The sequence below is a fragment of the Aotus nancymaae genome, unplaced genomic scaffold, assembly GCF_030222135.1.
Source record: "Aotus nancymaae isolate 86718 unplaced genomic scaffold, 86718_ANA_hifiasm-v0.15.2.pri h1tg000019l, whole genome shotgun sequence".
NCBI lineage: Eukaryota > Metazoa > Chordata > Mammalia > Primates > Aotidae > Aotus > Aotus nancymaae.
In genome coordinates, this window is record NW_026988431.1 from 36370110 (window position 1) to 36514288 (window position 144179).

A 144179-nucleotide genomic window follows, 5' to 3' on the forward strand; every position below is an offset into this window, starting at 1 on the left:
CCACCTCAGTCTCCCAAAATGCTGGGAATGCAGACGTGAGCCACCACACCTGGCCTACTTCCACTTTCTTTTGAATGGAGATGTCTGTTTTTTTGGAAACACGTGTGATGGTGGGCTAGCAGTAGAAGCACTACTGTAATAGCGAGGTGATCTTTGTCACTTCACTTCTTGGGACCTCATTAGTCTTATATATAAAACGAAGAAGTTAACCTAGCTCAAAGTGTGGTCCCCAGGACTCCTGGGATCCTGACCTCTTTTAGGGGTCAAAAGGCGGCAAACTAGTTGCCTAACAATATTTAGAGCTACTTCCCTCTTTTCACTCTCATTCTATGAATGTACACTGGAGTTTCTAGAAACTATGTGATATGTGAAGTCATCCCTCTAATGATAACCTGAAATGAGGTTATTATTGTGATTTTTAATGAATACATTTTAAAAGACTTGTTTAAAAGCAAATATTAATTTCTCTCTATATATATGCATGTGTGTATACATACATAGGAAATGTATGCTGATAAAAACATGTTCTTATCACCAATTACCCTCGGTATCTACAAAATGCCTGGCCACAGGAGGCACAATTATTTGTTGAGTGAATTAATGATCTTAAAGATCTAGAAATCTTGTTCAGTGGTTCTCAAACTTTTTGGTCTCAGGACTCCTTTTCACTTAAAAATTATTAGGACCTTAAAGAGCCTTTATTTATGTAGGAAATGTATGAATATATATGTTATATTCATACTATATATAATATATATTCATACTATACATATTATATATGTGTGTATATATATAGGAAATGTATGGTGTTATAATACATATATATTCATACTATGTGTATAATATATATTCATACTATATATATTATAGTCATACATTTCCTACATAAATAAAAGCTCTTTAAGGTCCTAATAATTTTTCTTTTTTGAGATGGAGTCTCACTCTGTCACCAGGCTGGAATGCAGTAGCGCAATCTCAGCTCACTGCAAGCTCCACCTCCCGGGTTTCAGCAATTCTCCTGCCTCAGCCTCCCAAGTAGCTGGGACTACAGGCGCGTGCCACCATGCCCTGCTAATTTTTGTATTTTTTAATAGAGATGGGGTTTCACCAAACTGGTCTCGAACTCCCAACCTCAGGTGATCCACCCGCCTCAGTCTCCAAAAGTGCTGGGATTACAGGTGTGAGCCGCCACACCTGGCCTAGGTCCTAATAATTTTTAAGTGAAAAGGAGTCCTGAGATCAAAAAGTTTGAGAACCACTGAAACATTTTTCTAGATCTTTAAGATCATTAATTTCCTCAACAAATAATTGTGCCTCCCGTGGCCAGGCATTTTGTAGATACCGAGGATAATGTGGTGATAAGAACATGTTCCCTGCTCTGAGAGTTTTACATTTGGGAGGGAAGAGACAAACGAATAAATTAAGATAATTTCTGAAAGCAGTAGGTTTAATAAAGCCAAAAGGCAAGACACATATTCCTGCACAATCTGTGCGCCTGCTCAGATATCAGTAACACCCTGTAGCTCAGCAGCCAGATTCAGCTGGCTCTCCCCAAGAGGCCCCGTGCCCTTTTCGTTGCCCTAGGACTGCACGGGGGGCCGGGGGGCGGGGGGCCTGCCCGCCCCTCGGCGCTGGCGTCAGGTGACGTCACATGGCCGCGCCAGCCAATCGCGAGCGGCCGGGGTCTAGGCACCACGGTGGCCGGCGGCCTGCCGGGGGCGCTGTGGCCCGCCGGGCGGCCCTTCAGAGCCGCCATAGCTTCCCGCGTTCCCCAACCCAACGTCTCCGCCGTCCGCTCTGCGGCGCCGCCATGGCAGATGTGGAAGACGGCGAGGAACCCTGTGCCCTGGCCTCTCACTCCGGGAGCGCAGGCTCCAAGTCGGGAGGCGACAAGATGTTCTCCCTCAAGAAGTGGAACGCGGTGGCCATGTGGAGCTGGGACGTGGAGTGCGATACGTGCGCCATCTGCAGGGTCCAGGTGATGGGTAAGCGCTGCACGCGAGGCCGGGGTCGCGCTGCGGCCTCTGGGAGCAGACTCCGGGGTTGGGAAGGGACGCGCGCCCGCCGGAAGCCTCGGAAAGTCCCCTGCCTCGGGGAGTGGGTGGAGGTCGCCCTGCCCGGGCGTTAGGGGAACGTGGAGCCACGCTCGGGCTGCGGCTCCTGAGGGCTGCGGCCGCCGCCTGGGGCTGCAGGGTCGTGCAACAGGCGCCCGGCGCCAGACGGCTGGTGTTCTAGGGAGAGAGACGGGCAATAAACGGAGGTGAACAGTGAACAAGGTAATTTCAGGTAGTTATGGGTGTGACCAAGAGAATAAAACTGGGTAATTGTTGGAAACTAGCAGGAAACGCCTCGGTTTATGTGGCCAGCCCCAGCCCCTGCTCTAAAAGCTCATCGCGAGGTGGTCAGGGTAAATTAGGCCGTGATTCAGCAGTGAACTTTAATGGTCTTGGTCACCACCAAAGTGATGCTCCAGAGTCATCTTCCACAAAACGACACCCTTAGTTCTCCTCGAGAGGCACAGGGAAGGGTTTCTCAGCCTTTGCATTTCCGGATTAATTTACCGCCGCTCTTCGAATGGCTTTTAAATCTGGATTGATCTAAGACGGGTCACATAGCACTAGCGTGGCTTGAAGGGGAAAGTATGGTTCAAGAAGATCTTAAGTTTCATGGGAGCTGAGGAATGTAAGCCCTTTATTCAGAAACATAAAACTTCACCTCCATCACAACCCCCTCTCCATCATCAGATGCCATTTCCTGGAGAAGATACTGCCCTGCTTTAATCATGCCTTTGTGGAGATCCTTCTTACAAATATATTGTCTTTCTGTGATTTTTTTGAGTTAAAATACTGGACCAAGCGAAACGTTTCAGAACAGCTTAATCTCGTGTATTATATGGTTCTAAGATCTCAGTCCACTTTGAAAAGCAAGTGCTATTTAAATGCAAGTTGTGTTTTTAGATAGGGCATTTAAGATCACTTTGAGAGCATCTTCAGTGGAGTTCTTTATTGAGGATAAAGAAAACTGGCATTTCTATAGTTTGAAAACTGACTTGTCCTGAAGATTGAGAGATTTGGAGAACATAAAGAGAATTGCTCTCGTTAAGGGGGATGAGACTTTAAACCTACCAGAATCAAGAGATTTCTCAATATGTGCTCTTTTGTCTTTTTTTCGTAAGGGCTTGTTTCAAAGAGGATTTACAACAATTGTATTCAGACATTTTTATCTTTTACTTTTGAAAGACCTTGATATTAGACATGACCCACTTATTTTACATGGATCACTTGAACCCAGGAGTTTGGGACCAGCCTAGGCAACATCGCAAGATCCTGTCTCTACAATTAAAAATTAAAATTAAAAAATTGACCAGGCATGGTGGCCTCCAGCTACTCTGGAGGCTGAGGTGGGAGGATCCCTTGAGCCCAGGATGTTGAGGCTACAGTAAGCCTTGTTCCTGACACTGCTACTGTACTCCAGCCTGGGTGACAGAATGAGATCCTGTCGCAAAAGCAAACAAAACACATTAGGTTTTAAAAGTATCTAGTTTATTTGCCAGCAGTATAGGCGCTCCCAGCCCCCTTTAGGAATCATAATTTCCAGTTTGGGAAACATTTTTAGGTGATCCAGGAGACTCTTGCTAAAAATTTTATCTCCTAAATGCATTTCCTTTAGTTTAAAGGAAACTGAACTTTCACTTAGTTCCTTTTCAATTTAAAAATAATGTTCTCAAAGGATATTTTTAAAAGATTTCTCTCTCAAAAAGATATTTCCTCCCCCACGGAAAAACATGTGAAGAGTGAGTGTAAATGTATAACCTGAAATAATGATTGAAACTTTGCAACAAAAAACTTTACTGAGATATTTAAAGTAGGACAAAGTATAGGCTATAAATGACACATTTCATCATAAACGTTCTAATTATAGGAAGTATTCTGCTACCACAGGATCAGTGTTGCATATTTACAACAGCTGTACTTTGGGTTCAGGAAAATATTCTAGACTACACCTTTGTATTTTGTTTATGAGGTGTTAAAACCCACTTAGAGGTCAGGTGACAGCAGAAGGAAATTTTTCTTCCAGACTTCCTAGTACTTACCCTAGCATCATTCTAAAAGGTGTTACTGTTATTGTACTCCTTAGAAATGTGCTGTTTTGGCTGGATGCGGTGGATCACAAGGTCAGGAGTTTGAGACCAACCTGACCAACATGGAGAAACCCCGTCTCTACTAAAAATATAAAATTAGCCAGGCATGGTGGTGCATGCCTGTAATCCCAGCTACTCGGAAGGCTAAGTCAGGAGAATCGCTTGAACCCGGGAGGCGGAGGTTGCTGTGAGCCAAGATCACGCCAGTGCACTTCAACCTGGGCAACAAGAGCAAAACTTCATCTCCAAAAACAAAAAAAGAAATGTGCTGTTTTAGATACTAGGAAGATCATTAAGGCATTTTTTTTTCTTTTATCTGAAACTTTAGGAATTTGTGTAGATTTTGGTCAATTTTGATAGTCTACATCAAAGCTATAAGCATAAATTAGAGATTTCTAGATTCAGCAACAAGAACCCGCTTAGTTCCCTTTCCTTAATATTTGAATTTATCCACTTGTGATTTATTACACTTTCTGCTCCAGAGATTTGCCTGTCAGCCCATTCTGATGTGGATGACATCTCATCTTGGTTTCCACTCTCCTCCCTTCATTCATAAAGGAGTGATGATTGCACAGTGAGCAAGTTCTGATGAAGAGGGGAATAGGTTTGCTAGGACGGCCAGTTGTAATAGCCAGAGTAATCCTTCTTGACTCTACCACCTTGGATATTTCATGACACTTTTTGGAGGCTTATTTTCCTAATTTATAAAGAGGTAGTTGGGATCACCAACCTTAATATTAAAACTGTGATTGCACAGAACTAGAGCCAGATACAGGTAGCATGTCTTTACCGTTATGTCACAACCCTCATGATATTTAGTTGTTTGTCTATGTCCCCATTTGCTGGTGAGCCCCTTGAAACCCAGCCTTGGTCATTTTGGTGTCCCCAGTGCATAACTCCTTGCACAGAGTAGATAGTAATTGTGGGATTGAAGAAAACCTCAGGAGGCAGTGGTTGTTTTTAATCCACACTGAAGAGACCAGGGCGGTGGTGTTTTTTTAAGGGTAAGAGCATGTGGAGAGGAGCAAACAAATGCCTGAGCAGAATCCAGTGTAAGAAGAGAAGCAGGCTTCAACTCCACCGTGTTTCTATTTTTACAGAATTACTTTTCTCCTATTTATGTTAAAAACGTTTCTGTTGGTTCGAACTTCCTTTTACTCAGCACTGACTCCTCTTCTAGCTAGTGAATGAGTCCATTTTTGGTCCCTAAAATATTCTGTATTACTTTTTTCATTAAGCTGATAATAGTATTCCAGATTGAATTTTGAAAACTTCTAGTACAGCCAAAGGATCTCATTTTTAGTATTTACACCTACTCCACTATATTAGAAGTTAGTGTAAGCTCACTGGGCATGCTCATGGGCAGTTCATTTTCAAGACATCTTTTTAAATAAGCCATGCATATATGTTAATATTTGTTCATGTATACGTCAAGAAACTCTAGAAGGACACCCAAGAAACCGATAATAAAGTAATTTATTAAAATACTTTACCATTGTTGGCTAAATGCTTTGGACTCAGACTTACCTGTAAAGGAAGAATTCTTTCTTTCTTTCTTTCTTTCTTTCTTTCTCTTTCTTTCTTCTTCCTTTCTTCCTTCATTCCTTCCTTCCTTCCTTCCTTTTTTTAAAAAAAGACTTTTAGGTTCAGGGGTACAAGTGCAGGTTTGTTACATAGGTAAACTTGTGTCACGGGTTTGTTGTACGGCTTATTTCATCACCCAGGTATTAAGCCTAGTACCCATTAGTTATTTCTCCTGATCCTCTCCACACTCAGAAAGGCCCCAGTGTGTGGTGTTCCCTGCTGTGTGTCCATGTGTTCTCATCATTTAGCTCCCAAGCATTTTCTTACAAAGAAAAAACACTTAGTATTTAGGGGTATCTAGTATTTACTTATTTTATCTATAAAATTCTCACCAGTGTGTATCTTCCCCACTTTATATATAAATACCTCACGGTATTGTCCCCTTTTTTGCAGATGAGGGAATTGGAGTTTGTAATTGGTCCAAGGCCATGAACCTAATAAATGCCAGTGAAGTGGGATTTAACTGTAGCTCTCCTGGCTCTGCAGCCCTTGCTTTCCCCCCTGTGTCTCACTGCCTTCTCGCCAGCCTTGTCTGTATGACCATCAGTAGCAACCTGTTGGAAGCATACGAAACAGTTCGTTTTAAGGGAACTCTCAAATGTCTTAGGGCAGAGAGTAAAAAGTTACTTTTTATGAGTTGCTGAAGGAAAACTTCTGTGTCAGTAAGTATGGGTGACTTAAAAAAATTTGTTTATGGCCGGGCGCGGTGGCTCATGCTTGTAATCCCAGCATTTTGGGAGGCCGAGGCAGGTGGATCACCTGAGGTCAGGAGTTCGAGACTTCAAGACCAGCCTGATGAATATGGTGAAACCTGTCTCTTTAAAAAAAAAAAAAAAAGCTTGTTTATGAAAGAATTAATTTTTTTCCATTTAATTTTTATATGAGATAATTCACATAGGTCAGAAATTGAGGAAGGTATATGTTTACCTGAAAGAGTGAAAACTCTCCTTCCCATTCCAAACCCTCCCAGTAAACTTTATTGTTGGTTCCTTGGTTATCCTAGTGTTTCTTGATCTATGTATAAACAAATGCTAACATATATACATGGCTTATTTAAAGGGTGTCTTGAAAATAAACTGCGCATGAGCATGCCCAGTAAGCGTATAGTAACTTGGAATATAGTAGAGTGTGGCATATTTTTCTCTAGTAGTTTTCTCTATTGGCAGTGTCAGGACATCTTTTCATCAGAGCTTATAAAAATAGAGAGTTTGTTAACCCTTGTGAATTTGCTCCCGGTTGTAGTAAATTAGTAGAATGCCTTGTACTTTATTCCTCTTTAAATAGTTACATTCAGATGAGAAATTAATAGTATGAGTCTTTAATGCCATCTCTAACCCTTAGGGCTTTTATTTGACTTTGAAGTGTCTGGTCTTTAAAAATTGCATTCTGAGTATCAGAATGAGAATTGCTATTTGTTTACTTTTAGATGCCTGTCTTAGATGTCAAGCTGAAAACAAACAAGAGGACTGTGTTGGTATGTTGTAATTTCATTCTCTTGCTTTTTCAACTGAAGGTTTTCTCAGTAGGGATGTTTGAATTTGCAATTAAGATTGACTTTATCAATACACCAAAACAAACTGTAAAGCCGTGATCCATTATTAATATAAAATATGTTGGTTCTCAAAAGACTTTATTGGAATGACCCTGCAAATCCTTTTATTGCTATAATTAAGAATTGATTATATATTCCAGACATCATCATAAACATTTTGTAATCAAAAATGAAATAATTATTTTCTGTTAAGAAAATTATAAAACCAGAAATTGGTTAAAACATTATTTGAATTTTGGCTCTGTTATAGGTCACTTTTGGTTCTAATAAGGCATTTTACTTTTATATACTTTTATATACAGTATTTTCACTTTAAAACCAAAGTAGAAAAAATTCTAAGTCTCAAGTATTTTTTTGGAATGCGGGTTGCATATCAAATTTTCTTTAGAGTCTTACACTGCAAAGGTTGTCTTAGGCTAAATATTTTAGGCAGTTGAAAGATTTTTGTTCCCTAGTTCTTGAGGTGATTATGTCTAGATTGCCATCTAAACATGTTTACAGATTTTCTTAGAATAAAAGATTAGCTTTGTATTTTGTGTTTGCCTGGTGTGCATAGAGCACATAGAACTTCTTAATATTGATTCATGCAGTTTTGATCCAGTTCTTCCTCCTGAAACGCTTAGAATGTTTCACCCTTGTTTCCTACCCTCTGTAGCCAATTTTCATAGGATTTTTTTTTCTTTTTTTTCCTCCCATTTCATTTAATCTTTTTCTCTTGTCATAAGCTCAGTTGGTCAAGCAAGGGACAGATGAATCCCAAATTTAAGATTGCATTTCAGATTGTGGATGATTTCCCTTGTTTTAAAGTTTTTCTTTCATGCTGCTTGTTTAAAAGTATTAACTTGGGAATTGTGAGGGGCACTTTCTTTGATCACAGAGAGACCTCTCTCTCAAGCCAGCCACTTTGAAAATTTCATCGTCACGTGAATTGCACTGGTTGTGGATGACTTAACACAATTCATCACTTCTAGAAAACAGCTCAGCTCAGTAGATGCACAACTGAATGCTTAGAAGCATGTCATTGATGATAGCCTACTGCATACTAAAAACATTTACAACTCATTCTATCTTGGTAAATAAAAATTGGAAGAAGATTTTTCCGTGAAATAAAGCCCAGAAGATCTCTAACATCAGTGCATGACTGAGAAGGTCAGATCTAAGGAAGGTTCAAGTCCTTTCATCTCCTAACTTCATGAAGACAGCATGTGGAGCTGTCACCCATAGATGGTAGAACAGGAATGGAAAGGCTTTCAAACAGTGACTTATCTTATGTCTCTGTGTAACTTACACATTAAAGTTTCTGTTTCTTTATAGATAGAAAAACATTATTTTGGCCAATTAACTATCTTTTTTCAAGATTATTATTTGTAATACAAAATAAGCTGTAATTCTGAGTTTGGTTTTTAAATTGAAATATGTAATGTTAGCTCTTCTTTTTCTTTCTTTCAGTGGTCTGGGGAGAATGTAATCATTCCTTCCACAACTGCTGCATGTCCCTCTGGGTGAAACAGAACAATCGCTGCCCTCTGTGCCAGCAGGACTGGGTGGTTCAAAGAATTGGCAAATGAAGTGGTTAGAAGGCTTCTTAGTGCAGTTGTTCAGAGCCCTGGTGGATCTTGTTATCACATGCCCTACAAAGGCTAGAACACTCCAGGGGATTAAATCTTCAAATAAGAGTCGATGGATGTGTGGTCCTTTGGGACTCATCAAAGGCTTGGTTTAGCATTTTGTCAGTCTTATTTTCAGAAATTCTCTGCAATTAAGAAGATAATTTATTAAAGATGGTCCTTCCTACCTCTGTGGCGTGTGTCGCACACACAGCTTAGAAGTGCTGTAAAAAAGGAGAGAACTTCAGATTGAATCACCTTTGTAATTCACCCATTTCTATACAACCGGCTGTGGAAGCAGTTTCATTCAGAAAACTTTGCATGCTTATGGTTGATCAGTTAAAAAAGAATGTTACAGTAACAAATAAAGTGTAGTTTAAAACCCAACTTCTATTAATTTGTTCCTAATATGTATTTTTGGCAGTGATAGAGAGCGGTCCATGAAATCTTGATGTGATATGAGGATTTTAAGTTAGGGCCAGTGAACAGGATAAATAAAATTTAACTTTTGTGCATATGGAATTTTGATCGTCTTTTAAGTTATTATTCTCTATCATTGATTCAACAAGAAAATGTAGATCTGCACTCACCTTGCTGTTCAATCATGAGTGGTAAAGGACAGAAGTATTTTCTAGTTCTGGTCAGTTGATGTAATTTTTTTTGTTGTTTTTTAGGTGAGGTGTCTTTCTGTCACCCAGGCTGGAGTGCAGTGACATAGTGCCGGCTCACTGCAACCTCTGCCTCCTGGGTTCAAGTGATTCTCCTGCCTCAGCCTCCTGAGTAGCTAGGATTACAGGCAAGTGCCACCACACCCGGCTAATTTTTGTATTTTTAGTAGAGATGGGGTTTCCCCATGTTGGCCAGGCTAGTCTCGAACTCTTGACCTCAGGCGATCCCTCGACCTTGGCCTCCCAAAGTGCTGGGATTACACAGCCACCATGCCTGGCCCAGATGATGTAATTTAACTGTATTTTAGGTAACATGGTAATGAGGGAAAATGTTTACCAGTGTTGCATTGGATCAAAAAGTTTATATCACACAATGTTTTAATAAATGGTTTATTCTGTTTACCTTATTTGAATTGTCATTATAATGTTATGTGCAACCTTAAACGTAATAAACTAATTTGTCAAGGAAATACTTTCATTTAATTTGAAAATATTCATATTCATTTATACTTTCATTTGACAATAATAAAATTTAAGGTTTATTACCTAGAGACAGTACAAGAAAATACTAAATTTTATCGAACTCATTCACACTGAGGGGAGATTATTTAGTAACAAACAATGGACCACAAGTTCATTTTGAATTCTGTAGTACAGGCTACTGATAGGAATTTAAGCAAAAAACCTTAGAATCTTAACTATTCACAGCTGCAGATTCAGTTTGCCATTCTGAATTTTTCAATCTAAGGGATGTGGATACATAAAAGAATGTTTAAAAAGGTAACAGTTATAATTATGTATGCTTTTGTATGAGCCACTTTTTATTAATCACATTTCTCTGGAAATTTTTGCTTTATATTTTTTCACAGTTGTCTTTCTAGCTACTGAAAAAATAGAAATATCTTTGACCATTTGAATGCTTATCATTGTGCAGTGAACTGTTTTAGAAACTTTCTGTTTGACCTTTTTGGAAGGTTGCATCCTTAAAATGTGAACCAAATCCGTGTCTTTGCAGTAAAGAGGAAAGCAGTAGAATGTCAGGTTACTTTAGGCAGTGTGACAGTGTGTAAATGAAATGTGGAAGATGATGGCAACAATTTGGTTTTCCACACAGCAAAACCACAGTCCTACCACCTAACAGAGCTCCGTTTATGCTACACATGAGCATCTGAGGGAAGGGGAGGCACTGTGACAAAGTAGCGCTAATGATTACAGCTCGTCTGCCCAGCCATCTGAAAGTTTAATACATACTCATCAGAAGGAACATGCTAGGACAATTTTGGGTTCCAACACAAAAGTTAAGTATCAAACATGTTTTTCTTTCCATTTGATTAAACGATGCTGAATTTTATTTTACTCGTGCATTAGAAACAAATGTTATCTTTCACTATTTAATTTTCCATCTGTGCAAATTATGTTATTATACTACAGCTGACCACTATCAGTAAATCTTACTCTGTCAGTCCTGTTGCTTCCTTTTTTTTTTTTTTTTTTTTTGAGACGGAGTCTTGCTCTGTCACCAGACTGGAGTGCTGTGGTGCGATCTTGGCTCACTGCAACCTCTGCCTTCTGGGTTCAAGTGATTCTCCTGCCTCAGCCTCCTGAGTAGCTGCGATTGCAGGCACACACCACCACACCCAGCTAATTTTTGTATTTTTAGTAGAGATGGGGTTTCACCATGTTGATCAGGCTGGTCTCGAACTCTTGACCTCAAGTGATCCACCCGCCTCGGCCTCCCAAAGTGCTGGGATTACAGGCGTGAGCCACCACGCTTGGCCCTCAGATTTTATTTTTGAATTTTTTTTCATATTTTTTGTGACAGGGTCTCTCTCTGTCACCAAGGTTGGGGTGCAGTGGCATGATTACAGCTCACTGCAGCCTCAACCTCCCAGGCTCAAGCAATCCTCCTACCTCAGCCTCTCAAGTAGCTGGAACTACAGTTGCACACCACTACACCCAGTTGATTTTTTATTTTTTGTAGAGATGGGATTTCCCCTATGTTGCCCAGGCTGGAGTTGAACTCCCAAGTTCCCAAGCGATCCTCCCACCTCGGCCTCCTAAAGTGCTGGGATTACAGGCATGAGCCACCATACTCAGCCAAGATATTATATTAAGGTTTTGGTGAGTTCTTATTTTAATTTTAGGTTTTCCATCTTGGTAGAAATATTTCATTGGAATCTTAGAAATATGAATATAAAAATAAATTTTTTGCCTAGTTGATTTTGGGACTCTTCATATGGCTTAGAAAATTAACCTTTTTCTATTAAGTTGGTGCAAAAGTAATGGCATAAAACATTACTTATTTGAATACAACCCTCAATTTTCATTTTCATAGCCTTTCAGAGCAGGAGTAAGCTTTGCAATCAACCTGTTGCTTTCTGTTATCTATACACTTGATAAATCTGAGACAGTGGTTGGAACAGAATCTGCTTTTCCTGTATTGGTTACAAGCAAGCACTTTCCCCGGGTTCGTGTAGCTGCAGGATAGCATAGAATGAAGACTACAGTTTCAGAGTCAGCCCAGCTTGAAATCTTGGCTCTATCATTTACTAGCTGTGTGATCTTGCACAAAATCCTTAACTTCTCTGTGCCTATTTCCTCAACTAAAATGGGATAACATTGTTATCTACCTCATAGAGTTGTTATGAAGATATTAAATAAATTCATTTTAACTTCAAGAACAGTGCTTGAAACAGCACTCAACAAATGTCAGCCATTATTATAGATCACTACTGATGCTGCTAATCTCTTTGCCTTAATTATAGAATAGCCTTTAAGAAAGGAATATTTTTCTCCCCACTTGTTCCCAGAGCTTTTTTTAAAAAAAAAAAAAAAGAAAGGAATATTGTTTGCAGAGATACTTCTTGTAAGAATTACAATGTTTGTGTGCAGCTACAATCTGTAAAAAATTGCCAGCATGAGTTTTCAGGAGAGTGGTTTATAACCTTTTTTTTTTTTAACCACCCCAACACATTCCCATCAGCAACAATGGGTTCTTCCACAGTGGTTCCCAAAGAAGTGTGTGTGTACCAAGCAGGGCAGAGAATAGGGTTAGAGAAAACTGCTCAAGCCGAGTGCAGTGGCACACACCTGCAGTCTCAGCTATTTGGGAGGCTGAGGCAGGAGGATTGCTTGAGGCCAGAAGTATAAGGCCGTAGTGTGTGATGGTCATGCCTGTGAATAGCTACTGAACTCCAGGCTGGGCAACACAGCGAGACTCCATCTTTAAACAAAACAAAACGAAAAGAAAAACAAAAAAACGGCCCAGATGAAAATCTTGCTCAAAAATTCTTTAAACTGTTTTGGCACAAGTGAAATGTTCTATGCCGTTTGCATTTTATCCTAGCCTCTATGGAGATGTCTACCAACTATGTAAACTTACTGGGATTTGAACTCTATAGTAGTCATTCTTATACCTTCATTGCCATACTAACTCTAGCTCTGCTTTTTCTACTTTTACAGAAATTATACATTTTTAATATTATATATTTATAATAAAAGTTTATTGCATGCCTGTTATATATGGGGCTTCACCATAAAGACAAAGAATTTTAATAAAAATAAGTCTACTTTCTTCAAAGACTGCAGGGTCTGTTAGGGAATATTAGCTTTACACAGAATTGTAAAGTGTTGACCTTCTAAGAGAAGTAGAAGAGAGAAACCATGTTCTACTCCTACATTACACTGTATGTGACTACAAGACTCATTTCTTGTGTGGATTATAAAAACTCATTTCTATTGTTTTTAACAACATGTGGTAAGTGGTATGTATGTGCCCTCTCTATAGGACAAGTGGGGCATGGAGGTCTGCCCACTGACAAAAAGACCCTATTAAGGAAGAAAATTTAAAAAAATTTTTAAAAAAAGGCCGGGCATGGTGGCCCATGCCTGTAATCCAAGCACTTTGGAGGCCAAGGCGGGCGGATCACCTCAGGTCAGCAAGACCAGCCTGACCAACATGGTGAAACCCCATCAAAAAAAAGGGAAGAAAATAACATAATTATTTCTTTATGTGTATAGATCTGTGTTGTATAATAGTATAGACACTAGTAACTTGTAGCTATTTAAAATTTAATTAATTATAATGAAATTAAAAGTTCAGCCCTATGATTATACTAGCCGCATTTCAAGGGCTTAGTAGTCACATATGGATGGTGGCTTTCATATCGGATATTACAGAACAGAACATTCCCTTCAGTGAAGAAAATCTGTTGGAAAGCACTATGTAGATGGTCCATTCTGTTCTATCAGAATTTCAGAATCATGGACACCTCAGTGATATATTAAAATCTGTCTTAAGTGACCTTCCACACACCTTCAAAAGATTATCTCTTGAAACTATAATATTGAACATGAGCCTTACTTTACTAATCACATCTTATCCTTAACAAAAGGAAAGAAGTATATGTTTTTAAATCTTTAGCTGCCAAATTCATTGCACAGTTTAAATTTGTCAGGACAAATAATATAGGATGACTCACCCTATATTATCTGCCACAATTGGTATCAACAACAATGCTGCTACGTATATTTTCTTTTCAGAGCCTCTTAGAATAGGAATCTTAGAGATTATTTTATCTCTAATATGACATCTTCGTGTTTATATTTTCGAATGTGCCAACTTGTAAAGCAAAGTTCGTTTTTTTTTTTAATAGGCCTTTATGGACACATGTCCATTATGACACAATTATTATTAAAGAATGTGCCTACATGACACAAATTTGGATAGTCCTTAAATTATACATCTCAAAATATAACTACATATGAAAATAGTATGATGTTACATAAGCTGTAACACCACTTTCAGGTATTTTCCAAACTCAAATTTTATGCTGAGGTTCTAGAGAGTAACTGTTCTTTGCATTTTGAAACTCCGAATTGAAATAGCATATGGAAGATTTTACGTATAAAACAGTTGCTTCTATAATTGTCCTGACAAATTTAAACTGTTTGGAAAGCTCTAAATCCAATGTTCTTAGCCAGGTGTGGAGGCTCACACCTATAATCCCAGCTACTCAGGAGGCTCTGGTGGGAGGATCACTTGAGGCCAGGAGTTTGAGACAAGCCTGGGCAACATGGGGAGACCCTGTCCCCATCTCTAAAAAATCAATGAATGAATAAACAAATAAATCTGATGCTCTTACCAAGGAATTTTATTTCTATCACTGCTTCCTTGATGTCTCTACAACATTTAGCTTCTCTATTAAAGAATGTGGTCAGTCAACACAATACTGCCTGAGAGGGCCATATCCTCAACAAGATTAAAGAGCTGGATATTGGGCAAAAGAATTGAAAAGATATTTCACAGAAGAAGATGCCTAAATAGGCAGTTGCCAGCATACCTCATTAGAAAATCAAATTAAAATCACAATGAAACAGCACTATATACTACCCTAGAATAGCTCAAATTAAGAAGACTGGTAACACTAAGTCTTGGTGAAGATGTAGACGAATTGGAACTCTTTTATTCATTGCTGGTGGGAATGAAATATGGAATAGCCACTTTGGAAAATAGGCAGTTATTTTTTAAAGTTAAATGTATATGTATTCTTAATCCTATAGTTTCTTCTACCCTATGATCTAATCTTAGGTATTTACTCAAGAAAAATGAAAATAAGGCAGGGTGTGGTGGCTCACGCCTGTAATCCCAGCACTTTGGGAGGCCAGGGTGGGTGGATCATGAGGTCAGGAGATCGAGACCATCCTGGCCAACATGGTAAAACCCCATCTCTACTAAAAATACAAAAATTAGCCAGGTGTGGTAGCATGTGCCTGTAATCCCAGCTACTCAGGAGGCTGTGGTAGGAGAATCTCTTGAACCAGGGAATCAGAGGTTGCAGTGAGCTAAGATCATCCAGCCTGGATGACAAAGTGAGACTCCGTCTCAAAAAAAAAAAAAATTTTTTTTTAATAAAAAAGAAAATATACATCCACAAAAAGACTTACCAAACAAACTTCAAAGTTGCTTTTTAAAATGTTCATATTTATAATAATTGCCAACCTGGAAACAACCCAAATGTTCATCAACAGAATAATGATATATTCACAGAATGGAACACTACTCAGCATTTAAAAAAAAAGTGGCAAACACGGTGGCTCACACCTATAATCCCAAGCACTGTGGAAGGCCGAGGTGGGCAGTTCACTTAAGGTCAGGAGTTCAAGACCAGCCTGGCTAACATAGTAAAACCTTGTCCCTACTAAAAATACAAAAATTAGCCAGGTGTGGTGGTGTGTGCCTGTGATCTCAGCTACTCAGGAGGCTGAGGCAGGAGAATCTCTTGAACCCAGGAGCCGGAGGTTGCAGTGAGCTGAGATTGCACCACTACACTCCAGCCTGGGTGATGGAGTAAGACTTCATCTCAAAAAGAGAAAAAGGAGGAAAAACTGATGCAGGCGACAGCATGGCTGAATCTCAAAAGATGATGTTGAGCAAAAGAGTCCAGGCACAAAAGATTACTTAAGTGTATGATTCTGCTCACATGAAGTTTGAGAACAGGTAAAATCAATCTACAGGGATAGAAATCAAAATGATTGCCTCTCACCCCGGGGTTATTTACTGGAAAAGGGCATGGAGAAGAATTCAGCACGTTCCCTCTCTTGATTTGAGTGATTACATGAATGTATACATTTTACAAAGCTCATTAAACTGCACATGTAGGATTTGTACAATTTACTCTATGTAAAACTAACCTGAATTTTTTTAAAGAGAGAGATGGCTATTATTATTTAAGACCATAACCAACACTCTTTTACATTTGCTACTAAATGGAAAATATAAGAAAATGCATTAATGGTGTTCTATTTGTCTTATTGTTCAACTCTTCAAGAAATCACTCAAATCAAAATAATTGTGTTTCTCATCCTGTTCTGGTCTCCTGTGGTGGTAACCTGAGAAAGCTCCTTGGAATTCATTAGAAGCGCCACACTTTCAAGAAGTTTCTCAAAACGCAGAAGAAATAATTAATGGAAGAAGTGATCTTTTTAAAGGGAAAATGTTTTATTAATTCCATCTCTCTTCTAGAATATTTTTCAGGGCTTTAAATGTACAAAATCTTGGCGCTTTCCCCAATTATAAGATGAAAATTTTAATGTAGCCTGAAATTCCTCACTCAACTGTGAACTCCCACTTTTCCGACAGCACACTTAGATCCTCTTAAGGATAAAATATATGGGCTTGGATTCTTTCCATACCTCATGCTTCAAATAGCCCTTGATGACCCTGAGGCCGTAGTGCAGTGTTTCAGTCAAACCACAGCCCAGAACTAAAGTTTTGTGAGTGCATAAGTCACCCTAATAAAGCATAGGAGCTCTGGAGTCCTCCCAACTTCACCACTCCCTGCTGTTAGGTCCTTAAGGTGAATGCAAAGTGAAAGGAGCTACTTTCAAAGTCCTTGCTGCGGTCTCCACCCTTAGCTCTCAAACCCACAAATTAACCTAGCAAAGTTCGGGGGGCCTCAGATTAGCCCAACCCTCTGCCAGCTCTGCATTCACAAACCAGGGACAGGGCCCAGTGCAGTACCTAAGACCTTCAACTCAGCAGTAGCCCGGTGGAAGCTGCAGGATCCCAGATCAGGCTCTGCCATGCGTGGCAAGGCCAGTACCCCTCCCTGGCCCCAGCACTGTCCATCTGCTTTGAGTCCAGCAATCTCATCCTGCCCTTTATCCTAGATAGCTCAACACAAGAAACCCAGATTTCCAGCTCACTTCACATTCTCCGAACTCCTCCAAGTAGTTCTTTACGTTCTCTTTTATTCCTCCAACTCCTCCCTCTCCCTGACTTCTGAAACTAGTCCTCTGTGCCCTCCAGTATATACACCAACAAAATTTCCTCCATCCTCTTCCCTTCCCTACAAATTTCCTCCATTTTGTTTTCCCCCAAAACCTGGTTCTCCCCCGAGGACACGGTTTCTTCTGCAACCTTCCTACTCCCCTCATCCAACTGGACCTGGCAACATGCAAGACGCCTTCATTTCTCTTCACTGCTGATCTCCCTCCTTCCCTAAAAACACCCAGCTTTGAATCTCCTGTCACTGGACTTCAGCACTCACCATATCTTCTTGTGGTCCCACAAGTCACTCCCTGAGTTGCTAGCTCCCAGCTCTCCATCGCTACTCTTGCAATTCTTGGCGATTTCAATACCCCCATGGCTGATGCTTCTGCTACCCTGGCCTCTCCATCCCCTGATCTCATCTCCTCCAGTGATGTGCTCTCCACCCCTGCCTTGACTGCCACTCACTCCAGTGGTCATACCCTTGAGCAAGACTCCTCAAGAGTAGCTTACACTACCTGCCTCCAATCCACTGATTCTCTGTTGAACTGACTCTCATAAGGTTTCCATCCCACCACTTCCCAGAAACCGCTCCTGTCAAGCATCCTAGTGACCTCCAAGTTGTTAAATTCACTGGCCAATTCTCAGTCCTTATCCCGCTTGACCTCTCAGCAGCATTTGCCACTCTTTCCTCCTTGACACTCTCTTCCCTTGGCATCCAGGACCCACCTTCTGCTGGCTCCCCTAATCCCCACTGCCCTCACCTCCTCAAACTCTAGGGCTCAGTCTTTAGATTTCTCTGCCCTTGCCCCAGAGTGATCACACCCAGTCCTGCAGCTCTCATGGCCATTTATATCTGGGGTGACTCTCAGAGTATCTCCAGCCCAGGCGTCTCCCATGGGTTCCAGACCCATAGATCCTGTAGACCACTCAAGACCTCCATTTGGCTGTCTCCCAGGCAGGTCAAATTTAACAGGTACAAGACTGAGCTCTTGATCTTCCCCACACCTTGCTCCTCCAGAGGATTTCCCACCCATTTACGAGCAATTTCATCCTTCCATTTAACTCAGGCCCAAAACCTTGGAATCACCCTTGCTCCTTTTCTTTCTGTCACACCCACAGTCCATCCATAAGCAAAGTATCTTCCCCTCCCCTGATTTCTCACCAGGATTACTGCAGCACCCTCCAGACTGGTTTTTCTGTTTTAATCCTTGCCCCCTTCTGTCTATGATCCTGTTAAAATGTCCATCTGATTGTAGCAGTGCCCTGGTGAAAATTCCAGTGGCTTTCCATCTCACTCAGAAGGAAAACCTAAGTCCTTGCAGTGATCAGTACTGCCTCACTGGACTGCCCTGTGTCCTCTCTGAGGACATTTCCTGCTGCGGGTCCCTCACTCTGGGCCACCCACACTGGCCTTCTTGCTGTTTCTCAAGCTCACCAGGCACGCATTGTCCTGAGGGCTTTGAGCCAGCTGTTCCTTCTCCCCTAAGTGTTCTATCCTCAGAAAGTCACGTGGCTCACTCCCTTACCTTCAGGGGGTCTTGACTCTCATTATTTCCAGTCTTGCGTGATCACCCTATTTAAAAGTAAAGCTTTCTCCCTGATGGATCTCAGCACCTCCCTTCTCCTTCCCTGTTTGACCTTTCTTCACAGCACTTACCATCATCTGTGGTGGGCTGAAACACATGGCCACAGTATTTTGCAGCTACTCCTGTCAATCTGAGCTAGGTTTGTGACCAGTAGAATGTGGTGTATCAGCTCCAGAGCCTAGAACGGAAGAGATCTTGCAGCTTCTGCCTTCACCCTTTTGGAAAACTGCCCTGAGGCCATCATGCATTGAGGAAACCCAGGAGGAAAGACTGCAGAGAGGCTCAACCATCCCAGCTCTCCCAGCTGAGCTCAGCTGCCCACCGATCCCCCAGCTGAATGCAACCGTAAGAGTGAGCCCAGGCCAGGTGCAGTGGCTCACGGCTATAATGCCAGCACTTCGGGAGGCTGAGGTGGATGGATCACCTGAGATCGGGAGCTTGAGGCCAGCCTGACCAACATGGAGAAACCCCGTCTCTACTAAAAATACAAAATTAGCTGGGCATGGTGGCGCATGCCTGTAATCCCAGCTACTTGAGAGGCTGAGGCAGAAGAATCCCTTGAATCTGGGAGGCAGAGGTTGCGGTGAGCCAAGATTGTGCCATTGCACTCTAGCCTGGGTAACAAGAGTGAAAAACTCCATCTCAAAAAAAAGTGAGCCCAGGTAAGACCTGCAAAGATTTGCCCAATCAAAGCAAATCTGTGTATTTGTGGAATAAATGCATAGAATGACTAGACAAATGAAAGACAGGCCAGATAGGCCAGGGCTTTGTGTGGATGTTAGTTAATATGACTTAGTACTCAGTCCTACTTTACGAATTCTCTTTTATACATTAAAGTCCTTACTTGCAATGTGCTATCAGGCACGAGGGGTTTAAGTGTCAGCAACTGAATCTGGTGTTGCATTTACTCTACCATGTCAGGGGTCAGGCCCACACTGTATATAGAAATAAGACTTTCATCTCATTTGCTATTACCAAATGACTCTAATGTTACTATTGTTTATCACAGTTGGGGTGTTTAAATATTTTGAAATATTTTTTAACATATCTCCGTCTACCCCACCAGTGGACGTTTAGCTGGGGTCTACATGCTTGTTAATTTTTTCTTATAATTTCCTTATTCTCTCCACTCTCAATTACTTTTATTCTCCACTGGATGTGAAAAAAAAAGCCTCTTTAGAAGCAGACTCACCAAAATTTATAGTAAATACTTAATACTTCTTCATTCCAGAATACGAAGTATTTTATGTTCTACTAAAAATAACTGACTTTTATCCCCTTGTTTCATTCATCATTATAACCATAAGACTTTTTTTTTCCCCAAATAATCTGCACCCCAGCCCTCTCCAGTCAGACGGAGTCCTAATCCACACCTCAGCCCTCTCGAGTCAGGCTGAGTCCTAACCCGCACCCCAGCCCTCTCCAGCCAGGCTGAGTCCTAACCCGCACCCCAGCCCTCTCCAGCCAGGCTGAGTCCTAACCCGCACCCCAGCCCTCTCCAGCCAGGCTGAGTCCTAACCCGCACCCCAGCCCTCTCCAGCCAGGCTGAGTCCTAACCCGCACCCCAGCCCTCTCCAGCCAGGCTGAGTCCTAACCCGCACCCCAGCCCTCTCCAGCCAGGCTGAGTCCTAACCCGCACCCCAGCCCTCTCCAGCCAGGCTGAGTCCTAACCCGCACCCCAGCCCTCTCCAGCCAGGCTGAGTCCTAACCCGCACCCCAGCCCTCTCCAGCCAGGCTGAGTCCTAACCCGCACCCCAGCCCTCTCCAGCCAGGCTGAGTCCTAACCCGCACCCCAGCCCTCTCCAGCCAGGCTGAGTCCTAACCCGCACCCCAGCCCTCTCCAGCCAGGCTGAGTCCTAACCCGCACCCCAGCCCTCTCCAGCCAGGCTGAGTCCTAACCCGCACCCCAGCCCTCTCCAGCCAGGCTGAGTCCTAACCCGCACCCCAGCCCTCTCCAGCCAGGCTGAGTCCTAACCCGCACCCCAGCCCTCTCCAGCCAGGCTGAGTCCTAACCCGCACCCCAGCCCTCTCCAGCCAGGCTGAGTCCTAACCCGCACCCCAGCCCTCTCCAGCCAGGCTGAGTCCTAACCCGCACCCCAGCCCTCTCCAGCCAGGCTGAGTCCTAACCCGCACCCCAGCCCTCTCCAGCCAGGCTGAGTCCTAACCCGCACCCCAGCCCTCTCCAGCCAGGCTGAGTCCTAACCCGCACCCCAGCCCTCTCCAGCCAGGCTGAGTCCTAACCCGCACCCCAGCCCTCTCCAGCCAGGCTGAGTCCTAACCCGCACCCCAGCCCTCTCCAGCCAGGCTGAGTCCTAACCCGCACCCCAGCCCTCTCCAGCCAGGCTGAGTCCTAACCCGCACCCCAGCCCTCTCCAGCCAGGCTGAGTCCTAACCCGCACCCCAGCCCTCTCCAGCCAGGCTGAGTCCTAACCCGCACCCCAGCCCTCTCCAGCCAGGCTGAGTCCTAACCCGCACCCCAGCCCTCTCCAGTCAGGCTGAGTCCTAACCTGCACCCCAGCCCTCTCCAGCCAGGCTGAGTCCTACCCCAGGAGCCAGTGCTTTCCATTCCTCCTCCTGGCTTTTTTTTTTCTTTTCCCTACATTACAAAATTGATCCTAAAAATACTAAAATATTTGAATTGCTTTCTATTATCATAAAAGTTATTACTTTTTCATTCAAAATGAATATCTCTTTATCTTAAATAAAAGTTGAAGCCAGGTACAGTGGCTCATGCCTGTAATCCTAGCACTTTGGGAGGCTGATGTGGGCAGATCATTTGAGGTCAGGAACTTAAGACCTGCCTGGCTGAAAGGTGAAACCCTGTCTCTACTAAAAAATACAAAAATTAGCGGGTGGTATTGGTATATGCCTGTAACCCCAGCTACTTGGGAGGCTGGCACACGAGAATTGCTTGAACCTGGGAGGCGGAGGTTGCAGGGAGCTGAGATTGTGCCATGGCACTCCAGTCTGGCCGACAGAGTAAGACTCTGCCTCAAAAAAAAAAAAAAAAAAAGTTATAAAAATAAAGAAATAATCTCTTTTTTTTTCTCTCTTTGAGGATTACAGGTGTGCACCACCATGCCTGGCTAATTTTTGCATTTTAGTAGAGACCATTTTATGTTGGTTTTTATGTTGGTCAGGCTGGTCTCGAACTCCTGACCTCACAATCTGCCTGCCTCAGCCTCCCAAAGTGCTGGGATTACAGGTGTGAGCCACCACGCTTGGCATATCTCCTCTTTTCATATGACAGAGGTTACTCTTTTTTTCTGGTGGAATATAGTAAATTGTTGAATTACTATAGCATGTTGTTAGAAATCTTGCATGATAGCTAATGAATCTGGCCTCCCTGTCTTCTGGCTGGGGCACCACAGCTTTCCAAGGTCATGTGCGAATGCTGAGTTGGCTGCTCTGTACTAGGTATGCATGGGACACAGGAACCCATCTTCTGCATTGCTTAGGTCTTTCTCCCTCCAATCTGCATATTAGAAAAGCATAATTTGGGACTAAATTTTGATGATTGATGGTCATGATTTAAAAGCTAATACTTTTTGATCACTTCTTTGTGCCAGGCATTTGGCATTTAATTCTCTCATAAAGCTTACCCAAGAATCAGTATTTATTATCTGTTTTATAACTGGTGAGACTAAGGCTCAGAGAAGTTAAGTGACTTGCTGAAAGTCACACAGCTAGGACTTGCTTAAGCCGGGCTTCAGATTTCCCAAGCAGTGCTGGACTTAGTGCTCCTAACTGTTGGACCACATCTCCAACCACTGATTTCTGGTACTTTTGCCCACGGTGCAAGGGATGGTGACTGTGCCCAGCACTTTTAACAAAGTGCGTGCTCTGCTTCTAATGTAAGGATTCAATGCTGTTCTTTAATTGAACCTATAATTACCGTTTTGTTAAGTTGGGAAAAGCTCTGGATCCTAGAAAGTGTTCCAGCCGGGTGTGGAAGCTCACGCCTGTAGTCTCAGCACTTTCAGAGGCCGAGGAGGGCAGATTGCTTGGGGCCAGGAGATCGAGACCAGCCTGGGCAACATGGTGAAACCCTGTCTCCACTAAAAATACAAAAATTAGCTGGGTATGTTGGTGCACACCTGTAGTCCCAGCAAATCAGGAGGTTGAGGTGGGAGGATCCCTTGAGCCCAGGAGGTCAAGGCTGCAGTGAGCTGAGATTGAGCCACTGCACACTAGCCTGGGCAACAGAGTGAGACCCTGTCTCAAAAAAGAAAAAGAAAAAGAAAATGTTTCATTTTAAATAGACCTTCTATATTATCAGATGAGGAAAAGTTTTAAAATAATGGTAACTACCATATTATCATTTTATAACTTCTATATTTTGTGTCAAATATTTAAACTTGTTATCACTCAGATTATTATTATTATTATTATTATTATTTGAGACAGAGTCTCATTCCGTCACCCATGCTGGAGTGCAGTGGTGTGATCTCGGCTCACTGCAGCCTCCACCTCCCGAGTTCAGACAATTCTCCTGCCTCAGCCTCCCAAGCAGCGGGGACTACAGGAGCCTGCCACCGTGTCCAGCTAATTTTTGTATTTTTAGCAGAGACAGGGTTTCACCATGTTGGCCAGGCTGATCTCAAACACCTGCCTTCAAACGAGCCACCCACTTTGGCCTCCCAATGTACTTGGATTACAGACACGAGCCACCACACCCAGCCAGATTATTTTTAATTAATAAGAAAATGAACGGGGCATAGTGGCTCACACCTGTAATCCTAGCACTTTGGGAGGTCAAGGAGGGCAAATCACTTGAGGTCGGGAGTTCAAAGTCAGCTTGGGCAACATGGTGAAACCCCGTCTCTACTAAAAATATGAAGATTAGCTGGGCCTAGTGGCGGACGCCTGTAGCCCCAGCTACTTGGGAGACTCGCTTAAGCCCAGGAGGCAGAGGTTGCAGTGAGCCAAGATCACAACACTGCACTCTAGCCTGGCAACAGTGAGACCCTGTCTCAAAAAAAAAAAAAAAGAAAGTGAGTTATTTTTTCAGATCTATAGTACCGTTGATTAGAAAAGAGATGATAAGAAAAATTTCCTCTTTTTAAGAATGACAAAGTTACATAAAGGTTAAGTCTGTGCTCTCCGATAAGTAGCCATATGTGGCTACTTAGCATTTGAAATTTGGCTGTTTTGAATTGAAATAATGTTGTAAGTGTAATGTACAAACCAGATTCTGAGAACTCAGGACACACATACAAAAAAGAATGTAAAATATCCCCTTGGCAACTTTTACATCAATTGCATGTTGAAATGACAATATTTTGGATATACTGAGCTAACTAAAATATAACTATAAAGTTAATTTCGCCTGTTTCTTCTATCATTTTAATGTAGTTAGAAAAATTTTAATTACATATGTGACTTCATATTTTCTATTGGACAGTACTGAGTTAAGTGATTACTTATGGATAAAAGAAAGTATTGGCGTAGTGGAATCAAGCAGTTCATAGCATACACGTTCACCAGCGAAAGCATTTTTTTCCCAAGTGATAAGCTTAAATATCTCTGTAATATCAATGCTACCATTTTCTCAGGGTTCCACCCTGCTAGGGCTGCCACTACATTCCTAAGAGCCATGGGAAAAGGCGTTTGCTCCTCTGAAGAAATTCTCAGACTGATTTTTCACCACAGGTACTTTCCTGTTCTTTATATGTTACCGATGTGGACCAGGGTAACATATAAAGAACAGGAAAGTACCAACATTTCCCATGTGGGTTTCAAAGCGGATGGCATGGTTCAGAGCAGCGGGCACCAATGCAGATTGGCCATCTCTGCGGCAGAGGCGATCGTTTCCAGCGCAGCAGTGCAAAGCCAAAGGGCACCCACGAGTTCATTACATAATTCCTGGTAGCATGAGGCCAAGTGTGTATCTGCCCTGGGGGAACAGTCAGAGGCTCTGACAGGCAGACCGAGGCGGTCATGACTATGTTTTCACAAAGTGTATGCTAGCGGTTGTTTGTTTGGAAAAAGACTGACCAGCTTTTCTTCCCCCCTCCTTTTCCCTCTGTCTTTTTTTCCCTTGTAAACTCTCTGGCATAATACTGAATGACTTTGTTTTTAAGCTGCCTTAGGCTTGCTTTGTGAAGAAAAAGACTGAATCCTTTCCCTGTGGGACACAAGTTGTTATTTTTGGAGCAGAGGTTCTTAGCCTGATCTCTGTCTAGATCAATTTCTGTCTTGATGAGGCCGTGGTCTGTGACAGCTCTGAGCGTCCTCGGAGGAGGGAGGCTTCCTCACTTGGTGGGAAGCATGGGCAAAGATGTCTAGGGGCCACATCCGACATTTCACTGCTCTAGGTCTCCACACGAAGGGTCCTGGGCATTCAGAGTCCGCTCGTTAGATTGTGCCCTTGGAACAGTCGTGACCGCATGCCGTGAGTGGTGTGCTTTCTGTCTTTGGGATCATGGAAAATTCTTGTCTCGTTCAGAGCCCAGACACTCCAGGCCAACTGCCTTCATCTATCTATTTCAGGAATATGGCTTTTTCTGCTTATTCACTTCATGCTACGTTTTGGGTGGAGATGGCCCCCTCTTTTAACCCAGATCACAGACTCCAGGTCATAGACGCCTCAGAGCTAAGAAAGCTGGAGGATTTCTGCAGGCTATTTGGGGTGCATCTGCCTTGGCCAACGCTGGAGACCCTCGGGCCTCTAGGAACACGTTTCCGGACTCAAAACTCAGAGCATCCCCCCTGTAACCTGCTCTTCGTGTCAGGCTGCTAGACCCTGGGAGGAAACTGCTCTGACTTCTCACAGTTCCTCTGCCTGACCTGCTATTCCTAGGAGTTTCCATAGCTTGAGCCTAGTAGGAAACAAGTAAAATTAGAAACAGATTAAAATACTGCATCGGCAACAAATTAGATGACAACGGTGTGATCACTCCCTTGGAAGACAGTTCTAGCTGGATATTCAGCGTCCAGGGCTATGTGGAGAAAGACCCTAAGACCAAGGGTCCAGCCAACCCCAAGGGGGTGTTGGCCCTGGCAGGTGTCCCAGCGGCTTTTCATCTTGGCAGGTGGGAGCATGACCTGTCGTGTGCGGTTCCTGGCGGGCTATACATAGCCAAAGCTTCTTACAAGTGAAACCTCTTTTGCGCCCTCCACGCATCCCTCCCGCAGACCAGAGGACTCGCTGTAAATCCCTGGACGTTGTCTCACCCGAGAAGGGGACACAGCTAGCAGCCCTCCAGCCCTCCGGTGCTTTCCGTGGGAGCGCACCCCGTGCTCAGCCATGGTGGACATGGGGGCCCTGGACAACCTGATCGCCAACACGGCCTACCTGCAGGCCCGGAAGCCGTCAGACTGCGACAGTAAGGAGCTGCAGCGGCGGTGGCGCAGCCTGGCCCTGCCCGGGCTGGAGGGCTGCGCGGAGCTCCGCCAGACGCTGTCCCCAAACTTCCACAGCCTGTGCGAGCAGCAGCCCATCGGCCGCCGCTTCTTCCGTGACTTCCTAGCCACGGTGCCCACATTCCACGAGGTGGCGACCTTCCTGGAGGACGTGCAGAACTGGGAGCTGGCCGAGGAGGGGCCCACCAAGGACAGCGCGCTGCAGAGGCTGGTGGCTGCTTGTGCGAGTGCCTCTGCCCCGGGGAACCCACACCCCTTCCTCAGCCAGGCTGTGGCCACCAAGTGCCAAGCAGCCACCACCGAGGAAGAGCGAGTGGCTGCAGTGACGCTGGCCAAGGCTGAGGCCATGGCCTTCTTGCAAGAGCAGCCCTTTAAGGATTTCCTGGTCAGCCCCCTCTATGACAAGTTTCTGCAGTGGAAACTTTTTGAGATGCAACCGGTGTCAGACAAGTACTTCACTGAGTTCAGAGTGCTGGGGAAAGGTGGTTTTGGGGAGGTAAGTGTCTCCCAGTAGCCAGGCTAGAAGGTGAAGCATAGAGCGTGAAAGGGGGTGATGTTGCTTTTCTTTTTGTTTTTAATCTGGGGAACTTATTTAGAACCAATTTCAGGATCACAGGTGGAGGATTCCTAGCCCCGTCTCCCCAGCCCCCTTCCTTGTAGCCACGGGTTTGAAATAAAATACAAATAGCATGAGAGAGACAAGCAAAATGTAGACTTGGCCAAGACTCTCTGTAATGGGTCTCCATCAGGAACGCGCTGAGATGTCCAGACACTTTGGAGAATGATAGCCACGTGTGATGAAAGATCTCCTTTCCCCCTAAATTGTGGTAATGAAGGTAATTTGAGAAAAATGGATATTTAAGAAAACACTCTAGCCAGGTGTGGTGGCGCACACCTGTAATCTCAGTTACTCAGGAGGCTGAGGCAGGAGAATCACTTGAGCCCAGGAGGTGGAGGTTGGAGTGAGCAGAGATCGTGCCACTGCACTGCAGCCTGGGTGACAAAAAAAAAAAGAAAAAAGGAAACACTGATCTTGAAGTAAGGAAACATTGATCTTGAGAACCTGTTTTGCACCACTGCTATGCCCAGCTCTTCCTGTTTTTAAGTAATAAAATATATTTCAAATAAAATTTGCTTTATACAAAACAAACCATTAACCGTTTTAAAATGTACAATGCAGCGGCACTTGGCGCATGTACAATGTTGGGTAACAAACACCTCCGTCTAGATCCAAGACACTTTCATCACCCCTGTGCCCACTAGCAGTGCCTCCCCATCCCCCTCCCCTGCAGCCCTGCCAACCACTAGTCCACTTTCTGTCTCTAGGGATTTGCCTATTCTGGATGTTTCACACAATATGTGACCTTTTGTGTCTGGCTTCTTTCATTCATTATAATGTTTTGGGGGTTCATTCACACTGTAGCATGTATCAGTACTCCATTCCTTTTTATGGCTGCATATTCCGTTGTATGGATATACTACGTTTCATTTAGTCATTCACCTGCTGATGGACACGGGTTGTTTTCACCTTTTGGCTGTTGTGTGTGGTGCTGCTATTCATGCACAAGTATTTGTTTGAATACTTGTTTTCATTTCTCTCGGATGTATGCCCAGGAGTGGAATTGCTAGGTCATATGGTGATACTATGTTTAACTTTTTAAGGAGCCACCAAACTTTCCATGTTTTATTCCCACCAATGATGCTCAAAAGTTTCAATGTCTCCAAATCCTTGCCAACACTTGATATTTTCCTGTATTTTTTTATGAAGGCCACCCAATGAGGTGGAGTATCTCACTGTAATCCCCACTTTTTCTTGAGAACAATTCTTATTTACAGCTTCTCGTTTCTCCACAGCCAGCCGTCTTTCCACCCACCTCCTCCATCAGCTCTCCGCCTCTCTCCAGTACCATTTACCTCTACCTCTTCCTCTTCCTTTCTTTCTCCTTTAAGGTATGTGCCGTCCAGGTGAAAAACACTGGGAAGATGTATGCCTGCAAGAAACTGGACAAGAAGCGGCTGAAGAAGAAAGGTGGCGAGAAGATGGCTCTCTTGGAAAAGCAAATCTTGGAGAAGGTCAGCAGCCCTTTCATTGTCTCTCTGGCCTATGCCTTTGAGAGCAAGACGCATCTCTGCCTTGTCATGAGCCTGATGAATGGGGGAGACCTCAAGTTCCACATCTACAACGTGGGCACGTGCGGCCTGGATATGAGCCGGGTGATCTTCTACTCAGCCCAGATAGCCTGTGGGATGCTGCACCTCCATGAACTGGGCATCGTCTACCGGGACATGAAGCCCGAGAACGTGCTTCTGGACGACCTCGGCAACTGCAGGTTATCCGACCTGGGGCTGGCCGTGGAGATGAAGGGAGACAAGCCCATCACCCAGAGGGTGAGTGACTCTCCACCTGCCCCAAGTATGGGGCACAGAGTTGGAAAGGAGGGGAGAGGGCTGTTCTATTCCCAAGGCAAGCAGAGCCTTGGACTTAATTCCTTTGATTTTTTTTCCTAAAGCGCTTACATTGTCATCTTGCCTTAAAAGGAGGGTTGTAAGAGGATTAGCTTCATTGGTTATTTGGGGGCTACTTTGTTCTCCTCTCACCGGGAATGGGGGAGCCTTTTTTGTGACTGGGGATGGCCAGTGCCTTCATGGTGAGATGGAAAGAGCTGAATCCATAGTCAGGGTCCGGGTGTGTCCCATCAATAACCACCTCTGTGGTGCTGTGTTCCTGAGCCCATGGAGCCTTGGTTTCCTTTTCTGGAAAATGAGGGGGCTGGACCCTAAAATTCCATGATCCTAGGAGGTAAACTTTAATCGGATAAGAAAAAGAATGATCTGGCTGGGTGTGGTGGCTCATGCCTGTAATCCCAACACTTTGGGAGGCTGAGGCGGGTGGATCTCCTGAGGTCAGGAGTTCAAGACCAGCCTGGCCAACATGGTGAAACCCCATCTGTAGTAAAAATACAAAAATTAGCCGGGTATGTTGACAGGCACCTCCCAAGCTACTTGGGAGGCTGAGGCAGGAGAATCGTTTGAACCCGGGAAGCAGAGGTTGCAGTGAGCCGAGATTGCACCACTGCGCTCAAGCTTGGACGACAGAGCAAGACTCTGTCTCAAAAAGAAAGAAAGAAAGAAAAAGAATGATCCTCTCATACCTAGAACATTAAAAGTAAAATATCTCCTTTTCTATTTAGCATGGAATGATGGAATGCTTTGCATTGGATAAAGATGAAATTTTTTTTTATTGCATTTTAGGTTTTGGGGTACATGTGAAGAACATGCAGGATTGTTGCATAGGCACACACATGGCAGTGTGATTTGCTGCCTTCCTCCCTTCACCTATATCTGGCATTTCTCCCCATGCTATCTCTCCCCAACTCCCCACCCCCCGCTATCCCTCCCCTGTTTCCCTCCAACAGACCCCAGTGTGTAGTGTTCCCCTCCCTGTGTCCATGTGTTCTCACTGTTCAACACCTGCCTGTGAGTGAGAACATGCAATGTTTGATTTTCTGCTCTTGTGTCAGTTTGCTGAGAATGCTGGTTTCCAGGTTCATCCATGTCCCTACAAAGGACATGAACTCATCGTTTTTGATGGCTGCATAATATTCCACGGTGTATATGTGCCACATTTTCCCTGTCCAGTCTATCATCGATGGGCATTTGGGTTGGTTCCAGGTCTTTGCTATTGTAAATAGTGCTGCAATGACATTCATGTGCATGTGTCCTTATAGTAGAACGATTTATAATCCTTTGGATATATACCCAGTAATGGGATTGCTGGGTCAAATGGAATTTCTATTTCTAGGTCCTTGAGGAATCGCCACACTGTCTTCCACAATGGTTGAACTAATTTACACCCCACCAACAGTGTAAAAGCATTCCTATTTCTCCACATCCTCTCCAGCATCTGTTGTCTCCAGATTTTTTAATGATCGCCATTCTAACTGGCGTGAGATGGTATCTCAATGTAGTTTTGATTTGCATTTCTCTAATGACCAGTGATGATGAGCATTTTTTTATATGTTTGTTGGCCTCATATATGTCTTCTTTTGTAAAGTGTCTGTTCATATCCTTAATCCACTTTTGAATGGGCTTGTTTTTTTTTTCTTGTAAATCTGTTTTAGTTCTTTGTAAATTCTGAATATCAGCCCTTTGTCAGATGGGTAAATTGCAAAAATTTTTTCCCATTCTGTTGGTTGCTGATTCACTCCAATGACTGTTTCTTTTGCCGTGCAGAAGCTGTGGAGTTTGATTAGGTCCCATTTGTCTATTTTGGCTTTTGTTGCCAATGATTTTGGTGTTTTGGTCGTGAAGTCCTTGCCTACGCCTATGTCCTGAATGGTTTTGCCTAGATTTTCTTCTAGGGTTTTTATGGTGTTAGGTCTTATGTTTAAGTCTTTAATCCATCTGGAGTTAATTTTAGTGTAATGTGTCAGGAAGGGGTCCAGTTTCTGCTTTCTGCACATGGCTAGCCAGTTTTCCCAACACCATTTATTAAACAGGGAATCCTTTCCCCATTGCTTGTTTTTGTCAGGTTTGTCAAAGATCAGATGGTTGTAGATATGTTGTGTTGCCTCCAAGGCCTCTGTTCTGTTCCATTGGTCTATATCTCTGTTTTGGTACCAGTACCATGCTGTTTTGATTACTGTAGCCTTGTAGTATAGTTTGAAGTCCGGTAGTGTGATGCCTCCCGCTTTGTTCTTTTTGCTTAGAATTGACTTGGCTATGCGGGCTGTCTTTTGGTCCCATATGAAGTTTAAGATGTTTTTTTCCAGTTCTGTGAAGAAGGTCATTGGTAACTTGATAGGGATAGCATTGAATCTGTAAATTACTTTGGCCAGTATGGCCATTTTCACGATATTGATTCTTCCTAACCATGAACATGGAATGTTTCTCCATCTGTTTGTGTCCTCTTTTATTTCGTTGAGCAGTGGTTTGTAGTTCTCCTTGAAGAGGTCCTTTACGTTCCTTGTTAGTTGTATTCCTAGGTATTTTATTCTCTTTGTAGCAATTGTGAATGGCAGTTCATTCTTGATTTGGCTCTTCAAGTCTGTTATTGGTGTATAGGAATGCTTGTGATTTCTGCACATTGATTTTGTATCCTAAGACTTTGCTGAAGTTGCTTATTAGTTTCAGGAGATTTTGGGCTGAGACGATGGGGTCTTCTAGATATACAATCATGTCGTCTGCAAATAGAGACAATTTGACTTCCTCCTTTCCTATTTGAATACCCTTTATTTCTTTTCCTTGCCTGATTGCTCTGGCTAGAATTTCCAGTACTATATTGAATAGGAGTGGTGAGAGAGGGCATCCTTGTCTAGTGCCAGATTTCAAAGGGAATGCTTCCAGTTTTTGCCCATTCAGTATGATATTGGCTGTTGGTTTGTTATAAACAGCTTTTATTATTTTGAGATACGTTCCATCAATACCTAGTTTATTGAGGGTTTTTAGCATAAAGGGCTGTGGAATTTTGTCAAAGGCCTTCTCTGCGTCAATTGAAATAATCATGTGGTTTTTGTCTTTGCTTCTGTTTATGTGGTGAATTACATTTATAGACTTGCGTATGTTGAACCAGCCTTGCATCCCTGGGATGAATCCTACTTGATCTTGGTGGATAAGCTTTTTGATGTGCTGTTGCAATTGGCTTGCCAGTATTTTATTGAAGATTTTTGCATCTATGTTCATCATGGATATTGGCCTGAAGTTTTCTTTTCTTGTTGAGTCTCTGCCGGGTTTTGGTATCAGGATGATGTTGGTCTCATAAAATGATTTGGGAAGGATTCCCTCTTTTTGGATTATTTGGAATAGTTTCAGAAGGAATGGTACCAGTTCCTCTTTGTATGTCTGGTAGGATACAGCTGTGAACCCATCTGGACCTGGGCTTTTTTTGGGTGGTAGGCTGTTAATTGCTGCCTCAACTTCAGACCTTGTTATTGGTCTATTCAGGGTTTTGACTTCTTCCTGGTTTAGGCTTGGGAGGAGGCAAGTGTCCAGGAATTTATCCATTTCTTCCAGGTTTCCTAGTTTATGTGCATAGAGTTGTTTGTAATAATCTCTGATGATGGTTTGAATTTCTGTGGACTCTGTGGTGATATCCCCTTTATCATTTTTTATTGCATCTATTTGGTTATTCTCTTTTCTTTTTTATTAATCTGGCTAGTGGTCTGTCTATTTTGTTGATCTTTTCGAAAAACCAGCTCCTGGATTTATTGATTTTTTGAAGGGCTTTTTGTGTCTCTATCTCCTTCAGTTCTGCTCTGATCTTAGTTATTTCTTGTCTTCTGCTAGCTTTTGAGTTTTTTTGATCTTGCTCCTCTAGCTCTTTCAATTTTGATGATAGGGTGTCAATCTTAGATCTCTCCTTGCTTCTCATCTGGGCACTTATTGCTATATATTTTCCTCTACAGACTGCTTTAAATGTGTCCCAGAGATTCTGGTATGTTGTATCTTCATTCTCATTGGTTTCGAAGAACATCTTTATTTCTGCCTTCATTTCATTGTTGATCCAGTCAACATTCAAAAGTCAGTTGTTCAGTTTCCATGAAGCTGTGCGGTTCTGAGTTAGTTTCTGAATTCTCAGTTCTAACTTGATTGCACTGTGGTCTGAGAGACTATTTGTTATGATTTTCGTTCTTTTGCATTTGCTGAGGAGTGATTTACTTCCAATTATGTGGTCAGTTTTAGAGTAGGTGTGATGTGGTGCTGAGAAGAATGTCTATTCTGTGGATTTGGGGTGGAGAGTTCTGTAAATGTCTATTAGGTTTGCTTGTTCCAGGTCTGAGTTCAAGTCCTGGATATCCTCGTTAATTTTCTGTCTGGTTGATCTGTCTAATATTGACAATGGGGTGTTAAAGTCTCCCACTATTATTGTGTGGGAGTCTAAGTCTCTTTGCAAGTCATTAAGAACTTGCCTTATGTATCTGGGTGCTCCTGTATTGGGTGCGTATATATTTAGGATCATTAGCTCTTCTTGTTGCATTGATCCTTTTACCATTACGTAATGTCCTTCTTTGTCTCTTTTGATCTTTGTTGCTTTAAAGTCTATTTTACCAGAGATGAGAATTGCAACTCCTGACTTTTTTTGCTCTCCATTTGCTTGGTAAATCTTCCTCCATCCCTTTATTTTGAGCCTTTGTGTATCATTGCAAGTGAGATAGGTTTCCTGTATACAGCACACCGATGGGTTTTGGCTTTTTATCCAGTTTGCCAGTCTGTGTCTTTTGATTGGGGCATTTAGTCCATTTACATTTAGGGTTAATATTGTTATGTGTGAATTTAATATTGCCATTTTGATGCTAGCAGGCTGTTTTGCCCATAAGTTGATGCAGATTCTTCATTGCGTTGATGCTCTTTACCATTTGGTATGTTTTTGGAGTGGCTGGTACTGGTTGTTCCTTTCTATGTGTTGTGCCTCTTTCAGGAGCTCTTGTAAAGCAGGCCTGGTGGTGATGAAATCTCTGAGTACTTGATTGTTTGCAAAGGATTTTATTTTTCCTTCACTTATGAAGCTTAGTTTGGCTGGATATGAAATTCTGGGTTGAAAGTTCTTTTCTTTAAGGATGTTGAATATCGGCCCCCACTCTCTTCTGGCTTGTAGGGTTTCTGCTGAGAGGTCTGCTGTGAGTCTGATGGGCTTCCCTTTATGGGTAACCCGACCTTTCTCTCTGGCTGCCCTTAGCATTTTCTCCTTCATTTCAACCCTGGTGAATCTGATGATTGTGTGCCTTGGGGTTGGTCTTCTTGAGGAATATCTCTGTGGTGTCCTCTGTATTTCCTGGACTTGAATATTGGCCTGCCTTGCTATGTTGGGGAAGTTTTCCTGGATAATATCCTGAAGAGTATTTTCCAACTTGGATTCATTCTCTTCATCACATTCAGGTACACCTATCAAACGGAGATTAGGTCTTTTCACATAGTCCCATATTTCTTGGAGACTTTGTTCATTCCTTTTTACCCTTTTTTCTCTAATCTTGCCTTCTCGTTTTATTTCATTGAGTTGATCTTCGACCTCTGATATCCTTTCTTCTGCTTGGTCAATTCGGCTGTTGAAACTTGTGCATGCTTCGCGAAGTTCTCATGTTGTGTTTTTCAGCTCCATCAATTCACTCATATTCCTCTCTAAGTTGTCCATTCTCATTAGCATTTTGTCAAAGCTTTTACCAACATTCTTAGTTTCTTTGCATTGAGTTAGAACATGTTCTTTTAGCTCAGAGAAGTTTTTTATTACCCACCTTCTGAAGCCTGATTCTGTCATTTCATCACACTCATTCTCCATCCAGCCTTGTTCCCTTGCTGGTGAGGAGTTGTGATCCCTTGTAGGAGGAGAGGTGCTCTGGTTTCGGGTGTTTTCATCCTTTTTGCGCTGGTTTCTTCCCATCTTTGTGGATTTATCCACCTGTCGTCTTTGTAGTTGCTGACTTTCAGATTGGGTCTCTGAGTGGACGTCCAGTTTGTTGATGATGAAGTTATTTCTGTTTCTTAGTTTTCCTTTTAACAGTCTGGTCCCTCTGCTGTAGGACTGCTGAGGTCCACTCCAGGCCCTGCTTGCCTGGGGATCACCTGCAGCAGCTGCAGATCAGTAAGGGTTGCTACCAGTTTCTTCTTCTGCTGTCTTTGTCCCAGAAGGATACCCGCCAAATGTCAGTCTGATCTCTCCTTTATGAGGTGACTCTTTGGATATACGGGGATCAGGGAACTGCTTGAGGAGACAGTCTGTCCTTTATAGGAGCTCAAGTGCTGAGCTGTGAGCTCTGTTGTTCATTCAGAGCTACTGGGCATGTGCGTTTAAGTGTGCTGCAGCAGAACTCATAAACCCCTTTTTTTTCCCAGATGCTCTGTCCCCGGGAATTAGGGCTTTATTTATGAGTTTCCATTGTGCTGCTGCCTTTTTTTTCAGGGCTGCCCTGCCCAGCAAGGAGGCAGCCTAGTCACTGTCTGCCTGCAGAGGCTTTGCTGAGCTGCCATGGGCTCTGCCCAGCTGCCGTGTGAACTTCCCTGCAGTCCTGTTTATATGGGTGTAGTTAAAACTGCCTCGGCAATGGTGGCCCCCCTCTGTAATAGCGGACTCTCTCTGTAATGGTGGGTTGCCTCGGCAATGGCGGGCTGCCTCAGCAATGGCGGACTACCTCCGTAGTGGTGGAGTGCCTCAGTAATGGCGGACGCCTCTCCACCACAGAGCTGGACCGTCCCGGGTTCAGCTGTGCTTGCTGTGAAACTCTCAACCCAGAGTGTTTCCAATTGCTGTTTTTTTTTTTGTTTTTTTTTTTTGTGGGAGTGGGACCAGCCAAGCCTGATTACCTGGCTCCCTGCCTCAGAGCCTTTTTTTTTTTTCAGTTGAATGGTCGATTCTCTCTCAGGCATTCCAGTTGCCTGTTGAAAAGGCTCCAGGATCCCGTGTGGTGACCCACTGCACCAGCTGAAACAGCAGCACTGAAATTCGTGGTGCTTTTTTGCCCAGGAATCTCCTGGCCTGGCTCCTTGTTTCAGTCCCTTTTTAATCAGATAAATGGGCGACTCTGCCTTCCCAGAGCTCCAATCAGCAGCTAAAAGGGCACCCAAACCAGTGTATTTTGTACGGAGAACCCCCACGCCGGGGTGCTGGCAAAACAGCTGCGCCGGCCAAAACAGCCACGCTGGTGACCTGTGGGGCTCCTCCTCCTGAGATCTCCTGGTCTGTGGGCAATAAAAATCTGTCCAGAAATGTGGCGTCCACTCACCCTCTGCGCTTTCACTGGGAGCTGCAATCCTGAGCTGCTCCTAATCAGCCATCTTGGATCTTCCAAAGATAAAATTTTAAATGAAAATATGTAGAAGAAAATTTTGATCAGTTTGGTTCAAAGTGACTTGCTGAAAATTCTTTGGTTTAAAAGGGAATTATAATTAAGCATTAAGCAATTATGTTAAGTGAACAATGGAAAATCTCTGGAATTCTAACATCTTTACCTCTGAATTTCTGTGCACAAAGGTGGGTGATCTCACAGGAAGACAAGGGCTCAAACCTGGCTCTCAAATACTTACTTAAAACCTTATTTTTGTACAGTTTTCAGCCTACATGGCACAAAGGAAATGAGAAAAATCATGGCAAGTTTGGGAAACTGCTGTGGTGATTTTATGTGGCTGTAATGGAAGGGATATTGAGAAGACATGAAGGGCTGAGCTTACACAGGCACTGGAACGCCTTCTTGTAGGGGAAGAGGGGCTCTTGAGGGGTGTAAGAAGGGAGATGACATGATTAGATTTCTGTCTTAAAAAAATCAATGCAGCAACAATTTGGAAGGTAGATGGGAGGTGGGGAAGTTTGGATGCTAAAGTAGTGAGTGGCCCAGGCAAGAGATAATGGGGGCCTGTAGAGGACAGTGGGATTGAAGAAGTGGGAGCAAACTGGAGCTCTTGCAAAGAGATCTGATGGGACTTCAGGACCAGCTGGGTATCGGGGTCAGGGAAGGTGAGGGTCTCTAGCTCCAGTGGCCAGAAGGAAGAGCAGATTGGTAGGCAAGCTGGCAAGATTAATTGTGATTATGTTGTCTATGAGGTTCCCATAGAAGGGGCAGGTAGAGATTGTTCACTGGGCATTTAGACCTTTAGACCTGGTGCTGGGGAGAAAGACCTGGGATAGACATGAGGATTTGGAGTCATCTGGGAAGCACAGGGCACTGCTGAGTCACTGGGAAAGAGCAAGGGAAGAAGACCAGGAACAGATGCTGAAAAACACCAACATGTAGGGGATACAGAAGAAAAGGGCCCTGAAGAAGTTTAAGAAGTAGGAGGAGGCAGGAGTGGCATAGTCATGGCAGCTTTGTCAGTTAGAGATGGGTTTCAGCTGCATATCCTAGAAAACCCAAATAACAACAGATTAAACAAGACAGAGGTTTGTTTTTCTTGTGTAACATGGTATGGAAACAAGCAGTTGCCAGCATTAATTCAGCAGCTGCAGGATAACAGGATCTGCTCTTTATAATTTTAGCCTTTTCCACATGTTGCAAGATGGCTGCTGTAGCCCCAGCCATCAGGGCCATGTTCCAGGCAGGAGAAAGGAGGAAGGGTGAGGAGTAAATGGGCATGCATGCAGCAGTTGAGTGTGCCCCCCCTTTAGGGAGCTTTCCTTGAAGCTCCATCCAACAGCTTTTGTTCACATATCACTGGCTGGGACTATGATCTGGCCACCCCCTAGCTGCAGGGGAAGCTGACAAATGACATTCTTGAACATTCTTTGGTTAAAAAGGGAGTGATAATTAAGTGATTATAATTACTGAATTATATCTGGGCTGGATAGAAGATCACCCAGCTCATGTCCAGGCCGTGTGTGCCCATGTTGTAGATGTGGAACTTGGAGTGGGTGAGGGAGGGGGTTCTAGTTAGTAAGGATGAAGAAAGCCTGGATATTGAGCAGGTAACTAGCAGCTTCTGCCACAGGAGCCAAAGAAGAGGATTTCAGGGAGGAGGGTGTGGTCAAAGTGTCAAGTACTGCAAAGTGGGATTTGGTGATTAGGAAATCAGTGTCAGGGCATGAGGTCTCAACTCAGACTGTGGAGATTGGATTGATCTAGAAGTAGGGAATGAGACTCTGGAAAGGAAGACTGGTCCCTAGAAGGAGACTGTTATGCATAAAATTTTTCTTTTTGGTGTTGCAAAGAAAAATTAGTACTGAGACAAAGGATCTCTCAGCAAAGCAATTCTTTTTACTTCCTGCAGAAAGGGTACTCCCACTAGCAATTTTGCCAGGAGAGTACAATGAACAAAGAAAAGCAGACAGATTTATTTCTTACGTGTTGGGGTTGTCCTTACTGCTGTGTCTGGTCTTCATTGGCTGGAGCCAGATCTCATAATCTAAACTAAAACCTGATTGGCTAATAACTTGAAACTTATCTAAACAGGTAAAAGCAATGGAGAGCAAAAAAAAAAAGGAAGTCCAAATAAGGAAAGGGACATAGACTGCGAGCTGGGACATGCCTGTGAGCACGTCCAGCACAGATATCTTGGTTAAAGTACAAGGACATAGAATGTACTGTGTGCCTGTAAGCATGTCTAACAGCTACACAGGATAGGGCTTTTAGCAAAAAGGCAAGAAGGCTTTTGAAGAAAGTGTTTAAAACAAACTATTATTTCTAACGCTCATGAATTTTTCTTAAACAAGAAAGGAAACTTTGAAGAGGAACTTTTTTTCACTTCCCACAGGGACACAGTGGGGAAATGGAGTTTTGAGATGGGGAGGGCACAGCAGGTTTAGATACTGAGGCAAAAGCCAGCAGAGAAGATGTTGATCCTGTGGGAAGGAAAGACAGTGGATGATGGCAGAGTGCGGGGAGGAACTGAAGTAACACTGTCTCCCTCGTGGGCAGGAAGGAGGAGCCGGCCTTGGGACATTCCTGTGAACACAGGAACACTGTGAATCATGGATCCACGTCCGCCTAGGCTGGAGAAAACTGAAGTGCAGCGCTGCACGGGTTGGCATTTGTATTGTCCGTTGTGCATAGCAGGGGGGTTCCTTGTGAGTCGCCCGTGGACAGGTATCACGCTCATTGTTGCTGTATCTCCACTCACTGGAGGCTTAGGGGACACACAGAGCTTTGGCTCTCTCTGATCTCACTTCTCTGTCTCCTTGGGCTCTGTTCATGGGCCATGGCCATTTGGAAGGACAGTTCCTTCCACGGCTCCTGTGTGCAGCTCTCTGGCTCATTTGGAACCTGCAGGGAGCTTTCTGTGCCTCCCCAGTGTGGTCCGCTACCAGGCACGTGCTTAGCAGAGCGGTTCACTGCCTGCAGACCTTCAGCCCTTTTACCTCTGCGTTCCTTTCTGTCCCGTGAGACCACACTTTGGGGTTTAGACCACTTGCCTCAGCCAAGAAGTTTTATGTCCCAGTTTCCGGGCCTGCCACGGAAGCCCAGGGGACCATCAGCAAGGGTGAGGGGAGGGAGATGGAGAGCAAGATTGGAAGCCATAAAAAACAGAGAGGAGAAAGGAAGGTCTACGTTCTTCACTGTTTACCCTCCCGCACAGCTAAGCAAACCCCCTTACTTTCCTCTTCATTGCAGCTCCCACACATACAACTGGGCTCCCAAGCAGACTGTAAGGTCAGTATATTCACATTTCACAGAAAAAATCACAGATAACATACAGGGCTTCTGTAACCACTAATATTCAGTTGTGATGTCAATATACTGTGTTAAAGAATGACTGTGAACGTTCATTCTGTGGTTTGAATGAGTCCTCAAAATTTGATGTGTTGGAAACTGAATCTCCAATGTGGCAGTATTGGAGAGGTGGGGCCTTTAAGCAGGGAGTGGATCACGAGGGCTCTGGCGTTGTGAATAGATTAATAGATTTATGAGTTATCACGGGAGTGGAATTGGTGGCTCCATAAGAAGAGGAAGAAAGACCTGAGCTAGCGCCTCAGCACACTCAGCCCACATGATGCCCTGAGCCATCTCAGTACTCAGAGTTCCCACCAGCTAGAAGGCTCTCACCAGACATGGCCCCTCGACCTTCCTTTCCTTATAAAATACTCAGTCTCAGGTACTGTGTTATAAGCAACGGAAAACAGGTTAAGACAGAAGAAGTGACAAGGAAAAATCACCCTGAAGATGGAGGTTGAACTCTGCGTTGAGTCTGAGTGGTTCTTCCAGAAAAGTTCAGGCATCGTGGCTTTGGAAATTTGACTAGTTTCTTCTGATTCAGAGACTCATTCAGTCTTGTATAAGTTGGAATTTCTTTCTGCTAAATATAACAGAATATCAGATTTTGGTATAGATTGGGCAGTTCAGCAATTTCACAGACAAGATCTCTGTTAAAAATCTCTTAGCTTGGGCTGGGTGTGGTGGCCCATGCCTGTAATCCCAGCACTTTGGGCCCAGGAATTCAAGACCAGTCCATAGTGAGACCCCACCTCTTAAAAATTTTTTTTTGTTTTAGTCTGGGCGTAGTGGCTCATGCCTGTAATCCCAGCACTTTGGGAGGCCAAAGCAGATGGATCTCCTGAGGTCAAGAGTTCGAGAACAGCCTGGCCAACATGTTGAAACCTCATCTCTACTAACAATACAAAAATTATCTGGGTGTGGTGGTGGGCGCCTGTAATCCCAGCTACTTGGGAGACTGAGGCGAGAGAATGGTTTGAACCTGGGAGGCAGAGGTTGCAGTAAGCGGAGACTGGACCACTGCACTCCAGCCTGGACAAAAGAGCAGGACTCTGTCTCAAAAAAAAAACAAAAAAACCAGCTACTCAGGAGGCTGAGGTGGGAGGATTGCTTGAGCCCAGGAGTTCAAGGCTTCAGAGAGCTATGATCATGCCACTGCACTCCAGCTTGGGTGACAGAGTGATACCCTGTCAAAAAAAAAAAAAAAATTATATATATATATATAATCTTGGCCTTTTCCTCCTTGTCACAAGTGGCTGTTGCAACTCCAAACATTGAGCCTGCATTCCAGGAGAAGAGAAAAGAGGAGAAAAGAACAATATCCACAGACATCTGCTTATAGCCCATTAGCCAGGACCATGTCACATGTTCACCTCCAGAAGCAAAGGAGGCTGAAAAATAGAGTATTTCATTCCTAGCCTCCGTTTCAGGGGATGTTAAAGGAGAGGAGGAGTGAGATTAGGTGTTGGATGAGCTGACAGCATCTGCCACACCAGCCCCCAGGAAAAAATATTCATGACGATTAGGAAATCAAATTCTGTTTCATTGCTCGCACAGACGTTGGAGCTCAAGAACGCTTGTGACAAGGGTGTGGTAGAATTCCAAGATGGTCCCCCATCAATGACCCTTGCTTGTCCTTGTATAATCCCCTCCCCTTGAGGGGAGACAAGACCTGTGAGTGTGACGCTGTGTCACTCCCATGGCTGTGTTACGTTACAGGGCAAAGGAGACTCCAGAGTTTTAATTAAGGTTACTCATTAGTTGACTTTAGATTTATCAAAGAGAAATTATCCAGGTGGACCTGACCTCGTCACACCAGTCCTTTCAATATAGGTATAGAGGCTAGAGACAGCAGAAGTCAGAAATGTAAAGCGCAGAGGGCGTCCGTGCACCCTGCTGGCTTTGAAGATAGAGGAGCAAGGCACGTAGGTGGACTTGAGGCGTTCAGAGCTGCCTCTCCCTGACAGCCAGCCAGGAAACAGGGGCCTCCTTTCCACAGCCACAGTGAACTGAATTCTGCCATCACCACGTACGCTCGGAAGAGGACCTTGGGCTATAGATCCGAATGTAGCTTGACCAACATCTCAATTTTACTAGCCTTGTGAGACCCTGACCAGAGCCCTACCATGCTGTGCCAGAACTTCTGACCCACAGAACTGCGAGCTAATAAATGGGTTGTTTGTGTAAGCTACTAAGTTTGTGGTAATTTGTTACACATCAGTAGAAAACTCATAAATAGTTAATAAAGGAAGGGAGCCAGGGAAAGATTGTAGGGTAGCATCAAAATTAATGGAGAAGGGCCAGGCGCTGTGGCTGAAGCCTGTAATCCCAGCATTTTGGGAGACTGAGGCAGGTGGATCACCTGAGGTCAGGAACTCAAGACCAGCCTGGCCAACATGGCGAAACCTCATCCCTACTAAAAATACAAAAATTAGCCAGATATGGTGGCACATGCCTGTAATCCCATCTACTCAGGTGGCTGAGGCAGGAGAATTGCTTGAACCTGGGAGGCAGAGGTTGCAGTGAGCCAAGATTGCACCATTGCACTCCAGCCTGGGCAACAGAGTGAGACTCTGTCTCAAAAAAAAAAAAATTAATGGAGAAGATATCAAGGTGCTGGACATTGTTAGCGGGATAATGTTTTCCTTTCCCACAGGGATCAGAACACCTGCCACCAGTCAGGTGCTGGGACTCACACCTGCAATCCCAACACTTTGGGAGGCCAAGTTGGGAGGATCACTTGAGGCCAGGAGTTTGAGACTAGTCTAGGCAACATAGCAAGACCTTGTCTCTTAAAAAAAAAAAAAAATTAACTGGGCATGATGGTATGCACCTGTAATCCCAGCTACTCAGGAGGCTGAGGCAGGAGGATTGCTTGAGCGTGGGAGTGTGAGGCTGCAGTGAGCCGTGATCACACCATTGCACTCCAGCCTGGGTGACAGAGCCAAACCTTGTTTCTAAAAACAACAACAAAAAATAAAAATAAAAATAAAGAAGAAGAATACCTATTGCCTATTTTAATAGAACTGGAAGCAGTAATTGAATTTAGAACTCTGGACACGATTCCTCCACATGGGTAACTGTTCCCTGGGTATGAGCTGGGCCTCCCTGGGGGGACATAGGCCTTCATGCCACTGAAGGACACTGAGTGAAGTACTTTGGATGTTGTTTCACAGGCAGTAGGCAACCATTGAAGGTTTTTGAACAGGCAAGTGCCATGACCAGGCCAAGTTGAATCCTTAGAAAGCCAGAGTGAATCCTTAGAAAGACGATTCTGACACTATTTAAAATGAAAGAGAAAGAGACTAGGGTTGGGGAGAAATGAGAGCCTGCCAAGAGCTACTGGAATAATCCGCACATGAGGTAATACGGGCCTGAGGCTGGGTCCTGGGCTCTAAACAGCTCAGCCCCCTGGCCTCTCGCCTGGGCTCCGTCAAAATCCAGACCTTTACTTGCTTCTCTTAAAATGAAGCTGTCCTCAGTGGAGGGCTAGGGGACACAGAACTGCTCCTAGAACGCTTCTGCCCCGTGGGGTCTCCTGGCAGCTGGTAGCTGGGCAGTGACTCCAGGAGGCGCTTCAAGGGTAGAAAGGAGCAGGTCTGCCCGGGTTAGAGAGACTGAGGCAGACACTCAAGGAGAGGCCGGGCCCGAAGAGCATTGGCCTGGGAGGCTGAAAGCTGAGTTCTTGTCCCAGCTTCATCAGTGATTCACCGTATCTGCCATCTCAGGTGGGCCTCAAGATGTCTGCAATTGCTACCATTTCTGAGTCTATGAGCTAGTCATTGAATTATCTGGAGGAAATAAGTTTGTTGGTTTTGTTGTTGTTGTTGTTGTTGTTGAGACAGAGTCTCAGTCTGTCACCCAGGCTGGAGTGCAGTGGCGTGATCTCAGCTCATTGAAACCTCTACCTCAGGTTTAAGTGCCACCACGCCCAGCTGAGGTTCAAGCGCCACCACACCCAGCTGAGGCTCCAGCGCCACCACACCTGGCTAATTTTTTGTATTTTTAGTGGAAATGGGGTTTCACCATGTTGGCCGGGCTGGTCTTGAACTCCTGGCCTCATGTGATCCACTTGCCTCAGCCTCCCAAAGTACTGGGATTACAGGTGTGAGCCACTGCACCTGGCCTAGGAGGAAAGAAGTTTTTTTTTTTTGTTTTTTGTTTTTTGGTTTTTTTTTGAGATGGAGTTTCGCTCTTGTTACCCAGGCTGGAGTGCAATGGCGCAATCTCAGCTCACCGCAACCTCCGCCTCCTGGGTTCAGGCAATTCTCCTGCCTCAGCCTCCTGAGTAGCTGGGATTACAGGCACGAGCCACCGTGCCCAGCTAATTTTTTGTATTTTTAGTAGAGACGGGGTTTCACCATGTTGACCAGGATGGTCTCGATCTCTTGACCTCGTGATCCACCCACCTCGGCCTCCCAAAGGAAAGAAGTTTTAAACTCAAAAGATTAACAGATAGAGTAGGTTGCTGTAATTTACTGGACTATCATCAATCAGAGTTCTTATTGGACAGAACTATGTTACTTAAGAAAATGAAATTAACGGTTTACATTACTGAGAAGCCTTGACCTGATCCAGGTGTCTGAGCAGTGTCCCTGGGAGTCCCCATCTCTATTTCCCAGTTTCACTCTTCTGTATGTTGCCCTCACTCTCAGGCAGGTACTCCCTGCGTGGGAGCCACCAGCCACTTTATACACTTCCCACCAACTGAGCGATACCCACAGAAGGAAAACATTTCTTTATGAATAGTTCCTGCACAGTTCCCAGATAGGGCTCTCACTGGACAACTCGGGTCACATGTCCAACCACAACCAATCCCACTGGCCGAGACTAGATCACTGCCTGTCCCAGGAGCCACAGGAAGATCGTCCCATGTAAATCTCACGGATCGAGAGCGGAAGAATGTGTTCTCCACAGGAAAATCACAATACGAAAGATGGAGACTGGATGCCAAATGGGCAAAAAAACAAAAACAAAACAGTGAGGCCCCTAATAACTGCTGTCACCTCAATGGTTTGAAAAGTTTAGAACCTTTCTGATCCCTTAATCACGGGATGATGGGACCTAAGAGTTCCAAGTGGGTAACGCTTTTCTACGAATAAGCTGAGCCTCTTGGGACCCTTTACAAAAACATTCTGAGTTAGGTACTGTTCTTAGCTCCATTGTACAGGTAGGGAAATTGAGACCCAAAGTAACAGTACTAGTATGTGATAGGAATCCAGGCACATCAGATTCAAAAGCACTCACAGTTCTGACTCCACCTTATTGAGTTCATGCACATGGCAACACATAGCATCATGGTGTTTTTTATTTGTTTGCTTTGTTTTTTTGAGTCTTGCTCTGTCGTCCAGGCTGGAGTGCAGTGGTGCAATCTTGGCACACTGCAACCTCCACCTCCCGAGTTGAAGCGATTCTCCTGCCTCAGCCTCTCGAGTAGCTGGAAATACAAGCGTGCACCACCAGGCCCGGCTAATTTTTGTATTTTTAGTACAGACCAGGTTTCACCATGTTGGCTAGGATAGTTTCGATCTCCTGACCTCGTGATCCACCTGCCTCACCCTCCCAAAGTGCTGGGATTACAGGCATGAGCCACCATGCCTGGCCAGCATTATGATTTGTAATGCTATAAAAGGCTCTTCACTTAGTAAGACTCAGACAGAATAAGTACGTGTGATATTAGCATATCTTCCCACTCTGGTCTGATATGGACACCAACCACAAGCCTAGTTAAACCTCTGAGAAAGGAAGACTTCAGAAAAGAATCACCCCACCACACAGGGAATGATGGCCACTAATATTTCAGAGTCAGCTTCTTACCCACGAGCACAGTACAATTAAACATGTTCCAGTCACTGTCACATGTACTTTTTGTTTTTTATTTTTTGAGACAGAGTCTCGCTCTGTCTCCCAGGCTGGAGTGTAGCGGTGCAGTCTTGGCTCACTGCAACCTCTGCCTCCGGGGTTCAAGTGATTCTCATGCCTCAGCTTCCCGAGTAGTTGGGATTACAGGCACCCACCACCACGCTCCGCTGATTTTTGTATTTTTAGTAGAGACGGGGTTTCACCATGTTGGCCAGGCTGTTCTGGAACTCCTGACCTCAGGTGATCCACCCACCTTGGCCTCCCATAAAGTGTTGGGATTACAGGCGTGAGCCACCACGCCCGGCCAACATGCACTTTTAATAAATGTGATAAGCACTTCTGCGTGTGCTGAGTGGACATCTACATGCACACAGTGAAACTAGTTTGTATCAGTTTTAAAGACTCCAGGTAAATATAATAGGAATATTGGACAGTGAGGATCATGTTTGCACTTTTAAAATTCAGAATTCTATTTGGTAAGCAGTGACCTTCAGATTTTATGCAACATGAGCTTTTAAAACTTGCTATTTTGTTAGGAATGGGAATGAGGTTAGAATAGTGACCAAAAAGCTTGTTACATGTTTACTTACCTTGTCCTGCCTTGAAGTCTCTGACCGACTCCTCACATTCAGAGGGATAATGGGAGACAGAGGTTAAGTATTATATTTATTTTGAAGTATCTATTGTACCAAATACAATGTTAGAGACATAGTGGAAAGGTGTTTTGTTTTTTTTTTAGACCAAGTTTTGCTCTTGTCACCCAGGCTGGAGTGCAATGGTGTGATCTCTGCTCACCGCAACCTCCACCTCCCGGGTTCAAGCAATTCTCCTGCCTGAGCCTCCCAAGTAGCTGGGATTACAGGCATATGCCACCATGCCTGGCTAATTTTGTATTTTTTAGTAGAGACGGGGTTTCTCCATGTTGGTCAGGCTGGTCTCGAGCTCCCAGCCTCAGGTGATCCATCCGCCTCGGTCTCCCAAGGTGCTGGGATTACAGGCATGAGCCACCATGCCTGGCCTGGAAAGGTGATTTTTAAAATACCTCTGAACATGTTTTCTTGGGAGCTAACACCTACATATATCACAACCATCATGACCCTGCCCCCCAATTTTTTCTCTGTAAGAGTCCACTTCTGAGATCTAGCTTAAAAAAGCCACACGAGAGTGGCATTCTGGTCACATGAGGCATGAAGTCATGGTCACACTTTGGTCTGACCAAAATGATTACCACCAGCATTGACTAAATTTATTTCCTACTAACTTTCGAACCTACAGAACTTTAAAATCTATTCTTAAATTATTTACCACCACCAAGCGCATTCAAAAATATTCATTACAGTCTTGAAATTACTTTTAACATTCCTTCATCCAAAAGGCATGCCTTTATTCATTCATTCACTCATTTATTCAACTTATATGTATCAAGTGTTTCCCACATGCCAGGACTGTTCTAAATATGAGGGATAGGTGTGGTGGCTCATGCCTGTAATCCCAGCAGTTTGGGAGGCCGAGATGAACAGATCACTTGAGGTCAGGAGTTTGAGACCAGCCTGGCCAACATGGTGAAATCTTATCTCTACTAAAAATACAAAAAATTAGCCAGGCATTATAGCACACACTGGTAGTCTCAGCTACTCAGGGAACTGAGGCAGGAAAATCGCTTGAACCCAAGAGGTGGAGGTTGCCGTGAGCAGAGATTGTGTGTGCCACTGTACTCCAGTCTGGATGACAGAGCAAGATTTTGTCTCAAAAAAAAAGAATCATTCAAATAAATATTAAATTTCACTTATGGTAAACGCTGGGAAGACACTACCTGGGGCTCTCCAACAAGGATTTGACTTAATATGTGAAAATCAGAAAGTAAACCATATAGGAAATGCAACTTACATGATACTACAAGGACAGGAATTCACTTGGCAAAGAGGTTGGGGTGGTGTCTCAGATTGGGCTCCCTGGAAACAGACTCTGAGACAGATTTATATATGGAAGATATTGGGGGGCTGTGATATTGCGAAATATGTAATTTGGCCTTCATCCCATTTCCTGGCATAACAACTCCTAAAGTCCTTAGAATCGGCAAAGAGAAAAGCATCTTTTTGTATATTAATGAGTTGACTGATGGCTGGCAGCCCCTAGGAAGCTTCAGGATGGAGACTGGTCACCAGAAAAGCCAAGGTAAGATGAGAGGGTTAGGACTTTCAGCCCATCCCCCAATGGCCAATGATTTTATCAATCATGCCTGTGTAATGAAGCCTCCATAAAAACCCAAAAGGGCAGGGTTCAGAGAGCTTCCTGATAGCCAAACACTTCCTGATAGCCAAACAAGAACACATGCACGTGCTGGGAGCGTGGCTCACCCCGACTCCGTGGGGACAGAAGCTTCTGCACTTGGGGCCCTTCCAGACTTGTCCTGTATGTCTCTTCATTTGGCTACTTATTTGTGTGCTTTAAAATATCCCTTATACTAAACCAGAAAACGTGTTTCCCTGCGTTCTGTGAGCTGCTCTAGCAAATTAATGGAACCCAAAGAGAGGTTTGGGGGAACCTCAGTCTGTATCTGGTGGGTCAGAAGTTCCGGAGGCCTAGACTTGCCACTGGCATTCAAAGTCTGGGGAAAGCTTTGGGGACTGAGCCCTCACCCTGTAGGGCCTGGCACTGTCTCCAGGAGATAGCGTGATAATGGATTTGAATTAGAGGGCATCCAGCTGGTGTGTGCTGCAGAATGGATTGCTGGCTGGTCTGTGTTTTGAGAGTATGGTGGGAAAAACTGAGTTTGTTTTTTCTACTTAGGAGCACTCTCCTGAGATGCAGCCATGAGGAAGGCAGGACTAGGCAGAGAGAATCTGACCCTCGATGCGGGGTTGGGGTAGGGTGGGGACTAAGACCTCAGCATCCTTCAGGGAGGGAGCTCTGGAGTTGGGATGACCCTTCTGAGTTGTCCCAAATTGAGGTAGGGTCCAGGCTTGTGTATCCCTAAGGATGCAATCAGTGACCAGGAGCAGCTGCCAGAAGGAGGCAGAAGCCTGGGATACCGTCCCTGCTGCAGAGGGCAGTTCCCAGGGAGGGGTGCAGCTGTGAACCTCCAGCACACAACGGCCCCAGCCAAGCCTGGCTACATAATTTTGGGGGCTCACTGTGAAATAAAAATATAGAACCTCTTCTTCAAATATCAGGAAAAAGCCTCCTTCCATGCTGTATTTTTCAACAGTTACGGGGTTTGGATTTGCTATTTAATGTCATACTCCCCCAGGCTCTGGGACACTCAAGGAGTGAGTAGAGACCCTCACAGGCACCCAGGGCTCCATCCCGCGAGTGGACCTGAGGAAGCAGGTGCCTGACCCCAGCCCTCTCTGCACCTGAGTCCAGGCCTCTACCAGGCAGGAAGTGGCAATAGTCGCTGGTAGGGTTGGGGGTAGAGGTGAGAGGTGGGGAAGCAGACAGCCATGAACCCATCCCTGGGAGGCAAGGAGGTAGTGGGAGGGGGATTCTGTGAGCTGAGGCTCCAAGTCCTCGGTTCCATCAGCTCATTGAACTTCACTTAAAAGACACAAATGCAAAGATAAGTGATTACAAACAGCATTAAACCCTAGCACAGGTATGACTCTGAGCACAGGGCCCTGTCCAAGGGCACCGGAAACTGACCTAGCCCCAGCAACTGGAGGGCGGGGGCCAAGAACCTGAAGAAGGGATTGAGGCCAAGTACCACCATAGCCCCCACTTGTGGGGAAGAACATTTCAGGCCATGGGAACAGTCTGGTCAAGTACCTGTTGCTTTCAGGGAAATGAAAGGAAGCCAGGAAATGAAAAGCACATCGTAAGAGGAAATGTGGTTCGAGAGGAGATGGAGAGGTGGCAGGGGCCACATGGAACCTGGCATTACGGGCCATGTTAAGGACTTTGAGTGATTGCCTCTGAGAACTGGAAATGCTTTGGCAGGATTTCATGAAGGGGACAACATGTGTGGAATTTTGTTTTGAAAAGATGACCCCAGGTGAAGTGAAAACAGATTAGAGGAGATTCAGGTAGTTTGTGGTCTTTTGTAATCCAGGTAAGAGGTGATGGGGCTCAGACCACAGAGGGAGTAGTGGAGACAGAACGCAGTGAATGAATTGGGGCGATGTAACATTTCAGAACGAATAGGCCTCAGTGATGGTTTGGATTTGGGGTTAAGGGAGACGGGTCGTCAAGAATGGTTTGTTAGGTAAGGCTGTATCACAAGTGCAGACTTAGGTTCTGAGTACTAAACAGGGAACCAGGCAAACAAATGCCTTCATGAAGTTCCAGGAAAGGAAAGAGACGGACAAGGACCTGGGCAGTGATAATACGGGTGATCAGGGTTGTCTGAGCTGAGTACGTAGGAAGGGCACCCAGCCCAACATGAGGACCTGGAGTCACAGGTCAGGAAGGGAGGAAGGGACAACCAAGCTAAGATTTAAAAGGCTTGAAGCTAGACAGGTGAAGAGGAAGGAGCCTGGGCCAAGTAAAGGGATCAGCATAGCTCCACAGTCCTCAACGGGGGTGTTTTGCCAAACTTCCTGGGGATATTTGGCAACGTCTGGAGATAGTTTGGGTTGTCATGGCTGGGAATGTGCTGCCAGCATCTAGTGGGTAGAGGCCAGGGATACTGCCAAACATCTTACAATGGACAGCACAGCCCCTACACAAAGCAGACTCAGCCCACAATGTCCACAGTGCCACAGCTGAAAACCCTGGCATCAAGTCCTAGCGGCACGAGGCCTGGGGCTCAGTCACAGAACAGAGTGGCTTTGCAGCTGGCTGGAGGGTGGAGTCATGGGGGGGAGGGATGACAAAGGCTACAACTAGAGACTTTAGCAGACACCAGGCCCTAGGGGCTGGAGGACTTGGACAAGGGGAGTTTGAACCTATTGCCAAGGGTACTGGGGAACCAGTGGAAGATTTTCAGCAGGGAAGTGACAAAATCAACCTTGGGGCCATGCGTGGTGGCTCATGTCTGTAATCCCAGCATTTTGGGAGGCCAAGGTTTAAGGATCACTTGAGCCCAGCAGACGGAGACCAGTCTGGGCAACAAATTGAGACTCTGCCTCTATATTTAAAAAAAAAAAAAAGCCTTGGAATTACAATCAGAGAGAAGAAGTTAGGATGAGCATAGACAGGCTGGGAGGGAAGCAGACTCAGGGAACTGTGGGCTTGCACATTGTCTAATGGAGTCACAGGAGTAAGGAGAGGCTGGGCCAGGGGGTCTGCAGGATGCGGCAGGAGGGAGCTGGCATGTAAGATGATACAGTTCAGGGACCTAAAGGTTGCTGCATCATCTAAGCTAATATAGACACATGTTAGAAGCTCAGAACATTCATTTAGATCATGCACAGCTAATGAAATATGGTCCTGCAAGTCAAGGAGATAAGAGCTTGAGTGTTTGAATCCTGGTTCTGCCACTTACTCTGGCTGCTGTGTACAGACATACAGGCTGACCCCTCACGTGGGAGCAGGAGGGCTGACGTCACGTGGCAAGGCTGGTTTGCTCCATGCACCAAGATATTTGGAGTGCCTTCTAATGGGCACAAACATGCCGCATGGGCAGGCCACAGCCCCGCACATGACCTTAGGCAAGTCAGACTGCTTCTCTGAGCCTACTTAATATGCCTGCCTCTAGCATTGATGAGAAGATTAAGAAACAAGGTAGATAAATGCCTAGCAGCGGGTCAGCCACTTGGTAAGCACTCGAGAAATGATTGTACAAGAAGCGCCAGACCTTCAGTCACAATCCCCGCTGTTGCAATTGTTTCTGCCTCACCTGATAGGCACTGCTGTTGCTCAGGTGACCTCTGCAGCTGTGCTTTGTTCTCTGTGAGGCACAGGGAGACAGCGGGACCCCAAGGCTGCAGCAGTGGGCAGTGGGTGAGTAGCTTGCATCTGGGTTGAGCCAAGCAGATACCCACAGTTGTCTTGCTTTCTCGCAGCTGCGTGGGGTTTCATTTGTGGTTTTCTTCTGAGCATCTTAGAGGCACGATGGAAAGTATGCCTCAGCCTGCTGCCAGAGTTTCACAGCACATAAAACCGTGGAAGAACGTCCTCAGGAATCGAAACTACAGATCTCTGACCATGTGCCAAGCCCTGCCTTTCAGTCTGATGGAGTCTTGTGTGGCTGTCCTGCCTGAGACAACCAGAATCCAGGCATGGGAACAACGGTCGCTAATAACCTACTGTGCTAGCAGGCCTGCTGTGCGCCAGGCTTTGGGACGGCACCCAATCTGTTTTATCGTTTTAATCTTCATCGCAGTCCCATGAGGCAAGAGCTGTTGAGACTCAGAGAGCTTGAGTAAGTGGCTGTGGGTGACCAGCCTGTAACTGGTAGAGCTGGGACCTGAACTACAGCAAACCAACGCCAGTATGGGAGCCTTTCACCCCAGACTCTATCCCTGCAAAGAGCATTATTGTGGGGACCCCTCTTTTGGGCTCCCTGTGTGGGCTCTCTGAAACGAGTGTCCTTCCAGGGGTGTCAGGGAGAGCAGGAAGCCGCCTCTGATGGGATGCGCCCTCCCTGCCCAGGAAGCGGCGGCAGAAAGTGAGCCCCGCGAAGCCAGGGGCAGGAGCGGTCCCCGCGCGGCGCTCCTGATTCTGCGGCCTGGGGCCGAGCACGCGGGGCGGGCGGAGCCTCGAGCTAAGTCCCCTGGGGTCCTAGGGCCGCATTCCTCCGAGGTCTGCAAAGGCCACTGCTTAAAGGCGCAGAGGAGCAGCTGGGAACGAGAACAAAGCGGCCAGGCCCCCCTCGGAGGAAGGAAGGAGCGAGCCCCAGGAAACAGCTGATAGCGCTAAGCTCAGCTTGTTTTTTTCCTCTGCTCAACAGTTCTCCTGCCACGGCAAACAAAAGATGTACATTCTGATTCCCTCTTCTGTTTGGATTGTGCTGTCGACTGGATCTGGTTTGTGATGAGCTCGGGGAAGAGGCATCTGCGGGCGGTTTCTGGCTCGGCGTGCCAGTGTGCTGGGCCGCGCCGGGATCGCGGAGCTTCCTTTCCTGCTCCTTTCTCCCCGCCTGCGTCGCTGATCCAGCCTGGCCAGGCCACCCCAGGGGCCGACAAGGCCATTTCTTTCGAGAGTGGAATTGGAGGTTGCCAAATTTTCAGACTTAATGGGAGCTGGAGGGTTGCTCGTGTCCTTGACCTTGAGGGACCTGCGTGCACACATACTTTTTCATGGACCTATAAAACTGTTAAGATGTGAACTGTGCCTCTCAGCTCCACCAGAAGCCCCTCCCTGTTCTCTGCACTGCGGAGGTCACAGTCTGGTTCCTGGTTGTCCAGAGCCACGCTGGACTCTGGCCAGGGCCAGCCTGGGCCCTGCCAGCTCGGTTGAGAGTGACAGCTACAGGGTCAATGGAAGAAGCCAGCACCCAACAGCAAGAACAATGTAGGGGATATCTGGACAGATCCCTATGGGCTCCCCAGTGTCTGGACACCTGTACGTGACAGGTGGCCCTGATGGGACAATCCGCTTGAGATTACTGCACTAGAAGGACTTCCTGCCGCCCCTGGGGGGTGGGGGAGGGGCACTGGCACTGCCAGGCCTCCTAAACCCGGTGAGGTCTGATGCTCCATGTCGTGCAATGCTGGGGATACTTGGTTTTGTCTGATCAGGTGTTGACTGTGTGGGTCTGCAAAGGGCACCACAAAACCCAAAGTAAAATAAGGCAAAACCAACAACAACAACAACAAAAAGAACAAAACACACACACACAGACACCCCTCCACTAAGAGGTCTGTTACTGCTGACACTTGAGTGATCCCTACAGCCCTGGGCATGGCAGTTCTGGTCACATGCACTGAACGAGACTGCTCTGATGCCGCTGAGACTGAGGCACAGACCCTGTGTCACTGCAGGAGTTAAACTGAGCTGTAAGAGGTCAGCGTGGTTGGACCTGCTCCACGCAGCTTGGCGCGTTCTCTCCTCCCACCCTACTCTGAGGAGGCAGTTCACATGCAGAAGACAAATGGCATAAAGGGCCGGCAATTAATTTTTTCAGCTGGAGGCTGCGATGGAATGTGGGTGCTTAAAGTCTGGCGTGAGCCTCTAATTCCATTCTCCTCAGTGAAATACCTCTGCTCTTCAAGGAGGTGGTGCCCTTCCAAGTTCCATGGCTGACATTTTCTGTCTTTAGGACCAAGAGGTGAATATAGTACTGAAAATTATTTGAAATTAATCTCAGGCCTTCCTGCGTACTGTCTCATGCTCTTTCCACTACACCAGGGGGTCTACAGTGCTGTAAAGATGACAGGCCAATTCTTTACTTATTTCCTTGGGGAGGTGGTTGCAGAGCGTGGCCCTGGTTTCATCTCCCAGAACCCTCTGCTGTGTGGAGCAGCCCAGCCAGCCTGAAACAGGCAAAGAATGGAGAATTCACTGGGATAAGGGGAAGGGAAGCATCACGGACTAAGCACTGGGCAGATAGGGAGAGGGAAGAAGGGGACTCTACAAGGGAGAAAAGAAATCCTGAAGGGAGCTTGGAGGGTAAGAAAAAGTCACTTCACCTACTTCCATAGAGGGAGAATAATGTAGTCGTTAAAAATGCAGGCCCGGCCAGGTGTGGTGGTTATGCCTGTAATCCCAGCACTTTGGGAGGCCATGGCAGGCGGATCACCTGAGGTTGGGAGTTCCAGACCAGCCTAGCTAACATGGTGAAACCCCATCTCTACTAAAAGTACAAAAAAAATTAGCCAAATGTGGTGGCAGATGCTGGTAGTCCCACCTACTCGGGAGACTGAGGCAGGAGAATCACTTGAACCTGGTAGGCAGAGGTTGCAGTTAGCCGAGATTGCACCACTGCATTCCAGCCTGGGTGACAGAGTAAGACTCAGTCTCAAAAAAAAAAAAAAAAAAAAAAAAAAAAAAAAAATGCACCCTGCACGTGATTCTTAGGTTGGTGATCTTAGGCAAGATTTAAGCTCTCTATGGTTCAGTTTCCTAATCTGCAAAACGGTCGCTATCTCATAGGGTTATTATGGAGATTAAATGAGGAATTCACATAAAGCACTACAGAAAATATTTAGCATGGAATAAGCACTCAATAATGTTTTCCACTATTATTTCCAATTTTTCTCTCAGCATGTGTTTCACGGTCCTTTGTTCATGGCAAGGTGTGTTGTCCGCTTTCACCCTACACCTTCTACTGAGCAACTTACGTTTATCCAGTATCCTCATTAGTAACTTTAATCCCCTAATGTCACTCACCTTTGAAATGTGCTCACTGGACGGGTGCCACACAGCACAAGCTCACAATAAATGTTGCTGAGTAGAACTTACTGACTGCCATGGCCTCAGCTTCGTTTGGATGTTGTTTGTAGTCTTTCTTTATGCCTCTGCCACCCCAGCAGAGCCATAAAGAACCAGATAAAAGAACATGAGGCCCAGAGGAGGGGTATGGGGAGTGAAATACTATATTCAGGGAGACCCCCAGCTCCTTCCCCATCTCGGTTCCCCGAATGAGGGCAGGCAGGCTGATACTTCTTAGGTGGGGTATGGAGATAACCCACCTGATCCCTCTCATCAGCTGATAAGCTGGACCCCACGTAGCTTATAATCAGCTTTTTGGTGCTCACTCTTTTTTTTTTTGAGATGGAGTTTCGCTCTTGTTACCCAGGCTGGAGTGCAATGGCGCTATCTCGGCTCACCACAACCTCCGCCTCCTGGGTTCAGGCAATTCTCCTGCCTCAGCCTCCCGAGTAGCTGGGATTACAGGCACGTGGCACCATTACCAGCTAATTTTTTTATATTTTTAGTAGAGACGGGGTTTCACCTTGTTGACCAGGATGGTCTCGATCTCTTGACCTCGTGATCCACCCGCCTCAGCATCCCAAAGTGCTGGGATTATAGGCGTGAGCCACCGTGCCCGACTGGTACTTCACTCTTAAATATAAATGAATAGACAAAGATCAATTGTCATTTATATATATAAAAAAAAAAACGCTCTTCAAAATGAAAGACAGAACCAAAACAATCCAAGAAAAAGAACTTGTAGAAAACAGGAATGGTGCAGGGAATAGAAGCGATCATTTCTTAAAACTTTTTTTTTAAGACAGAGTCTCGCTCTGTAGCTGAGGCTGGAGTGCAGTGGGGCTATCTCAGCTCACTGCAACCTCTGCCTCCCTCGTCCCAGTTCAAGCTATGCTCCTGCCTCAGCCTCCTGAATAGCTGGGATTACAGGAACATGCCACCATGCCCAGCTAAGTTTTGCATTTTTAGTAGAGAGGGGGTTTCACCATGTTGGCCAGGCTGGTGTTGAACTCTTGACCTCATGATCTGCCTGCCCGGGCCTCCCAAAGTGCTGGGATTACAGGCATGAGCCACTATGCCCGGCCAAAATTTATAGTTAATATCTTTTGAGATTAAAGAGAAAATAAGGACTCCATGAAACAAGAACAAATGCTATAAAACAAGGAACATTCAGAGAACAACAAGGACATTTGGAAATTAAAAACGTGTAAATGCATTTGCAGAATAACATGGACAAACCTTAAAGATATGTTAAACACAGTAAGTCAGACATGAAAGAATACCTACTATACAATTCCATTTATACAAAATTCAAGGACAGACAAAAGTAATCTATAGTAACAGAAAGTGGTTGCCTGAGAAGTGGGGAGGAGAACTGACTGGCAAGGGGCGCAAGGGAACTTTCTGGGAAGACAGAAATGTTTTGTTTTGTTTTGAGACAGAGTCTCACTCTGTCACCAGGCTGGAGTGCAGTGGTGCTATCTCAGCTCACTGCAACCTCTGCCTCCCAGGTTCAAGCAATTCTCCTGCCTCAGCCTCCCAAGTAGCTGGGATTACAGGTGCCTGCCACCACACCTGGCTAAGTTTTGTATTTTTAGTAGAGACAGGGTTTCACTATGTTGGCCAGGATGGTCTAGATCTCGTGATCTGCCCACCTCGGCCTCCCAAAGTGCTGGGATTATAGGTGTGAACCACCACCCCCAGCCAGACAGAAATGTTTTATATCTTGTTGGGTGGTATTTACAAGGGTGTATTTAATTATTAAAATTCATTGAGCTGAATATCTAAGAACTATACACATTATTGTATGTTAATTATATATCAATAAAATCATATTGGCAAAAATGAAAAGTTCAGTAGAAGAATTAAGCCTGTATGTCTAGCCGTCAATTGACAAGAAATGCATAGAACAGAAGGACATGTTAAATGACACCACAAGAATGCAGTCAGCAAAATCTGACTGTGGGAAACTCTACAGTTTGGCCCCTTTTTTCCAACAAAAACTTGCTAGATGGGGAAAAAAGAGGAAGAACCTATAAAAGGAATTTAAGAGACAATCATTGCGTGAACCACATTTGATCCAAATTTAAACAGAAGTTTAATGATTGTTTAAATGATTGTATGATTTAAGTTTAAATTTTAGTTTTAAAAGTTAACAGGACAGTTGGAGTACAAACGTTTCCAGATATTTGCTAGTATTAAATAATTTTTCTTATTTTTTCAATGAGATAATGTTATTGTAATGCTTTGTTTTAGTGTGTTTTCCAAGTGACCTTGTCTCTTTGAGATTCATAGTGAAATACAAATGATGAATGACTAGAATAGTCAGGGGAAGCGGGAAGGGACATAGATAGAACAATATTGGCCATGTATGGGTAATTGTTGAAGCCAGGTGAAGAGTACACTGGGTTTACTGTTTTAATCTCCGTTTTGTATATATTTGAAATTTTCCATAATAAAATGGAAAATTTTATTATGGAAAATTCTTTTAAAATTCTTTTAAAAAGTAGAAGAATTGGAGAAAAAATAGAGGCTATCTACCCCCATGGCCCTCAAAAGGAAATAAGAGACAGAGGTGGACATTAGGAGCAAAAGGTAAGACATAAAGGATAAGTTCAGGATTTCTGAAAAAAAGAGAAGAGACAAAATGGAAAGGAGAAAATGATCAAAGAACTACTAGGAGAGGCCGGATGTGGTGGCTCATGCCTGTGATCCCAGCACTTTGAGAGGCCAAGGCAGGAGGATTTCAGGCCCAGCCTGGGAAACAGAGAGAGACCCCATCTGTACCAAAAAAAAAAAAAATTAGCCAGGCATGTTGGCATGCCCCTGTGGTTCCAGCTACTCAGGAGGCTGAAGTGCAGGATTGCTTGAGCCTAGGAGGTGCAAAGGCTTGGAAAAAAGAGAAGTGAGTTTACTTGGAAATACATAAAAGATGTAAGATTAACTAAATGGATGGATAGATTGACAGACATTTGATAAAGCAAATCTAGTAAAATGTTAATGATATATAGGAAATATTATTTGGCCATAGAAAGGAATGAAGTAGTGGCTGGGCGCAGTGGCTCACGCCTGTAATCCTAGTACTTTGGGAGGCCGAGACGGGTGGATCATGAAGTCAGGAGTTCAAGACCAGCCTGGCCAACATGGTGAAACCCCGTCTCTACTAAAAATACAAAAAATAGCCGGGCGTGGTGGCATGAGCCTGTAATCTTAGCTATTTGCGAGACTGAGAAAGAAGAATCGCTTGAACCTTGGAGGTAGGTAAAGGTTGCAGTGAGCCAAGATTATACCATTGCACTCTAGCCTGGGCGACAGAGCAAGAGTCATCTTGGGGTGGGGTGGGGGGAAGAAAGGAATTAAGTGGTGATACATGCTACAACATGGGTGAACCTTGAAAACATGCTAAATGGAAGAAGCTAGTCACAAATGACCATGTATTGGATGATTCCATTTATATGAGGTGTCTAACATAGGCAATTCCGTAGAGACGGAAAATAGATGAATGGTTGCTTAGGGGTGGAAGAGCAGAGGAATGAAAGTGACTGCTAAAGGATATGGGATTTCTTTTGGGGGTGAAGAAAATGTTTTGAAATTAATTGTGGTAATGTTTTCACAACTCTGTAAATATACTAATATCCAGTATGCTTTTTTTTCTTTTTGAGATGTAGTCTTGTCTGTTACCCAGGCTGGAATGCAGTGGCACAATCTTGGCTCACTGCAGCCTCCACTTTCTGGGTTCAAGTGATTCTCCAGGCTCACCTCCTGAATAGCGGGACTACAGGCGCACACCACCACTCCCGGCTATTTTTTGCGTGTGTTTTTAGTAAAGACAGGGTTTTGCCATGTTGGTCAGCCTGGTCTCAAACTCCTGACCTCAGGTGATCCACCTGCCTTGGCCTCCCAAAGTGCTGGGATCACAGACGTGAGCCACCGTGCCCAGCTAGGACACTTTAAATGAATGGATTTTATGGTATTTAAATTATATCTCAAAAAATCTGGTAAAAATGTCAATGATAAACTCTAGGTAATGGGTATTTCAAAGGTGCTCGTGGGAAATTCTTTCAACTTTGCTGTATGCTTGAAAGTTTTTATAATAGAATGCAGAAGGGAAAAGGAGAGTGAGGGAAGGAGGATGTGATGCAGCCGAGTGCTGGTTTATCAGGCACAAGGGACTTTTCTGGGAGAGGCACAAGGAGGAAGCACAGGAGAGAGAGAACGAGGGGGATGCAGCTGCCCAGTCCCTCCCATCTCTCGTTTCCATTGGTCAAGGATTATCCGAAGAGCTATATTGCTGACATGTCATCCAGCCAATTAGCAGCTGCCCAGGAAATAAAGCTCCATATCCCACAGGATGGTGTTTCATCCAATTCTGAAAGTGGAGGGCAGCCCAGCCTAGATGTGCTGCCAACAGAGAGCTGTCCAAGAGGGAGAGAAAAGGAGGCGGTAGAGGGAATGTAGGAAGGTGCGTGAGGTTTGTGGTCCAGTACACCAACATGATGAAATTTCTCAATGACATACTTTGGTGTGGGGCTGTTTTCATCCATGGTGCTGGCTACCATGGCTATCAGCTGGCCCCTCAATCCAGCAATCGATGGCTGTTTGTACTGGGAAATTTTCTCATACTAGTTGTGTGTGTGTGTGTGTGTGTGTGTGTGTGTGTGTGTCAGAGGGAGAGAGAGTTTCAGTGTGTCACCCAGGCTGGACATGCAGTGGCTCAATCATGGCTCACACACACATATGCATACTCACCACACTCATACACACTCATACACCCACACACATACACACTCACATACACACATACCCTCTCACATACACATACACACTGATACACTCACACTCACACAGACACACACTCACACATACACTCACATACACAATCACATACACTCACATGCACACACTGACCCCTTGGGCCTCCCTGCATGTGCTCCACACTCTATTGAATCAACCTTCTGACCTGTCTGTCTCTGCCAGTCTCCAAATCCTCAAGGGCAAAGGCCAGGCCTTATAGGTCTGGGTTTCCTGGAAATTCATTGCAGGGCATGACTCAACAAACGCTTTCTGTGTAATGAATGGAAAAGATACAGTCACCATCTATGCTGTTATTTATTTAACAACATGGCATGCACCAGGTGAGGCCCTGTGCTGAGTGCCTGGATTTGGAGACAAAGATGAGTAAGACTGTATCCTGGGCCTCAGAGGCGCCTACAGGGCCTTTTTGTCTGGACAAATGCAAAACTGGACAAGACGTCAGGGCAACAGATGTAAACCGGGACTGTCCCAAGCAAACCGGAACATATGGTCACCCAAATTATACACCAGCTTCTCTGAAAACAGCAGTCCCGTGCTGACTCATGCATAGCCCGTTAGACCCTAGTCACTTCCAGAACTTTCTTGTACAAGCCAATCATTCTTCATTAGTACTTGGATCGTTTATGTTTTTTCGTTGTTGTGATCCGTGTAGAAATTATCCATGAAATTTCATATTTCTAAAGCATTACATTAAAAAATACTTAAGCAACTAGAAATAAAACACCGAATGCACAGCTCAGCACTTTGTAATGTTTTCTTCCTAGAGACAGGGTCTCACTAAGCTACCCAGGCTGGAGTGCAGCGGCTAGTCTATCGCACTACAGCCTCAAACTCCTTGACTGAAGGGATCCTCCCACTTCAGCCTTCTGAGTAGCTGGGACTACAGGTACATCCCACCGCACCCAACTTCTCCAACCTTTCCTGAAGTACTGAAATGCCTAGTTGTAATCAGTGGGTGACAGTCATTCCTTGGTATTAACAATAGACTCTGGTTTATCGTCTTATTGATGGGCCTTTGGGTATTTCCAGCTTGTGACCGTTCTGAATTAATGAAATTATGAATATCTCAATATAGATTCCTTTTTCTTTCTTCTGAGTCTTCTTTGAGGTACCTAATCCAAAGTTAAATAATCTGGTTGAAAAACAGGAACAGTCTGTGACCTTTTGTTTTCCGTTGCTCTCTGTCATATTGCTCTCCAAAAAGTCGGAGTCGGGCAGGCACGGTGGCTCACACCTATAATCACAGGCCGAGGCAGGAGGATCACTTGAGGTCAGGAGTTTGAAACCAGCCTGGCCAACATAGTGAAACCCCATCTCCACCAAAAATACAAAAATTAGCCAGGCATGGTGACTGGTGCCTGTAATCCCAGCTACTTGGGAGGCTGAGGCAGGAGAACAGCTTGAATCTGGGAGGTAGAGGTTGTAGTGAGCAGAGATCGGGACACTGCATTCCAGCCTGCGTGACAGAGTGAGACTGTCTCAAAAAAAAAATAATTCTAAAGTAAATGTATACCTTACAATTGCAAGGTGTGTTGTAGATTTCATTAAATAATGTGTTGAGTAAATAAATGTATTAAAATCACATGCAGCCATAGAAAGACAGATATTGCATGATTCCACTTATATGAGGTACCTAGAGTAGTCAAATTCATAGAGACACAAAGTAAAATGTCGGTTACCTGGGTTTGAGGGGAGGAGAAATGGGAAGTTGTTTAATGAGTATAAATCATCAGTTTTACAAGATGAGTAGTTCTGGAGACTGGTTGCACAACAGTGAGAATGTATTTAATACTACTGAACTTACACTGCAAAATGATTTAGATAGTGAATTTTATGTGTATTTTAACACACATGCAAGTATATATAAATATATGTATTATATATAAATATACATGTGTATATATAAAGTGAATATGTATATATTTAATCTAATGAGCATTTGGCATATATTGTCAGTAGAAGTGTGCCTATCATACATAGTCATGCATGTAAAATGAAATTTCATGTGTGTGTAGAATTTCCTCAATTAAAATGGCAGTGTTAACTATTCAGTGCAGAGACAGGCAGAGCTGTGTGAGGTTAATGTTATTCCACAGCACATGGAGTAAGGAACATTATAGACTATGCATCTCATTTTCTATTTTCTGTGAATTTTTTTAAAAAGGCAGAGCTTAGGGGATCTTACAGACATCCACTTGAACTTTTCATCTTAAAGATGAGGTGATGAGCCTAAGAGAGGTAACTGATTTTCCCACATCAAGAGCAGCTAGGTCTTCCCTTTTCATGACGCCCTTAGCCACCTACTCTATCTCATTGACCAAAGTGGGTAACATGGCCTCCCCTGGCTGCACCCAAAGCTGCTGGGAAAGCAGTGAAAAGAACAGATTAGACACTTTGCCACCCCAAACAAATTAGGGTTCCCTGAACAAGGGAAGAAAAGCAGAATGTATTAGGTGGGCAATCAGCAATGTCTGCTACACTCACCTTAGTGTCTTTTTTCTGTGTTGTCTTGTGTTTTGTTTGGGATGTTACAGGCTGGAACCAATGGTTACATGGCTCCTGAGATCCTAATGGAAAAGGTAAGTTATTCCTATCCTGTGGACTGGTTTGCCATGGGATGCAGCATTTATGAAATGGTTGCTGGACGAACACCGTTCAAAGATTACAAGGAAAAGATCAGTAAAGAGGATCTAAAGCAAAGAACTCTGCAAGACGAGGTCAAATTCCAGCACGATAACTTCACAGAGGAGGCAAAAGATATTTGCAGACTCTTCTTGGCTAAGAAACCAGAGCAACGTTTAGGATGCAGGTAAATTAGCTTGCAACAAAGAGGATTGTGACACCAGTATCGTTCAAAGGGATTGGGAGAATACTTTCGATGTGTGGCAGAGTCTTGGAATTAAGTATTATGATTTTCCTATTTTTATTTGCATATTATTTGGTTAAATATTTCTAATACTTTCAAACACTATGAGTACTTTTTATGGAACAATCTCCAAGATGTATTTTAAAGTGGAAAAGTGAGGTGCAAAACAGCTTTCACTAAAAAAAGAAAAGAGAACTATACATAATTCAAATGGTTGCATAGAATATTTCAAGGAATTTACATGATTGGTTATGTCAGATGAAGGGAAATTAGGGGCCAGGGGCGGGGATACAAATAAGGATTTTCACTCCATCATCCTATTTTCTTTCGCATCTTGAACCATGTTAAGAAAATAAATGTATTAAAATCACATGCAGCCATAAAACGAAACAAATATTGCATGATTCCACTTATATGATGTACCTAGAGTAGTCAAATTCATAGAGACAGAAAGTAGAAGGTCTGGTGCAGTGGCTCACGCCTGTAATCCCAGCACTTTGGGAGGCCAAGGCAGGTGGATCACGAGGTCAGGAGTTCAAGACCAGCCTGGCCAAGATGGTGAAACCCCATCTCTACTAAAACTACAAAAATTAGCCAGCCATGGTGGCAGGCTCCTATAATCTCAGCTACTCTGGAGGCTGAGGCAGGAGAATAGCTTGAACCCAAGGGACAGAGGTTGCCACTGCATTCCAGCTGGGGCAACAGAGTAAGACTCTGTCTCAAAAAAAAAAAAGAAAAGAAAAGAAAAGAAAGTAGAATGGCGGTTGCCTGGGGTTGAGGGGAGGAGAAATGGGAGGTTGTTTAACGAGTATGAATTATCAGTTTTACAAGATGAAGTGTTCTGGAAATTGGTTGCACAACAGTGTGAATGTACTTAACACTGTTAAGTACGTTATCTACTCAAAAATAATTAAAATAGTCTGGGCACAGAGACTCACGCCTCTGAGCCAGGTGGGGTGGCTCACACCAGCACTTTGGGAGGCCAAGGTGGGCAGATCACCTGAGGTTAGGAGTTCAAGACCAGCCTGGCCAACATATGGTGAAACCCCATATCTACTAAAAAAACAAAAACTAGCCAGGCATGGTGGTGGGCGCCTGTAATCTCAGATAATTGGGAAGCTGAGGCAGGAGAATCATTCGAACCCAGGAGGCGGAGGTTGCAGTGAGCCAAGATCACACTACTGCACTCCAGCCTGGACAACAGAGCAAGCCTCCGTCTCAAAATAATAATAGTAATAGTAATAATAATTGAAATAAAAACATAAAACTATCAGTACTAATGGTCATAGCTCTGGAAAATTCCTTTCAAGTGTCTCCCATAGGATATCCTCAGTCCTTCAAAAAATATTTAAGTGAGCACATATGATGTTGCCAACTGCTAAGTACAGTTAAAATTGAAGCTAAGTTTTATTGTTTATGATAGGATAAGATCAAGCTATTTTAGAAGGCCAGGCACAGTGGCTGATGCCTGTAATCCTCCCTCCTTTGGGAGGCCAAGGTGTGAGCCCAGAAGTTCAAGACCAGCCTGAGCAACATAGAGAGACCCTGTCTCTGTGGAAAATAAAAACATTAACCAGGTGTAGTAGCACATGCCTGTAGTCCCAGCTACTCGGGAGGCTGAGGTTGATCACTTGAGCCCAGGAGCTCAAGGCTGCAGTGAGCTACGATGATGCCACTGTACTCCAGCGTGGATGACAGAGCAAGACCCTGTCTCTAGAAAAAAGATATTGTAGAAGAAAAAAGAAGTAAAAGCTGGCCTGTGAAAAGACCCTTGGCAGTGAGTGAGTGTGCTGTGTAGTGAGAAAATCAAGAGCTTTAGATTCACAGCCATAGATTCATGTCCCAGCTCTGCTATATACTGGTCATTTTACCTCAAGCAATTGAATTACTTTCCTTGAGTCTCAATATCCTCATATATAAAATGAGGGGTTTATGGGTGTGATGGTTAATTTTATGTGGCGACTTGGTTAGGCCACAGTACCCAGATATTTGGTCAAATATTATTGAGATATTTCTGGGAAGATTTTTAGATGAGATTAACATTTAAATCAGTAGACTTGGAGTAAAGTAGATTACTGTCTATAATGTGGATAGGCCTGATCCAATCAGTTGAAAGCCTTAATAAGAAAAGACTGACCTCCCCAGAGGAAATGGGAATTCTGCTGGCAGACCACCTTCGGGTTCAAATTGCAATCCTTCCCTTGGTTTGCAGCCTGCTAAATGACCCTGAAGACTTTGGATTTACAAGCCCTAAATTAAATCTCTCTCTCTCCTTTACTCTTTTTTTTTCTTCTCTCCCCCTTCCTTCTTCCCTCCCTCTCTCTCTCTCTCTCTCTTGCTCTTTCTCCCTCTCAGAGAGAGATATATATGTGTACACTCACACATTGTCAGGGAGGAAACGTATTCTCTACCTTTCTACATTCAGTTATTGGAGACCTACAAATTATTATTATTATTTTTTTGAAACAGAGTCTTGCTCTGCTGCCCAGGCTGGAGTGCAATGGCGCAATCTTGGCTCACTGCAACCTCCACCTCCTGGGTTCAAGGGATTCTTCTGCCTCGGCCTTCCAAGTAGCGGGGATTACAGGTGCCTACCACCATGCCCAACTGACTTTTGTATTTTTAGTAGAGACGGGGTTTCACCATGTTGCCCAGGCTGGTCTTAAACTCCTGACCTCAGGTGATCCACCCACCTCGGCCTCCCAGAGTGATGGGATTACAGGGGTGAGCCACTGTGCCCAGCTGGAGATCTACAAATTAAACGGACAAAAGATAGATTAGCAGAGAAAAAGACAGGTTTTTTATTCACTTATGTAGGTGGGGGTTCAAAAAAATGTGACTATGAGACAGAATTTGGGGAAAATATACCATCTTAACAGAGGAAGGGGAGGAGGAAAAAGGGTCTTAGGGAAAACAAATGATTTCTTGGGGAGAGTGGGGAGAGAAAGGATGCTTCGAGAAAACAAATGACTTTTAGGGAAGATAAATGGATTCTTAGAGAGTAGATGGGAGGGATAATGGTTGTGTGACGATGTCTGTTTAGGTATGGTGCTGACTTCCTCTGTCTCCAGTGATGAGTCCATCTTCCCTGTTTTTGAACCTCTCAGGGAGGAGATTTATAACAGTTGAGTTCTTTTGGAGCTCTGCTTTGAGGTAGACGGGGGAAATTCAGAACATACGTCTGTTGATTTTCAAATCACTTTGGCTCAAAATAGTTTTTATGTCACAGTGGCTCATTTCAGACCCTTCAACATCCTGTGGGTTCTGTTTCTCCACACAATACTAACTAATATAGTGGGGGTATTTTGAGGTTTAGATATAATGTATATAAAAGGAGATATAACGTGTGTTAGGAGTCAGTCAATAAATGATAGCAATATTGTTAATTTTTCTCACGGATTTATCCGTAGTCATATGTTGACTACACTATGAACTTGACTGCCTTAAATTGCATGGATTAGCTTGAATATCTTAAATTACTTGTTTAAATTGTCAACATCTAAAATATATATATGAATACAAATCTATAGCTGTACAGTGGTATGACTGATTTTGAATATACCACCAGAACCTAGGCAGCCAAATTACTCTCACTTTTTCAAGTAGTTGCCATTGGAGGCTTTATTTATTTATGTATGTATTTAAAGAGATGGGGTCTTGCTATGTTGCCAAGGCTCAAGGGATCCTCCCACCTAAGTCTCCTGAGTAACTGGGACTACAGGCATGGGCCACCACACCCAGCACATTGAAGGCATTAGAAGAAGGCTGCCTTAGCTCACAATGTTCCAGTATGGAGGCACGCTTTTACTGTTTGACACAATTTTTTAAAAAGAGCCAAATGTCATTTGTAATAACTTTCAGTGCATGACAGATAACCAAATTAATTATTTGAAATTAGAGCTCTACATTACCCAGAAGTAAAATATTGAACTGATTTTCCTGTGTACATTCTAACATTGGATTAGTCAAGTCAAAACAAACTATGTTATGATAACAAGCAAATCCCAAAGTCTCAGCAGCTTAGCATTTAAAAAACTATTTCTCATTCATGCAAAGCCCATTATGAGGCTAGCGGCTCTCCAGGGCCTCTCTCTTCCAAGCAGTAACTCAGGGATCCAGGCTGCTTCATTAATGGCTACATTGGAGCTTGGGGCTATCAGTTGCTATGGCAGGAAAAAGAGCCTGGAGAACTTATGGAGCATTTTACTGCCTCAGCCCGGAAGAAGTGACACACTTTACATATCCCTTCACACACTTCTTTTTTTTTTTTTTTTTTGAGATGGAGTTTTGCTTTTGTCATCCAGGCTAGAGTGCAGTGGCTCGATCTTGGCTCATTGCAACCCCTGCCTCCCGGGTTCAAGCGATTCTCCTGCCTCAGCCTCCCTAGTAGCTGGAATTACGGGCATATACCATCATACCTGGCTGATTTTTGTGGGGTTTTTTTGTATGTTTTTGTTTTGTTTTCTTTTTTAAGAGAGTCTCACTCTGTCACCAGGCTGGAGTGCAGTGACATGATCTCAGCTCACTGCAGTCTCTACCTCCCGGGTTGAAGCAATTCTCCTGCCTCAGCCTCCCGAGTGGCTGAGACTACAAGTGCGTGCCACCACACCCAGCTAATTGTTGTATATTTAGTAGAGACAGGGTTTCACCGTGTTGGCCAGGCTAGTCTCGAACTCATGACCTCAGGTGATCCTCCCGCCTCGGCTTCCCCGAGTGCTGGGATTACAGGCGTGAGCCCACCGCACCCAGCCCCTTCACACACACTTCTGTTGACCAGAACTAGTCCTCAGGTCCTGCCTACGGGTAAGGGGGCTTACTAGTGTTGTCTTCTGCATGCCCAGGAGGAGAGAGAATCAAATTGGTTATGATGACCACTGACAATCACTAGCAATCTCTACACTCGGTCTTCAAGTTCAGTGAGTATCCATCCAAGGGTACAGGAGCAGTGGCTGAGTTAGGAGGAAAGTCTCTTTAGATGATATCCCTGAAGGGAACACCACCCACTTGGATGCCTTAATTCCCACATTTGACTTAAAATCTAACTTGGCCGGGCGCAGTGGCTCATGCCTATAATCCCAGCATTTTGGGAGGCTGAGGTGGGTGGATCACCTGAGGTCAGGAGTTTGAGACCAGTTTGGCCAACATGATGAAACCCTGTCTCTACTGAAAATATAAAAAATTAACCAGGTGTGGTGGCGGGCACCTGTAATTCCAGCTACTTGGGAGGCCAAGGCAGGAGAATCCCTTGAACCCAGGAGGCAGAGGTTGCAGTGAGCTGAGATCACACCACTGCACTCCAGCCTGGACAAGAGCAAAATTCCATCTCAAAAAAGATTACAAAATAAAATAAAATAAAATTCACCTTAATATCCTATAAGCAGACTTTGGGTTTATGAAATGAAGTATTAAAAAACTTCATGAAAATGCTACCTTAAAGCACTTTAAACACCACTTTAAATCACACTAAACACTGGTCATTGCCTGAAGCTGCTTCCTCAAGCAAAACCTTTTTAATAAAGCATCTGTCGTTGTGACTGTTTTGAATAAGACTATTTACAACATTAGAGGAAAGGCATATAAAAAACAGCTGTTTAGTGAAACAGAAAATCTTCCAACATTTTTTTTCCTTAAGGCCTCTATAATTGTAGAATCTTCCAACATTTTTATTCCAACTCTTTATATTTTCAAAAAATTTAATCAAATGAGATTATGTTAGATTAATGTAGTGGGCGTCCTCCAAGTCGAGGCAAATGCCTAGACAGCATGTCACCCGGCAGAGTTCAAATGCTCCCTCCCTGCTGCCTTCCTAAGCATTTGAAATGATTAAAACCCCTTCTCCTTTAGACATCACTGAAGAGGATTACCTTTTTTGCCTTTATGGATCTGGGAGTTAATTTTGCACAGAAGCCAAAAGCTTTGAGCATCTCCAGGGGCTCCAGATGGGATCAGCTACAGGGTCTTCCAATAAACTAAATGGGGAAGACCACTTAAGTTTTTGCAGGTTTTATTCTGGTCAGCCAGTGCCGCAGAACAAGAGCAAATAATCATGAAAGGCTGTGACTTAAGTGCTTCTCCAACACACAATTTCATGCCAATACCTACTGTTCTTGGCAGACCAAATCCCCTTGTGAGCCTCATGTATGGGCAGGTGGTATCTTTGCTTCATTGACTATTATAAGAAAATCCATTGTAATCTCTGTGTGGGGTTCCATAATACGAGGGTCTCTGTTAATGCTCTGAAATATATTCCACTCCAATGAGCACAAGTCCTCCCTGCAGCTGCCACTTTGGCTGTTACAAAAGATACTGCCTCCAGCAACAGCCTCTCCTATTTGTTCAAGTGCACCGCACAATGATGGGCCAAAACAGCCCTGCACAGAACTGCCAGGGAAAGATGCAAGAGTAAAATAGGCCTGGCGCGGTGGCTCACGCCTGTCATCCCAGCACTTTGGGAGACCGAGGCAGGCAGATCACGAGGTCAGGAGTTTGAGACCAGCCTAACTAACATGGCGAAACCCCATCTCTACTAAAAATACAAAAATTAGCTGGGCTTGGTGGCACGCATCTGTAATTCCAGCTACTCAGGAGGCTGAAGCAGGAGAATCGCTTGAATCCAGGAGGCGGAAGTTGCAGGAGCCAAGATCTGGCCACTGCACTCCAGCCTGGGCAACAGAGTGAGACTATGTCTCAAAAAAAAAAAAAAAAAAAAGAGTAAAATAATCTGCCTGCTATTTTAATGACAGACCTGTGGTGTGAGTTGCTAGTGAAGATCAAAGTGATTATCTTTGTGGTGGCCCAGCCTCAAGAACAAGGAACAGAGATTGGAAAGCCCAGTCTTCACTCGCAGCAGCAGCAACCATAGACATTTCTTGGGAAAAGGTATATGAGGCAAGGGTACTCCCCTCCAGGGGCATCTAACTGGGTTGTTGAAGAGCATAAAGGAAAGCTCAGGGTGAACCATGGTTCCCTTGTCTCTTATAATAAGTTGCAAAAGGGCTGCAGTCAGCCACTCCTCATGGACAGACCGAGGCTCCCTGGGCCTGGTGTGCTTGAGATGCCACGTGAGAACTGTTCATCCTGATGTAAAGACTGGTCTGGCAAGTCTCCCGAGGTTACCAAGCTCCTGGGCAGTCTCCATTTACTCATGTGAAAGCTGCTTAGACTGAGTTTTAAGAGTCCTTTTGACCCCTGGCTCAGTGTGTTCAATTCATGCCCTCCAGTGGTTGTGGAAGTGAGGCAGGTTCTTCCCTGTGGCACCTGGTCCCATTCCAACGCCTTCATTCTCTTTGAGACATGCAGGTCCAGGGTTCATTCCTGATCTATTTGCATGGCATTCTAGCTCTATCCTTCTTCTGCCACATTTAAAAATCCATCTGATACCTTTAAAAAGTGAATGTTTCTGTGTAAATTATACCTCAATAAACCCAGCTTTTTTTTGTTTTTGTTTTTGTTTTTGAGGCAGAGTTTCGCTTTTGTTACCCAGACTGGAGTGCAATGGCGCGATCTTGGCTCACCGCAACCTCCGCCTCCCGGGTTCAAGCAATTCTCCTGCCTCAGCCTCCCGAGTAGCTGGGATTACAGGTGCATGCCACCACGCCCAGCTAATTTTTGTATTTTTAGTAGAGACGGGGTTTCACCTTGTTGACCAGGATGGTCTCGATCTCTTGACCTCGTGATCCACCCGCCTCAGCCTCCCAAAGTGCTGGGATTATAGGCGTGAGCCACCGCGCCCGGCCAATAAACCCAGCTTTTTAAAAATCTTTCTTTTTTTTTTTTGAGACAGAGTCTTGCTCTGTCATCCAGGCTGGAGTGCAATGGCCCGATCTCGACTCACTGCCACCTTTGCCTCCCAGGTTCAAGCAATTCTCCTCCCTCAGCCCCCCAAGTAGCTGGGATTATAGGCATGTGCCACCATACCTGACTAATTTTTGTGTTTTTCAGTAGAGACAGGGTTTCACCTTGTTGGCCAGGCTAGTCTCAAACTCCTGGCCTTGGGCCTCCTTGACTCCGCAAAGTGCAAGCATGAACCACTGTGCCCGACCTAAAAATCTATTTTTGAAGCTTCTATTTATCTCAGTAACTCTTCCTCAAGGCTCTTAACCTACAAGGTGTAAACCACACAGACACTGGGGCAGTCGGTTCTGGTAGATGGCAAGCCTGCATCTCCTTTCTTTCAGTTGGTGGAGATTTGGTGGCTTTTGAGAGAAAAGAGACCTCTTGTAGCACCTTTTGATGCAGCTCTCCATACATAGTGGGAAAAGTCCAAGCAGTTCCAGATGGGCCTTTCTAGAAGGGGGTAGGCCTGGGTCACAGAACAAGAACCCAAGGAATCACTGGACATCAGATGCCTCCAATTAAGTTTCTCTTTTCGTAATAAAATTTGATTATAAGTTTTCCTTTGAAAAAGTCACCTATGTACTCTGGCTTTCTCGATGCACAGCTACTCATGAATGCAGAAGCACATAAAGGAGTTAAAGATACAGGCCTTAGAGACAGGGCTGTGGTCCTGGGTGAATGTAATAAGTAAGCGAAGAGCTTAATGCTGTGTTAACTGAGAGTAGGCGCTGAATACATGTCAGTTATCCTCATTCTTGTCATTCGTTGTGCCATTTTTGGGTATTGCCTTTAGTCGTCTTGCTGGGAGAATCTGTTGTAGTTATCATCTGACATGGTGGGGAATCTCTGAAAGGAATATATGGGCAAGCTCTCAATCCTTTTCCAAAAAGTTTTTTGATATCTTGAATGGAAAATGTAAAAGAGAGACAATGAATATGATTAATTTCTATTGTGGTTGACTTATGGCAAAAATTGACTTCTTCTAAAAGGAAGACATTCCTTTAAAAAAAAAACAAACTTTTAGATTCAGGGAGTATAAGTGCAGGTTTGTTACAAAGACATATTGTGTAATGCTGAGGTTTTGGGTGCAATTGAATCCGTCACTGGAGTAGTGAGCATAGTACTTAATAAGTAGTTTCTCAACCCTTTCCCCACCCCTACAACATCTAGTAGTCCCCGTGTCTGTTGTTCCCATCTTTATGTCCATGTGTACAATATTTAGCTCCCACTTATAAGTGAGAACACGCAGTATTTGGTTTTCTGTTTCTATGTTAGTTCACTTCGGGTAATGGCCTCCAGCTGCTTCTATGTTGCTGCAAAGAACATGATTTCATTCTTTTTTGTGGCTGCATAATATTCCATATTGTGTATGTACCACATTTTCTTTATTCAATCCACCATTTATGGACTCCTTAGTTGATTCCATGTCTTTGCTGTCGTGAATGGTGCTGTGATGAACATATGAGTGTATGTCTTTTTGCTAAAACAATTTATTTTCCTGTGGGTATATACCAGTAATAGGATTGCTGGGTCACATGGTAGTTCTAGTTTTCATTTTTTGAGAAATCTCCAAACTGCTTTCCAGAATGGCTGAACTAATTTACCTTCCCATCAACAGTGTGTAAGCATTCCCTTTTCTCTGCAGCCCCTCCAATATCTGTTGTTGTTGTTTTTTTACTTCTTAATTATAGCCATTCTGACTGGTGTGAGACGGTATCTCATTGTGGTTTTAATATACTTTTATCTGATGATTAGTGATAATGAGCATTTTTTCATGTGCTTGTTGGCCTCTTGTATGTGAAAGAAGTTTCTTAATCAGACCAGGAAATCTATTCATATTTTTTTTTAAAGAAAAAAATCATTTTGAATGTGATGCCACAAAACAGCCCCCTTTTTATTTTGTTAAAACCTAGATTTAAGAGGAACCAAGAGGAGTAAGGTAGGCAGCCCCTAAGATGGCTCGCAATTATCCCCCGTCCTGGCATTCATACCAATGTATAATCCCTTTGCCTTAAGTGTGGGCTTCCTTCAATGAGAAATAGAATATGGCAGAAGTGATGAGATGTCACTTCCAAGATTAGGTTATAAAAAATTTATGGCTTCTATTTTGTGCTCTCTCTCTCTCTTTCTCTCTCTCTGTGTGTGTGTGTGTGTGTGTGTGTGTGTGTGTGTGTGAGAGAGAGAGAGAGAGAGAGAGAGAGAGAGAGAGAGAGATCGATCACTGGCCTTGGGAAAGCCAGCTGCAATGTTTTAAGGCAGCCCTGTGGAGGCTCATGTGATAAGGGATGGAGGCTTGACCATAACCACATAGTAAGCTTGAAAGCAAATCCCCCAGCCTCAGCTGAACCTTCAGATAAAACTACAGTCTCAACCAGCAGCTTTACTGAAACCTCACAAGAGACTCTGAGACAGAGACACCCAGTTAAACCATGCCCAGATTCTTTACCCTCAGAAGCTGTGAGACAATGAATGTTTGTTGTTTTAAGGCACTAAATTTTGGGGCAATTTGTTACACAGCAATAGATAACTAATATTAATAGTAGAGGTTATGCAGTTGGGAACATACTTTTTTCTCTTATTCTAAGGCATATACTGGAATAATTTCTAGCATAGAGATGGAGGATTTGATAATAATCATCATAGTCTTGAGTACTAAATGTGTGCTAATTCATACTACTACAAATTACTAATGGATTTTTTTAAAGAAATTTCTTTAAAGAAATAACACCAAGATTACTGTGGCAGTTGGGGAGGTAAGTGGGGTTTCTAGAAATCTGTCATATTACTAATAAGGGGACATGAGTGCTGTCTTTCAAAATGGGAGTGGTTGATAGTGTGGGACAGAGATGTGCTTAACTTGTTCTATGTGACCCTGAAGAGCCAATGACTGGAAGCTGCAGGCAAGCAGGTGTGGTTCTCCAGAACTTTCCTTGTATTTCCATGAAACACCAAGAATAATTGTCATGTCCAAAACTTCACTATTTAAAAGTTGCATCTACAGGTGAAAACTGTCAGCAAATAATGAAAGTGCTACCGTCTATTTGGAGCAGAATTTGGGATGATTTTAAAAGTTATTATTTTTCAGTTATTCTTTATGTCATTACATTTTCTTTGCAAGTAAATGTAAGAAAAGAATGCTACACGCTCTGTATTGTTAGAACATGTCCCATTTTGGTTTGTTAACTTTGTCTCAGGCTGATCATCTCCTTTCTTCACAGAGAAAAGTCTGATGATCCCAGGAAACATAATTTCTTTAAAACGATCAACTTTCCTCGCCTGGAAGCCGGCCTAGTCAAACCCCCATTTGTGCCAGATCCTTCGGTGGTTTATGCCAAAGACATCGGTGAAATTGATGATTTCTCTGAGGTTCGGGGGGTGGAATTTGATGACAAAGATAAGCAGTTTTTCAAAAGCTTTGCAACAGGTGCTGTTCCTATAGCGTGGCAGGAAGAAATTATAGAAACGGGACTGTTTGAGGAACTGAATGACCCCAACAGACCTACGGCTTGTGGGGAGGGTAATTCATCCAAATCTGGTGTGTGTTTGTTATTGTAAATTGCTCTCTTTACCAGACAGGCAGCAGGAGTCTCGGCTGATATAATCCTCGAATGTTCCCAACACATGGTAATCTGTGGAATGAGGGCTAATCAGTTAGGAGGGACATTGCAACCACAGAACAATCCAAAGGACAGGCAAGCTCACTACTAGACACATTTCTTTTTCTTTCTTTCTTTTTTTCATAAAGATGAGTAAAGTCTCAGTTTTGACTGAGGGCTGGGAAAAGAAACACTCAGGTTTATTTTGATAACTAAAAGCATCAGCCTTTTACCAACGTGTCCCTGTGTATTACGCAAAGTCCTGGGAACAGAGAATGGAACTTTGTGGTGTGCCCAGAAAATGAGCATTTGCAATTCTTAGTAAATAATCATTTTAGTCTTTCTTTGTTTATATTTTTTTTCCCTTCATCTTTCTTCTGCTTCTATCCTTATAAAAAGGATTTTGAAGCTGGAAATAAATGTTACTGACATTCTCCCCCTAAAAAGAAGTGGATTACAATATTTTGGCAATGTTTTAGATCACAGAATAATTTTCAATTTCACTGACAGATTCTTTTACAATTTTTTGGAAATAACTTACTATCATAATGTTGAAGCATTTTAAGTGTAAACATCCATGAGGTCCATGAATTAAAGTATTCTGTAAATTTAGTTGAGTCCTTTAAGTAATATGCTACAAATTGCTTAAACTTGCACTACCAAATGCCATCAGTTCCCAAACCTGCTGAACTTTGGAATCATCTAGGGATCTTTTAAAAAATGAATACCTGACTCCCACCCCTAGACATCCTGATCTCCACTCCCAGGTATGGGAATAGCATGACCATTTAGATTTTCAGAAGCTCCCCAGGCGATTCTAATATGCAGCAAAGTTTGGCAGACGCTGCCATGCACATTTGAATGTTATTACATTCAATCTTATTTTGGTTGCTCAAAACTTCAATCATACATTTTGATGGCAACTTTTCAAATGTCCCCAAAGCATGTCATTTTACCAATGGCAGTATAAATGAACAAGGCAATCTGTATTCATCTTATAGCTTCTCTCATCCTTGCACACTTTAGTTTCTCCCACATATCTTGGGAGCTTGGTCTCTTGGCTATTTCAAGGCCTGAAGGAGACCTGTGGGTTTAGAAATTGAATCGAACAAATGGTAGCCCTCATTTCAAAACAGTAGCCAGCACTGTATGGTAGAATTAGCACTTCTCAAAAGCACAGCCAAGGTGAGAATTGTACAGCTGCAAAAAATATTTGGATACAAATATAAAGCTGGGTGATATTGTTTTAAAAGGACGTATGTGCGCATAATAAAATCTAATTTATCCCAGTGGTAAAAAACCTGGCTGAAGTCAATTTAAAAGTTTTGTCCCTTGAGTAAGGAATTTAGGAGCTGCAAAAGTATTGGTTAAAAAAAAAAAAAATGTTGGTTGGCCAGGCATGATGGCTCACACTTGTAATCCCAGCACTTCGGGAGGTTGAGGTGAGTGGATCACGAGGTCAGGAGTTCGAGACCAGCCTGGCCAATATGGTGAAACCCCATCTCTACTCAAAATATAAAAATTAGCCAGGCATGGTGGTGGGTGCCTGTAATCCCAGCTACTTGGGAGGCTGAGGCAAGAGAATCACTTAAACCCAGGAGGCAGAGGTTGCAGTGAGCCAAGACCACGCCATTGCACTCCAGCCTGGGTGGCAGAGCAAGACTGTGTCTCAAAAAAAAAAAAAGAAGAATGTTGGTTAACTGGAATCTGGCTAACAGTAATACTCATTTCCAAGACAGCGTTAACCATACCTGGAACAAGTTAAGAAGAAGCCCTCTGAGAGTTGAGGCCTGGGCTGGTGCACCTGCGGCTCACTTTCCTGCTCCTTCTCCACCCTCAGCGTGCTCCCTGATGCTCCAGATCCTAACCTAGGATGCTTAGAGTTCTGTGTCACCAAAGCAGGATACAGGTGTGCCCAGGAGATTTTTTTTTTTCCTGAGGTAAGAAAGTAAATTCGAGTTTGGTTAAGTTTTGAACAAGTCCCTTTTAACAAAAAACTGATTGGTGATTAACAGAAATCCAATTAATCAAAGCACCCCAATGGTAGAGTTCTCAGGATTGGGCTTTATAGACATTAGACATTTAAAAACAACATCGTGTTTATTTGCTGATTATGCCTTAAAGCTGGCAGAGGGACAAATACAAGCTAATAATTAAAGGCAAATATCCCAATTTTAAAAAGGACAAAAAACTTGGAGAGACAAAAAAAGTAAAAATGTCTTGTTGCATTGGTTCTGTAGTGAGAATTGCCTCTGCTTTCAATAAACGTTAAATGCAAATCTGTTTTATGTCTTAGAAATAATTCAGGAAAATTATTGAATAAGTAGTTGTATTAATCCATTCTCCCACTGCTATAAAGAAATACCTGAGGCCAGGTGTGGTGGCTCAGGCCTGTAATCCTAGCACTTTGGGAGGCCGAGGCAGGTGGATCACCTGAGGTCAGAAGTTCGAGACCAGTCTGGGCAACACGGTGAAACCCTGTCTCCACTAAAAATACAAAAATTAGCCAGATGTGGTGTTGTGTGCCCAGCTACTAGGGAGGCTGAGGCAGGAGAATCACTTGAACCCGGGAGGCAGAGGTTGTAGTGAGCCAAGATTGCACCACTGCACTCCAGCCTGGGTAACAGAGCAAGACTCTGTCTCAAAAAAAAAAAAAAAAAAAAAATACTGAAACTGGGTAATTTTTAAAGAAAATAGTTTTAATTGACTCACAGTTCCACAGGCTGTACAGGAAGCATGGCTGGGGAGGCCTCAGGAAACTTACAATCATGGTGGAAGGCAAAGGGGAAACAGTCATGTCTTACATGGCCGGAGCAGGAGTAAGAAAGCAGGGACAAATGCCACACACTTTTAAACAACTGGATTTCGTGAGAACTCACTCACTATCAAGAGAACAGCAAGGGGGAAATCTGCTCCGGTGATCCAGCCACCTCCCACCAGGCTCCTCCTCCAACACTGGAGATTACAATTCGACATGAGATTTGGGTGGGGACACAGACCCAGCCATAGCAATACTCAATCATTATAAAAGTAATAAATGAAAATCACCGAATAAGTGTGTGTTGAGATCTAATTGCAGAGGTTGCGGCGAGCCGAGATCACTCCATTGCACTCCAGCCTGGGCAACAAGAGCGAAACTCCATCTCAAAAAAAGAAAAATATCTAAGTAGAATGCGTGGGGACGTTAGGGTCCAAGGCTGCTCCCCAGCCTCTCTGTCACGTGTGAGCTCCCATCTGGACCAAGTCAGAGTGCAGGAGGCTCACCATGACATGGGCAGGTGAGGAGCAGGCCTGATCCAGTAGGTTAAATGTTGGAGGAGTAGAGAAATGCAAGGGATTGGTGCAGGGTGTTTCGGGGGGCGGCGAGGGGAGGTGGTTGAAGAAAGATTTAAATCAGATGCAGTCAGATGCCTCATCAAAGGAAGAATGTAATTTTTGAAAAGACATGATGCTTGCTTATTTTTTAAAAGTTCAAATGACCTTATGCTTTCTTGGAAAAGCTCAATAAGCATAATGAAATGTCAGGGGAAACAAGACATATCTGATTTAACTATTTAGACAAAGAAGAACCAGACGGAAGTCATTTTTATTATTCCAGCTTTTCAGGGATTATTTTGAATGTTTGTTTCTCAAAGGAGGAGATGGAGTTAATAAACTGCTGGAAGGAGCTGAGAACAGCCTTGCAAGGCAGAAGATATAAATGATGGTTTTATAGGAAATAGTACGAAGTTATTAATTTTATCTTTGTAAACCACAAAGGGTTAAAAATTGTTCTCGACTTTTAATTTTTTTATTTTTGTTTTTAATTTTTGTAGATATAGGGTCTCATTATGTTACCCAGGCAGGTCTTTTGAACTCCTGGCCTCAAGTGATCCTCCAGCCTCCCAAAGTGCGGGGGGATTACAGGTGTGAGACACTGCACCCAGCCTCAATTTTTTGTTTTGAATGTAGTTTTTTTTTTTTTGAGACAGAGTTTTGCTCTTGTTGCCCAGGCTGGAGTGCAATGGCGCGATCTCGGCTCACTGCAACCTCTGCCTCCTGGGTTCAAGCAATTCTCCTGCTTCAGCCTCCCAAGCAGCTGAAATTACAGGTGCCCACCACCACACCAGCTAATTTTTTTGTATTTTTAGTAGAGATGGGGTTTCACCATGTTGGCCAGGCTGGTCTCGAACTTCTGACCTCAAGTGATCAGACCTCCCAAATGCTGGGATTACAGGCATGAGCCACCATGCCCAGCCTGAATATAAATTTTAATATGTTTCGCAGTTAGGTAACCAAGCATAAATGTGAAATAATTCAACAACTTAAACCTTGCTTCTTAGAAATTGCTAGAGGTATATCTTTTGAAATCATTACAGTCTATCAGATGGGCCAGGTTTGGTGGTGCACACCTGTAATCCCAGCGCTTTGGGAGGCCAAGGCAGGGGGATCACTTGAGCCCAGGAGTTCGAGATCAACCTGGGCAACATAGCAAAACCCTGTCTCTGCCAAAAATACAAAATTTAGCCAAGCATGCTGGCATACACCTGTAGTCCCAGCTTGGGAGGCTGAGGCAGGAGGATTGATTGAGCCCAGGAGGCTGCAGTGAGCCATGATTGCACCACCAGCACTCTAGCATGGGTAACAGAACAAGACCTTGCCTCAAAAGTTAATTAATTAATTAAAGTCTACTAGATCAATTTTTAAATGTCACTTTATGTATCATTGGGGCAGTTTAATAATAAGACAATTTATGTAAATTGTTTAGACAGCAAAATGTGATGAAAACTAATGAACACAAATAATCCTTGCTTCTTAAATTGTTTTTCTTGGCAATTATAAATCTTTTTTTTTTTTCTGAGATGGAGTCTGGCTCTGTCGCCCAGGCTGGAGTGCAGTGGTGCCATCTTGGCTCATTGCAACCTCCACCTCCCGGGTTCAAGCAATTCTCCTGCCTCAGCCTCCTGAGTAGCTGGGATTATAGGTGCACGCCACCATGCCAAGCTAATTATCCTCAAAATTTTATTTTGAAATTTTACCGATGCATAAGATCTTAAAATCTAGGAACCCCTGGGCTGGATGACCTTGAATGACCTTCCCAATTGTAGGGAAACATTTGTGTTTCAATGGAAAACCATGCATTGTCTAGAGAAGGCTCTACACACTTTTTCTGTAAAAGACCAGATAGTAAAAATTGTAGACTTTGCAGATGGCAGCTTTTTAACTGCCTTTGTCTGGTGAAAGCAGCCACAGATAAGTGTTCCAATAAAACTTTATCGGCTGGGCGCAGTGGCCCACCCCAGTAATCCTAACACTTTGGGAGGCTGAGGGGGTTGTATCCTTTGAGCCTAGGAGTTTGAGAGACCAGCCTGGGCAACATGGTGAAACCTTGTCTCTACCAAAAACACAAACATTATCTGGGCATGGGTGTGGTGGCACATGCCTATAGTCACAGCTATTCCAGCCTGGATGACAGAGTGAAACCCTGCCTCAAAACAAGAAAGCAAACTTCATTTACAAAAACAGGCAGTAGGACTAGATTTGACCACAAGCAGTTTGCTGATTCTAGTCATAAATTAACTCTTATTATTAAACTGACTGGGTTATCTGATTCCTTTTTGTGTGTGTGTGTGGTCACTTCTTTATTTTTGATACAAATGCACATGACACATGTCTTTTTTTTTTTTTTTTTTGAGACAGAATCATGCTCTGCTGCCAGGCTGGAGGGCAGTGGTGGGATCTCGGCTCAGGGCAACCTCCACCTACCTGGTTCAAGCGATTCTCCTGCCTCAGCCTCCCCAATAGCTGGGACTACAGGTGTGCACCACCACACCCAGCTAATTTTTGTATTTTTAGTAGAGATTGAGGTTTCACCATGTTGGCCAGGATGGTCTTGATCTCTTGACCTTGTGATCTGCCCGCCTCGGCCTCCTAGAGTTCTGGGATTACAGGTGTGACAGTCAGCCCACCCACAACTATACAGGTAGGGCCTGACTCCCGGGGAAGCGAGCTGGTGGGTGCTGCCGTCTGCCTCTCCAGCCTTCCCAGGCTGGAGCCAGGGCGGGGAGCGAGCTGGTGGGTGCTGCCGTCTGCCTCTCCAGCCTTCCCAGGCTGCAGCCAGGTTCCCAGGCCTCCAGAGGGTGGGACCACAGCAGGTGCAGGTAGTGATGGTGAGTGCTGGCCTCGCAGAGGTTATGGGGGAGGAGACTCAGCTCCACAGCCAGCAGCTGAATCAGGGACCCGGGAGGAGTCAGCCCTGGCCAGCACACATTCCCCTTCCATCCGGGAGTGGGAGAAGAGACGGAGGCAAGTGGTTTTTGAGATTTAAATTCATAAAGAAGGGGCGCGAGTGGGGAGGGGGGCAGGGAGGCAGCGGGCAGGACCGCAGCTGGTTACCTCGGCACTCCCTGGCTCCAGGTAGGGAAGGGAAGCTGACCCCGTGCTGGTCCCACTGCTCTGGTCCCCTCACCCCTTAAAACTCCAGATGGATCAGGCCTCTGGAAGGCACTGCCACCAGCACACTCACACCGTGGCACACAGGGACACTCAGTTACCACAAAGTTAAAATTAAGGGGTGGGGAAGAAGAAAGGAAAGAAAAAAAAAGACTTTCCAGTGTTTGCTGCTGGAGACCCCTGCACACAGGTTGGGCCTTGCCCTAGGCAGGGGCCATTTGACATTAAAGGAGAGCAGCCAGGAGCTGGTGGCTACAGGGCGGGGACATCCGCGGAGACTATGTACAAAGGAGGGGATGCCCCCGCTCAGTCCCTGATAGGGCTGAACTGGCTCATGGAGGTGGGGCGCGTGTAGGGAGAGCCACGCCACTTGGAGTGTCCCCGCCTGCCCCTTTGCTGCGGGTGCCCAAGAGGGCAAGGGTCTGGGAGGGATGCCCTGCAGGCCGCTGCTCACTAGGAGGGTGGAGATGCTACACCTAGGGAGGAGGTGCATGGAATATGGGGACAGAGCTCCTGCCACACCACCTCCCCATCCTTGGGGGCTCGACGGGGGTGGGTGCCAGGGCACTTGGCTGCCAGGGAGTGGGTTATCTGATTCTAAGGGAGCTATTCTACAACTCCATAAATTGTAACTAATGAGAATTTAAAATGATTCTCATCTATAGACATGCAAATGACCCCTTCACCTCTGTCTTAATGTGTTTGGGCTACCATAATAAAGTGCCACACACTGGGCGGCTTAAAGAACCAAAATTTAGGCTGGGCATGGTGGCTCACGCCTGTAATCCCAGCACTTTGGGAGGCTGAGGCGGATGGATCACAAGGTCAGGAGTCTGAGAGCAGCCTAACCAACACGGTGAAACCCTGTCTCTACTAAAAATACAAAAAAAAATTAGCCGGGTGTTGTGGTGCGTGCCTGTAATCCTAGCCACTCAGGAAGCTGAGGCAGAAGAATCACTTGAACCCAAGAGATTGCAGTGAGCTGAGATGGCACCATTGCACTCCAGCCTGGGCAACAGAGTGAGATTCTGTCTCAAAAAAAAAAAAAAAGAACCAAAATTTATTTTTTTACTGTTCTGGAGGCTCGACGTCTGAGATCAAGGTGCTGTCTGGGTTGATTTCCTCCAAGGCCTTGCTCTTTGGCTTGTAGATGGCTGCCCTCTCTCTGTGTCTTCTCATGGGCTCTCTGCTGTATGTGTCAAACTCAAACTTTTCTTGCAAAGGAACCAGTGATACTGGATCAGGACCCACTCTAATGACCTACACATTTTGAAGTCCTGGGCGTTAGGACTTCAACATATGAATTTTGGGGAACACAATTCAGCCCATGACACTCCAAGCCAGTTTTGTATCCATTTGCTCATTCATTTCAGCATTCCTTGACTCCATAGGAATTTGTGCTTTTTTTTTTTTTTTACTTATCTGAACTTATTGTAACATCTTATCCATTTCCTCATTACAGAGTTAAATAAAATCTTTAACGTGTTCATTTTTATTTCTGTTTGATAGTCACGATTTTCCCTTTTTTTTCCTTTGAGGTTATCCATTAACATAACCCAGAATGTCAAAATGAGATCAAGGAAACTGAGGCTTATTTTAAAAATTCTGGTTCCAGAAGCAAAAGTTCTCTGCAAGAGCCCTCTCTCCTTTCGTTCTCTTATGAAACACACATCAGACAGAAGAACCCCTAAACAGAGGGCTGGTGGGGGTGGTGGCAACCCCAGAAAGCAGCTAGCATTTCCTGGGGAGCTTGTTGAGGGGCATGGGGCCAGCTGACTATTGTGTAATTTTAAACCAGCTCACCCCACCCTGCCTCTCCCATCTGCATTGCACTGCCAGCTGTCGTGTCCATTCCTGCAGCAGGAGAAGTTGTTGAAGAGAGGAGGAAGGGAGGAGAAAGCCAGGAGCCAAAACAACCAGGGAAGGCTTCAGCAGTTCACCTGCTGGTTATGCCGAGTGTGGAGCCTCAGGGGCCATCAGTGCAAATGTGCATTCCAGAGGCACACCCAACTTTAGAGTCCCTGCACCAACAACTCCTCTCCCCTCCGAGGGTTGCCAGATACAATGCAGGATTTCCAGTTAAGTCTGAGTCACAAATAAACAATGAAAAACGGTTTTCTGGTATGAGTATGTCCCAAATGTTGCATGAGACATACTTATAGTAAAAAAATTGTGGTACATGAATATAGGTAATTGACGAAGAATTGTCTGTGGTCCTGATTAGTTAAAATGCTGGGAAACTCCTGCATACACAGTCAGGGCTCCACGTGGGTTACGTGCATCTGAATCTGGCATAAATCTGTCCTCGGATACAGCTTCTGGATTTTTTTTTTTTTTTTTGCAGCAAGTCCATGTGCGTGTTCTCACCTAAAGACTGTTGGCTGATTGGTGCTGTCAACATCACCATTACTACCAGCAATAATAGTAACACAAGAAAAGCTTCCAATTAGTGAGCACATACTATATGCCAGGCACTGTCACTGGCACTTTTTGTGAATTACTTCCAATGCTCACAGTGATCCTGTCAAATAGGTATTATTATCTGCACATTATAGATGAAGAAAGGAAATTCCAGAGGTTAACTGACCTGCCCAAGGATACAGTAAGTGCTGAGATAACCCAGGTCTATCTGACAGCACTTAGCAATGAGGCCACTGGTTTCCCAAGGTAGGAACTTCTGTTCCTATTCCCTAAAATGTCTCCTACGGGGCTTAGAAAGAGGTAGTGAGCTAAGTCCATGGAAGAAACAGTTTTCGAAAAATATGTGTTAATCCCTAAATGGACTGGCAGGGTTGGGATGGGAGTGAGGCACCTAGGGCACAGTATTTAAGGTGGCACTCCCTCTCAGGGTCATGCAAGTGCAATGGCAAGATTTGCATAAACCTTAAACTTTCCACCTTAGAATCCTCATTCCACTCACCCTAATTCTGGTCCTAGGTTGTCCAGAATTGTTGTAGATGATGGGAATAAAGTCCAAGACAAAGCAAGACTACCCTGAATATACCCCCCACCTCCACCGAATGCTGGATCCTTTACATCTCACCCTGTGTCTGGATAGCCTTCTTAGCCAATTTGGATCTATGCTTTTTCTTAACTCTCTTGTTACCTTTTAATTGATGCGAGGACCAGGTGACCCAGTGTCCCAAGGGCTATGCAGGACAAAATTCAGTTTCCCTCCTCCTTTACTCTTTAGAATTTCTCCCAGTTTTACGGTTTAGAATCCTTGTTTTTAACTGTAAAATTAGAACTCATGAACCCCTTATTTCCTCTCCCGGAAAGTGGAAAGTTCCAGCCAGGCTACCAGACATATCCAGATCAGATCTCAGTGAATGCTGTTTTAACAAATGCCAGTGGAATGAGTGGGAGAAGGCTGACCTGGCGCATGTCAGAACCAGTGAGGCAGCACACAATGGAGAAGGAGCAGCTCAACCAGACAAACGTTCAGATGCCCTTGTCTGCGCCTTGTTCCAGGGAGCGGCGTGCCCTCCAGGCTTGGCCTCTGCTTGGTTGTGTTTTAGGGCAAGGCCCATAAAAAAGCACAGCAGACACTGTGTTGCAGAGCTTTGCCCAGACATGTGGGTTTTTCATCATCATTATAGCTTTGCATGTCTTCATCAGCAACATTAGCCGTTACAGTTCCATGTCTGATCAATTCTCAGTCACTTCGTTTTTTGGTTTTTGTTTGTTTATTTGTTTTTCTGTTTTTCTGGAGACAAGTCTAGCTCTGTCGCCCAGGCTGGAGTGCAGTGGTGCGATCTCGGTTCACTGCAACCTCCACCTCCCAGGTTCAAGCAATTCTCCTGCCTCAGCCTGCCAAGTATCTGGTCCCCTTAACTCTCCCCTCCATTCATTTTTGGTGATTTTGTCATTCGCTGTGCTCCACTCCATTACCTGTGGAGATTGGAGAAAGGAAGAAAAATAATATGCATCCATTTGATTTTGGAACAGGAATTTAAGAAGGTCAAAGCCATTAACTGAAATTTGGATTCTCTAAGAACTTAAATAACATATTCTGCCTACCTTCTCCTGCCCCCTTTTTTTTCTTTCTTTGCTATCCTACTCTTTTTTTTTTATTCATAGCCATAGACTAATTAGCTCAGCTAATGCACCTTGGATGTTGCAATGAGTTGACCATTTTCCTTGTGTGTAACACTTGCATCGCACAGGAGCAGATCGCCTGCGTCAGCCCTTTCACGTCCCCTTCATGGGGAGTGTCTGGCCAGTGAAAGTAACTATGAGGCCAGCGTGACTTCACACAAGAAAAAAGGAAGGACAGTGGGAAAGGCTGAGGAGCAAAATGTAGTTCCAAATCAAAGAGAAGGTGCGGCCATGCTGAAGATTTCCTTTGAAACAGATTCTGGAGAGAGTGTGTTTGACGAGCTGTTTTCTGTCATGGAAGAGGTGGCTTCTCCTTTGCTTGGCCCCGGTGTGCTGGAGTTGACTGTGCTCACCTCTTCTGTACTCCACGTTCGGATTGACACCACATTGACAGCTTGAAACAGACACAGTGGGTGTATTTGCATCACAAAATAGGCAAATCGTACAGATGGGAGTTCGTTTTTTTCTGCAGAGCCAGTTGTTAGCATTTACACTGGTACATTACTGACTTGTCCCTGTAATATATTCTGGTTGGTCAGTTATGCCTCTGCCCACACCCAGCAGGGTCTCCCTCAATCTTTGGTTCCATTTGCAGAGAGAGGGTGAGGCTGTAGGGGAGAAACCAATCGAGGAGTCTCAAGCCATTCCCCATGGGAGACACTCAGCAGGCAGAAACGTGAAGAAATGCCCCCAAAAGCTGGATACAAGGCTTCCAATATCTAAAAGATGACAGCAAGGTCATGAAAGTCAGGGGCGAACACCAGAGCCGCAACAAAAGGGAAGGGCACACAGAGAAGAACACAAGGCTGAGTGGTCTGTAACCTGACTGCACAGATTCTGCATACTAACCCAAGAGCTTGCAGCACTGCCTTACAGAATGGGTTCATTTAAAATGTTTTGGGCCGGCCGCAGAGGCTGGCCTGTAATCCCAGCACTTTGGGAGGCTGAGGTGGGCAGATCATGAGGTCAGGAGACCGAGACCAGCCTGGGCACCATGGCGAGATCCCATCTCTACTAAAAACACAAAAATTAGCGGAGTATGGTGGCACATGCCTATAATCCCAGCTACTCAGGAAGCTGAGGCACAGAAATTGTGTGGCGACAGTGCAAGACTCCGTCTCACAAAAAAAATGTTATGAAGCTGGTCAGGAGCAGTGGCTCACGCCTGTAATCCCAGCACTTTGGGAGCCTGAGGTGGGTGGATCATTTGAGGTCAGGAGTTTGAGACCAGCCTGGCCAACAAGGTGAAACCCTACCTCTACTAAAAATACAAAACTTAGCCAGGTGTGGTTGTGGACACCTGTAATCTTAGCTATTTGGGAGGCTGAGGCAGGAGAATCACTTGAACCCAGGAGGTGGAGGTTGCAGTGAACCACGATCATGCCACTGCACTCCAGCCTGGGTGACAGAGCAAGACTCTGTCTCAAAAAACAAAAAAAATGTTATAAAGCTAATGTCAGCATGTGATTTGATGAAAGGCACTATGAGTTACTGGGATGTGCTACCTTCTTTCATATCCACTCCACCAAATGTGACTTGTTTATCTGCAAAGGCACAAAACACACAAAGAGAGTTAAAAGGGGCTCCTGAGAAAGATGGTCTTCTGATGGGATCCTGTTCTTCAGGCACAAATATTCTGCCGAGTACCTACTGCAAACCTAAGCCACACAGGCCCCAAAGTCACAGTCATGAGCTGCTGAATATTAGTGAGAGGACACCGGCACTCAGATCACACTCTGTCCTCCCTCTTGCCCTGTAAGCTGTCCTGTAAGGGGATTTGAAGGATAAGGTATTGGGGTGAAGGCTGAGTAATGGCCCCCAAAGATATCCATGTCCTAGTCTCTGGAACCTGTGGATATTACCTTACATGGCAAAAAGGACTTTGCAGACATGATAGCCTAAGGGTTCTTGAGATGGGGAGATTGTCTTAGATTATCCAAGTGGGTCTAATGCAATCACAACCCTCCTCATAAAAGGGAGGCAGGAGGAATCAGAGTCAGAGGAGGGGTCACAAGCAAGGAACAAAGGAAGGCACTAGAGGTTGAAAAGGACAAGGAAAGGGATCTCCCTGAGAAAGTTGCAGACACCAGGATGGAGTCACTTTTTTCAGACCCAGACAAAATAAGGCTGGGAAGGCCCAAAGAGGACATGATCTCATGTCTGAGATAAGAATTATTTCCAAGAACTTTCTAAAAACCCTTTCACATCTTTCACCCATCTCCTGCTTTTATAAGGTTTATCACTAGACATTCTTTAGAACTGCATTCTATTATTATTATTGAGACCGGAGAGAGGAGACAGGAGTCTCACTCTGTCACCAGGCTGGAGTGCAGTGGCACGATCTTGGCTCACTGCAACCTCCATCTTCAGGGCTCAAGTGATTCTCCTGCCACAGCCTCCTGAGTAACTGGAACTGCCGGCCTGCAGCACCACCCCTGGCTAATTTTTTGTATTTTTAATAGAGATGGGGTTTCACCATGTTGCCCAGGCTGGTCTCAAACTCCTGGCCTCAAGCTATCCACATCCCTTGGCCTGCTTATTTTACTTAGTATTTCCATTAAGAAAATTAAAAGAGTGTATCGGGCACCGTGGCTCATGCCTGTAATCCCAGCACTTTGGGAGGCCAAGGCAGGTGCATCACATAAGGCCAGGAGTTCGAGATCAACCTAGCCAACATGTCAGAACCCCTGTCTTTATTAAAAATACAAAAATTAGCCGGGTGTGGTGGTGCGCTCCTGTAATCCCAGCTACTCGATAGGATGAGGCAGGAGACTTGCTTGAACCCTGGAGGTAAAGGTTGCAGTGAGCCAAGATCACACCACTGTACTCCAGCCTAGGTGACTCTGTCTCAAAAAATAAAAATAAAAGAAGAAGAAAATAAGAGTGTAATCCCAGATTTCTGAGGTCAATTTAGACTTTATCTGAGACAGCGTCCTCATTTTACAGATGAGAAAATTCAGCCCCAAGATCATACAGCTAATTAAAAATTGAAACTTCTGGCTAATTTGTGCTACAGAAGAGCTGTTGTGATGTCACAGCCTTAATAACAATTAATAGTCAACATCTGTTGAGTACTCCATGAATTAATCATTTGATCCTGCTCCAACCCTATGATGTTTGTACTATTCCATCCCCGCGTTATCCCCATTTTACTTTTAAGCGAAGGGGCACTAAGAGATGAAGTAACTGGCCTAAGGACACAAAGACTTTGCAGGATCCCAGGTGCAAGCAATTTCTAAAGCTCAGATTTAACCATTGGATTATCAGCACATCCCTCATTCTTAGCTGAGGAAGAGAAATTTTATCTGTAAGTTCCTTTCAGGCCAGACTGGTCCCCACCCGATTTTACAGGAACACAAGTGTGACTGGAATCTTGTCCCTGCTATTTTGTGCCACCACCCAGCCTCACCCTGTCACTGCTCACCTCTCCCTCAGGGAAGGATTTTTTAAATCTAACTTCGCATGTTTTTCTTAAACTTATCTGAATGATGATTTAAAAAAAGAAAAAACAAAACAAAAAAACTATGCAACCAGCCTGGCCATTATGGCAAAACCCAGCCTCTACTAAAAATACAAAAACTAACTGGGCATCATGGCACATGCCTGTAATCCCAGCTACTCAGGAGGCTGAGGCAGGAGAATTGCTTGAACCCGGGAGGTGGAGGTTGCAGGGAGCCGAGATCACGCCATGTGCTCCAGCCTAGGCAACAGAGATTCTGTCTCAAAAACAAAAAAACAAACAAAAAAAAACCCACTACTTTTCTTGAAGCAGAGCTGCAGAACCCCTCAAGGATAGCCCATGGAGGACAATGTTTGCAATGTCCCTCTCCTTCATCTGGTCAAAGTTGGAGGCCCAGACTTTTCGCTCTTCAGCAGCACTGGAAAAGACAGACACTCATCAATTATATACTATGAATGGTTACTAATTGACGGCTTTTCCTGGGGTCTTCCTGTCCCAAGAAAAGAGTCCTGGCTGCACTTGGGCTATTATTGGTTAAAACAATGAAAGTGCTCACAATAGCAGTGAGGAAAAAGTTACTGAGCCCGGAAAGAATGTAACCTGCAAATAGTCCCCAGGTCTCTTTGGAGCAAACCAAGGCAGATTTTTAAAGCACTTTCCTTCTTCCGTTTTCGAAGGTAGTAAAACATAATGAATCACCATGACTTAGTTGCAGGGCTGGCATTGAAATGGCCATGTCCATAGCCCTCACCGCAAGGAACAGCAGAGGAAATGGACCCACTTATGATAAAGAGTCCTTCATTTCAAATCCTTCCCATTCCCAGGCATAACCTACACTTAGAATTCTGAAAGAGAACATGGTCATTAAAGAACAAGACCGCCATAGGCAGATTACAATCTTATAATAATTTTTTTTTTTTTTTTTTTTTGCCAGAAAGGAGCACCCCACCTCATGAATCATCCAACCACTATTCTTTGTTTGGCTTTTTCTCAGCTTGTTTCCTTTCTTCTATCTATCGCCAATTTTTTTTTTCTGCTTGAGGAAAAAACCTCGCTTTGAGTTAATCCCCTGTCTCCAATGCCAAAACCTGCCAGCAACACAACCCACATGAGGTAGGGTGTGTCTTCATCATCAGTGTCGCCAAGGAGCGGTGGTTAACATGTACCATGACATCTGGGGCTGTAAGCTGGGAACAGAGCACCTTGGACATCCTTGACCTTCTCCTCAGCATGACGGGGCAGCCACACAGCTCCCTTGCCATGGGTAGTCTGCCAATTCATTCATTTCTAGTTGAAGCTGAGATGGCAATTAATGAAGGGATGTTAAGATAACAGGGGAGAGACCACCCTAGACAAACCAACTAAATTTTCTTTACTTATTTTTATGATCTAGTGGGCTGTTCAGGGAGATTTTTTTTTTTGAGACGAAGTTTCGCTTTTGTTGCCCAGGCTGGAGTACAGTGACACAATGTCGGCTCACCACAACCTCCGCCTTCTGGGTTCAGGTAATTCTCCTGCCTCAGCCTCCCAAGTAGCTGGGATTACAGGCATGCACCACCATGCCCAGCTAATTTTGTATTTTAGTAGAGATGGGATTTCTCCATGTTGGTCAGGCTGGTCTCGAACTCCCGATCTCAGGTGATCCACCCGCCTCGATCTCCCAAAGTGCTGGGATTACAGTTGTGAGCCACTGAGCCCGGCCCAGGCAGATCTTACTGGCCATTCACTAAACATTATTATTTCTATCGTTGTGTGAATGCCAGTCTTTAGCATCCCGAATGAAAGGGCATTATGCCTGTTGATTATGGCCCGCTAATTCTTTTGTTAGATGAGGCCTGTGGCTCTCAGGCTCAGAATCATTCCCAGATTCTCCTCGTCATTCTTCTCTCTCCATCTTCACCATGATCACCATAGCTTCATGTCAGTCCCCGCCCATTTGCTCTCTCCTCGGTGGTTTTATTAAAATTTCTCAATCTTCTTGAACATGGGTCAGCCATTTTTATATTTCCTGAAACTCTGAAAACTTTGAGCAAGGAAAAAAGCATTTGAAACACCTCTCAGAGATACAGTGACCCTCACAAACATTCTGTCCACTGCACTGAATTCTAAGTAGGTGACAAAAGTTGGACTTTAGGAAGTATAGAAATTCTAGGCTAAATTTCAAAAAGATAAGTAAATCATCTTCTTGTAAATAGTCACTGTCATTGATAAATGTGCCAGGCTGAAAGGCAGTAGAGGGGAAAGGAAAGCATGTGAGCTCCAGAATCAGACCTGCCTGGTTCAAATCTCAGTTCTTTAACTAGCTATAGGTCCATGGTCAATTTACCTAAGGTCTCCCCATCTGCAAAATGGAGTGAGCAAGGTAGCCCACCTCACAGGATTGTTGTGATGATTAACAATATTTTTATAATTAATTTACTAATAGGAAATCAATTAAAATGTCATATAAAAGTGCCTGGCATATAGTAAGCCCACAGGAAGTGTTGGCTATTCGTATTTCCAGAGGAGTCTAAGATGCCAGGAGGATGTGAATGATTTGGCTAAAAAAGGTCAGTTCTTCGTTCATGAGATTTTCCCAGAAGATGAGTTCATCCTTACCCCTTTACATTTTTTTTTTTTTTTTGAGACAGAGTCTCACTCTGTCACCCAGGCTGGGGTATAGTGGCATGATCTCAGCTAACTGCAACCTCCACCTCCCAGGTTCAAGCAATTTTCCTGCCTCACCCTCCTGAGTAGCTGAGATTAGAGGCACCTGCCTCCACGCCCAGCTAATTTTTGTATTTTTAGTAGAGATGGGGTTTCACTGTGTTGGCCAGGCTGATCTTGCACTCCTGACCTCGTGATCCGTCCGCCTCGGCCTCCCAAAATGCTGCGATTACAGGTATGAGCCACCATACCCGGCACCCTTTTACATTTTTATATTTAATGCCAACAAATCCTGGACATCCTAGAGTTTGTGTTAAAAATTCTATCCTTGTTAGCAATAAACTTTAATTTTCAAAGTTTGGCCTAACACTATATCTAGGTTGTAACATTATCTCTATACTCTAGGTTTCATTGGATGTGCTAAGACTCTTCCAGGTCAGTATTTCCAGGAATTTCCCTTTATTCTTCTGTGCCCCAGGCTTGGGAATGGTCTCTATCAGTCAAAAAGTAAAATAATGATTTCCTCTTTTACCCACACACATATGCCAAGTTTAAGATTTTCCCTGGGCATGAAAACACACACACATACACGTATACACACACACATTCTCTCTTAAATTTGTATAATACCGTAAAAGTAACAATTTGTATAATTCATAGAACACATTCAAATATACTCTCCTTCAATCCTTGGAATAGCACTTTAAAATAAGCAGAGGAGGAACCAGGTGCGGTAGCTCACACCTATAATCTCAGCACTTTGGAAGGCCGAGGCAGGTGGATCACTTGAGGTCAGGAATTCAAGACCAGCCTGGCCAACATATGGTGAAGCCCCATCTCTACTAAAAATGCAAAAAATACCCAGGTGTGGCGGTAGGCGTTTGTAATCTCAACTACTCAGGAGATTGAGGCCCAAGAATCACTTGAACCTGGGAGGCGGAGGTTTCAGTGAGGGGGAAATTGTGCCACCGCACTCCAGCTTGGGCAACAGAGCGAGACTCTGTCTCAAAATAATAATAATGAAATAATATAAGCAGAGCGGGTATTCTTACTTTCATTCCATGGATATGGAACCCAACACTGAGATAAATTGAGTGAATTAATCATTCACCCGCTGTTCACCAATGATGCTATGAATTTTCACACCTCTGCGGCAGGGCCTGTGCTACTCTTCTGCCTACCATGCCTTTCCTCTTCTTCAGAGGTCAGCTCAAATGTCACATTCCATGTGAAATGCCTTCCCACCTCAGCCTGTGAACTACTCTCACTGTATTAGACCTCCCACAGTCTAGACTCCCACCACGACACAGCTAGTCACAGGTGTCCTGGACTCCAAGACAGAAACACCCAGGTTGGAATGTCTAGTCCTCCCTTTGGAGATGACCCTAAGGTTCCAACTCCAGCCGGGCGCTGTGCTTTCTGGAGTAAACTGAGGATAATATTTCTAGCATTTATGGAGCATCTGTGTCAGGCACTTTACAAACTGGCTCATTAATTTCCTCCCCAGAGCTCTAGAAAGAGGTGTTATTATGCTAGGTTTTATAGATTTCTCAGGCATGGACAAGTTTTGACCTCAGGTTATCTGACTCTAACAGATGGGAATTTCTTTCTAATAGATTATCCTCTGCTTTTTAAACCGGAATGATTCTTGTGTGATCCCTGCTGCCCTGAGTTTAAATGTCCTGAGGCTTAAGTGAGGTAAGTATGTGAACAGCTCTGTGGCTCGGTAGTTGGGTCGATCTTCTTTCTCTGCCCCGTCACATAGTCTTACTGATTGTCATCCACCAGAGTGGCCTGACAGAGCACAGGCTCTGAGGAGTCCCTGATACACATCACAGATGCGCACCGCAGATATGCAATATTCGAGTCAACTCTTGACTCACCCGGGAAGATGCTGGCCCTTTATCTTTTTAAATACACACAGACCCAAGAATACACAACTACATTCATACCGAAAAATGCATGAAATATAAGGATGTAGCTTAAAGGATTATTGTAAAGCAGAAACCCATCTGTGTAACTACCTCTCAGGTCAAGAAATAGCTCATTGCCAGCACCCGGAAGCCTCCTCACACCCCTTCCCAATCACAGCCTCTGTCCTCTCGTCTATCAAGGGAAAACACTACCTCAAATTTTATGGAAATCACAGCTTTACTTTTCTTTGTAGTTTACCACTTAATAGGCATCCCTAAACACTTAGCTTTATTGAACTTTTGTATCGATGGGGTCATACAATGTGCTCTTCCGTGTCAGGCTTTTTCACCCAACATTAGGTTTGTGAGAGCCACTCATATTCTGTGTAATGGTACTTGGTTTTGTCATTGCTGTATAGTATTCCATTGCACAAATACAACACAATTTATCTGTTCTACTGTTGCTAGGTATAGAGATTGTTTCAATCTGGGGTTGTGATGAATAACAGCGTTTTGAAGACCTAGTATACTGAGTCTAGTGGTCTTTCTCACTAATCTAGAGGTGCTAACACTCTACTGTCCAGAAACAATGCTTCCCCTACACACTACACACACACACACACACACACACACACACACACACACTACCCCACCCTACCACTTTGTCTGCTGTCCAGCTTAGAAATGTTAACACAGTACAGTACAAGCTGGGAACCACAAGCTATTGAAGAAATTGGAGGTCAAAGACTTCCCAGAGACCTCCCTTCCTTTCTGTCTCAGATCTGACTTCTGATAACAATAGCAATAACAACGGGAAAAAAATACTTAAAAGCGTGATGAGAATTCTTATTCATTTACTCCAGGTCTGGTGGGTGGGAAACGGGGGAGAAGATGCTGAGCTTACTGATATTGCTGGTAAGGCTGAGCCCAGGCTCTTTTTATTTGTTTTTCAGTTTTTGTTTTGATGCAGAGGCTCGCTGTGTTGCCAGGCTGGAGTGCAGTGGCATGATCTTGGCTCACTGCAACCTCTGCCTCCTGGGTTCAAGCAATTCTCCTGCCTCAGCCTCCCAAGTAGCTGGGACTACAGGCACCCACCACCACACCCAGCTAATTTTTGCATTTTTAGTAAAGACGGGGTTTCACCATGTTGGCCAGGATGGTCTCGATTTCTTGACTTTGTGATCTGCCCGCCTGGGCCTCCCAAAGTGCTGGGATTACAGGCATAAGCCACCACATCTGGCCGGGCCCAGGCTCTTAAAAGCCTTAAGCAGGGAAAGGATCCCATTTCTGCACAGAGGAGGGGACAAGAAAAGTGGCTGGCAGCAGCCCCTGCTGTCTGGGCTTCTGCTTCTACGCAGGATCTGATCTATAGCCAGTTTTCAGATAATTTGGAGAGAAGGATGGTGAGCCCTGCAGCAAAGTGGCTTACTGTAGCCACAGCCCCCCAAGCTGGCTGTACTGGCTGGGCTATCAGCTTGCTTCATCGACCTGGCTCAGAGAAAGTGGGGCTGGGTAAGCTAAAGGTAGGGCCTCCTTTCCTGCTTAAGCCAAAAGGTGCCTGAGTGAACTTTGTCCCAGTAGAGAGGCTGTATCTTACCTAATGGGCTTCTTACTAAGGAGCTAAACAGGGAGGGTGAGTAGAGTAAGACTTCCCTGCAGATCCAAGCCAGCCCAGGAGGCTCCCTCCTCAACCCAGGGCTTCCCAGCTCGTCTGACACAGAATCCAGCTGCTACAGTTTATCTTGAATTTCCATTGTTTCAATGTTCTGGACTTAAATTTTCTCAAAAATAGACTGTTGGCAGGAACACAACTGGTACCGTGTTTCTGGAGGGCACTTTGGTAATAAGAATCAGAAGCCTGGAAAATGTCCTTTCCCTTTAACCCAGCAATTCCACTTCTAAGAAGCCATCCTAAGGAAATAATCAGACAATAGACACGAGAATATGCACCACAGTATTGTTTATAATATGGAAAAACTGGAGACAACCCAGATGGCATCAATAAGGAACCAGTTAAGTAAATGTCTGTACTTCCTTATAGGAATGTTATTAAAGAATGCTTAATAGCATGGAATGATGTTTACTCTACAATAAAAAAGAAAAAAATTACAAAATGATATTTAATAATGTGTTTCCAAAGGAGCAAAGAGCCTGAAAGAATATATATCTTCATAGAAATATCTATGAATTTATATATCTCTATAGATTCATATGTAGTTACAGAATTGGTATATACTATATGTAATTTTTTTTTTTCGGAGATAGAGTCTTGTTCTTTTACCCAGGCTGGAGTGCAGTGTCGCCATCTCACCTCACTGCAACCTCTGCCTCCTGGGTTTAAGTGATTTTCCTATCCTAGCCTCCCAAATAGCTGGGACTACAGGTGCATACCACCATGCCTGGCTAATTCTTGTATTTTTAGTAGAGATGGGGTTTTACCATGTTGGCCAGGCTTGTCTTGAACTCCTGACATCAAGTGATCCGCCTGCCTGAGCCTCCCTAAATGCCGAGATTACAGGCGTGAGCCACTGCACTCAGCCTATATGTAACATTTTAAAAACTTTTATTTTTTTTTTGAGACAGAGTATCACTATGTCACCCAGGCTGGAGTGCAGAGGCACTATCCTGCCTTACCACAACGTCCGCCTCCTGGGTTCAAGTGATTCTCCTGCCTCAGCCTCCCAAGTAGCTGGGATTACAGGCATGCGCCACCACACCCAGCTAATTTTGTATTTTTAGTAAAGACTGGGTTTCTCCGTGTTGGTCAGGCTAGTCTCAAGCTCCCAACATCACCACTTGGCCTCCCAAAGTGCTGGGATTACAGGCGTGATAAAACTTTATTTTTTATTGCAAGAGTATTGCATACTCACTGAAAACAAGTTAAAAGCACCACTCTGTCTTGATCAAAGACCTCTCCATGGACGTAACCACTATCCTCCACTAAGTTTGGTGTATTTCCTTCCAGGCTTGTTTACATTTGCAAGTGCTTTACAATTTATAAAACAAACATCTCTTAATTTTCACAGTAACCCCTGTGGCATAGTATTTTTATTTTCCTGACTCTTACAGCTGAAGAAACAGGCTCAAAATGGTTAAATCTAGAACTCTATCACTATTTTCTGGAATGCAAAATGGATCCTCAGCATAAAGCATCATGTCCTTGACTGACACCCTTGATCACTTTGTACAGTCAGTTCTGGGTCCCATGGGAGATTAGATTTGGAAGAAATTGTCAAGATGATGGCTTTCAGCTCCCTCACAGTGCAGGAGTTCCCTGCACTCCATGCCCAGAGGTGGCCCAGTAGCTGTTTCTTGCCATGCCCCGCGACAGGGTCCCTGCTTCAGTTCATGGAGCTGAAATCCGCCCATCGGCAACTTGAATTCACTCGCCCCAGTTTCTCTTCTGTGTCCAAGTCTTATTGGTGGATCGTGGCAAACCCAGCAGGGTATATGCAGTCATGATGAAGGAAAAATGAGTTAGTCCAGAGGTTGGATTAAGGATCAGGGTTGAAAAAAAAAAAGGAACAGGGTTGAAAACCAGCTTCCAGGCCTCAAACAGAAAATGAGTCAAGTGGGCCAGGTGTGGTAGCTCACGACTGTAATCCCAGCACTTTAGGAGGCCGAGGCGGGCGGATCACCTGAGGTCAGGAATTCAAACCAGCCTGGCCAACGTAGTGAAACCCCGTCTCTACCAAAAATACAAAAATTAGCTGGGTGTGGTGGTGTGCACCTGTAGTCCCAGCTACTAGGGAGGCTGAGGCAGGAGAATCACTTGAACCCAGGAGACAGAGTTTGCAGTGAGGCAAGATCGTGCCTCTGCACTCCAGCCCGGGCGACAGAGAAAGTGACTCATTTAAAAGAAAATGAGTCAGGTAAACTAGAGGCTGAAGAAATTACACACACACACACACACACACACACACACACAGAGCAGTCTCCAACTGGCCTGTGTTAGGGCAAGGATGCTGGTGTTGGACTCCATCTAACATGTAGCAACGTGAAGCCCTGCATCGATATTCTGGGTACTTGCTTGAATGGGACGTGCGGAAGCCTTCTTGGATCCTGGAAGTGCTCTATAGCTTGATCTGGGTGGCAGTAATGCAGGATTTTCATATGCGAAAGTTCACCAAATAACATATTTTAGATTGGTGTTCTGCACTGAATTTACAGTAAATACATATTTTAAAAATCTAAAACAAAACAAAAATGATTTAGGAAAAAGAGGCTGGAATGTGTGAGGGGTGAGAGGGGATGGGCTCCAGTGCCGAGGTTGGTTGAGTGTGTCTGCAGGAGCACATAGAGTGTCTTTTTTTTTTTTTGGATACAGACTCTTGCTCTGTCACCCAGGCTGGAGTGCAATGGTGCGATCTCAGCTCACTGCAACCTCCGCCTCCCAGGTTCGAGCGATTCTCCTGTCTTAGCCTCCCGAGTAGTTGGGATTAGAGGCATGTGACAAACGCCCGGCAAATGTTCATATTTTCAGTAGAGACAGGGTTTCACCATATTGGCCAGGCTGGTCTTGAACTCCTGACCTCAAGTGATCCACTCACCGCGGCCTCCCAAAGTGCTGTGATTATAGGCCTGAGCCACCACACCTGGCCTTGAGTGGCTCTTTTGATTGTTGATATCTTATTGGAAACAGGCAGCTCAGTCAGAAGCTGATAAGCAGGTGGGGGACAGGGAGGAGGAAGGAAGGGTTGAAGAGAAGAGAAATTGGGAAAGGGCATTCTAGAATGGAAATAGAGGAGGATTTCCAGCAGTACTAAAGAAAGGCCAGATGATGATTCCTTTACCATCCAGTTAACCTCTCTCTTAATTAAGGTGCTTTGAATCTTTTCCTTGCTAATTTGCTTTGAATTCAAATTCAAAGCAAAAGGAATTCAACGTGTTTGCTTGTTAAAGTGAGGAAAGTCAGCGTGGTTCTGTGTGTCCACCTTCAGCTGAGTATAGGTAGAAAAGCTTCACCCCAGCTGTGGTTTTGCTACGATTCATAGTCAAAGGAGGAAGGGCCAAGGAATTGAGGGTGTTTTAAGGGAGTAGAAAGCGGATGATGACGGCCTATGGGCAAAAAGGAGGGTGGAGCCGACACAGTACTACAATTGCCATATTAGAAGAAAGGAGCTGAAAATATAGCAGGTGAGGAGAGAAGGAAGATTGAACGGAGGTTATAGAGGAGGCAGAGCTATTGGTATGTCTGACCATGGAGGGTGGTAGCCAAGGTCATGTGCTGGTACAAGCTGATTGCTGTAACAAACAATCCATCATTCTTAGTGGCTCAGCACATAAAGGTGATTTCTTGTTCACATCACAACCCAATGCTTGTTGGTGGGGTGGGGGTCGGCTCCCTACAGTCATTCAGGGTCCTGGGCTCTTTCCATGGCAGCTTGGACTGCATTGCTTAATATGGTAGCCACCAGCTACTTGTGGTTACTAAACATTGGAAATGTGACTTATGCAACTAAGAAACTGAATTTTTCATTTTAAAATTTTAAATTTTAATTAAAAATTTTGGAAGTATGTTTGGAACAATTTGGATATGTACAACTACTTTATAAAGTTAAATACAGATCGGCTGTTCTGCCTATGGAGTAGCTATTCTTTCGTTTCTTTACTTTCTTAGTAAACTTGCTTTCACTTTACTGTAAACAAAAATTAAATATGGATCAATTTTTTGTTGTGATTTTTTTAAAGAGAGGGGGGTCTCACTCTGTGGCCTGGGCTGGAGTACAGTGACACAATTACAGCTCACTGCAGCCTCCAACTCCTGGGCTCAAGTGATCCTCCCACCTCAGCCTCCCGAGTAGCTAGGAGTACAGGCTCACATCACCATGCTGAGCTAATTTTTTAAATTTATTTTTATGCAGATGGGGTCTCACTATGTTGCTCAGGCTGGTCCTGAACTCTTGGCCTTGAGCAATCCTCCATGGCCTGCCAAAGAGCTGGGATTACAGGTGTGAGCCACCATGCCCAGCCAAGATCAAGTATTTTTAATGAAAACTTCACATTTGAATTGTTAGGTGCTGTAAGTGTAAATTACACACTAGATTTCAAAGACTTAGTATGAAAAAAGGACAGAAAAGTCTTCATTTATAATTTTTATATTGATAACATGTTGAAATGATATTTTTATATACTGGATTAAATAAAATGTACTATTAAAATTAATTTCCCCTGTTTTTGTTTTGTTGGGTTTTTTTTTTTTTTTTTTGAGACAAACGCTCACTCTGTTACCCACGCCTGAGTGTAGTGGTGCAATCTCAGCTCACTGCAGCCTCTACCTCCCAGGTTCAAGTGACTCTCCTGTCTCTGCCTTCTGAGTAGTTGGGCATGCACCACCACGCTCGGCTAATTTTTGTATTTTTAATGGAGACAGGATTTTGCCATGTTGGCCAGGCTGGTCTCAAACTCCTGACCTCAAATGATCCACCTGCCTCTGACTCCCAAAGTGCTGGGATTACAGGCGTGAACCACTGTGTCCAGCCACACCTGTTTCTTTTTGCATTTTTTAATATAGCTACTTGAAAATTTAAAATCACATGTGTGGCTTGCCTTCCATTTCTATTGCACAGCGCTGTTCTAGGACCTCAGAACCCTCCAGTGCATCTTCTCCATATGGCTGGCAAATTATGAGAGAGCAAGCAAAGGATTCAAATCCCTTTATCTGGAACTCAGTCATGAAGCCATTCCTACAAAGGAGAAGGGCACATGCAGTCGGCCCAGAGAGGAGAGGAAACAGATTTGGTGAGCAATGAGCCGGCCTCCAGCAGAGGTCCAGGGGGGAAAGACTACATTGTTGGAGGTGAGGTGGTCAAGGCAGTGGCAGGTGGGACACTTGGAAAGACTGTGAAGTCACCATGAATCTGAAGTGACAGGGAATGGAACTCTTCAAGGAATTCAGAGCAGTGACCCCAGAGCCTACGGCTGATTCAACAAAGTTGAATATTTAGTAAATATTCAGATGACAGCTTCAAAGCTGAATGCTTTCAAGGAGAGAGGGAGGGTGGTCTTGAAGCAGCAGTTGGGGGAAATGAGGATACCTCCCTCACCTCCAGGCCAGTGCTCCAAGATGTGCAGGAGAGAGAAAAAAGGCCCCATTTGAAAGGGTGTCTGGGGAAGAAGTGTCCTTATGCAGAATAGGTTTTAGCGTATGACCTTAAGTAAGTTATTTAATCATTCTATTTGAGGTTTCCTTGGTTTACTTTTTTTTTTGTGTGTGTGTGTGTGTGTGTGAGAGGGAGTCTTGCTCTTGTTGCCCAGGCTGGAGTGCAATGGCACGATCTCAGCTCACGGCAACCTCCACCTCCCAGGTTCAAGCTATTCTCCTGCCTCAGCCTCCCAAGTAACTAGGATTACAGGCATGTACCACCACACCCAGTTGAGTTTTTGTATTTTTAGTAGAGATGGGGTTTCTCCATGTTGATCAGGCTGGTCTCGAACTCCTGACCTCAGGTGATCCACCCGCCTCAACCTCCCAAAGTGCTGGGATTACAGGCGTAAGCCACCGTGCCCCACTCCTTGGTTTAAAATAGGGATAAGAATAACACTTATCTCATAAGGTTGTTGTATTAAATATTGAAATACAGATGCTTCTCAACTTATGATATGGTTACATCCCCATAAACTCATGGTAAGTTGAAAATATCATAAATCGAAAATGCGGTTAATACACCTAACCTGCCAAACATGGTAGCGTAGCCTAGCCTACCTTAAATGCAATCAGCATTCTTACATTACCTGCAGCTGAGCAATACAGTTCGCGGCGTGGCTAACGGTGTGGTCCAGCATGTCAAGAGAGTATCATACTGCTTTCTACTGAACATATATCACTTTCACGCCATCCTAAAGGTAAACCATTGTAAGTCAGGGACTGTCTCTACTGCAAAATGTTTAGGATGTCGAAATGGCTATGTGAAATAATTTACTAACATTGTACTAAAAGCACACTGGTTTCTCCTCTGTTTTTTGTTTTGTTTTGTTTTTTGAGACAGAGTTTCACTCTGTCATCAGGCTGGAGTGCAGTGATGCAATCTCAGCTTATTGCAACCTCCACCTCCCAGGTTCAAGCAATTCTCCTGCCTCAGCCTCCCAAGTAGCTGAGATTGTAGGCATGCACCACCACACCTGCCTAATTTTTGTATTTTTTGTAGACACTGGGTTTTACCATGTTGGCCAGGCTGGTCTCGAACTCCTGACCTCAAATGATCCACCCACCTCAGCCTCCCGAAGTGCTGGGATTACAGGCGTGAGCCATTGCACCCAGCTTCTCCTTTGTTTCTATCTTCTTCCTTCGCCTATTAACTTTCTTTTGTGTGTGCCTCCAATCTGGCCTTACTCTTGGATAAATGAAGGCAATTTATTAGTTTTGCCCTTGTTCCAGGACATGATTCACTAGCAAAATTCACTGGATCCATGTAAATTTATATTGCTGCTTAGAAGAAAGAGTCAGCTTGGATGTAATGTGAAATTGATTTAATCTTAGACAATAGTTTGAGAAAGAAGCACACATTTCTTCCCCTAAATAGAATACAAATTTCATTTTCAAAAGGAAAAAGCTTTGTGTTGTGAAGAGGGAAGTTCTGGAAAGAGGGTGTGGCTACTTTCCAGATTACAGTTGATAAAATTGCACAGACTTTTCCTATTGCCTAATAGAGACTTGTCTATGAATGGCAGAATGAGGAATGATCCATTCTTTTACACCATTTCCAGAGCAGTGCCCTGAGAACCAGCAGCTTCTGTTAATGCTGTCCATAGTAAGAAATCTACGCAGACCCTCCTAGGCACAGCAATTAAGTCAGTGCTCTGTAGTATGGTTTGCTTTCCAGAGGTGACGACCCACAAATCCCTCTCCAAACCTCACACCAGAAACTCAGGAGCTCACCAGGCCTTCCTCTGAAGTATGACTGTGCCCGGGGCATGATGCTGGGAAAGAATCGGGCTGAGGAAGGAGGCAGGCGATCCTTCTGTTTCCTATGGCTGGATAAAACCAGCACACCCCAGCCTCTCAGAAAGCTTCATCCTGTGCATAATTTGTAAAAATCGCTTAGTTATTTGGTCTTAGAGAGGGGAAATTTGATGCCTTGTGATGGAAATTTGGAGTTTCCATCCACGCCTGGCGTGCGGAGGAACTCTGCTGAGCAGTGGCTGCACCTGCCAGGTCTGCCTGTTAACCTCACTGGCGCTGCATGTCCCCATTTAAAAATCGGAACTGAATCTACAGAGTTCAAGGCATTTCCAGAACATGACACCTTTTTGACTTAATCATTTTTTAAAAGTTTCTGCAGAGCACAGTGGCTTGCACCTACAATCCCAGCACTACAGGAGACCAAGGAGGAGGATCACTTGAGCCCAGGAGACCAGCTTGGGCAACATAGTGAGACTGTCTCTATTTTTTTTGAAAAATTGTTTTCAAAGTTTTACTTACATGGTGCTTTTTTAAAATGGAGTTTCATTCTTATTGCCCATGCTGGAGTGCAATGGTGTGATCTCGGCTCACTGCAGCCTCCATCTCCCAGGTTCAAAAAATTCTCCTGCTTCAGCCTCCAGAGTAGCTGGGATTACAGGCACCCACCCAGCTAATTTTTGTATTTTTAGTAGAGACAGTTTCACCATGTTGGCCTTGCTGATCTCGAACTCCTGACCTCAAGTGATCCACCTGCCTCAGCCTCCCAAAGTGCTGAGATTACAGGTATGAGCCACTATGTCCGGCCTACATAGTGCTTTATATCATCTTCATGTAGGTTCTCATTAAACCCCTGTAAGGGACATTTTCTTGTCCTTGTTTTACAGATGAGGAAGTTGAGTCTTGGAGGGTTGTGTCTCTCCTAAGATTACATAATCACATGTAGTCACAGAAAGGCAGCAGAGGCTGGGTCACACAGACCCCCTGACGTCACATCCTGTGCTCTTGTACAATACCCATCCTCTCTTGTGATTAAAAACCAAACCAAAACGAAATTAAATGCTGCTTCCTCATCTAGCTAATTTTGTCACAGAATCACTGTGACCAGTGATTTGGAGTAAATGGCACCCAGTTTCTCTACTGGGAGGCAGCCACAGCCACCAGTGGCTCCTACGTCCTTCTAGAGATATTCTGCATGTAGAATCTTGGGCGTGCACATCTAATGCAAATCCAAACAAACTGCCCTGGAGGTGGCCTTTTTCAGTTTATATTTTCTCAGTGATTCTTCTGTATTAGTTATCAATAACTTAGAAGAGGGGAGTGGATTTCTGAACTTGATCCTTACAACTTAAATTCAAGAACCTGCCCACCATTCCCTCCCCCTTATTCTGAAAAAACCCACAGTAGTTCCCTGTTACTTACAACAGCCATCTAAATGTTTAGGCAGGGATTCAAAGGCATATATAACCTGGCCATAAAACACCAAAGTTTATATCCCCATAATCCTATATAAAACTCTCTGTCCTCTCCTGCTGGTACTCCCTGTCCCATGGGCTGGGTACCACCCTCCCAACCCCATCTTCATACAACAAACTACCACCCAGTCTTTAGAGTCTCACTCCGTCTCTTTCAATGTGACTCTGAAGACCTCTAGAGACAGAAGGGCTTCCTTCCTCTTTAAAGTCTCAGTAGTGCTCATGGCTTGATAATTAATAATTATTGTTCTATCATCTTTTTTTTTTGAGACAGGATCTCACTCTGTCACCCAGGCTGGAGTGCAGTGGTGCAATCTCGGCTCACTTCTGGGGCACAGTGACCCTCCCACCTCAGTCTCCTGAGTAGCTGGGACCACAGGCGCATGCCACCAAGCCTGGCTAACTTTTGTATTTTTTTGTAGAGATGGGTTTTCGCTATGATGTCCAGGCTGGTCTCGAATTTTCTTTCCTTTTCCTTTTCCTTTCCTTTCTCTCTCTTTCTGTCTTTCTCTCTTTTTCTTTTTCTATCTTTCTTTCTTTCTCTTTTTCTTTCAAATCTCGCTCTGTCACCCAGGCCAGAGTACAATGGCAAAATCTCAGCTCACTGCAACCTCTGCCTCCCAGGTTGAAGCAATTCTCCTGCCTCAGCCTCTGGAGCAGCTGAGACTACACGCCACCACACCCAACTAATTTTTGTATTTTTAGTAAAGACAGGGTTTCACCATGTTGGCCAGTCTGGTCTCAAACTCCTGACTTGGCCTCCCAAAGTGCTGGGATTACAGGCATGAGTCACTATGTATGGCCTGGTCTCAAATTTCTGAATTCAAGAGATCCACCCGTCTTGGCCTCTCAAAGTGCTCAAATTACAGGCATAAGTCATTGTCCCTAACCCTATTGTCCCATCATCTTAACGGTAAATATTTGTTAACTGAATGCCTATTCCCAAATGGATTGTTTATTTTTATTTTTTTTTTTAGAGACAATATCTCACTGTGCTGCCAAGTCTGGTCTCCAACTCCTCTGAGCTGAAGTGATCCTCCTGCCTCAGCCTCCTGAGTAGCTAGAACTACAGGTGTGTGCCGCCACAGCCTGACACCAAATAGATTGTTAATCACTGAAGGTATGCAACACCTACACAGTATGTTGACTTGAAAGGCCATGAACTGGTGAAGCAGTTTGGCCGTTTAGGTGAACAATGATGATTTGGGGGTGATTCTCATTGTCTGTGGTCCTCTGTTTTTGGATTGCTACAAGAAGGGACAAATCAGATCTCTGTTGTAGTGATCTGTTTCAGTGATGCACCATGCCCCCTCAGGCAGAGACCTGTGGCTGTCGTCCTGCCTGTCTTGTGTTTTCTCCCCTTTTTATCATTTGTAGGGACTGAGTCCAATGATTTTCTGTGCTTTTATTTCCCCATGTGAAGAATTCAACTAGGATTAGTAATTTCATTGGGGGCTGGGCGCAGTGGCTCACATCTGTAATCCCAGCACTTTGGGAGGCTGAGACAGGCAGATCACCTGAGGTCAGGAGTTCAAGACCAGCCTAGCCAACATGATGAAACCTTGTCTCCATTTAAAAAATGCAAAAATTAGCCAGGCATGGTGATGAGTTCCTGTAATCCCAGCTACTCAGGAGGCTGAGGTGGGAGAATCGCTTAAACCCAGGAGGAGGAGGTTGCAGTGAGCCAAGATCACGCCACTGTACTCCAGCCTGGGCAACAGAGTGAGACTCTGTCTCAAAAAAATTAATAATTCTTGTAATTGATTGAAACACATCAAATCTCTGAAAATCCAGAAGTCTATAACAATAAGAGAAAGCTAGGGAAAAAAATTGTGTGTCACCATTTGAAACAACTGTTTACTTTGCAAGTGGATAAGTAGGCATTCATCCTGCCTTTCCATTAGCAACTCTACTGCAGAAACCAAAATGGCCCCAGATGAGAAGGGAAAGCTCTACGTTTATACATTTATAGGTTACATTTACATTTATACCATTACTTTACATTGAAAGAATCATTTGTAATACCTAAGGAAATTATCAATTCAGGCAACGATTATCAGTTGACCTTTAAACTCTATGAATGGGAAACTGGTTACTCATGCTGTACCAAAGTTACAGCACTTGGGTTACCTTCTGGTCATAGGAGATAAAAAACAACTGTCGCCCCTCTTCTGTCTTCTCTGCACTGGGAGCAGCTCTCCTGCCACAGGCCCTCAAAAAAATAAAATAAAATAAAAACATAACTATAGGCTGGACTCGATGGCTCACACCTGTAATCCCAGCACTTTGGAAGGCTGAGGCAGGCTGGTCACCTGAGGTTGGGAGTTTGAGACCAGCCTGACCAATATGGAGAAACCCCACCTCTACTAAAAATACAAAATTAGCCTGGCGTGGTGGCACATGCCTGTAATCCCAGCTACTCTGGAGGCTGAGGCAGGAGAATTGCTTGAACCCAAGAGGCAGAAGTTGTGGTGAGCTGAGATCACACCATTGCACTCCAGTGTGGGCAACAGGAGTAAAACTCTGTCTCAAAAAAAAAAAAAAAAAAAAATATTTATATATATATGAGGCCTGGGATCTTCAAAAACTCAGTGTAATAAGAAAAAGGACTGTTCTGGTTTAAAAGACAGTTAAAGAACATAATTAAATAGAATATGTGGTTCTGGGTTAGTTCGTGATTTGTACAAACGAGCTATAAAGGGCATCTGGAAGCCAAATGAAGAAATTTGAGTATGTATTAAGAATTAGAGGCCGGGTGCGGTGGCTCATGTCTGTAATGCCAGCACTTTGGGAGGCCAAGGCAGGTGGGTCACCTGGAGGCTGGGAGTTTTGAGACCAACCTGACCAACATGGAAAAAACCCATCTCTACTAAAAAATAGAAAATTAGCTGGGCATGGTGGCACATGCCTGTAATCCCAGCTACTCGGGAGGCTGAGGCAGGAGAATCCCTTGAACCCGGGAAGTGGAGGTTGTGGTGAGCCAAGATCACACCATTGCACTCCAGCCTGGGCAATAAGAGCGAAACTCCATCTCAAAAAATAAAAAATTAGATAATATTAAGAACTGGATGTTAATTTTGTTAGATGTGAAAGTGTTATTTTAGCTATATAGAAAGAAGTTTTTATTCTTCCTATACTGGATAAATGCATGCTGGAGAATTGAAGACTGTATCAGGTGCTTATAAGAGACTGATTTCTCACTCGCTCCATCTCCATCCCAGGTCAGCTGCCAGTCTCCTTGTCACCTGCAGTCTGGTGTGCAGGCTGAAGAGACAGCCCTGTGTGGGACATCACCGGTCTTGTGGTAGAAAGAAAAGAAAGACGGTGGAATCACACTGTGATTCAGATTGTGGGCTGTACTTCCACTCACGTTTTATTGGTTAAAGCGAGTCACATGGTGAAGTCTAGTATCAGTGGGGGTAATTTTCCCACAGAGTTGGGCAGCAGAATTATTTAGAAATCAGTGACAAGGAGGACAAAGCATCTCAAACTCTGAGAAATAACAAAATTGTTTATCAGGAAGAAAATCATAATGTTAAATCCAGATGTTAAAAAGCAAGAAAGGTTGAAAATAAGTGAACTTAGCTTTCAACTGTAGAAACTAGAAAATAACAAATAAACCAGAGAAGGTGGAAGGAAGGAATTAATAAAGATAAAATAGATAATATGAAATAGAAAACCAAAAACAATAGTTTGATGTTTTAACAAGCTCAAAACATAGAAAGCCTTTGGCAAGTATAAACCAGGAAAAAAAAAGAGAAAGAAAAAAGACACAATAACATCAGCGATGAAAACAGGATGCAGAGATTTAACATATTTTAAGTGCTATGTACAACTTCATTCCAATGAACTTGAAAATCCAGACCACGGAGAATGGCTTTCTAAAGAAATATAAATTACCGGCCGGGCGCGGTGGCTCAAGCCTGTAATCCCAGCACTTTGGGAGGCCGAGGCGGGTGGATCACGAGGTCAAGAGATCGAGACCATCCTGGTCAACATGGTGAAACCCCGTCTCTACTAATACAGAAAATTAGCTGGGCATGGTGGCGCGTGCCTGTAATCCCAGCTACTCAGGAGGCTGAGGCAGGAGAATTGCCTGAACCCAGGAGGCGGAGGTTGCGGTGAGCCGAGATCGCGCCATTGCACTCCAGCCTGGGTAACAAGAGCGAAACTCCGTCTCAAAAAAAAAAAATAATAAAATAAAAGAAAATAAAAGAAATATAAATTACCAAAATTGACTCAAGAAACAGAAAGCCTGAACCTATCAATAATAATATAAGAAATAGTCAAAGATCTACCTACAAAAAAGAAAACAAGTCCGAATGGTCCATAAGGTAAGGTTCTACCAAGAGTTCAAGGAGGAGACGAACCCCACATAAGGTGAAAGATGGAGAGTTTACCAAGAGCAGATTATCACTTTTCAGCTGCAGATTCTGTATGACCAAGGTTGGGTCAATGAGATGACAGAAAAAGAGAGGGTATGTACTTCTGGGAAAAGTTTTTTCTTTTTTTTTTTTTGAGATGGAGTCTTGCTCTGTCGCCCAGACTGGAGTGCAGTGGTGTAATCTCGGCTCACTGCAACCTCCGCCTCCTGGATTCAAGCAATCTCCTGCCTCAGCCTCCTGAGTAGCTGGGATTACAGGCCCATGCACTATGCCCAGCTAATTTTTGTGTTTTTAGCAGAGACGGGGTTTCATCATATTGGCCGGGCTGGTCTCAAACTCCTGACCTCAGGTGATCCACCCACCTCAGCCTCCCAAAGTGCTGGGATTACAGGTGTGAGCCACTGCACCTGGCCTCTTTTTATTTGTAAGGAAACTTTTCCAGCTGGGCATGGTGGTGGGCACCTGTAATCCCAGCTATTCAGGAGGCAGGAGAATCACTTGAACATGGGAGGTGGAGATTGCAGTGAGCTGTGAGCACACCACTGCACTCCAGCCTGGGCAACAGAGCAAGACTCCATCTAAAAAAAAAAAGAAAAAAGAGAGGGTCAGTGAGGAGCCCCTGCTCCTCCCTCTCACCTCCGTCCCTGCGTTGGGATGTTGCCCTGTGGATCTGCTGCAGCCATTCTGTGACTCTTGGGTGCACATGGCCAATACACTGAGGATGAGATGTGTAGAATCGGGCTTCTCCATGGTGTTGCTGAGCACTAAACTCACTCCGGGACCTCCTACATGAGAAAAATATATTCTTGTTATATTAGCCACTTTTCTTTGGTTTTCTGTTACTGGCAGCTGAAAGCATCCTAAATGGAAGATGTGAGCTCTGCTAAACTTTTATGGCATAACTATGCCCCAGCTAATATCAATGGTTTATACTGAGACTGAAAAAGTTCACTTTCCAGCTTATTTCACGTGTTAGGTCTTACATAATTTTGATATTATAACTAGACACTCTCATACATCATTTTAAAAGGGATTTTTTTCTTTTAAATTTTATACAGTACTGCAACCAATCTATTGCAGTACTGTATGGGTTTGATTTCAATGGCAAGACAGAGACAGAAGCCTCAGTGTTGAAGAAAAGATGCTCCAAACAAGTTCTTATTTATTAAAAAAAAAAAAATTCTGTAGAGTAGGGGATCTCCTTATGTTGCCTAGGCTAGTCTCAAACCCTAAATTCCTGGCCTCAAGCAATCCTCCCGCCTTAGCCTCCCAAATTGCTGGAGTTAGAGGCGTGAGCCACCGCACCCAGCCCAAACAAGTTCTTTTCGGAGGAGTTAAAGCACATTTCATTTTTCCTGTCAAGGTAACTTACAGACAAAATAGAATGTAGCAATGGTGTTTCTTCCTGTTCTTTTTTTTTTTTCCACCAAGCATCAAATGCTGTATTTTCCTCCTGTTTTTTTTTTGTTTTTTTTTTTTCTTTTTTTTAAAGACGGGGTTTCACCATATTGGTCAGGCTGGTCTTGAACTCCCAACCTCAGGTGATCCGCCCATCTTGGCCTCCAAAGTGCTTGGATTACAGGCGTGAGCCACCACGCCCGGCCTTTTCCTCCTGTTTTAAACAGCAAGATGATTATGGCAATGGGGATGACCACAGTTCTGAATTCTTAAACTTTTGGTCTCATGAAAACTAAAACGGGAGTCTTGACCGGAATGGTTGTTACAGCAGGTTCACATATTATTGAATGTTGGCACTGGTTGTTGTTCATATCACATGGATATTGTTTCCTTTTGCTTATGTTATGAGGGGTTAGGTGATAGTACAGTTTATTTAACCCATCTTTTTTGTGTTCCTGTCAGCTGATGCAATTCAGTGTTAACAATTAACAAGTTATTTTCAGTGAGATTCAGGGCATTCAACAAATTAATAATTCAGGTGTGAATTTTTCTGCTAATTAAAAACTTTTAAAAATTAAAGTTAAATCTATGCCCAAGGTGAAAATACGAACACTCTTATACTCTGTTAGGGGAGTGGACAAATGATTCCATGCCAAGGAGATCTGAGATATATGGGAATGACTCAGGCATAGGTGTTTAGGACTCCAGGTCAGGCGAATCCAGTTACTGGAGGGAACAGAGAACAACCTCCTCATTGAGAAACTGGGAGGGGCCTGTAATTACCAGGGACTTAGGAACAGAGCAGGGGTCATCCAGGAACAGGAAGATGAGGCAGACACCCGTTACTATAAACCTGGAAAGTAAGGTCAAGGCAGCAGCAGGATGGAGTGAAACCAATCCTATCCTAAGCATGAACCTGCATGTTGAAGGAAGTGCTGAGCCTGGAGAGGAGGTGGGGATAGTTACGAGACAGGCAGAAGTTCTAAGTCACATTTATTACACCAGACATAATAACTGCTTCCTCAGAATCTCAATTGCTATCAGAAAAGACTGATAGACTACTGCTATGAAAAGAAGACCCCTTTATTTCCTGGGTCTAAGAGAGAATGTCCCTGGAAAAAAATTATGAAGATAACAAGCCTTTTGTTTGGTGTGTGCACCCGCCTTCCAACCCCAAAGTTAACCCCAGAAATCAAAACACATTCACTTCAGAAGGCTGCCACATCTAAGAAGCCCAAAGTGCCTGAAGGGCATCATGTAACTAAGCCCCCTGTACAGAAACTTGGCAAGTCAATACTTTGTTCTAGCTTCCAAAGTAGCAGTTTGAGGATCTGTTCTTTGTGTAAATCTGGGAACCACAAAAGGAAGTTAATCTCTGCTCGTACTAGCCTGTTGGAGAGAGTCCATCCCCAAAGGCCACAGGCAGCGAGTGGCTGTGTCAGCTCAGAAGCCAGGCTCTTGGAGGATGTCCCACCGAACACGACACGAGGCCAAGATGGAGACCAAAGCTAGGATTTGAGTTTCTTTGTGGCCAGCTTTCATTTGTCATAGAAATAAGATCCCACCTTTGTATTGGACTGCCATTTCCTCCCTCGACATTATGAGACTCCCATTAAAACGTTTCCTGTGGTTTCGAGTTGGGTCCCGGTGAGACTCAAAGGACATTTTACTTCCTATCATCTTCCCAAATCGAGTCCTCAGGACTGCTAGTGTCGTTCTTGTGTTTTCCAGTTTAGCCTCCCTTTTTCAGTTCTTCTGTCACTTTCTGCCTTTACTTTTGTTGTGCCTGCCCTCAACCCGGGACGCTGGAACAAGCACCAAAGCCCACACGAAGAGGATCAGGACATCCCATTGAGCACCAAAACATTTCTTTCCCCAAGAAAAGGAAATACAAACGGATTTATTCTCAGGATCTACAGATTTAGCACTTAAAAAAAAAAAAAAAGCCAAGCCATGTTACAATCACCAGGACCTTTCTGGTTATAGAGCAACTTCATTTGGTTATTTCAGAATGCTGTGTGAACAGGGCAGACACAGACAAAGCATGGTTGAAGCATTTTAGTTGTACGTGTCTCTCATTTTCTACCTGTGTTTCCCCAAAGGCTGCTTTCCCAAAAGAGCCTGGGGAGAGGCCTTAATCACCTGTTATCTCCCTTGCAGCTTCCTGCTTAGGCAGTGGCAACATCCAAAATATATATGAGCATTTCCTGTTCTTTCCCATTTAGTATAACCCACATGCTAGAGAGAGTGAGTTGTCTGACCTAGCTCCACACAGGACTTAGGTGGCACCTAAGTCCGACCACTAAATGCTCTAACTACTCCTCTTATTAACCTAGGTAAGAGATGATCTCTTTCAAGATGTAGAATGTGCTTATCTTTCCTTGGACATTAAAAAAAAAAAAGAGTTTGTTTTTAAATGTCAATGTCAAATCACAATATCATTGTATATCTTGTATCCAGAAAGGAGCTTAGTGAATATATAGCCCAAGAGGCTTAAGGTGGGGCTGTGGATAGGTTGGGAGGAGTCTATAGCTCTCTAAATTGTGAATGATAATAATGCAACAGGGAGATTTGCTTGGATAGGGCAGGTGGGAAGGTGGATGGCTATTTCTCTTCCTTTCCTAGATATCTGAAAATGTAAGGAATCAGCCTAAAAATATGGAAGTTTTTGGGAAGCCTGTTTGCCTAATCGCTCTCATAATTCTGTTTTCAGCCTGAGGACCAGTTCTTGCTGCTCTTAAAGAAGAGCCTGGAAGTGAAGTTGAGATCTTGCACAGAGTGAGCCCTGAAAAGATGTTTGTTGAATGAGTTAACAAATGCATGAATGACTCTAGGTTGAGATGCTAGTTATTTAAGGCATTTAAATAGAAGGTTGTGGCCAGGCGTGGTGGCTCACACCTATAATCCCAGCACTTTGGGAGGCTGAGGTAGGTGGGTTAAGACTAGGAGTTCAAGACCAGCCTGGCCAGCATGGTGAAACCCTGTCTCTGTTACAAATACAAAACATTAACTGGGTGTGGTGGCAGGCACCTGTAATCCCAGCTAGTCAGGAGGCTGAGGCAGGAGAATCGCTTGAACCCGGGAGGCAGAGGTTGCACTGAGCCGAGATTGTGCCATTGCACTCCAGCCTGGGCAACAAGAGCAAAACTCCAACTCAAAAAATAAAAATAAATAAATTAAAATGATAAATAGAATGTTGTAGGATTTATCTTGCCTTCCCTCTTCCTAACACTATTCCAAATTTCTGCATGATGTGTTTGAGGGGCACTGACTCCACCCCCAAGGTCAAGATTAGATCCTGTTGGGCTTGACTCAGTCAACACATTCCCTCTCTCTAGTCTTTAATGATTAGTTTAGGATGAACACAGTACCCAAGTCAGGGAAGTGGGGGCCAACGAGACTACATTTGGATGTTTTGTTTAACCTACTGATGACCAGGCATGGTGGCTCACACCTGTAATCCCAGCATTTTGGGATGCTGATGCAAGAGGATCACTTGGGGTCAGGAGTTCGACCCCATCTCTACAAAATGAAATTAAAATTAAAAATTAACCAGGTGTGGTGGTATCCACCCAGACTCAGGAGGCTGAAGTGGGAGGATCCCTTGAGCCCAGGAGGCTGAGGCTGCAGTGAGCCACGGTCACACCACTGCACTCCATCTTGGGTGATAAAGCAAGACGTTGCCTCAAAAAAAATTTTTTTAAGCTACTGTTAATAATAAGTCTCTCTTTTCTACTGGATTTGAACCTGAAAACATGTAGGCTCTGAAGCTTTTGGAAATTAACGCTGACTCGATGGACCAATAAATGAGAAGCAGGGATTCAGGATTTGTTTATGTCATTTGGGCGTTGGATCAGTCCTAAAGCCAGTAACCTCTAGGGTTTTCAGCAATATTCATCACCTGTAAATTTCTTTCTTTTTTTGAGATGGAGTCTCACGCAGGAGTGCAGTGGTATGATCTTGGCTCACTACAACTTCCACCTCCCGGGCTCAAGCAATTTTCCTGCCTCGGCCTCCCAAGCATCTGGGATTACAGGTGACTGCCACCATGCCTGGCTAATTTTTTTTCTATTTTTAGTAGAGATTGGATTTCACCATGTTGGCGAGGCTGGTCTCAAATTCCTGACCTCAAGTGATCCACCTGCCTCAATGTCCCAAAGTGCTGAGATTACAGGCGTGAGCCACCACGCCTGGCTGATTCCCCTATTATTTAAGTCAATTTAATTTTGTTTTCTGTTTTCTGCTATGGAAAAATCATTGACTAATACAAGCTCATGTGATTTGCAGGTAGTTGAAACATAATATGTATTTATGGATATTTTCTAACCCCTAAACCAAAATTTAACCAAAAAATAATTTTCTTCATAGTATTCCCAGTAAGGTAGAGTTATGTACTTGTATACAGTGCATTGGAGATAGTGATTTGTGTAAAAGTAATTAAGCTATGGTCTTACAAGGAGTCAGTTGCAACACAATCATTAGAATCAAGGAACTTGAATTCCCATGGCCCTGGAGACATTATGAAATCTCTTAGGAAATATTGTTGTGATACTGCCTAGACATTTAAACTTTCTCTCATGTTCCTCTTAATAAGATTGCAAAAGGTAGTTCCTGCTTAAAAGAACATAGTCACTTCTCTGACACAATTATTTTCCACTTAAAATGTCAAACTGAAAGGAAAAGGAATTGTTTAATTGTTAAATTGTTAGTTCTTTCTCTTTTGTTTTCCCCAGCCAAACTGTATCCAGCTTTATTAAAGATACTTTCTATAAACAATCATGGTATTTCAGGTGGGAGATGGGCAGACAGTCATTAACAGTATACAACAACTTCCACACTTTCTTCTTTAATAGATTACTAAAAATCAGAAAGCCACTGTAAAAGCCAATGAAGTCTTCATCCGATGCTCTGAACAGGAAGAGTATAGAGTTAGGGTTGACATTTCACATTTAGCATGTTGTTTAACAACTTTTCACAAGCCAGTCCTGACTTTCAGGAAGTGAAATGCAAATGACAGAATCTATCTGAAGATCCACAATCTAGAAACAGAACCACTGCGCTTTTGAGGGGTGCCGTCTCAGTGGCATCACCAGAAAGTCTAGATTGCCTGACACACGGGGAACCAATGACTGGGGGTCCGGCCCCAACAGGTGTCTGGGTTTAAGGGCGTTAAGCCTATGCTGAAAGGTGGAAAGGGAGAAGAGGACACAAAAACGAATTCGTTTTTCCATACCACAAGGCTTTGTGCCAAGGTGGCCATGTGTGTCAAAGTCAGGGAATCCCTCCTCCTGGGAGCCAAGAGGAAGTCTCTCAAAACTAGGAGGGAAAGGTGTTTTCCCCACATCAATCCAGCTTCAGAGACATTCTATTAGGGACATATGTCCCTTCTCCCTAAAACAACAATGTGTCCTAACACTATATCTGTGTCCTAACAACATAGCTTAAAAAAAAAAAAGGAAAACAAAATTCTGCATTTTTATAAAAGTTGATTTAAAAAATAGTATTTCAAACTGTACTGTCACCAGAAGTACACAGTTACCAAAAATGCACACTCTTTCGCTTAGGCTACAATGCAATGGCACGATCTCGGCTCACTGCAACCTCCTCCTCCTGGGTTCCAGTGAGTCTCCTGCCTCAGCCTCGCAAGTAGCTGGGATTACAGGCGCCAGCCACCATGCCCAACTAATTTTTGTATGTTTAGTACAGACGGGGTTTCACCATTTTGGCCAGGATGGTCTGGATCTCTTGACTCATGATCTGCCTGCCTTGGCCTCCCAAAGTATTGGGATTACAGGCGTGAGCCATGGTGCCCGGCTAGCTCCATTTTCTGCAAGGTCATTCCCCTCCTTGCCAGCATCAGCTTTTCCCTTTTTCCTTTTAGGTACCATCTCTCCCTTCTTTGCAGGGGCATTTTTAGGCTTGAGCTCTGGCTTTGGAGGAGCAGGGTTAGCGGACAACCTCACAGACTTTCTCTGTGCTTTGTTCTTCATCTTGGCTTTTTCTCCTTTAGCATCCCCTTCAGACTTTCTCTTGGGCATGGTGGCAGGATGTAGGCGTGGGATGTTGGTCAGTCTGGGGGTCGTTCTTGCCTCTTCACACTGCTCCATCAGTTATTTCTTAACAAAATCAGATAACACAATCCTGGCAACTAGGAAATTGAATTCAAGTTTTGAATTGCTCCAACTTTCCCCTAAGCGTTGTCTAGCAGACATACCAGAAGCCCATTGTTTGTTTGAATAGAAGGAATGAGTCCTGATAACTATGTGTGAGACATCTTTGTTCACATAAAGATGGAACACGAAAAGATAGGAGTCCATAGCTACTGTAGTTTTGGCTTCATTTATACACTTTTTTTTTTAAGTGACAAGGTCTCACTCTCACTATGTTGTCCAGTCTGGTCTTGAACTCCTGAGCTCAAGTAGTCCTCCTGCCTCAGCCTCTCAAAGTGCTAGGAGCCACCATGCCTGGCCCCATTTATACTTTTTAATGAGGAGAGCATATAAGTTTAATTATATGAAATTACTATCTTCATAGGTCAAAATTTCATTTGGTTTCACCTAATAGCTAGTAACTCAGTTTATTTAAATGTTAGTTCTCATCCTGTTACTAAATAACTTGATTTTTTTTTTTTTTTTTGAGACAGAGTTTTGCTCTTGTTTCCAAGGCTGGAGTGCAATGGTGCAATCTTGGCTAACTGCAACCTCCGCCTCCCAGGTTCAAATGATGCTCCTGCCTCAGTCTACTGAGTAGCTGGGATTACAGGCATCCGCCACCATGCCTGGCTAATTTTTGTATTTTTAATAGAGACAGTGTTTCACCATGTTGGCCAGGCTATTCTTGAACTCCTAGCCTCAGGTGATCCTCCAGCCTTGGCCTCCTAAAGTGCTGGGATTACAGGCATGAAGCACTGCACCCGGCAGAACTTAAATCTTTAAGGAGGAAAAAAAAAGTATGTAGTTACGAATTGTGAGGCTCAGAGTTTATAATAGGAGGAGCCAGTTACACTAACCTACATTTTTCTCAACCACTTAAACTACCAAAGTAATACAACATATACACAATTTTTAAAAAATTAAAGTACAAAAGGACTAAGAATGAAAAGTACACATATCCTGCCTCTATCCCACCAGAAAAACATCCAAGATCTTTCAATCCTTTCCAGTTTTATTTCATCTGCTCTCTCTCTTTAGCTTTAAGTAACATTTTCTAAGTCTAATAGTCTAAGTAATAGACTATTTTTCTATTAGTCAACGTCAAACACTATTAAGTCTCTGGTATGATAAATGAGCTACTTGTATATTGTTCCACTTCATCCTCCATTTATATTTTGTTAATTGTAGTGTTATTTTGCTCTTCTGTTGGTGATATTTACAATTTTAAAACTTCTACTTCCAGCTCCATCATCTTTATTTATTTATTTATTTATTTATTTATTGGAGACATAGTCTCACTCTGTCACCCTGGCTGGAGTGCAGTGGCACCATCTCAGCTCACTGCAGCCTCTGTCTCCCAGGTTCAAATGATTCTCCTACCTCAGACACCTGAGTAGCTGGGATTACAGGTGTGTGTCACCATACCCAGCTAATTTTTGCATTTGTAATAGAGATGGGATTTCACCACATTGGTCAGACCGGTCTTGAACTCCTGGCCTAAAGTGATCCACCTGCCTTGGCCTCCCAAAGTGCTGGGATTAGAGAGGCATGAGCCACCACGCCTGGCCCACCATCTTTAAACAGGATCTCTAAAATCCCTATTATGTATGATAAAGAAATGAACATTTCCACATCTTTCTTCAACTCTCTCTTCTCCATAGACCTCCGGCCTTCTGTCAGCTCCACCATTACTTTTATATTGTCAGAGTTTGCAACATGGACATTTTGCTCTAGGACTGGTCATTCTGCTGATCCTAAGTATCGAAAGTCAATAAACTGCAATTATATTGTTTTGATTATGTTATTAGGATTCACGGCAGAACAAAGTGCATCAGTTAGAAAAGGTAAATCTCTATCACTAATCTATGCCACTAGAAAGAGGATGTACCAAACATCAGGACTGAATATTAGATCTTCACAAACTCAGTTAGTGTGCTTTCTATTTGGAACACAGTTTTCTGCTGTTTTTAATTGCTTTTCATTTTGCTTCTTAACAAAAGAAGCACATGCCTTCACCACAGGACTAAATTTATCCAGGTTCTTAATCCTACACTCCGTGGCATGGGCTCCACTTTCTACTTGCAGGCATTCTTCTCTGTTGGAAACCAGTTGCTCACTTGGCCTGCCAGACAGCTGTCATTCTAGGCCTGCCCAACATTGCAGTCCTGGGTTAGGACTAGTTTTTCTTGGATCCCAAGTTTTTCTCATTCTTGGATTCCTTTGCCTTTTTTTTTTTTTTTTTTTTTTGAGATGGAGTCTCAGTCTGTTGCCCAGGATGGAGTGCAGTGGTGCGATCTCGGCTCACTACAACCTCTGCCTCCTGAGTTCAAGCAATTCTTCTGCCTCAGCCTCTGAGTAGGAACTACAGGCACACGCCACCACACCTGGCATATTTTTGTATTTTTAGTAGAGATAGGGTTTCACCCTATTAGCAGGCTGGTCTCAAACTCCTGACTTCTGATCCGCCCGCCTTGGCCTCCCAAAGTGCTGGGATTACAGGTGTGAGCCACCGTGCCCAGCCTCTTTTGCCTTTTTACTGGTCCACTCTTAATTGATTTTTTTTCGGAAAAACTTTATGAGACTCAGGCTCTCTGAGTTCTGACATGTCTGAATATGTGTGGCAGCTTAGCTGGGTATGGTATTCCGAGCCTTATTCCTCTAAAGGCGACACTCCACTGTCTTCTGGCCCTGAGTGTCACAGGAAAACTGGTGCTGATCAGATTGTTCTGTCATTGTTGGCCTGTTGTTTGTTCTCTGGAAGCTTTCAGGATCTTCTATTAGTATTTTCTGTACTATAAAATCAAAAGGTTATGGTTAAGTATAGGTCTATTTTTATTTCTTATGCCTGGCACCAGTACACTCTTTCAGTCTGAAGACTCCTGTCCTTTCCTTATCTCTAGGGAATTTTCTCCTATTATTTCTTTCATCATATTCTACCCCGAATTTTCTTGTCTTTCTTCTGAAAACACATGTAGTGTCAATCCAGGAACTATTAGTTGAATAGCATCCTTCCTGGATTAACACTGTATGTGTTTGGACTTCTAAAAATATTTTTATTTCCTTTTGTGTTTCTGCTTTATGCTTTGGGAGATTCCACTGACCTTTCCTTTCAGTCCTGACATTGATTTTTTAATTATAGCAATTATATTTTTAATTTCCAATAACTTTCTTGTCACTGATTGATCCTCATATACATATATACACATGAGTGTGTTTATAGATATATACATACACACATATATATGTTGATTACATAGATATAATCAACTTATGGATAAAATAGCTTCTTAAATTTTCCTGTGGTCACTGTTTAGAATACAAGAAAAATTCTCTTATGTTCCCAGAATTATCTGTTTCCTATGAGGTCAGCTTTTTAAAATAACTCCTTTTAAAAGTGTTCAATTTATACCCTCTTTTTATTTTTGAGACTGAGTCTCGCTCTCATCTCACTGCAACCTCTGCCTCCTGGGTTCAAGTGATTCTTGTGCTTCAGCCTCTCAAGTAGCTGGGATTACAGGCATGTGCCACCACGCCCAGCCAAATTTATACCTCTCTTGGTTATTTTTCAAATAAAAGAACCACAAAAATGTGGTTTTTTCCAAGCATATACAAAGCAAACAAAGTATAATGAACCTCACATGCCCATCACCTGTCAACCTGAAAGAAAGAAGCTTAGGCAAAATTAATATAGAGAGTTTATTTAGGCCAAGGTTGAGAAGCACAGCCCAGATTGTCTTGTCAAGTGCTCCAGGGAACAAAGGAGAGACTCAAGTTTTTAAAGAAAATAGGATGAATCAGGAGAAGGGGACAATTGCAAAAGTTTTTCATCAGGAATTCATTGGTTTACAGAAATGAAGTAGCTTCAAGAGATAAATCTGATTTAGTTCAAGGAGTTTCATTCCATGTGTTTAATTTCAATGCCTCTCTGGGCCTGATAATTTAAAGGGGCTAGACTTCCTCAGATAAAAAGCTTCTTTTTGGCCAGGCACAGTGGTTCACACCTGTAATTCTGTATTTCAGAAGGTCAAGTCAAGAGGATTGCTTGAAGTGAAGCCAGAAGTTTAAGACCAGCCTGGGCAACATAGTGAGATCCCCATCCCTACAAAAATAAAATAAAAATTAGCCAGATGTGGCTGGGCACAGTGGCTCACACCTTAATCGCAGCACTTTGGGAGGCTGAGGCAGGTGGATCATGAGGTCAGGAGTTCGAGACCAGTCTAGCCAACATAGTGAAACCTCATCTCTACTAAAAATAAAAAAATCAGCTGGGCATGGGGTTGCATGCCTGTAATCCCAGCTACTCGGGAAGCTGAAGCAGGAGAATCACTTGAACCTGGGAGGTGGAGGTTGTGGTGAGCCGAGATTGTGCCACTGCACTCCAGCCTGGACAACAGAGCAAGACTCCATCTCAAAATAAAAAAAAGCCAGATGTAGTGGCATGCCTGTAGTCCTAGCTACTCAGGAGGCTGAAGCAGGAGGATCGCTTGAGTACAGGAGGTGGAGACTACAGTGAGCTCTGATTGCACCACTGCATTCTAGCCTGGGCAACAGAGCAAGATCCTATCTCAAAAAAATAAAAAGTCTCTTCTCTTTTTTTTTTTTTTAAACACCCAACTTCATTAACACAACAATCTGCCATTCTTTTTTTTTTTTCTTTGAGATAAAGCCTTTCTCTGTCACCCAGGCTGGAGTGCAGTGGTGCAATCTTGGCTCACTGCAACCAACCTTTGCCTTCCGGGTTCAAGCAATTCTGCCTCAGCCTCTCAGCTGGGATTACAGGCACCCACCACCACACCCCACTAATTTTTGTATTTTTAGTGGAGATGGGGTTATCACCATGTTTGCCAGGCTGGTCTTGAACTCCTGACCTTGTGATCTGCCCACCTTGGCCTGCCAAAGTGCTGGGATTACAGGCATGAGCCACCATGCCTGGCCTACTGTGGAGGTATTAATAGTATTGGGTGGTGGAAGAGAGGTGGGTATCTGAATCCAGGGGCTGTCATTTGCTGGCTTCTTAACCATGGATGAGTTAATTTTTCTAATTTCAGTAATTGTAATTAGATGATTAATTACAAAATTAATTACAATTTTGTAAATATAATTCCCTCATTTACAAAATTAAGGAAACAGTACCTCCCCATTAGGGTATTTGTGAAGACTGAGAAATAAATCACACTATGCAAGTAGTACAGGGCCCGGGACTGAGTTAATCATTTATAAGAGATCATTATTATTACTGTGGAAATCCCAAGTATCCTCTACAAATAGGGCTGTCAGATTTAGCAAATAAAAACACAACATAGGCCAGGTGTAGTGGCTCATGCCTGTAATCCCAGCACTTTGGGAGGCCAAGGCAAGTGGATCACCTGAGGTCACAGGTTCGAGACCAGCCTGGACAACATGTTGAAACCCTGTCTCAACTAATAATACAAAAATTAGCTGACTGTGGTGGCACACGATTGTAATCCCAGTTCAGGAGGCTGAGGCAGGAGAATCGCTTGAACCCAGGAGCTGGAGGTTGCAGTGAGCCGAGATCGCGCCATTCCACTCCAGCCTGGGCAACAAGATTGAAACTCCATCTCTAAACACAACAAGATATCTAGTTAAATTTGAATTTCAGACAGACAGGAATAATTTGGGCAGGGAGAACTATGTCCCAGATATTCCATGAAATATATACCAACAAAATATCCATCATCTATCTGGACTTAAATTTAACTGGGCATTCTGTATTTTATTTAGCAAAGTAACTTCTCCTTCAAAGGAGAAACAGTAAAATAAACTGACAGAATGTAACTGTGCTTAAATTTTATATTTCATCTACTCATACTTGGTAGGCCGGTGGTTCCCAGTAAATACAGGATTTTCTCTTCCAGGTAATGCTCAACTTACCACATATCAGAGAAACAAATAGTTTCCATGTTTTGGAGTAGAATGTAAAAATTTCACCAAACTAAAATCTGTTGGATCTAGTTATGATACTGAACTAGTCATGGGTTTCAAAACTGCTTACTGAATTATATTTGTATTTAAATCCTTAATTGGAAAACCACAAAGCACTAGGTATGAAAGTCATTATTAATGACCATTAAACTTATACAAACTACAAATCCTTGACAGCAGCCAATCTCTTTGAAACACTACTTCATAATATTCTTGTTTACCACGTTTTGTGTGCCAGGTAATTAGTTATTAAAGCATGCTTATCATTAGCGCACACACACACATACACGCATATACTTAATGTAAATGAAGCGAACAGGTTTTGTTTCATTCTAAGTATCTTCCATCTTACCTAAATGAAAAAGCCTGTTATCAACTCTACCAGTATTTTATGTCTCGTCTACCTGTAGTTATATTTTTAATGAGATGAAAATAGTTAACTACTTCCATTCTTTAGTTCTTTCAATCTTGCCTATAATTTAAAGAAGTACATTCCAGTCTGCTTGCATGGTGCTTTGCTATTTCCAATACTGACTTCATGCCAAACTCTCCAAAATGCTAATACAAATCTTTTGGTGTCATTAGCTGAAAACGTAAATGGATTTTGGTTCTTTTCAATGTCACAGTGATAAGTTTAGCTTGTATAATCGTGAAAAAAGCACTTTACAGGAATATATTTTACCACTTTTCCATTTGTGGAAGGTATAATTCATCATTGCTTACTTTAGTAAGAAAAGTGAGGAAAAGGGAAAATTTATTCATTTGCAGGCTGTTTAAACTTCCCGACCATTATAATTCATCATTCCAAATAATAAGATGGCTGTTACATTTCTTCATAATTTTTATTTGCTAATAAAACGGAGGCAGCGCTTCTTTTCTTTTTTCTAAAAACAAAACAAAACAATATAAAGAAAACAACAACAACAACAAAAACCAGCACCTTCTGTGCAAACTCCTATTAAGTCTTTTAACCTGTCGCTGGAATCTGAGGGCCCCGTACTCGTCAGCTCCATCTCGCGGAGAAAAGCGCTTCCCGCACCCTCAGCTCCGCCCAAGGGCCGCGATCTCTACAGGGGAAACGATGAAAAGCCGGCGACACTACACAGGCGTGGACCCTCCACGAGTGTCCATTTCCTGTGGGTTAAGAATAGGAGCGTCTGGGCAAGAGCTAGGAGTTTTCAGTTGCCGGGAGCCTTGGGAAAGCACGTATATAGATTTCATTGATAAAGTCAACTGAATCCGGAGAAAAATTATACTCCATTCCCTGGCTTATTTAGAATGGAATTCCCATTGATCCGAGGCTCTGGGTTGAATCCTTAAAACGGGCCAAGCGAAGAAGTTCTCGGAACAGCAGTGCACAGGGTACACTGTGGGAGCCCCGCGCGATCCCCCGCAGAGCGTCCTGTAGGAACGGTACAGACCCCAGAGAGCGTCCTGTAGGAACGGCACAGAGCCCAGAGAGCGTCCTGTAGGAACGGCACAGAGCCCAGAGAGCGCCTGGGGACGTCGGGGAGGCAGGTTCGGGAGGGGACGGTTAAGTTCCCCCGAGAGGACGCCGCGGGCCGACTGGAGTCGTTTCTGTGCTCCCTGCGCCTCCCCGCCGCGGATAGCATCTCCTCAGCGCCCCGGCGCCCGGGAACGCCCGGGAAACCCAGTCCTCCTCCTGAACAACCTGCGGCGCGGGGACGCCCGCCTTTTGCTATTATTACAAATTTGCGTGCGACTAAACCTTCGGATTTTTAGACGCACTTCTCGCTTCCTCTGACCCGGGCTGAGGGAGCCCCCGAGGCTACTGCGGGGCGGGGCCGGGCCGGGCCGGGGCTGGGCGGGGCATCCTCGCCGCCTTAGGCAGCGCCCCGACCGCGGGCGGGAGGCGGCGGCGGCGCGGACCGAGCAGCGTGGTGATTGGCTGCGACGGGCTGAGACGTCAGGCTGCCGCGGCCCAAACGGCCGCCCGGCGCGGCGCGGCGCAGTCGGCCTGAGTACTCCCTTTAACGAGGAGGTGTTCTCGGCTGTCCCACCCTCCCCTGCCGTCGCCGGGCTGCGCCGCCGGAGCTGGGACGCGCCTCCGCTGCCCTCGCCGCCTCCATCCCCGCGGCCGCCGCTACCCCAGCCGTCCGCGCGCACACCATGACGAAGAACGAGAAGAAGTCCCTCAACCAGTTCCTGGCCGAGTGGAAGCTCTTCATCTACAACCCGACCACCGGAGAGTTCCTGGGGCGCACCGCCAAGAGCTGGGGTGAGCGGGCGGCAGCTGGGCGTCCGGGGCCGGCCGCGGTCCGGGGGATGCCGGGCGGGGTTGGGTGGGAACGGAAAGGCGGGAGGCGGCTCCCCGCGCCGGGGCCCCAGACCGCCCGATCCTAACCCGGGCGGCAGCGGTGCAGCGCGGCCCCATTCATTGCTCGCCGGGCCAGCGGGACTGGCCACCGCTCGCTACCGAGGCAGCGCGGCCCGCCGGGCCGGTACCTCCCTCCTAGCCGGGAGTGGGGCGCACGTGCTGCCCGGGCCTTCAGCCCGGCGCGGTGCCGGAAGCCGGGGACCCCTGCCTGGGGCCCGGCCCCGAACGTTCGGGAGCCAAGCTCCCCGGCCTCCTTTGTACGGAGCGCTCCGGCCAGAGAGGCCCTGGCGGAGGCGCCCGGCCCGCTGAGTGGTTCGTAGAAACCAGACCCTGCCCCACTGCAGGGGAGAGGAAATTTCCACTCCCGCCGCTATCTTGTGACTAGTCCACGCTGCCACCCCGACCGGTCGGAAGAGTGAGGCTGAGTGTTAAGTGTGGGTGTGGGTTGCTTAAACGTGTATCGGTGAGTTAATCACAGAAGTACATTGTACAAGAAAATGCACTTGAATTTGGACAGTGAAAAGGCCCTTAAAAAGGTCGGTTCCTCCCGGATTCCTTTTTAATTACAGAGGTTTTCTTCCTTACAAATTTGCTTCTTTGGGGAAAGTAAATCCTGTCTGAACAACACAATTTTTTTTTCTGTGCCTTCAAAACAGGAGAGTGATGGTTGTATGTTAGCAGCTTTTTTTTTCTATGTGTGAGCTCTTTGTTTTAAACTATTTAAACCATCTACCATGTAGAGCTGCTTTAGGATGCCTTTTTTTTCCCTAAAATTGTATCAATCTCTGAATACAGGCTAGAGCTTCCCCCCCTTATACTTAAGTAAATTAATTTTACCTTTTTAAATCCCTTTGAAACATACTTTGTTAGTGGGTCTTGAAAGACCATTTCTTTCTGACTGGGATTCAATCTCGAGAGCTTAGAACTATTTGGGCACAAGATATTTAGGAGAAGCATGGAGAAATTAGCTAGGGCTTGGAAAATACACTTGCTGCGGACTGAAATGGACTCCTTCAGGGTGAAAAGGCGACTTGAAGTCTTATCACAAGCTGAAAGGGGCCTTGGAGGATTTTTAGCCCAGCCCCCACCTTAGAGATGAGAAAAATGAGACCCAGAGAGGTTGTGATTTTTGCCTTGTGTAAAATTACATATTCCACAAAGCCAGGAAAAGAACCCAGTTCTCCTTTAATCCTAGTCCAGCGGTTGTATTATTTTACAGATGCCTTGCCTAACTGCATGGTAATCACTCATGATTTTTATTTAAATTGCTGTCTTCTTTTGGGAACCCACTAGTGTGATGAAATAAATCGTGCTTCCAGACTTACATGTGAATAAAAGATGAACAATTAAAAAGCTTAATCGCTTGTTTCTAGAGTGTACTGAGTTTTTGCTGAAGACATTTTTGAGTGGTGGAGAGGGATTAATTTTGATAGGCTACCTTCCTCCCTTTCTCCCTTCCCCATTTCCAGAACGGAGTAACTCCACTTTGTGTTAGAATGACATTTCTCACTGCAAATAGTGCTCTTCAACCTTTGTATTATATGACCTAGGGCAGAGATTTGATTTTATTGGGTTTATGCATTTAAATAGATAACATGTGCACAAATAAGTATAGGGCAATGTGTCAGGGCTGTAAAAGTAGTAGGAGTGAAGTTGGGATTCATTTTGGAAGGATTAAGCCAATCCTCTTAAAAATCGATAAGTATTACTCTTATCAGTGAATAGTAAATTTCTTGTTTATTGTAATAATAGTAAGCCAATGAAGAATGGCATAAATAGGTGAAAATTAACCATAATCTTGTCCCAGTGTAAGGGTATCCCTCTAAGGATAGGTGAGGGAGTTGTGAGAGAAGGTGGAAATACATATTCAGCTTGCCAGGCTGTGTACCCCAGAGCATGGTTGGGTCTGCCTGGAGCACCTTCTAGTTCTTGCAAAGGCAAGATCAGTTTGGAGAGCTCTGTGCCTCTGGGGATATATATGTCTGCCAGGAGAGGTGCCTTTTTCTAATTCTCTTGAAGGGACTGTATGGGCTAACTGCTGGATCTCATCATACCTCAGAGATACTGTTCACATTCTGGTATATATCTTACTGAATTGTGTAAGATTTGCTTTTTTTTCTTTTTTTTTTTTTAAACAAAAAGATCATAGTGTTGTTTTACAATCTGAGTATATTGTGGGCCTCTTTCCATGTTAATAAAGATCTTTTTTTTCTTTTTTTTTAAGAGACGGGTCTCTATATAGTCACCCTTTTCACATACATTTTCACAAATTTATTTCTTTGGTAGATATTTGTACTGATGGGATTTCCAGGCTATTCATATGTACTTTTTACATTTTGAAAACCTGTTTTCGCGCTCCTTCCAGGAAGTTTCTAACAGTTTCTACTCCCAACAGTGTATAGTGGTGTCTCATACCTTCATCAGCGCTGAGGCTATTTTAACCTGTGTTATCTCTTTTAAAACCTTACATTTGGGCTGGTCACGGTGGCTCACGCCTGTAATCCTAGCACTTTGAGAGGCCGAGACGGGTGGATCACGAGGTCAGGAGATCAAGACCATCCTGGGCAACATGGTGAAACGCTGTCTCTACTGAAAATACAAAAATTAGCTGGGTGTGGTGGCACATGCCTGAATCTCAGCTACTTGGGAGGCTGAGGCTGAGGCAGGAGAATCACTTGAGCCAGGGAGTTGGAGGTTGCAGTGAGGTGAGATCACACCATTGCACTCCAGCCTGGCAACAGAGTGAGACTCCATCCCAAAAAAAAAACCTTGCATTTTTTTGGGCAGAGGGCACTGGCTCACGTCTGTAATCCCAGCACTTTGGGAGGCTGAGGTGGGTGGATCACTTGAGGTCAGGAGTTCAAGACCAGCCTGGCCAACATGGTGAAACCTCGTCTCTACTAAAAATACAAAAAAAAAATTAGCAGGGCGTGGTGACACATACCTGGAATCCCAGCTACTCAGGAGACTGAAGCAGGAGAATTGCATGAACCCAGAAGGTGGAGGTTACAGTCAGCCGAGATCACACCACTGTACTCCAGTCTGGGTGACAAAGAAGACTCCATCAAAAAAAAAAACACCTTACATTTTTTGGTAACAGCTTTTTTTTTTTTTTAAAGACAGCCTTCTTTCATTTTGTAAATTTTTTTTCTGGTTGTCTTTTTGACTTTTTTTTTTTAAATCAAATTTTATGTAGGTGGTGGGAGGAAAAAAATATGTATTTGTTGTAGGTAGGTGGTAGAAGAAAAAAATATCATGTCTTTTTTGACCTTGTAAAGTTGCTAGGACTCCTGGTGTGTCTACCCCCAGGATTTTGTCATGCATTTAAAATGTACCCCGGTTTTATTTTATACGTTTAAGTCTTTGGTATGTTTGTCTCATTTTGACATGAGGTTCCTCTCCAAGTGCATTGGATATGTTAAAAAGTACACATATTTAAAAGTAGTTTTGCTGTTTACTTTTCGGAGAAAGTGAAAAAATAATGCATGTTACATTGCATTGTCTTAAATATTTAAAACAGCTACGTAAAGATTTTGAGTGGCTGTTTTATTGTGTATTTGGCTAAATCACATGAGGTAACTTATGTGTGCATAAACATTTTGAAACACTTAAGTTACCTCATGTGATTTTCACAATAACCTCACATGTCAACTAGTTGGGTGATCCAAGTGTACCTAGCACTGGTTTTCAAGCTGAAAAGTAAGTATACATCAGTAACAAATAATTGCCATTTATGAAAACACAGGACAAAGAAAATTGAGCACCTAGTGGCTGATGTTGCAAAATATTAAATAACTTAAGTGATTGAATACAATTAGAGTAAAATTAATGAAGCTTAGAGATCCTCTAGTGTTATTGAAACTACTAGTTGTGGGCTCTGTGTTGCCATTAACATTTATTTAATGATGAAATCGAATAGTAAACATATGTTTATTTTACCTAATAGGTTTTTCTATCTAAAAAAAAAAAAAGTATTGTTTCATGAAATTTTTGTGTGTTTTGCAGATACAGATACCCCAATGTAGCCTGTATTTGTTACTTTGGCTCATAGTCCAAAAACTCTTGAAAGCCAGTAATCTAGCCCAGTGCCCTCATTTCATAAGTGGCAAAATTAAACCTATGGGTCATCTGATTTGCCAAAATTCACTCGGTGAGTTAGTGATAGAATCCTTGGGCCTTCAGACTCCAAGGCCAGAGCTTTTAAAACAAAAACAAAAAACAAGGCCAGACACAGTGGCCCACGCCTGTAATCCCAGCACTTTGGGAGGCTGAGGCAGGCGGATCACCTGAGGTCAGGAGTTTAAGACCAGCCTGGCCAACATGGTGAAACTCCATCTCTAATAAAAGTACAAAAATTAGCTGGGTATGGTAGTGGGTACCTGTAATCCCAGCTACTCAGGAAGGTGAGGCAGGAGAATCGCATGAACCCAGGAGGTGGAGGTTGCAGTGAGCTGACATTGCACTACTGCACTCCAGCCTGGGCAACAAGAGTAAGACTGTCTCAAAAAAAACAAAACAAAAATAAAGAAAAACCAACTATGTCATGATGTGTTGTCATTTAATGACATCTACTTGTGGGCTTCTTTGGGGTTCATTATCTTTATTGAGGTGGTCTGTCAGTAAATTTATTAATGTCAACTTTAAACTTTAACTTAAAGTCACTGATTTCCAATCCTAGTCAGAATTTTCGACCAAAATTTGGCACCTATATTTTGTTTGTGTGTCTTTTCTTTTACTATAGGTCCATGAAGTGCCATTTTTTCTTTTCTCAGTCACTTCTAGGTCATGGCTCAGTAATTGCTCTGCTTTGGAGATCAGACTTCATCCCATCTGGGGCGTCTGACAGTAGGGGAGAAAGCAGATGTGTTTATTTTCCAATGTCACATAGTTGTTGTAAGATGGTGTTCTTTGTCCTGTGGAGTGTGCCATTAACCCATTTATGCTGGAGGTTGGAATTTTTTGAATTTTTGCAATCAGACCTTGGCAATGACCTTGAGCAGTAGGGTATAACTCCCACATGCTTAGCGTTCCAATAATGGAACACTAGGCATAAATAGAGCTTTACAAACTTTACAAAAATATACCTCACTGGGAAAGTAACAGGACTTGCCTTACCCTGCGTGCAGGCTATAAATGCAGGCCAGTGGTACATGTGGTGACAGCAGCAGAAGAGCAGGGCAGGTACTGAGCCGTCATCTAGCAGGAGAAAGTACTTCCTGGATTGTCCAGGAAGTAGTCCTGTGGTGGGAGGGAGAGAAAGGGAAAGTTTATGTGTTGTGTTACAATACCATTGTAATTATGGTAGTACGTGTGCTTTAAAATTATTAAAGAACAACCTCTCCCCACCCCTGAAGTAATTTTATTTCTTTGAAATTTACTTTTGGATTTATGTCTATACAATTAAGCTAGTTGTATTAGAAGAAATCTTAAAAGCCCTCCTATCTATAGTAACAACTTTTCCATGATTTTATCATCATTTGATTAAGGGCCAATAATTTAACACTGATTGTGAAATAGGAGAAAACATTCATTTAACCTTGAAAGATAAATTTACTGTTTTCTAATTTTACATTCATTCATCTTTACAGGTGAAGTAAAGTCACCTGTAATCTTTAACCACTGAATATAACCACTGTTAACATTTTATGTCTTTTTCCTATGTGTAAATAAATTTTAAATATACCTAAATAAAGTTTTAAAATGCTTAGTTACATACTCGATCTTATTATTTAACTTTTAAGGAGAATGGTCTTTATTCCTCTGCCTTTTTCCTAAATGCTGATGTGCTAGAGATGTCCTTGGCTCTGTTTGTCACCTTTGTGGTGACCATACATACTTCCCGTTGAATTTGTCTAGTCTGATGGCTTAGTTACTATCTTTGTTGGGACTCCCAAATCTGCATATGTAATCATATTCCTTTCTTAGATGAAGTTTTGCCTCTTGTTGCCCAAGTGCTCTTGGTCCAAGTGGAGTACAGTGGCGCGATCTCTGCTCACCACAACCTCCGCCTCCCCAGTTGAAGCAATTCTCCTGCCTCAGTCTCCCAAGTAACTGGAATTACAGGCATGCACCACCACACTCGGCTAATTTTGTATTTTTAGTAGAGACGGGGTTTCTCCATGTTGGTCAGGCTGGTCTCAAATTCCCAACCTCAGGTGATCATCTGCCTCGGCCTCTCAAAGTGCTGGGATCACAGGCGTGAGCCATGCGCCTGGCCTGACTTCTTAATGTTATTATAACCACCTGCCTATCAGAAATCTACAGTTAGATGTTTCATAGGTATCACTTCATGTAAATCTGTGTTCTCAAGGGCTCCTTAGCATGACATACAAACTCTTTAAAATCTCAGTGGCTTACTTCTTTTCTGTCTTCTGTCTATACCATTCTACCTAGTTATTTCCTATCCTTTCTGGGCCGTTTCCTAGCTTCTGGGCCTCTCATCCCCATGTTCCATGTTGGCCTGGCTACTCAGATGTCGGCTTTGATAGTCTCATCTCTGGAAAACATCTTCGAACTCCTCTGCATTAAGCCCAGGTGCAGTGGCTCTTGCCTGTAATCCCAGCACTTTGGAAAGCCGAGGTGGGCTGATGGCTCGTGGCCAGGAGTTTGAAATCAGCCTGGGCAACGTGGTGAAACCCTATTACTACTAAAAATACAAAAAAATTCGCCAAGTGTGATGGCATAGTGAACTTTTGCAATCAGACCTTAGCAATGACCTGTACTCATAGCTACTCATGAAGCTGAGGTGGGAGGATCACCCGAGTCCAGGAGGTCGAGGTGCAATGAACTGTAATTGTGCCACTGCATTCCAGCCTGGGTGGCAGAGTTAGGACCTATCTTTTTTAAAAAAAAAAAAAACAAAAAAGACCCAAATAAATAAATAAAAGACAGCTTTTTCTTTTTCTATCATAGCATTTATAACTTTATATATTGTTTTTGCCTGTTTACTAGACTATAATCTTCTTACTCATGTCTTATTCCTCTTTGATTCTGTAACCCCTAGCCTGTCCTAGCACTTACTAGGAATGTAGTACAAACTGGTCGAATGATTGAACAACACTAAGAATGTTTCCATGAAGTTAGTCTTCTGCAGCATTGTTTTTAACATCTTCACAGTGTTTGACAGTATTGGCGTACCATAGTATAATCATACCCCTTGAGCATTTTCCTTTTTCTTTGAGTACTGATGGGTTTTCGTGGAAGTTCAGTGTTCAAAAGAAACTTAGCGATTATTCCACTTAACTTTCTCATTGGAGACTCAGCTGGGTTTGTGGCATGCCTGGATCATGCATCTGATCATAAATGACAGAACCAGGGCTTTTATTTAGGTTTCCTTCCTGCTTTATTGCTCTTTTCAGCTTCTTATACTGCTTTTATGGAACCCTCAAGTCTTTTTTTCTTTTAACTTACCTGCTCTCAATTTAATGTGGGTTTACTTAATAGTGCCCTTCTTCTCTTAGGGGGTGCTATTACTAATAATATTAATGAAAATTTTTTTTAATGTACTAACCTATCACATACATGTTTAAACTTTGTAACTGAGTCATTTGTGGAGCTGACTCTTATTTGTGCCTTCTCAGGATTTTGCTGGTGCCATGGGTAAGATATGACTTTGGAACTGACCTTCCCGCAAGGCCTGGGGTGCTTTTCTTTTGGTTGTAGCGTGTGTTGGCAGTATCTGGCTCATAAAAAGTGGCGCCTTACATACTCCTGCTCCCACTCCCTAGCTCTCTAGCCATTCCTTTCCTAGTTCCTTCCTGTTTGCTCTTCCTGTCTTCTAAATGTATGTGATGGTTAATATTATTGAGTGTCAACTTGACTGGATTGCAGGATAGAAAGTATTGATCCTGAGTATGTCTGTGAGGGTGTTGCCAAAGGAGATTAACATTTGAGTCAATGGGCTGTGAAAGGCAGGCCCACCCTTAATTGGGTGGGCACCACCTAATCAGCTGCCAGCGAATATAAAGCAGGCAGAAAAAATGTGAAACTCAAAGAGATGTGTATATACATATATATCTTACTCTGTCCCTTTAGGTCCTAATTCAATGTGTATTTCTCAGGTGCTGTCTTTGGCCTTGTTTTCTCTTATTCTTTCCTGGCAATGTCATATAACAACTGCAAAGATCATTCACAGATTTTTCTTGTTGGTTGAAATCTCTCTCAGGTTCCAGGCCCCTGTTTGATCTCAGTTGCTTTCTGCATATCCCACAAATCTAAGATTGTGAGACTTGGATGTCTTAACTAACTCTCTAACTCTGATACCATAACATCATCTGGTAAATAGCTTATTTCCCTTCCTCCACAGAAGTTTTGTATTGCTCCTATTTTTGCAGTTTAAAAAACAGCTTCACTGTCCTTTTTGTCATCTAGGCTCCAGACTTACCCAAATTGTGCCGGTCCTATTCAATAACATCTCTCAAATCTCTTGAATCTTTGTGGCCCATACCCCCGTTACTAGTACTACAATTATTTCAGGAATTAATTTTCTTTCACCTATTTACCATCTTCTCTTTACCCCCATCAAGTGAAAGCACACACTCAGAGGACAGCCGGGAAGCTCATTTTTCCTAGCTTCATAACCCTAGCCACCTGTTCCAAATTTCATTAACACTCCCACCAACCTTGTCCTCATTTTATCAAGATCAGGTAGTGACTTTTCTTTTTTTTTTTTTTGAGGCAGAATTTCACTCTTGTTGCCCAGACTGGAGTGCAAGAGTGCAATGGTGCAATCTCAGCTCACTACAACCTCTGCCTCCTGGGTTCAAGCAAGTCTCTTGTCTTGGCCTCCAGAGTAGCTGGGATTACAGACGCATGCCACCACACCCAGCTGATTTTTGTATTTTTAGTAGAGATGGGGTTTCATCATATTGGTCAGGCTGGTCTCGAACTTCTAACCTCAGGTGATCCACCCACCTTGGCCTCCCAAAGTGCTGGGATTACAGGCATGAGCCACCATGCGCAGCCAGGTAGTGCCTTTTCTTGTAAACTCTCTGATTAAAAACTTAAAGCACCAGATGAAGATCTTTGTAATTTTTTCACAGTTGTTCCAGCTTCAAATAGACCATTGGCTTTCCAACTTTTATCTGTTGTCTTAAACACACACACACCCTGTAGTGTTGCTGACCCTGGGGAAATTGGGCTCCTAACTACTGATGCATCACCAATAAGATCCAAAGAGTCAGTGAGAATCATTGTGACTTAAGCAATGTAACCTGCTATCAGGTTATTTCTAAGGCTGCAGCTTTGATCATGTTATTCTCTATACCCCAAAACCGTGTTTGGGTTCCCACTGCTTCCAGAAAGTTTAGGTAAGTTCCAGACAGCCTGGTATTCCAGGTTTATTGTATGTGGGCTTGGAGCTGTTTCCAACCCTAAATAACCTCATTTCCCACCTTGCTTACACCCCATTACACACCTTATGTCGTAGCCACATGGATGTATCTGAGACCCTTGGTCTGGAACCCCTGTCTGTTTCTTCCCCAATCTCCTCGTTCTCTGCACATGAATTCTTCCCTACTTCACAGACCTAGCTTCAGTGCTGGCTCTGCCATAAACCTTCTCTGATATGCTCAGGTGGAAATAATACCACTTATTTCCTATAACATCTAGAATTTTGTATCTGTATGTAAAGGCATGATTCTGTTACCTAGCTCACAGTGACTCTGCTCTACTAAATTTCTAATTGATTTTTGAAGTTTTCAGATAGGGAATCATAATAAAAAGTGAAGTGGTAGGCTTATATATTTTTACTTGATGCATCTTAGAAGTATACCATTATACTGAAAAGATGACCAGATAGGCCTAAATTCTAGTTCCACCTCTCTGTCAAAGCTTAGATAACTCAAAATCTCTTAGCTTTGTTTCCACTATAAAAGAAAAAAGTTCAGCCAGGCATGATGGCTCATGCCTTTAAGCCTAGCACTTTGGGAGGCCAAGATGGGAGGACTTTAGGCCAGGAATTCAAGACCAGCCTGGATGACATAGGGAGACCCCATCTCTACAAAAAATAATTTTTAAAAAATTAGTTGGCTGTGATAGCGCACATCTGTAGTCCTAGCTACTCAGGAGGTTGAGGCTGGACAATCACTTGAGCCTGGGAGGTCGAGGCTGCAGTGAGCCATGATTGTGCCACTGCATTCCAGCCTGGGTGACCCGAGTGAGACCCTACTTCAAAAAAAAAAAAGAAAAAAAGTTATATGAGATAGTTTCAAATGTGACTTTGAAATTGCAAGCTAAGCCTACCTATTTAAACGTTTTGGAATAGGAGGCAGCAGGCTTCAAAGGACCACATGTTATTTTAGGCTTTGCCAGCCACATGGTGTCTGGTGCAACTACTTAACTCCACTACTGTAGCTTGAAATTGCCCATAGACAATATGTAAACTGATGGGCCTGGCCAGCATTTTATTTACAAAAACAGCAGCAGTCATGGTTTGCTTTAGAAGTTAGAGTTGGTGAGTGGTCAGTGTACTCTGACTCAAGAAATCTAAACTGGTCTTAAATGGAATGTAGACTCTTGGCTTTGTTCTTTTCATATAATGAAAATAACAACTTTTTTTGATTTTTTTTTTTTTTTACAGTACAGATGTGAATAATCAGTAAGTCCAACATCATCCTCAGCTTCTTCCTAGGTTAAAAAAAAAAAAAAGCCCCTGTTAAGTGTGCAGATGCTTTTTAAAAGGTAGTATGTGGCATGTCCATAAAGGTCTGGCAGTTTCTTATAAAGGTAAATATATACCAACCCCTTAACCAGCAGTCCTACTCTTAGGTGTGTTTATCCAAGACAAATGAAAACATATGTTCACAAAATACCCTTGTACAAGAATATTCACAGTAGCCCTATTCATAATAGTTCCAAACTGGGAACAGTTCAGGTTTCTCGGCTAGGTAGTAGATAAACTTGCATGTCTATACAATGGAATACTACTCAGTGGTAAAAAGGAATGAACTATAGATGTACAAAACATGATGAATCTCACAGTCTGGGAAAGAAAGCCTAACCAAAGAGAGGACATACTATATGGTTTTATTTATGTGAAATTCTAAAATAAGCAACTCTTAGCTATGCTGGAAAGAAAAACCCAGAATGGTGGTTGCCTTTAGGGCAGTGGGCAGGGAAAATGACTAAGAAGGGACATGAGGGAACTTTCAGAGTGATGAAAAATGTTCTATGTCTTGAATAGGGCTTTGGACCATAAGTGAATACATTTGTCAAAACTCATTAAGTGCTATATTGGAGATTTGTGTATTTCACTGAATATGCATTTTTTTTCAATTCTGGTTAACACACATGCCGAATTGTTCTTTGATGTTTGCAACTTGAAATGATCTTAAAAATGAGATAAATACAGTAAAATGTTAATTGTAGAATCTTAATGGGTTTATGAGTGTTCACTTTTAGGTTTCACTCAACTTTGCTGTGCATGTGTAAATATTCCTGGAGTGCTGGAGAATATGAATACATTCGCGTGCTTTTCTCTACCTCCTTCACTAGTCTGAGTGTTTCCTACAAATGATTATCAGTTTTCCTGTCCATTTTTCAGCACCACTTTTATATATGTTTATAAACATGTTTGTATATATATGTGGAGTATGTAGAAATAAATAAATAGCTTCTTGTCTACCTCTACATGAGTAATAGGAAGCTCTTATGTTCTGGAACTTGATTTTTTTGTCACTTAATATGTCTTGGCTGTATATATAGATTTGTCTCATTGTTTTTCATAGCATAATGTATTAGTCCATTTTCACACTGCTATAAAGAACTACCTGAGACTGGGTAATTTATAAAGAGGTGTAATTGACTCACATGATATGGCTTGGCTGTGTCCCCACCCAAATCTCATTATGAATTGTAGCTCCCATAATCCCCGCATGTATGGGAGGAGCTCAGTGAGAGGTAATTGAATCATGGAGGCAGGTTCTGTGCTGTTCTCGTGATAGTGAATAAGTCTCATGAGATCTGTTGGTTTTTATAAAAGGGAGTTCGCCTGCATATGCTGTCTTGCCTGCCGACATGTAATATGTGACTTTGCTCCTCATTCACCTTCTGCCATGATTGTGAGACCTCCCCAGCCATGTGGAACTGTGAGTCAGTTAAATCTCTTTCCTTTATAAATTATCCAGTCTCCAGTATATCTTTATTAGCAGTGTGAGAACGGACTAATACACTCACAGTTCCGTGTGGCTGGGAAGGCCTCAGGAAACTTACAGTCATGGCAGAAGGGGAAGCAAGGCACTTCTTACATGGTGGCAGGAGAGAGAGAGACAAGAGGGAAGTGCCACACACTTTGCAACAACCAAACTCATGATAACTCACTGTCACGAGAACAGCAGGGGGGACGTCTGTCCTTTATGATTCAGTCACCTCCCACCAGGCCCCTCCTGCAACATGTGGGGATTACAATTTGAGATGAGATTTGGGTGGGGCACAAAGACAAATCATATCACATAATGTTCCATAGTGTGGAGATTCTACTATAGAATATATATATTTCTTTTCGATGAACATTTAAATTGTTTCCAATTTTTATCTTAAAGATTGCTACAGTGCAACTTTTTTTGAGATCACAGTCTCCCTGTGTTGCCCAGGCTGGAGTGGAGTGCCATGATCTCAGCTCACTGCAACCTCCGCCTCCCGGGTTCAAGCTATTCTCCTGCTTCTGGGACTACAGGCGCCTGTCTCCATGCCCAGCCAATTTTTTTGTACTTTTAGTAGAGATAGGGTTTCACTAGTTGGCCAGGCTGATCTTGAACTCCTGACTTCATGGTCCGCCTGCCTCAGCCTCCCAAAGTGCTGGGATTACAGGCATGAGCCACCATTCCTGGCCTACAGCACTTTTCATCTAGAGTAGATAAACTGAGAAATGGAATTGCCAGTTCATAATATATATTTATTTTTATTATTAACACATCATTCTGAGTGGGTGCTGTGGTTCATGCCTGTAATCCCACCACTTTGGGAGGCCAAGGCAGGTGGATCACCTGAGGTCAGGAGTTCAAGACCAGCCTGGCCAACGTGGTGAAATCCCCATCTCTACTAAAAACACAAACAAAACTTAAACTTAGCAGGGCGTGGTGGGGGCCTGTAATCCCAGCTACTTGAGAGACTGAGGCAAGAGAATCACTTGCACTTGGGAGGTGGAGGTTGCAGTGAGCCAAGACTGCGCCACTGCATTCCAGCTGGGGCAAGAAGAGCAAGACTGTCTAAAATATATATGTATATATTTGTCCAAAAAAGCTGTACCAGTTTATACTTCCACTAGCAGTGGATAAAAGTACCTGTTTCTCTTCAAGCAGTAGATATTATAACAATATTGTAGAATTATATAAAAATGTTATATAGTTTTTTTCTATTTTGATAGGATGCTGGTATCTATCTGGTTGGTTTAATTTGTAGTTTCTTCAATATTTTTGTATTTGCTCAATTTTATTTTATTTATTTATTTATTTTTATTTTATTTTGAGACGGAGTGTTGCTCTGTTGCCTAGGCTGGAGTGCAGTGGTGCGATCTCAGCTCACTGCAACCTCCGCCTCCCGGGTTCAAGCAATTCTGCCTCAGCCTCCCGAGGAGCTGGGACTACAGGCTCGTGCTACTACCCCTGGCTAAATTTTTTCTGTATTTTTAGTAGAGACAGGGTTTCACCGTGTTAGCCAGGATGGTGTCGATCTCCTGACCTCATGATCCACCCACCTCGGCCTCCCAAATTGCTGGGGTTACAGGCATGAGCTACCGAGCCTGGCCTCAATTTTAATTTTTAAAAAATGCCTGTTACTTAATTTTTTCTTTTCTTTTTTGAGACGGTGCGGCTCAGTCACCCTGGCTGGAGTACAGTGGTGTGATCTTGGCTCACTGCAGCCTCTACCTCCTGGGCTCAGCTGATTCTCTTGCTTCAGCCTCCCAAGTAGCTGGGACTACCTGTGTATGCCACCACACCTGGCTAATTTTTGTATTTTTGTTTTGTTTGGGTTTTTTTTCTTTTTTCTTTTTTTTTTTTGAGATGGAGTCTCTCTGTGTTGCCCTGGACTACAGTGGCACAATTTTGGCTCACTGCAACCTTCACCTCCTAGGTTCAAGCGATTCTTCTGCCTCAGCCTCCCAAGTAGCTGGGATTACAGGCACCCACCACTATGTCCAGTACTAATTTTTGTATTTTTAGTAGAGATGGGGTTTCATCATGTTGGCCAGGCTGGTCTTGAACTCTTGACCTCAAGTGATCTGCCTGCCTCAGCCTCCCCAAGTGCTGGGATTACATGTGTGAGCCACCACACTGGCCTAATTTTTGTATTTTTAGTAGAGACTGGATTTCACCATGTTGCCCAGGCTGGTCTCAAACTCCTGAGCTGAAGCCTGCTTCGCCTACCAAAGTGCTGGGATTACAGGCTTGAGTCACAGCCTCCAGCCAGTGTTATGTTCTTACTGGTTAAAAGAAATTTTGATACACTTTGAGTATTAAGCCTTTATTATACTTGTAAATATTCTTCATGGACTCTTTTTCATCTTTTTGTTCTCTTGTCTCTTAACTCTTATTTTGGTTTCTTTTTTAAATTGTAATGGTTTTAAGTGAACATTATCACAGACTTAACAGTCTTCTGTAGGCTTTTCTTAATCACTTATCCCTATATGTTGTATAATCTATTTCCTCACTGATTTGAATTGGCAACTTTGTTACATGAAAAATTCCATTTTATATGGATTCCTTTATTGTTGATTTGTTGATCCTTATCTTGATTCCTGTATCATCACACTATATAGTATTTAGGCATTATATACATGATTGTAAAGTAAAATAAATGTATAAATTTTGTGTCAATGCTGTCTGTTCAGTTTTAGTATCCAAATAGTGCAAGCCTTATAAAAACCATTAAGGTCACCTGTAGAGCATACAAAAAGAATAGTTCATAAAGGGCCGGGCGCGGTGACTCATGCCTGTAATCCCAGCACTTTGGGAGGCCGAGGCAGGTGGATCACGAGGTCAAGAGATCCAGACCATCCTGGTCAACATGGTGAAACCCTGTCTCTACTAAAAATACAAAAAAAATTAGCTGGGCATGGTGGCGCGTGCCTGTAATCCCAGCTACTCAGGAGGCTGAGGCAGGAGAATTGCCTGAACCCAGGAGGCGGAGGTTGCGGTGAGCTGAGATCGCGCCATTGCACTCCAGCCTGGGTAACAAGAGCGAAACTCCGTCTCAAAAAAAAAAAAAAAAAGAATAGTTCATATATAGAAAGTAGTCTGTTCTTTGCATTTTGAGAGAACCAGCTAAAGTGAAGCCATTTGGACTTGGTGTCTCTTTGAGGGGTAAAGCTCTATTTTTTGTAAAAACTTACAGTTTGAACATTTTAATTTTCCTAAAATTTTGTATTTCATCTCTTTTCACATTTACTACTTGAAAACATTTTATTGATGAAATTGATTTATCATTTAAATTTATTGAATGGTTTTGTCATGATTTTCTATTACATTTTGTGTCCATTAACTTGTGTTTTTATCTTAAATCTGTCCTACTTTCTTTGAATTTATTTTAGTCTTGAGCTAAATATCTGGCTTTTTTGTTAGTAGTATATTTTAATGATATTTTAATGAATGCATTTAAGGCTATGGATTTAACTTTTGAGTTCTGCTCTGATTACATTATTGTTTTGAATTTTTGAATGTTTGTTTTTATTGTCTTTTTAATTCAAGGATTAAGATACAATTTTTAAAATTTGCATTGTTAATTTCTAATGTATTTATTTTGAGATGTTATAGAATGTGGCCCTTTTTTTTTTTTTAAATGTTTTTTAGTTTTGAATTGTGTTTTGTTTTTGTAATGTAAACTGACTTCATGGTCAGTTTTGGGGCAGTGTTCCAGGTTTGTAGAGAGTATATTTTTTGGTGACTACAAATTTCTACTAACTGTTGCATTTTAAAAATACATATTGCCCTTCTGTTGTTGCTCAATCTGTGGGTTTCTGGAGAGGTATGTTAACATCTCTGGTCAGGAATGTGGTGAATTTTTGCTTTAATCATTTGAAGGCACTTGGCATCACAAAGGTTCATGGCTATTATACTGTATCTTCTTGATGTGTTTTTGCTTTTATTAAATACATAGTGTCTTCACCCTTGCAAACGCATTTTGACTTGAATTCTAGTTTACATAGAGTAATAATGCCATATTTGCATTTGCTTTTGTTAGCCAAGAACTATTTTATTTTCCTGTTTCTTTCAACCATTGGTGTTTTAATTTTAGGTTGTCTTCTGTAACAGCATTAAGTGGATTTTTTTTAACTGATTCTGATAATGTCCACTTTTAAATTATTCCTGCCATATTATTGGCATTTTAATTTTAGATTGTTACTGAATATAGGCCAGGTGCAGTGACACAAGCCTGTAATCCCAGCTACCCGGGAGGCTGAGGCACAAGTATCGCTGGAACCGGGAGGCAGAGATTGCAGCGAGCGAAGATGGAGCCACTGCACTCCAGCCTGGGCAACAGTGAGACTCTCAAAAAAAAAAAAGTTATTGAATATAAACAAATTTAAAACTTTAGCCTTATGTAAAATACAAACACAGTGACAAGATCATTGGCTGCCTGGTAAAAGGTGTAGATTGCAAAGGGGCACAAGGAGCCTTTTGGACGAGATGGTAATGTTCTGTATCTTTAATGGAGTGGTAGCTTCACAGATTATACAACTGTCAAAACTCACTGGAATTGTACACCTGAAATGGGTGAAATTCACTGTATGTAAATTATTCCTCCAAATTGTTAAGAAAAAGCAATTAAAACATCTTATTTAGATGTTACCAGTCTTAGCAGATTTTGCTCACTATTGCCTTTCATAGTTTTCCTCTTTGCCTTAGTTTTTTTTTGTTGTTTTGTTTTTTTTTTTTTTTTTTTTGGAGACTGAGTCTTGCTGTTTGTCACACAGGCTGGAGTGCAGTGGTGCATTTGGCTTATTTCAGCCTCTACCTCTCCAGCTGAAGTGATTCTCCTACCTCAGCTTCCTGAGTAGCTGGGATTACAGGCCCGAACCACCACATCCGCTAATTTTTGTATTTTTAGTAGAGGTAGAGTTTTACCGTGTTGGCCAGACTGATCTCGAACTCCTGATCTTAAGCAATCCACCTGCCTCAGTCTACCAAAGTGCTGGGATTACAGGCATAAGCCACCACGCCCAGCTCTTTTTATTCTTGATGTTCTACAATTTTACCTGTTTGTGTCTGGGTCTAGGATGTTTTCCAATATTTTTTAAACCTTCCAATCTAGACACAACCTTGTTATTTCTTTGATCGTTCTTGTCCCATCCTCTTTTCCTGTGGAGTTCCCATTAGATTGTTTGTATTTCTGGTTCTCTCCCCAGTGTCTCAATTTCATATACTCCCTCTCTGTTAGCCCAGTGTTACAGAATACCTGACTTGGTCTTTATTTCACTGAATTTTTCTTCAGCTTGACCAGTTCTCCCGGGGTTGGCCCATCGGCTCAGTTTTTGTTTTTCTTTAACAGCTTTATTGAAGTATAATTAACATACAGTAAACTGCACATATTTGAAGTATACCTATTTAAAGTTTTGGCATACACTCATGTATATGTGTGTGCATATGTTGTACTCATAAAACTATCACTGTAATCAAGATAATGAACATTTATCACCCCAAACATTTCCTCTTGGCCCTTTGTAACCCATCTCTGTTCTTACCTCCCCAGACTCCAGGCAAAAGTAAATTTGGTTTTTGACACTTTGTATTAAATACAGTCATGCCTTCTGAGAAATGTGCTTAGCTGTTTTCATTGATTTCATTGTTGTGCAGACATCGTAAAGTGGACTTGCACAAATCTAGAAGGCGTAGCCCACTGCACATGTAGACCATGTGGTGTAGACTGTTGCTCCTAGCTGTAAACTTGTACATGTTACTGGATGAATACTGTAGACAATTTTAACACATGGTATTTGTCTGTAAGCATATCTAAACATAGAAAAGGTATAGTAAAAATACCATGTAAACATAAAAATATGGTATACCTGTACAGGGCACTGACCGTGAATGGAGCTCGCAGGACTGTAGTTTCAGCGAGTGGGTGTTGAGTGAATGTTAAGGCCTAGAACATAAACACTATACACTTAGGCTACACTAAATTTATTAAATTTTTTTTTTTTTTTTTGCTTCAGTAATAACTTTAGCTTGCTGTAACTTTTTACTTTATAACTTTTTTTTTTTTTTTTAATAGAGACAGGGTCTTGCTATGTTGCCCAGGCTGGTCTTGAACTCCTGGCTTCATGCAATCTGCCCACCTCAGCCTCCAAAAGCTATGGGATTGCAGGTGTGAGCCTCCATACCCAGCGACTTTATATACTTTTTAACTGTTTTGTAATGACACTTAGTTTTTAAAGCACAAACATATTGTATAGCTGCACAAAAATATTTTCTTTATATCCTTATTCTGTAAGCTTTTTTCTATTTAAAAGATTTTTTTTTTAATCCAAAATGTGTTTATTGAGATGGTTTCCCACTCATCTTGATTCAGAGTGCTTTTAGTGCTGCTTCCTCCTGAAAGAACATCCTTCTGTAAGCCTTGCTTTTCCTCCTGTAGTCCGGCAGAGGACAATGGAGCAGCCAACACACAAAACTACCGTTTGTACACGGCTAAAGACCATGGTGATTTTATAGCATCCTGGGCATTTCACATCCATGAAGTAGGAATAGGGGCTCTGCACCAGGGATGAAGGAGATCCTTTGCGAGAGGCATTGTTCTCGTGGGTAGGTAGTCACCACCAGAAAGGCTAAAAGATTTTTTTTTAACTCTTGAAACTTTTTTGTTAAAAACTAAGACACAAACATGCACATTAGCCTAGTCCTGCACAGTCAGAATCATCAGTATCACCATCTTCCACCTTCATATCTTGCCCCACTGGAAGGTCTTCAGGGGCAACAGCACACATGGAGCTGTCTTCTATGTGATAACAGTGCCTTCCTCTGGAATACCTCCTGAAGGACCTGCCTGAGACTGTTTCACCATTGACTTTATAAGTAGAAAGAGTACGCTGTAAAATGACAATTAAAAGTATAGTATAGTAAATACATAAACCCATACAGTTGTTTATTATCAACTGTATAATTTGATAAATACATAAAAGTATAGCATAGTAAATACATAAACCCATACAGTTGTTTATTATCAAGTATTATGCATTGTACGTAATTGTTATGTACTAGACTTTTATGTGACTGGTAGGTTTGTTTATACCAGCATTGCTGCAAACACATGAGTAATGCATTATGCTGTGACGTCACTAGGCCATAGGAATTTTTCAGCTTTATTATGATCTCAATGGGACCATTGTTGTATACGCAGTCTGTCGCTGACTGAAATGTTACATGTCTGTATGTTGAATCATGCACTATGCTTTTATCCGGGGAAGGGTCTGACTATCATAGGAGATGACAGTTCCCCTGTGTGTTACTGTGTCTTTTTTCTTTTCTTTTCTTTTTAAGACAGAGTCTCGGACTGTTGCCTGGGCTGGTGTGCAATGGCACAATCTCGGCCTACTGCAACCTCCGCCTCCTGTGTTCAAGCGATTCTCCTACCTCAGTCTCCCTAGTAGCTGGGATTACAGGTGCCCGCCACCATGCCCAGCTGATTTTTTTGTATTTTTGTGTTTTTAGTAGAGACGGGGTTTCACCATGTTGCTCAGGCTGGTCTCGAACTCCTGACCTCGTGATCCACCCACCTCGGCCTCCCAAAGTTCTGGGATTACAGGTGTGACCCACCGCGCCAGCCATTTCTTATTTATTTATGTATTTATTTATTAACATTCCCACCAGCAGGATGTGAGAATTTCAGTTGCTCTACTTCTGGGTCATTACATGGTGTGGTCAGTCTTTAAAATTTCTAGCATTCTGGTGAGTATGTAGTGGTAACTCATTATAGTTTTGATTTGTCCTTCCCTGGTGACTAATGATTTGGAACACCTTTTTTATGGGCTTACTTTTGCAATCCTTATATCTTGTTGAAGTTTCTGTTCAGATCTTTTGCATGTTTCAAAAAATGTGTCTTGGTCTGGGCATGGTGGCTCACATCTGTAATCCCAGCACTTTGGGAGGCCAAAGTGGGAGGATCACTTGAGCCCAGGAGTTTGAGAGAAGTGTGGATGACAGAGTAAGACTCTCGGCTGGGCGTGGTGGCTCACGCCTGTAATCCTAGCACTTAGGGAGGCCAAGACAGGAGGATCACTTAAAGTCAGGACTTCAAGACCAGCCTGGCCAACATGGTGAAACCCTGTCTCTACTAAAAATTTAAAAAAAAAAAAAATTTTTTTTTTAAAGATCCCCCCTTCTCTACCTAAAAAAAAAAATTTTTTTTTGAGATAGAGTCTTACTCTGTCTCCCAGGCTGGAGTGAGTACAGTGACGCGATCTTGGCTTACTGCAACCTCTGCCTCCTGGGTTCAAGCAGTTCTGCCTCAACCTCCCAAGTAGCTGGGACTACAGGTGCCCGCTGCCATGCCCAGTAATTTTTGTATTTTTAGTAGAAACAGGGTTTCACAATATTGCCAAGGCTGGTCCCAATCTCCTGACCTTGTGATCCGCCTGCCTCAGCCTCCCAAAGTGCTAGGATTACAGGTATGAGCCACTGTGCCGGACCCCAATTTTTTTTTTTTAATTGACTGGGCATGGTGGTGTGTGCCTATAGTCCTAGCTACTGGAGAGGCTGGAACAGGAGGATTGCTTGAGCCCAGGAGTTTGAGGCTGCAGTGAGCTATGATTGTGCCACTGCACTCCAGCTGGGGCAACAGAATGAGACCTGTGTCTAAAATTAAGTAATATGTCTTGTTGTGAAAGCTCTTCGTATATTCTAAATGCGAGTGAGTCGTTTGTTTTATGTTTTGCAAATATTTTCTACCCGTCTTTGGTTTGCTTTTTCATTTTCCTAACTGCCTGGGTTTTTCTTTAGTTTGATTCTTCCTCAGTTAAGCTTTTCTACTAAGTTTTTTTTTTTAGTAATCAGAATATGATATCTAATTTTTAAAAATTATCCTGGCCGGGCACGGTGGCTCACGCCTGTAATCCCAGCACTTTGGGAGGCCGAGGTGGTTGGATCACAAGGTCAAGAGATCGAGACCATCCTGGTCAACATGGTGAAACCCCGTCTCTACTAAAAATACAAAAAAATTAGCTGGACATGGTGGCGTGTGTCTGTAATCCCAGCTATTCAGGAGGCTGAGGCAGGAGAATTGCCAGAACCCAGGAGGTGGAGGTTGCGGTGAGCCAAGATCACGCCATTGCACTCCAGCCTGGGTAACGAGCGAAACTCCGTCTCAAAAAAAAAAAAAAAAAAAAAACTTTCACCGTCTAGTCTTTTTTAATTATGCTTATTTTTCTTTATTCTATTTGCTGTTACAGCCCAGTGTTTTCAGGTAGTGCTGTCTTTGT

General features: G+C 43.6%; 3 protein-coding genes across 4 annotated transcripts in view; all 3 read left to right on the forward strand.

The window, feature by feature from the left end:
- The first annotated feature begins 1736 nt into the window (after positions 1–1736).
- On the forward strand, positions 1737–9406 carry RNF7 (ring finger protein 7). 2 transcript variants are annotated; one of them, XM_012437122.2, is made up of 3 exons: positions 1737–1978; positions 7152–7199; positions 8727–9406. In XM_012437122.2, exons 1-3 carry the CDS (start codon positions 1811–1813, stop codon positions 8781–8783), a joined length of 273 nt encoding a protein of 90 aa, XP_012292545.1. In that variant the 5' UTR covers positions 1737–1810; the 3' UTR covers positions 8784–9406. The 2 variants fall into 2 exon arrangements, with proteins under 2 accessions (XP_012292545.1, XP_012292544.1); XM_012437121.3 differs by having other exon boundaries at positions 1743–1985.
- Positions 9407–26161: 16755 nt separating this feature from the next.
- Positions 26162–73973, forward strand: GRK7 (G protein-coupled receptor kinase 7). Its single transcript, XM_012437123.2, has 4 exons — positions 26162–26773; positions 28228–28665; positions 61868–62142; positions 73254–73973. Exons 1-4 carry the CDS (start codon positions 26162–26164, stop codon positions 73588–73590), a joined length of 1662 nt encoding a protein of 553 aa, XP_012292546.2. The 3' UTR covers positions 73591–73973.
- A 48430-nt stretch (positions 73974–122403) lies between these two features.
- The window catches only part of ATP1B3 (ATPase Na+/K+ transporting subunit beta 3), a 51795-nt gene continuing 30019 nt past the window's right edge, over positions 122404–144179 (forward strand). The window contains exon 1 of the mRNA XM_012437040.3: positions 122404–122671. Within this exon, the coding sequence (XP_012292463.1) occupies positions 122563–122671 (109 nt within the window). The 5' untranslated portion in view covers positions 122404–122562. The remainder of the gene's footprint in view (positions 122672–144179) is intronic.

Excerpts from the sequence above, each read along its gene's own strand:
- RNF7 (XM_012437121.3), top strand. The coding sequence starts at position 1,811 with ATGGCAGATGTGGAAGACGGCGAGGAACCCTGTGCCCTGGCCTCTCAC. Across the intron at positions 1,986-7,151 it reads CTGCAGGGTCCAGGTGATGG|ATGCCTGTCTTAGATGTCAA; the intron begins GTAAGCGCTGCA and ends GTTTACTTTTAG. Across the intron at positions 7,200-8,726 it reads CAAACAAGAGGACTGTGTTG|TGGTCTGGGGAGAATGTAAT; the intron begins GTATGTTGTAAT and ends TCTTTCTTTCAG.
- GRK7 (XM_012437123.2), top strand. The coding sequence starts at position 26,162 with ATGGTGGACATGGGGGCCCTGGACAACCTGATCGCCAACACGGCCTAC. Across the intron at positions 26,774-28,227 it reads GGAAAGGTGGTTTTGGGGAG|GTATGTGCCGTCCAGGTGAA; the intron begins GTAAGTGTCTCC and ends TTCTCCTTTAAG. Across the intron at positions 62,143-73,253 it reads GAGCAACGTTTAGGATGCAG|AGAAAAGTCTGATGATCCCA; the intron begins GTAAATTAGCTT and ends CTTTCTTCACAG.